The 139,919-nt window shown below is 50.0% G+C and overlaps 8 protein-coding genes and 1 non-coding gene across 12 annotated transcripts in view; 4 read left to right on the forward strand and 5 right to left on the reverse strand.

Moving 5' to 3' along the window:
- The first annotated feature begins 24,931 nt into the window (after positions 1–24,931).
- On the forward strand, positions 24,932–25,621 carry Fam246c (family with sequence similarity 246 member C). The gene has a single exon (XM_051150522.1). The coding sequence runs from the start codon at positions 24,932–24,934 to the stop codon at positions 25,619–25,621; it is 690 nt and encodes a 229-aa protein (XP_051006479.1).
- A 963-nt stretch (positions 25,622–26,584) lies between these two features.
- On the reverse strand, positions 26,585–29,397 carry LOC127193064 (carbonic anhydrase 15). 2 transcript variants are annotated; one of them, XM_051150405.1, is made up of 8 exons: positions 29,095–29,394; positions 28,866–28,901; positions 28,301–28,471; positions 27,798–27,958; positions 27,622–27,714; positions 27,252–27,318; positions 26,993–27,159; positions 26,585–26,876 (listed from the first exon to the last, which is right to left on the reverse strand). In XM_051150405.1, the coding sequence occupies exons 1-8, from the start codon at positions 29,159–29,161 to the stop codon at positions 26,646–26,648; spliced, it is 993 nt and encodes a 330-aa protein (XP_051006362.1). In that variant the 5' UTR covers positions 29,162–29,394; the 3' UTR covers positions 26,585–26,645. The 2 variants fall into 2 exon arrangements, with proteins under 2 accessions (XP_051006362.1, XP_051006363.1); XM_051150406.1 differs by lacking the exon at positions 28,866–28,901 and having other exon boundaries at positions 29,095–29,397.
- Positions 29,398–31,120: 1,723 nt separating this feature from the next.
- Positions 31,121–93,738, reverse strand: Dgcr2 (DiGeorge syndrome critical region gene 2). Of its 2 annotated transcripts, none has more exons than XM_051150645.1 (10): positions 93,415–93,738; positions 68,032–68,154; positions 55,387–55,510; positions 51,649–51,867; positions 50,559–50,635; positions 50,058–50,234; positions 41,606–41,809; positions 35,598–35,750; positions 34,549–34,785; positions 31,121–33,404 (listed from the first exon to the last, which is right to left on the reverse strand). In XM_051150645.1, exons 1-10 carry the CDS (start codon positions 93,491–93,493, stop codon positions 33,148–33,150), a joined length of 1,650 nt encoding a protein of 549 aa, XP_051006602.1. In that variant the 5' UTR covers positions 93,494–93,738; the 3' UTR covers positions 31,121–33,147. The 2 variants fall into 2 exon arrangements, with proteins under 2 accessions (XP_051006602.1, XP_051006604.1); XM_051150647.1 differs by having other exon boundaries at positions 51,649–51,859; positions 55,388–55,510; positions 93,415–93,737.
- Positions 62,265–62,396, forward strand: LOC127193467 (small nucleolar RNA SNORA17). The gene has a single exon (XR_007831120.1). It is a non-coding gene; the product is annotated as a small nucleolar RNA SNORA17 (small nucleolar RNA).
- Positions 93,739–95,365: 1,627 nt separating the features above from the next.
- On the forward strand, positions 95,366–97,534 carry Tssk1b (testis specific serine kinase 1B). Its single transcript, XM_051150648.1, has one exon. The coding sequence runs from the start codon at positions 95,952–95,954 to the stop codon at positions 97,047–97,049; it is 1,098 nt and encodes a 365-aa protein (XP_051006605.1). The 5' UTR covers positions 95,366–95,951; the 3' UTR covers positions 97,050–97,534.
- Positions 97,535–100,313: 2,779 nt separating this feature from the next.
- Positions 100,314–102,108, forward strand: Tssk2 (testis specific serine kinase 2). Its single transcript, XM_051150649.1, has one exon. It carries the CDS (start codon positions 100,635–100,637, stop codon positions 101,709–101,711), a length of 1,077 nt encoding a protein of 358 aa, XP_051006606.1. The 5' UTR covers positions 100,314–100,634; the 3' UTR covers positions 101,712–102,108.
- Positions 102,109–103,909: 1,801 nt separating this feature from the next.
- Ess2 (ess-2 splicing factor homolog) lies at positions 103,910–113,587 on the reverse strand. 2 transcript variants are annotated; one of them, XM_051150651.1, is made up of 10 exons: positions 113,427–113,587; positions 112,134–112,302; positions 111,955–112,050; positions 109,323–109,492; positions 109,106–109,223; positions 108,631–108,764; positions 107,866–107,968; positions 107,070–107,179; positions 104,904–105,019; positions 103,910–104,379 (listed from the first exon to the last, which is right to left on the reverse strand). In XM_051150651.1, exons 1-10 carry the CDS (start codon positions 113,559–113,561, stop codon positions 104,100–104,102), a joined length of 1,431 nt encoding a protein of 476 aa, XP_051006608.1. In that variant the 5' UTR covers positions 113,562–113,587; the 3' UTR covers positions 103,910–104,099. The 2 variants fall into 2 exon arrangements, with proteins under 2 accessions (XP_051006608.1, XP_051006607.1); XM_051150650.1 differs by having other exon boundaries at positions 109,323–109,495.
- A 3,614-nt stretch (positions 113,588–117,201) lies between these two features.
- On the reverse strand, positions 117,202–118,665 carry Gsc2 (goosecoid homeobox 2). The gene is made up of 3 exons (XM_051150407.1): positions 118,413–118,665; positions 118,029–118,282; positions 117,202–117,303 (listed from the first exon to the last, which is right to left on the reverse strand). Exons 1-3 carry the CDS (start codon positions 118,660–118,662, stop codon positions 117,202–117,204), a joined length of 606 nt encoding a protein of 201 aa, XP_051006364.1. The 5' UTR covers positions 118,663–118,665.
- Positions 118,666–138,639: 19,974 nt separating this feature from the next.
- Positions 138,640–139,919, reverse strand: part of Slc25a1 (solute carrier family 25 member 1) — a 3,057-nt gene continuing 1,777 nt past the window's right edge. Inside the window, exons 6-9 of the mRNA XM_051150652.1 lie at positions 139,910–139,919; positions 139,610–139,725; positions 139,450–139,523; positions 138,640–139,357 (exon numbers count right to left, since the gene is read on the reverse strand). The exon at positions 139,910–139,919 is cut by the window's right edge and continues 95 nt beyond it. Coding sequence (XP_051006609.1) covers positions 139,243–139,357; positions 139,450–139,523; positions 139,610–139,725; positions 139,910–139,919 — 315 coding nt within the window. The 3' untranslated portion in view covers positions 138,640–139,242. The remainder of the gene's footprint in view (positions 139,358–139,449; positions 139,524–139,609; positions 139,726–139,909) is intronic.

Consider the following 139,919-nt stretch of genomic DNA (forward strand, 5'->3'; position numbering starts at 1 on the left):
AAGGTATTCCTCCTATAGAGGGCAGTGTTAGGGTCCAGAAGAAGCCACACAAAGCACTCCGACACTGATCTTAGTTAGATATGACCAGTTATTGAACACAACCTCCCAAGAGTGACCACGGTCAGGGGCACAGTGGACTCAGGAGACAAACTGTGACACTGACCTGCTATTAAGGCAGTCTTTTTATAGGAAAACCAAGGGTGGAAGACAAGGAGAGGATAGTAAAACATTTTGGACAACCAGACAAAGTCTTATCAACTAACCTTTAAGCGAATTGGTCTCAAGTCAAGTAGATGAGGGGGTGGTCAGCTCTGACTCAAGCTATTTTTGCTAACTAGACAGGCAGTTCTAGCCAACCATGAAAATGTGCCTGGCAGCTGGGGCCAGCTGTGTTTGTGGCTGGGGAACTCCTAGTTTCTCACTGAACATAAACATAGTTTATGGCTGGGGAATTCCTAGTTTCTCATTGAACATAAACATAGCTTATGGTCAGCCTGACCTCGTACAGAGATATTTTTACATTGGCAACGAGCTGAGATGATGTGGCTGGTGGTCCTGAAACAAAAATACCTGTAGTTACACCAAAAGGAAGGGAGGTCTCAGCAGGCAGGCCGCTAGGATGCAGGCAGGGGCGTGTCTTGGGTTCAAGGTGAGATAGGCTGACCAGTTTGGAGACCCTGACTTTTCTTAGCAGATGGCCTTCAGTCTGGGGGGGGGGGAGGATACAGACAATCGGGAGTAACTACAGGAGAATAACTCACAGTACACGGCCCCAGTTCCAAAGGCTGGGGGGGGGGTCTCCCAGGGAGAATAGGCAGTTCATCCAGTTTCTAGGAGGTGACTGTCCCAAGAAGGTTTGTCGGAGCAGAGTGTGCTGCCCCTGTGTCCACCAGGACCCTGACAGCTTTGTCCCTCCCTTTGCTGTGACCCTGGGCTCCTGGGATCTCAGTAGGATGGAGCCCCAGCCCTGTCATTTCCCACTTAACTGGGGGACAGGATGGCCCCTTCTGTTCCTTCTTCCAGTCTGCGCATTTATTGTTCAGCTGTCTCTTTGGTTAAAGTAAGCACACTGACCCTTTCCCAGCCGTTTCCTACCCTCTTCTGCGGGAGCACTTTTCCTCAGTCTGCCCAGTCTCTTTCCCTGTTAACCACCCCGCCTCACCCCCATCGAGTGCCAGCTGTTTTAAGACTTTCTGAGCTACTTCTAACAGCTGGGATCTATTCATATCCTCGAATCCCTCTAAAAGTTGAAGTTCCTTTCTGATGTCTGTGGCCCACTGGATGACAAAAGCAATAGTTGTCACTCACTAGTTTTCTGGGATGTCCAGGTCTATGAGATAAACATGTGGCATACTTTCTCAGGCCCTGGAATGACCTGGCTCGCCTTAGTCAGGTCGGGCAGCTTTCTAGCAGCCGATGGCAAAGCTTGCCTGGTGAAAGCTGTCAGTAATGGAAGTTTTGGTTTCTTTGTAAACTCAGTTATGTAAGTTGGTTTTTTTTTTTTTTTGTCTTAGTCTCATGTGGGATTTTAGTTTGGGCTTTAGTTTGTCTGAAGCTGATAACTGTCTCATGTGGGGCATGTCTTTGCCAGCTGGCAATAGCCTGCCTCGTGCAGCACGGAGAGGGGCTCCGTCTAGGACTCTGAGGAAGAGAAATAGAAGAGCCCAGAGAGAGAAAGTGTGGCATATGGTGGCGGGGTGTGGTATGTGGCAGTTTAGAGAGACCAGAGAGGGACAGTGTGGCAGATGGAGAGAAACATATCAATGCAGCAGCTCAGAGGAGACCGCTTGCTGGGTTTGCTGTTGAAAAGAGATTGGTGTTGCCTCAAAAGAACCCAAATGAGCCAGTCATGGTGGCGCACGCCTTTAATCCCAGCACTCGGGAGGCAGAGGCAGGTGGATCGCTGTGAGTTCGAGGCCAGCCTGGTCTACAAAGCGAGTCCAGGACAGCCAGGGATACAGATAAAGCCTGTTTCAAAAGACAAAACAAAACAAAAAACCCAAATGAGCCTAAACAGCTGGGAGAAGTAAAGGGGGGATCTGCACCCAGTCTCCCGACAAACCTTTCTCATACCCAGGGTTAAGGGGTTGGTGGAAGGAAGGTAGAGGCAGTAATCACCCCAAATAAAACAGAGTTTAAAAAGAAAGAGTCTACTACTGTGTGAATCCTCCTTACTTTGGTTCATATTGGGGTGCCAATTTGGTTGGACTAAAGGAAAGATCCATTTGATCCCAGCCTCACTGTGGCAGCAGTTCCCTATGCTGTCTGAGGGCACTTTTCTATTCCCCAACTGAATCCTGTGGCCAGGAGCCAAGGCAACTCTGCCATCACCAGCAGCCAAGCCCCAGGCCTCTGGGGTCAATTCTTCCCCAGAATAAATGAGTCTCAGACGGCCACAGTGAAGGAGTGGAGTGAGAGTGCAGGCTAGCCTTTATTCCTGAATCAGGGATTTATACATCTTGAGCAGTGGGGAAAGGTTTGGCCATGATTGTTTCTGATTTGCTGGAGCTAGGGGTACCAGAATACTTAATTTAGATATAACAAAACAGTCCTATTATAAGAAGAAAAGCAGTACTTAATTATCCTGTGGGTAAGGGAGGCTCTCCAGGCACAGCTAAAAGGTCATTGGTTAAAAGCCAAGACATCTTATTAGCATAGAGTAAGCACGTCCGGGGAATCCCAAGTGCTTGCTTGCTGAACAGGTCTCTCTCTCTCTCTCTCTCTCTCTCTCTCTCTCTCTCTCTCTCTCTCTCTCTCTTTCTTTTCTTTTTTCTTTTGTTTTGGTTTGGTTGGTTTTTCGAGACAGGGTCTCTCTGTGTAGTCTTAGCTGTCCCGGACTCACTTTGTAGACCAGGCTGGCCTCAAACTCACAGCGATCCGCCTGCCTCTGCCTCCCGAGGGCTGGGATTAAAGGCGTGTGCCACCACTGCCCGGCTCTTTCTTTTTTCTTTTTTTGGTTTTTCAAGACAGGATTCCTCCATGTAGCTTTAGTTGTTCTGGACTCTCTTTGTAGACCAGGCTGGCCTCGAACTCACAGCGATCTGCCTGCCTCTGCCTCCCGAGTGGTGGGATTACAGGCATGCACTGCCATGTCTGGCTGGCGAAGAGATTTCTTATCAGGAAAAGGTTGAGCCTGTAATGGCCATGCTGGTTATGTAACGCTTCTTACTGTAGACTTTGAACTTTTCAAACCTACTTTATTTGGGGTTCTTTAATGCTTAATCCTCCCTTCTAACCCACCTACCCTAGATAGAAGAGAGGTTAATGGGAACAGGAGTAGACCTTTTTAGACTCAGTTCCTTGAAGCAATCCAACTCTTTGTAGTCAGGATTTCAGCAGACCCGTTAAACAACAAACCAAAAGTTCATCAAAGGTGACGGCAACGGCAGCAGCCAGAATCCAGAGCAGCAGCCAGAACCCAGAATCTCCCAGCATTCTCTGGAGTGTTTCTCTCTAGGAGTGTCTTGAAGTGGAGTGATGAACAGCCAAACACTAGGAAACAATAACAAGACCAAAAAGCCAGAACTTCTTGTTTTGGGGTGCATCTCTATCTCTATCCACTCAGAGTCCATACTAGGGTGTTTATCAGTTGGGAAAGACCATGCCTGCAGAAGAGGCAGTTCCTCTTCTAGCGAACAAACACCATGTGTTCTCTTACAAGTCTGTTTTCAGCAGACAAACACCGCATATCCTCACACAAATGTTTCACAGCCCACACTTGGGATTAAAACAAAAACATGTTTACATCCCTACACCTTAAGAGTCTCATCCAGGACAGCCAAGGTTACACAGAGAAACCCTGTCTCGAAAAACCCAAAAACAAAACCAAGGGTGTCTAGGGCTCAGGTAGAGAGGGAACCCGCTGAGAAAGGGAGTTCTGTCATTTTATACCAAGCTCAGAGGCTGTCCAGAAGTTCCAAACATCCACCTTTCCAGAAGAGTCCCACGGAAGAGATTTTAAGCCAGCCTAGAACTGCCTGACATGTTCCTGGTGGTCACCCTTACGCTGGTCTACAGTGAAAAAGAGCAAGTGGGGTGAGAAAGACATAAAATGTACAGTTTGAGGAGAACAAGAGCATCCGGGAGTGTAACGTGGGAGACAAACAAGTACTGTGCTCAAGACGAGACGTTTAAAGAAAAGCCTGGTGTGAAATAGGAGGGGAGTGGTGCCGGGGGTAAGACCTCACCCAGCTAACACCGCAACTTCTGGAAAGAAAAGGCCCAAGGAACCATCCACTCCTAAAGGACAACAACAAACTAGTCCAAGAAATCAGACTCTGCCAGCCTCAGCCACATGGTTCTGGATTTAGAGTCATGAAAGACACAGGAGTATCACACAGGGTTTGTAGTCTTCCCCTGAGGTTAAGGGAGCTGCGGAGGCCAGGCCCATAGCAGGGGCTTTCTGCACTGAAGTTCTGAGAGGCCAGTTTGTGAAGCTGTGAAAGTGACTCCGCAAGTGTGTTGGAGATACCAAGAGGTTGGAAATGCCAGCTCTGTGGGGAACAAGGCAAGTGAGCTGCAGACAGGCAGTGGAACCAGGCCGAGAGAGAGAGAGAGAGCTGTATTGCAGGCAGCAAAGCCAGAGGGCAGAACCATTTAAACCCCTTTTTGTAAGTCATGGAGGTACAGGGACCCCAGTACCATGAATGATTTATATTTTTTTCAAGTTGTTTATCAATGGGGTCACACAGCAAGCTATTGCCAATGCTCTTTGCTACCCTCCAGAATGTGAGAATAGGGCTCCATTGCTGAAAACAGCACATACTTGAATCACAGAAAATGGAGACATCAAGATGGTACTCTCCTGAAAGCTTCATCCCTATTGGATAATGTCCACGGTGCTGGATAGTGCTATAAACCATGAAAACTACAATAACTAGTCTGACAAGAGAGGTCCACCGTCTTATGCAATAGTGGCACGAATATTAAAGTAGTGACCCACCACTTTCTGATTGGATCTAAGGCTTGCTCCATGAGATGGAACATATGCCTAGAACTATTAAAGGAGCCTGAAGCTACATAGGCCATAGGCTCTCCAGAGCAGTGGTCCTCCACCTGCTTAATGCTGTGACCTTTTAATACAATTTCTCTCACGTTGTGGTGATCCCCAACAATATAATTATTTTGTTGCTACTTTATAAATGTAATTTTGCTACTGTTATGAGTCTCAATGTAAACATCTGATATGCAGGATATCTGATATGTGACCCCTACAGGTTCAGAACTGCTGCTTTAGGGGAAAACCTGTCAGAGACATGAGGATAAGTCATGGAGGCTTTGCTTGACAAAGGTCCAGAGACCTCCAACTGTCCAGTATGATCTCTAGACATCCAGAGCAGCTGTTGAGGCTTTGCTTGACAAAGTTCCAAAGATCTCCGGCTGATCACCACTGTGACAAATATTATGTATGGTCCAGGTATAATTTTGCCTAAAAACTACCTTGAAATCTACTTTTTCTCCTGAAACTGTCTTTATCTCTATTTCCCAGCCCTAATGAAATTTACACTGGAAGACTTTTTCCCCACAGAGAATGTTGAAAGAAGGCATCTGGCCAAAGGCTTGAGACAATGAGAGATTCTTGTCTGGGCTCTGACTGTTGTGTGCAGTCAGGCAGAAACTGCTTGAAAGAAAGTTAGCACCTTGATATAACAGTATCTGGCTAGATACTGTTAGCTGTAGAAAAATTTCTTCAGATTCTGCTTTGAAAGCAATAGAAGGTGGGCTTGGAATGTCATACTTTACAGATATTTTACAACAGAGGGCGTCTTGGCAGTTAGCCTACGCTCAGATAAAGATGGATAGCACACCTGTTGGTTTGGGCCTGGGAGTAAGACAAGTTTTTTCTTTATTAGAGAACATTTAGCTCAAGCTATGTTGCTAAGACAATCATGTAAACACAATGGCTTCAGCCTGGGGGAATTCATGATTAAACTTTTCAGAGTATAATAATAATAATCAGGCCATGCTGACCACTGCTTGGAAATTGATTGATTTTTGCTGTATGCTTTATTGTAGGTTATACAGAACTGTTTGTATTTCTTTGTTAGATGATTTTCTTGCTCTGTTGACTTTTTAAAGGCTCTATTGATTGTAAAAGATGAGAAAATCATGATGTGATCTGTAATGAAAAAACAAATGAACTTCACTTTAAATAAAGTACTGGGGTTGGCCCAAGAAGAAAGGAAAGCAGAAGAAAAATAAAATTCTGGGCTACAAGATCTTTCAGTTTGCACCACATGTGCCTGCATCTCATTATTTTTTTCCTCCATTCCTCAACCTCTTAACAACTAGTTCCTTTGGCTAGTTGTTCACCAATAGTTGGTTGCCCTTAACCAGCTGTTCACCACCTGCTCAATTCTCCTGACCAAGGAAGCGCCAAGACTTTCTTTTCTCTCCTCTTCATTGGTTCCCAGAGCTTGTCTTTGGGGAAAAACCAATACCATTATTCTGATATTCTGCTAAATGGACACAATATAAAATGACTCCTAATGACTTAGCACTGGACCCATATATTAGACCATCTCTCAACCCTCACCAGAGAAGCTTCTCCTTGCAAGAGATGGCAACTGACACAGGAAGCTCCCTTGCATTGGCCAGGACATATGGCTAACTGAGGTGCCTATTTAACATATCAAAGTGGGCCATGTTGTCAGGTTCTCCCAGAATCCCCCAGTCCTTACCTGTTACAGGATATGGCTGGCAAATCCCACCCCCTAAACTTTTCCAGCCCAGAGACTGGAGCTTCCAGCCCCGTCTCCCAGTTGCCTTTCCCTGTGTAAGCCACCCATTGTGGCTATGCTGCTCTCTTCTTCCTCCTCTTCTTCTGATTTATTTATTTATTTATTTATTTATTTATTTATTTATTATGTATAGTGTTCTGCCTGTGTATACACCTGCAGGCTAGAGGAGGGCACCAGATCTCACTGTAGATGGTTGTGAGCCACCATGTGGTTGCTGGGAATTGAACTCAGGACTTTTGGAAGAGCAGCCAGCACTCTTCACCTCTGAACCATCTCTCCAGCCCTTTTTTCATAATTCTTCACTCCTTGCCCTCCTGGTCTTCTGGTTCTCTCCTTTCCCCTCCTCATCTCCTTAAATGGCCTGGCCCAGAGTCATGTTCATTACCAACTCTCCCAGATGTCCCTGCCTCTGCCTATGCTCTCCTTCATAGTGACAATAAACCAGAAGGTCCATCATACCTAGGAGCAGTCATGTTGTTTCTTTTTTATTTATCTTTTTTCATTCATCCAGTGCTGAAGTCCCATGGTTGGCATATATGAGTTTCTTGCCAAGGAACTCAGCCTTTCTAACCAAGCTGCTGATCCGACTCCCTAAGGTATGTATAGTTCATCTGTTTCTATTGGCTCCTGCCATCCATCAGATTTTACCCCAAGTTCTAGAATACAACTTTTCAGCTACTTCTTCCCTCCATGTGCTTTAATCATTCCTCTCCTTGTCTATGCCGTGAGTGTCTCTCTGGCTCCTAGAGCATTATACACCCTCCCACTCACATCTCTTGGCTCTGGCCTGCTACACCTGTCTGGGTAGCTCTACCGATGACACTTGCTGTCTCCCTCTCCCCTGTCACTTTCTCTTGGCTCCTGCCTTCACCTCGGTCCCACAGCTCCCGCTCTCAGCTCCCTCCTGGGTCCTACAGCATCTCCACACCCACATCTGGGCCACCTGTACTCTTTCTTAGCTCTCTCTTGGGAGCTTTAAAAAAAATCCCCCCTTGAAGAATTTCATCTTTCAACCCTCTCCCACTTTTCTCCTTGGACTACAAACAGCCTGGCCTTAGTATAGCTCAATGGCCAAAAATTGGCACTTTCAATTTTCAAATTTTCTCATATGGTAACAACTTCTGCCACTACACAACAAATGATCCCCAAGTCTTTTGGGTTTTTTGTTTGTTTGTTTGGTTGGGTTTTTTTGTTTGTTTGTTTGTTTTTTTGGTTTTTCAAGACAGGGTTTCTCTGTATAGCCTTGGCTGTCCTGGACTCCCTTTGTAGACTAGGCTGGCCTTGAACTCACAGCGATCCATCTGCCTCTGCCTCCTGAGTGCTGGGATTACAGGCGTGCACCACCACTGCCCAGCTGATCTCCAAATCTTATATCTAAACTTGCTCTGCACTATACTTCCAAAATTCTCTTATTTCTAAGGTTTCTCTGCTTTCCACTCCCAAAAATCTCTTAAAACTTTGCTGTAAATGCTATCTCAGATTTGTACTTTCATTGAATATGGTTAAAAATTTTTATAAAATCTGTAACAAGAATTTGTAATAAAACATATAACAAAAGGCTTAAAGTGTTTTTAAAAAAATCTATACTTGGGTAATCTGCATATGTAACTCAATCCTGGTTCAAAATGTTCTTTAGGTAATGGTGAACTTTCAAGGTTATAAAGACCTATCCAGATTATGGACTATGTTTATAATTTTTTGTTTGTTTGTTTGTTTTTTGAGACAGGGTTTCTCTGTGTAGCCTTGGCTGTCCTGGACTCGCTTTGTAGACCAGGCTGGCCTCGAACTCACAGCAATCCGCCTGCCTCTGCCTCCCGAGTGCTGGGATTAAAGGCATGCGCCACCAAGCCCAGCCTATGTTTATGATTTTTAAGGCTCCAACCGAACAGGGACAAAAACCTAAAGTTTTAGTCTTGAATGATTAAGAAATGCAAGTTAATAATCAGTCATCTTAAAATGATCAAATCTTTTAAAGTGTTCAAAATATATTTATAGTCATGCTAAGAACCAATGTGATTAATTACAGGATTAAGCTTTATTTAGACTCCCATACATATTTTCAAAGTTTAAAAAAAGTAACTAAAAACAAGCAAAGCTTATCTATTTAGATCTAGTTGAGACAGACATGGTCCTCAAACACTTATGTACAGATTTGGAATAATTACAGGGTCATAACATTATGGGTTGTGTTTGCAAGGTGTAGTCTAGAACAGATAAAAAAAAAAGACAAAGATTAACTCAGACATGCTATCCCTCAAGCTTGCCAGAGGCCTGATGAATAGGGCATTTAACATATGCATGACAGACAGAGACTCCCACATCCGAACAGTAGCTCCCTAAGGTTTCCGAGAAGGTTTGGGCATGGCAGATGACTTCAACCCTAGGTTGTGGAACACTAGCCTCTGGCAAGACTGCCCCCAGTGCCTCACCTGCTGCTGGGACCCTGTTGACAAACAGGAAAACTGGAGAGTTATTGTCTCATGTTGCTGAAACCGAGGTGAGGTCAATCTCTCCCATTTTCTTCCTCCATAGAAAAAAACCTTCTTGTCTTCTGTGCCTGATGGCTGGACTGTCTCTGCCCAAACTGACATGGAGACCCAGGAACCTAAGACAACTATCTAGGTAGTGGACTACCGACTCTGCCATTTTGATACGTAGATTCATCTAGGTTACAATTTATCCTTCTCAGGTCTCTGATCTCATTGGTAGCTGAGCTAAAACAGACAATTAACTCCTCACCCCAAGGTAACCCACCCTGTTAGCCATTAGTCAGTTCATTAGCTCGTTAAAATCACAAGGTCTAAACAAAGTCTACTTTGTTACCAGACTCAGAAAAGCAGGTCTCAGACTTATTACTATTCCTTTAGCTAAAGAACAGCAACTGCTCTCAGCAGTCTATCTGTGTCTCATGATAAATAATTGGGTAGGAAGAAAGAAGTAAAGTTTACATAAGGCCTAAAAACACAGACATTTAAGTTATGAGGACCCAAGAGAATATTCTAGGGTCTAAGAAGGTGTTTTAAGGTTAACAGATGCAAGTGAAAGCCTAGGCGGTTATAAGAAGGACACACACACACACACACACACACACACACACACACACACACACACACACACACACATTCCCATATCCTGTTAGGTCTGGGTGTTTCCTACACCCAAGACTGTGCCAAAGCAGCTACCCACAGGTACTTCAATCTAACCTCACAGGCTACCTCAGGTGGACATGCATTTTCCCTCCTAGCCACAGATATTCTCAGATCCTGGACGGCAAGTAGGGCAGCCTGCTCTTACCGGACTCTGCCAAAATTCCAGCCGTTTGCCCACTCCCCCATGTCAGCAGGAAGAACCAAAGATGATTTCTTCACCACATTTATTACCAACAGAGAAGCAGCTCCAGGTTCTCCAAGCATCCCTCAGTTCCTACCTGCTGCAAGGCGTGGCTTGCGTACCCCACCCTCTACTCTGAACTTTCCAGGCTGGGGCTTCCCCTCCGCCTTCACCATACAATCCGAACATTTTGGTTCACACCCCACCCCCAACCCCATTGCACAGCAGCCGGGAACCTGTGTTTATATACTTTAATTTGTCTTGAGTGAGAAGCAGTCCAATGTCCTTATTCCCGCCTCACCATCCCTTCCTAACTCATTTTTTAAAGTTAAACAAAAAGGTTGCCTAGCAACTTCTGACGTCATCATCTGCTGTCAACAGGTGCGCTGCAGATAACAGGACCTGCCTGCCATGCTGCACTCTCTCTCCTGGTCTCTCCGGCTCTCTCCCTATGTCTGTCTGTCTGTCTGTCTCTGTTTCTTTCTGTCATAGGTGCCCTCCCCTTTTCTCTTCTCTTCCCCTCTTTCCCACAATGAATCTCCTTTCATACCAGATCTGTTGCATGGCATATTTATCATATATTATAACATTAATTTATAAAAAAAAAAACCCTGATATTCTGTAGTGGTAATCTATAAAAGATTAAGTTCCAAGTCTCTCTGTGGACTGCATTTATGGCTTAAAGTTTTATTTTGATGCCAAGGAATCTTCAACTCAAATGTTTAAGGTTCAAACTTAAGAGGGATAAATTCTAATCTTAAAAATTCTGTAAAATTCTATTCTTAAAAAAGGTACTAACCTGTAAACTGTTATGTAATTAATGTAGTGACAAACTTTATTTAGCTTCTGTTAATCCCAATATTCACCAGAGAAAAAACAATTCCACCATTTTGGGCCATATTTGAAGCAAGTTTTCTTCCCCCCACCCCTTTTTTTCTTGTTTTGTTTTTTGAGACAAGGTTTCTCTGTGTGTATATTTAGCTATCCTGGACTTGCTTCGTAAACCAGTCTGGCCTTGCACTCACAGAGATCTGCCAGCCTCTGCCTCCTGAGTGCTGGGATTAAAGGTGTGCACCACCATGCTCAGCTGAAGCAAGCTTTATTAAATACTAAATACTGACCACGAGATGGACTCTGGTCAGGACCACTCCCTGGAACTTCCGGCTGTGTGTCCCCAGACATGTGTTGTAGTGCTTCTTATGGACAACACCCACAGGCAATGGTACTTTCCCATGAGTCTTTGTTATCTTCTAAGAACTACAACTCCCAGCATTCCAGGAAGTCACCTGGTCCTTGGGGCAGGTGGATCTAATTAACTCTGGTATACTTAATAGATGGTCCTCACATTCTTCAGATATCTGTTGAGTATGGCGTTTAGAGTGTTTAATGAAAAAGCTTCCCACGGTAGGCAGGAATGCCAGAGCCTAGTGGGGACCCTAGGTCTCCGAAGAAGATAGGTGGCTACAAAAATGACACCAGCCTGGACTGTGGTAACACTAAGCACTGGGGAAAATTGCCCCATGCCTTACCTGGCACCAGAGCTCTGCCCAAGCTGGGTACACTGTTGGATTGATTGTCCTACTCTGCATGGTCTAGGTCCCCCCCAATTCCTCCTCTATAGAAAAATCTCTCAGAGCTTCTGGGTTTGGCAGCCAAAGGCCAATGCTGCAGAAGAGTAAGACCAAGGTAGCAGCCATCTAGGTAGTGGGTGGCTGTCATCTTAATTGAGACATAGGCCATTTGGTTACACTTCGTCCTATACTTCATCCTTCTCAGATCTCTGATACTGACTGTAGCTTTGAGAGTTTAACAGCAGCAAGCTGTTACCCAGCTCCTCCCCAAGGCCACAGCTGCCTACCCTTCATATGTAAAAATCAGGCTTCAGGGGGATGGAGAGATAGATGGTTCAGAGGTTAAGAGCACTGACTGTTCTTCCAAAGGTCCTGAGTTCAATTCCCAGCAACCACATGGTGGCTTACAGCCATCTATAATGTGATCTGATGCCCTCTTCTGGCATGCGGGTGTCTGTGTAGGCAGAACAATGTATACATAATAATAAATAAATAAATCTTAAAAAAAAAAAAAAAAAAAAAGCAGGCTTCAGGCCTCACTTTCCTAGGTCTCCAGCTGAGAAAGGCAAAGGCAGGCCGGTCTCTGTGAGGTCAAGGCCAGCCTGGTCTATAAAGTGAGTCCAGGACAGCCAAGACTACACAGAGAAACCCTGTCTTGAAACTCCACCCCACCCCACACAAAAAAAGCCCGGTGGTGGTGGCACATGCCTTTAATCCCAGCACTTGGAAGGCAGAGGCAGATGGATCGCTGTGAGTTCGAGGCCATCCTGGCCTTCTAAAACAAAAAACAAAAACAAAAGAAAGAAAAAATGATAAAACAACAACAACAAAGAGACTCTATTATATTTGTTTAATATGTTTCACAACACAATACTGAAAAGTTACTTTATTCTTAACCTTCTAAGCTACTCTTGACAGACCAAAGTCTGTCCATTTTGCTTAAAACTTCCATTTCTGTATTTGGGTGACCTACTCCTCAACTCCGGATCTAGAAAAACCCACAGGATATGCACTTGGCACAGAAATATAAAATAACCAATCAGCCGGAAAACAGGAAAGTACTAAAAGTGAGATGTTCCCCCCCAGATTTCCCAGAAAGTTATTCCTTATAAATTAATCCGTGTGTGGTTTGGCACCAGACTTGTACCACTCAGTTTAAAGGGCAACTCCCCCACAAATGTCACCCAATCATATACTGTAAAACCCACTTCATTTCTTTGTCTAAAACTTATAAAACCACACACTTTGTAAGCTCGGGGCTGTCGTTCCCAGTCTGCTGCGTTGGTGAGGGAAGGAGTCCCTGCCCTTGAATAAGCAACCCTCATGCACTTGCGTCAGAAGGGGCTCCCAAGTGGTCTTTGGGGACCTTGAGATCTGGGCATAACACTCTGACTTCCTCTTTGCCAAAATCCCCGAGATACTTGCAGTTTATGGCTTTTACTGCTCCAGCTCCTCTCCTGATGTCTCCTGGACCTCTGCCCATGGCTGAATCCCCTACTTTCTCCTTTAACTCCTCCTCCCCTGGCTGGCAGGAAGTCCAGCCCTATTCTCTCCTCTGCTCAGCGATTGGCTGTAAACTGCTTTATTGGCATATCAGGGGACAATAGGAAATCCCGCAGTGTTTACACAACACTGAGATAGGAGATTCTCAGAACAAAGATTACAACTAGATATTGGGGATGGGGCGGCGGGGTTACAGAAATCAGCATTTGAATTACACAATAACTTTATGTCTACAATGAGAGGACATGTCTAGGCCCATAGCTATGCAGAGGCAGGGGGTCAGTGTCAATGTCCTTGACTCATATTACCACTAGAGACATGGGGACATCCCAGATCAGGGCAGCCACAGGGAACTACATGGATGTCCAGAAGTAGGACCAGTCCTGGCCCTGGTGTCAGGGGTGTGGGTGAGCAGGCTCCGAGGGTGAGTGTGGGAGAGCTGACCCTGCCGTTTGTGTACTGTTAGGTAGTCCATATGTGGGGTAATGCTCTTCCCTCCCACCTGACACCTGTGGTAGTTGGGACAGTTAGCTCCAAGGGCTTAAGTGCAAGAGAACTAGCCCTGCCCCTCTCCCTGGGCAACACGGTAGAGCTGGCCCTCATGGTGAAGGTAACAGTGAGCCAGCCACAAGGGTGTGAGAGCAGGAGAGCTGACCATGTTCCTCATGTTGATGGCAGAATTGGGTGGCCAGGAGTGTACCCTGGTGGTGCAGATAAGGGAAAGCTGGTGCTTTGACCACCCAGCTACTACCCTATTGTTTTAAAATTATCTGTATTATCAGTATGCTCAATATGCCAGGCTAGCAATCACTTAAGACACTGACCCTTGTTATATTTTAAAATAGCCTTAGATAACCTGGGGCAGGACAGACATTAATCCTCTAAACTATTTCCCCTGGTGGGGCAGGTATGGGATCCCTGCCCCAATCCCATGCCATCTGCTTCTAATAACTTCTATCAAGCTACCTCCCATCCATAACCCCAAATATTTGCTAATGTTCTTCATCTGGGCCGGATTCTCCATCCATGCCGACCATGTGCTTCTCTTCCATCTAACCCATGGCGGCCTTCCTCTCCTCCCTTCAGGTCTCTCTCCTCTGGTCTTCTTCTCCTTCCCCTCCTCCTCTTCCTCCTCCTCCTCAGGATTCCTCTCTCTCCCCTAAGCCAGGGAATCTTAGCCCCACCTATCTCCTCTGCCCTGCCCAGGTGGGATGGCTTTTTATCAATTAAAAAGTGGGTCACAGAGACAGCAAGCAGTAATTAGCATCAAAATATATCAGACCATCCCCCCCAACACTACCCAGGCCCAGAACTGCAGGATTTTCATCACACAGGGCATTAACAGGATAACTGAGGATCCAATACTGATGGTGTCACAGAGGCCAGAGATCTTGGACCAAACCATTGACTCACTGCAATGAACAATTGCAAGGGAAGGTGTGTGAAGAGAGGGGTGTACTGTAGGACACACTGTGACACACTACAGCTTCCACAATGAGAGGCTTTCTGTGCTTTGGTTGGTTGGCTAGTTGGTCCTGTATTCTTTATTTTGGGGGCGGGGGAGGGTAGGAGGTTACAAGAGTGAAGGTGGTAATGAGATGAATAGGACTGGAGCGTATGACGTGAAAACCAAACAATCAACAAAAAGTTGAAAAAAAAAAAAAAGAAAAATGTAATTTCAAAGTTGGATGGGAAGTGATGGAAGGTTTGGCGAGGGTGATATTGGGGTGGAAAAGTATGTTCAAAACAAATTATATAAAATTCTCAATAAGATATTTTTTATTAAATATTAAGTTAAATGTATATAAATGCAATCATTTTGTACAGGCTTTGTAGGCTTCTGGTTTTGCCGAACCCATGTGAGAAAGCGTCTTTAGTTTTGTGCAGCTCTTGGTAGTGTTTTCTGAGTAGAATTTCACAACAGAACGTTTTCCTTCAGGTTTCTGCAAATTGGCTTTTACCTCTGGCTGAGGTGCCAGCAGCAGTCTTGGGAGGAGCTCCGCCCAGCCTTTGCGCGCGCATGTCGCCCCCGCTCTCCTACCCGAACTCATGTCGGGTGGGCTCGGTCGCGTCATTCACGAGAGGACACACTCTCGGGGAAAACCGGTAGGTCAGATCTCGGACTCAGCCGCCAAAAGCTGCCAGCGTTTAGGCCAAGTAGAGAAACCACCACGACCGGACCCAATAGAGGCCAGCTGCGAACCACAGTTCCCAGGAGCCTTTGCACAGAGCAGGCGTAGAACTCCAGTTCTCAAGAGCCAGTCGGAACTGTCCAGGCACAGCCTTCTGGGAAGTGTAGTTCAGGGTCCAGCATCATTAGCCACCGAGGACCAGGCTGGCCTCGAACTCACAGAGATCCACTTGCCTCTGCCTCCCTAGCTTTGGAATTAAAGGCGTGCACCACCACACCTCGAAAGGACATTAGATTTCAATGGCAAGAAAATGACCTCTTGCTTATATCCTTCACAGCTTTGCTACCCACAAGTGGAATTGATCTCGGAGGTACATGTCATGAGAGGCCCTTGAAAATAGCATAGATAAGTAGTCATATCTATCGTGGAAGAAAACTAAAGCTTGTCGTTTTGACCCATTTATTTGAGGGAAGGCAATCTATTGTACAACAGTAGCTGACAATACAGATAGATTGAGTAAAATAACTAAGTGAAGACAAATTCCAGTATTTAGAATAGGGTTTCTATGAAAACAAATGGAAAAGAACTAGACAGAAATCCACCAATGGGCAGAAGCCGGGAGATTGAAGATGGGTATTAAGGGAGGCATAGATGCTGTGAGACCTTTCTTTCTTTCTTTCTTTCTTTCTTTTGAGGCAGGGTTTCTCCTAGAACTCACTTTGTAGACCAGGCTGGTCTCGAACGCACTGAGATCTGCCTTGGTCAAGGTGTTAGTCTCGTGGCCAAATACTATTGTAAACCTGTGTCTGGATATCTGCATGGGTTATGTTCTATGTGTGATGAATATTACTATTATTATTGTTGTTGTTGTTGTTGTTATTATTATTATTATTATTATTACTGCTACTACTACGGGACATTGGTAGAGCATCTGTAGTCTTACCACTCCAAAGGCAGGGGCAGGTGAGTCTCTGAGTTAAAAGTCAGCCTGGTCTACAGAATGAGTTCCAGGACAGCCAGGGCTACACAGAGAAACTCTGTCTTGAAAAAAGTTTTTTTGTTTTGTTGTTGTTGCTGCTGTTTTTTTTTTTTTTTTTTTTTTTTTTTTTTTTTTTTTTGCCAGGCATGGTGGTGCATGCCTGAAATCCCAGCACTTGGGAGGCAGAGACAGATAGATCTCTGTGAGTTTAAGGCCAGCCTGGTCTACAAAGTGAGTCCAAGATAGCCAAGACTACACAGAAAAGCCTTGTCTCAAAAACAAAAACAAAAACATAATATTTTTTTAATACTTTATATGTATGGATGTTTGCCTGCATGCATGTCTTGTGCTGTGTGGGCCTGCTGCCTGAGGAGGTGGAGGAGGCATAGGACCCCCTGGAATGGAAGCTATTAATGCCATTTAGGTGCCAGAAACCAAACCCAGAAGAGCAGCCAGTGCTTTTTTTGTTCTCTCTGTGTAGCCTTGGCTGTCCTGGACTCGCATTGTAGACCAGGCTGGCCTCGAACTCACAGCGATCCACCTGCCTTTGCCTCCCGAGTGCTGGGATTAAAGGCGTGTGCCACCACGCCTGGCACAGCCAGCGCTCTTAAGTACTGAGCCATCTCTCCAGCTTGCAACATACATCTCAGTCAAAATAAATTAATTGAATAAGATGGCTACACTTTATAAGAAAAATAACAACAAAAAGTAGAACCAAACATTTCACAGAGCAGTGCCAGGCATGGTGGTTCATGCCTTTAATCCCAGCACTCGGGAGGCAGAGGCAGGCAACTCGTTGTGAGTTCAAGGCCAGCCTGGTCTACAAAGTGAGACTAGGACAGCCAAGGCTACATGGAGAAACTCCATCTCAAAACAAAACAAAACAAAAACATTTCACAGAGCAGGAACTGTGTGTGACTATCATGCATGCTGGGAGCCTAGCGCTTTGGAGGTTGAGGCAGCACATGTAGGAGTTCAAGGTCACTATTTGCTAGATAGCAAGGTGGAGGCCAGCCTGGGCTACCTGAGATACTGTCTTAACCAAATAGAAATGAGAAAGAGGGAAAGCAAGAGGAGGAGGAGGGGATTTCCACTGCTGCTGAAGCTGGAAACTGGTGAACACACTGGCATTTCCTCCAGTGTGTGTGTGTGTGTGTGTGTGTGTGCGCGCGCGCGTGCGTGTGTGAGACATGGTATGGACGTGGACATCAGAGAACAATTTGTGGGACTCAGTTCTTTTCTTCCATCATGTGGGTTTTGGGGGATCCAACTCAGGAGGTCAGGCTTGGCAACAGACACTTTCCAGCCCCTCCCCAGTATTTAAGTGAACGCACACTATATTTTTATATCCCAGCATATTCTTCTGAGAAATTATTGCATATGAGCCCCATGAGACAGGTAAAACCTGGCCACACATCGGTCAGCAACAAACATAAGCAAGAATCTTCAGGTGTCTCTTGCTAGACATGTAAGTAATTCAGGTGAGATGTTATACAGCAGTGAAAATACATGGACCAAAGCTCCACAAACATGACCCTTATAAGGACCATGGTACACCTCGGTGGCAGGAAGACAGACAGCACTGCATACAGACAACACGCCAGAAGGAGCCCTTGGTTACACAGCAAGTCCCAGAAGTCCCCATACAGCATATACCAATGTACAGTCAGAGGTGGGCAAACCAAGGTGTACAGTGTCCAGAGGTGTGTACCCGGTGCCTCTGGGATGCGGACGGAGAGCTGGGGTCACCCTGACCAAGTAGTCAGTTTACGGGTGTGCCTTGCGTAATGAGGTTTTGGTGGAAACAGATAGTATGTGTTATTTTGTGTGCTATTGCAGTTTACAGTAAACTCATAATAAAACTAGCTAGCTTCAAGCTTTCTCATTGGGAAATGGAAGCTGGGGAGGGAGACGCTTGATGGGGTGGGCGGGGGTTCCGTAGCTGGTGGGTGTGTGAGCATTTGGTGTCAGCTGCTGGGGTCTCCTTGCTGATCCCTTCCTGGCTAGAGGACAGCGCCACTGCCCAAGGGTCACATTTTCCCTTCTCCCCTCCCAAGATGGACAGGTGGGCAAAGCCTCCGCCTCTCAGCTGAAGAAGACAAGAGCAGGCACCCTGGGCTCCGGCTGGGCAGGCAGGGGAAAGGGGACTTTGAAAGGCTATCAGACAGGCTGGTGAGATGGTTCAGTGGGTAAGAGCACTGTCTGCTCTTCCAGAGGTCCTGAGTTCAATTCCTAGCAACCACATGGTGGCTCCCAGCCATCCATAAAAGGATCTGATGTCATCTTCTGGCATGTGGGTGTATATGCACTCCTACATTTAAAAAAATACATAGCCGGGCGTGGTGGCGCATGCCTTTAATCCCAGCACTCGGGAGGCAGAGGCAGGCGGATCGCTGTGAGTTCGAGGCCAGCCTGGTCTACAAAGCGAGTCCATGATGGCCAAGGCTACACAGAGAAACCCTGTCTCGAAAAACCAAAAAAAAAAAAAAAAAAAAAAAACATAAAAAGGAGTCACATCCTGCCACAGCCACTCTATATATCTGCCCTCTTTTGTATCCATGCTTACTTTTTTGTTTGTTTTTGTTTGTTTTTGAGACAAAAGCTGTCCTGGACTCGCTTTGTAGACCAGGCTGGCCTTGAACTCACAGAGATCCTCCTGCCTCTGCCTCCTGAGTACTAGGATTCCAGGTTTATCCTACCATGCTCAGCTCCATGGATACTGCTTAAAATGATTCTGCTTCCGGGTGGTGATGGTGCACGCCTTTAATCCCAGCACTTGGGAGGCAGAGGCTGGCCTGGCCTGCAGAGTGAGTTCCAGGACATTCAGGGCTACACAGTGAAACCCTGTGTCTAAAAGCAAAAACCAAAGCCAAAACCATAAAACAAAACAAAGATTCAGCCACATATTGTAATTCTGTAGGTCTGAACTGAGGTCCTCCTGGGTGGAGCTAGGGACTTTGGTGGTGCGGGTTCTGCCATGGGAGGAAGAAATGGGATTCGGCTCTGAACACAGAAGAGCAAAAGGGAATTTGTGCTTGAGCAGCAAGGAGGGGCCGTGGTAGTGAGGGAAGTGGTAAGTGAGGCTTCTTGTTGAAGATGGGCCAGGTCATCAGATCATCCGGGACACTGTGGGAGAGGCTGGCCCTTGCTAAACTGATTTGGCAGGGTTCCCTTTCAGTTTGTGTTTTTAGAGACAAGGGACTCTGTAGCCCAGGCTGTCCCTGGAACTCGCTCTGTAGCACAGACTGGTCTTGAACCCACAGCAACCTTCCAGTTTCCGCTTTCCAAATGCTGGGATTACAAACCCGAGTCACGTACTAGCCTGAGAGTTCATGGTGAAGCTGAAACGCAGAAGGCTGGTCACAGATGCCCCTACGGAGCTTCAGGGGGTCGAGTAAAGTTTGGCTGGGCGGAGGCTTTTTACCGCTGTCTGTGGTGAGAATGAATCAGAGTGGGGAGCAGGCCTTTCTCACCCCAGCTCTCCATTTGGGAGGGGACAGTCCGTAGGAGCTGAGGCACACACATGTGCTGGTGGGTCCATTTCCATCTTTGTCCCCTACAGGTCACAGGGAATAAGGCCCAAGGCCTAGACTGGTCAGAGCCACCTCAGGCCAGACTTTCCAGGAGGCTGCTGACGCCAGGACCTGGCAAACAAAGTCATTACCAGGTAATGAGCTCATTAGAAGGCCAGACAAGGTCATCACTGAGTAATGAATTTGCCCCCTGCCGAGGCACCTGCCTCAGTACAGTCCCAGACAACCTCTCTGTCGCCAGCGCCCAGGGGTGTTCAGGGCAGGTTCAGCCACCACGGAAGGAAGCCATGGACCATGCAGTGACACTCAGGCCCCGTTCCTTCCCCAAGGCCAGGATCCAGAATTTTGTGCTTCTGTGTGAGCAGAGACACACTCTTTCCTTCTCACCCCTGCTGCCCTCGTCACTTTCTGGCAGCATGGACTCTCCCAGAGCTCTGACAGGTGGGGAAACTAAGGCAAAGCAACAGGAAATGTAAGCGCCCCAGGAGGAGCTAAGACATTCTAAAGAGAGATGCACGCACACACACACACACACACACACACACACACACACACACACACACACACACGCTGCCTTTGGCTATCAGACTGTTTGAACAATTAAACAAGGAATTAGATTTTTCCCAGAAATTTTCTGTTGGAGGAAGGGAAAGCCCGGGGCCAGCCAGAGGGGCGCTTGTGTCCCAGAAAGAGATTACACAAAACGCTGAGAACTTGTCAGACGGCCTTGCAGGACAGCGACAATCCAGTCACGGGCAGCACCACACTGACCAGGGCAGCTTAGCTGTCTGTACTTCCTGCTCTCCACTAAAGCTAAGCCTACCAGACTTGGCCTGGGGGGTGGGGGGGACGTGTCACTGGATTCTTTGTTCCTTCAATGTCACCGCCCTTGATGTATCTCCTGTCTTTGCTTTTCAATGCTACATGCCACTTTGTCTGTTGAGGATGAGCTTGTTAGGACTGCCAAGGGCCAGCTTGTACCCTAGAAACTCTGCTGCCAGGGACATTGGCGCTCTGAGGCAGGTTGCACACATAGCAGCTTTGCCCTGACCCTGTTCCCTCCAGGTCCCGTCACTGGTATTCCCTACCCCTCTCAGGAGGCAGAGCCAGGGGCCTGGGGCTTCACAGATGACTCATAAAGCTAGCCCAGCAGCCTCAAGGACTCTTGTGTTGGTACTTCACCAACGACGAAGACAGCTTGGACTTGGCCGGACTCCTGGAGAAGACGCATCACAAAGCCTGGGCCTGGGGGTACTGACTCTCCCCACAAGGGCTGTGACGCTAGCTCTCCATCCTCCAGTGGTCACCAAACTGCCTTCCCCCTCAAGCCACAGAGCCCCTTCAACATGGCTGAGTGCTCTCCTGGCTCTGGGAAATAAACCCTACCTTGGTGACTGCCAGGGCTTAATAGCAAGAGTGCAGTGGTGGCAACAGTGACGACATTTAAGTCGCACAGAGATTGCCCCATCCCGGCCTCTACTTGGCATTCCACGTGTTCCACCCCCTCTCTCCGAGAGTTAATGAGCGGTATGGTCAGTGACTGCCCTTGCAGGAGGTCCCCCGCTGGACGCACAGGGCTAGAGCAGGGGCCAGTTGGGGACAACGCTGCAGCCAGGCTCCAGTGCCTCTGCTCCAGTCAGTCCCTCCCTGTATGCAGGGAGCTAAGGGGCTGGCTTGCTCTGAGATGCTCTCCCAGGAGGAAGCAGAGGCTAGCTAGCCCACCCTTCCCTTACTCTGAGATGCTCTTCAGGAGGAAGCAGAGGCTAGCCTGCCCTTCCCTTGTTCTGAGATGTTTTCCCAGGAGGAAGCAGAGGCTAGCCCGCCCTTTCCTTGCTCTGAGATGCTCTCCCAGGAGGAAGCAGAGGCTAGCTAGCCCACCCTTCCCTTGCTCTGAGATGCTCTCCAGGAGGAAGCAGAGGCTAGCCTGCCCTTCCCTTGTTCTGAGATGTTTTCCCAGGAAGAAGCAGAGGCTAGCTCACCCTTCCCTTGCTCTGTGCCCTCCAGCTCTGGCCCTGCTGTAGCCCAGCTTTCCAGCTTTTCCTTTCTAAAGGCAACTCCTCTCTGAGCAATCTTCTGGGTGAGGGTTCTGCCTTCAGACCTGGCCATCCACTCTAGCTCCACCACCACCCGTCAGACCTGGTCCAGGCTCTCCACAGCCTTGCCACCCCCCCCCCCCCCACACACACACTCCAGGACGGTGCTGGGGCAAGATCCCAGGGTCTTGTTCACCTGAGAAAAGTGCAGCAGCCCCAGGGCCTTCCCACCTGCTTCTTGGTCTCTTCTTGAGCTCAGAGGCTGTGTGTGTGTGTGTGTGTGTCTATGTGCACGTGCACTCGAGCGCTGGAGTGTGTGTGTCACACTTGCCTCTGCAGCCCTGCTCTGGAATCTCTGGAGCCCCCCCAGGCCTTCTCCCACCCAACTCTCCCAACCTTCCCACACAGCCCATGGCTTCAGGAGCCTCTGCCACAAGCATCAGGCTCCTTCTCTACAGTCTTAACAAAGGATAGCCTGGAACTCTCCATAGAGGCCCAGTTCGTAGCTCAGCATATTGCTAAACACCCTCAGTCAAATGTAAAACTACTGAGCTATCTATTCACCTCTCTGCACAGGCTCCTCTGGCCTCTAACACTGTCTGTTAGCATAGAGTCTCTGGCACCGTCCTGGCCGCTGGGAGCTGGTAGAGCCCCCTCAGCCACATACCCTGAGGAGCTGGCTTGGGGTAGGAATTTGGGGGGCCTTTTACTCAGCAGCATTTTAATTAGGGAGCTGGGGAGGAGCTTGGTTAATGAGCCCTAGAATTCATCTGGGCTGAGTACAGGAGGTCCCAGGGGAACAGGTACGTCACCAAGAGCAGGGACGCTGACTGTCACATTCTCATCTCCTGGTTTACCTGCATGAGTTAGAGTGAACGAACTAGAAGGCAAACAGTGGCCCTCCCCCAGGCTGCCCACAAACACCAGGCAACATCATCTGTTCCCCCGCCATATGTACGCATGTGCGGGCAGATTGATGCAGAGCTAGCTCCACACAGACCCAGTCTCCCCTCCCAGCCGAGCCCTCCCTCCTCACCATTGTCTTCAGAGGTCCCAAGGCACCGAGCACCCAGAGTGCTAACAACACCCCCGGGGTACACAGAGTACAATATGCCCGGTGGGTAGATACTGCCCCCTAGAGGGATGTATAACCCACTGTACGGCGCATAAGCGAAAGAAAGGCGATGCAGAAGATGGAAAGCCAGCAAAGGCAGTCAGTCATAGGCCCCCAATGCGACCTGGCAGGAAGGAGGGGTGATCTGGGTGCCTATGCTCAACCCTGCGCATCCATATACGTATTCATTAAGCAAACATTTGGCACTTTTAGCAACACTAAGGGCCTAGCCAAGTGAAGGACTAAACCCATAAGAGGCAGCCATGGGCTCAGACACCTCACGGAAGAAAGGCAGAGTCATTTAAAACCATTGTGAGTAGCTGGGCTTGGTGGCACACACTTCTAATCCCAGCACTCGGGAGGCAGGGGCAGGCGGATTGCTGTGAGGCCAGCCTGGTCTACAAAGCAAGTCCAGGACAGTCACGGCTACACAGAGAATCCCTGTCTTGAAAAATAAAACAAAACAACAACAAAAACCACTGTGAGCCAGATACAATGGCATGTGCCCATAGTCCCAACTACTGGTAAGGCTGCAGCAGGACAGAGCATCTGAGTTTAAGACCAGTGCAAGCAACAGACCCAGGCCTTGTTTTAAAACTAAACAAAAATGTGAGGAAGAGCTGCCTCAGTGGATAAAGGCACTTACTGTGAAACACCTGGGTCGGTTCCCAGCATCCACATGGAGGCTCACCATTTCTTCAGGCACCAAGCATGCTTATGGTACATGACGCACATGTAGGCAAAATACTCATGCACATAAAATAATAAAAATAAATCTGAAAAAAAAAAAAACCATTTCCAAACTAAACAAAAACCAAAATCAGCTGGGGATGTATCTCAGTTGGCTGCTCCTTCAACATGATGGAATTCCTGGGTTTAATCCCTGGCACTGACTGCACACACTGGGCTGGCGGCACACACCTGCATCCTGGCACTGGCTGCACACACTGGGCTGTTTACACACACCTGCATCCTGGCACTGACTGTGCACACTGGGCTGGTGACACACACACCTGCATGCTGGCACTGACTGCTCACACTGGGCATGGTGACACACACCTGCATCCTGGCACTCAAGAGGTGGAGGCAGGAGGATCAGAGATTCAGCCATTCGAGGCTACACAGGGAGTTTGAGACCAGCTTTGGCTATCTGAGACCCCATCTAAAAATCAAAATGTGAAAGTTCCTTGTGGTTGAGGCTCCCGTCACCAGTTGTGAGTCTGGGTGGTTAAGGAAGATTCGCCGTCCTAGTGGGGTAAGCAGAAACTGTCAGTCGAGGAGAGGGACAGGGAGTCTGTGTGTGTAAAGGCCGTGAGGGCGGCTAGGTTGTTTGTTTAGAAGAGGTTAAACAGGAGATGAGCAGGACACGGGATGAGGTGGGCTGAGCCTCAGCAGCCTCTGAGAGATGGGCACTTGATAGGGAGAGGAAGCCCCTCGCAAGGGTGGCTAGAGGGACAAGAGCTTGGGACAAGGATGGAGTGTTGTGACTGAGTGTGGACTGTGGGAGACACAAGATATAGAGTGGCTTGAGTTGCGGATTTAGCTCGGGTAGAGTGAGGGGGTGGATCCTTGTTCAGCCCAACTTTCCCCCTGCTGTGGTCAGAACAGCGTGAGAGGATGTGATGTGGGTTTTGATTCTGGCCTTAGGGTGTCTGGGCTTAAGCAGCCATTGCGCCATGCGCTTTTGCAGCTGCCTAGAGGCCAACCTAAGTCCCATATTGGGCCCCCCCCCCCCCCCCCCCCCCGCCGACAACATGGTCCCTAGGGCTAAGTTTCAAATATCCCTGCCTGCTGGCACAACCCTCCCCCAACCCATGGTACGGCCTCCCTGGAGCCTCAACCACTTAGGAACTGGCCCTGCCGGGGTTCCCCCAGGCCTGGTCGTTCCCACAGACGTCCCAGGGGCGCGTTCCCGCGGGTCCAGCGGTCGCTAGGCTACAGGATGGGGCCCTGACCTTCTTGGCTAGGCTGGCAGAGAGTAGTGCAGTTGGCGTGCATGGCGGCAGAGTCCGGGCGCTCGTGGACTCAGGCGCGCAATGCCTATGGCGCTAGAGAGGCGCTAAGGCGAGGCGTGGGCCGCCGGCTGGACCCGGGTTTGCAGCCCAACGGGCCGGTCCCCGAAGATGTTCGCGCCCCGGGCCGCCTGGCTCGCCTGCGTGGCCAATTGCGGGCCGACGCGGCAGCGCGAGCCGAGGCTCCGCGACTGGTGCGGCTGGTGGAACGCGCGGGCGCGCGAGCCGGGGCGGCCGGGACCGGCGAAAGGAGCGAGGCGCGCAGTGGCGGCTCGGTGTGCTCGGTGTGCGGGGAGCCGCGCGGCGGCGCCACCTACCCCGCGGGCGTCCTGGAGGTGAGCGAGCGACGGCTGCAGGAGGGGCTGGCGGCCGTGCGCGCAGAGCTGGGCGCGGGGCTCGAGGCGCTGCGCGCGGAGCTGCGGGCGGAGCTGGAAGCCCTGCGCGCTCTGCTGCCACCGCCGCCGCCGCCACCACCGCCGCCCGCCCGCCGCGAGCCCCGAGGTCCCGCCCTGCTGCGGGCGCTCGGCACTGTGAACGCGTTGGTTTCGTCCTCGAGGACCGCGGAGAACGGTCCAGACGCCCTAGCGGAAGGCCTGACGAACCGAGCGGCGGCACGCAAGAACCACAAGAAAACTCCAGTTCCTTCAGCGGCTGCGCAAGGTGGCGGAGATTGAGAGGCTCCAGCGTCCCCAGAAGGGAGCAAAGTGGCTGATGTGCAGTCCTCCCATCACTCCTCAGGTGCCGCCAGCTGACACTCCCTTATTTTGAGGGTGGGCGGCGCTATGGGTGATGGCCGCCGGGACTGAGTCTGGGGTGTAGAGCCCCTTTTGGCCTTGGTGCTGGGGAAGACTCTGGACTGGAGTGCGACTGACTTGGAGGGGCAGCTGGCCGAGCTTAGGGATTTGCAGCCTGGAGGCAAATGGTTGCCTTTTTCTTTAAAGTCCTAGGGAGTAGGCAGGATCCCCATGCATTAGAATAACTGGGTTATGCACTGGGTAAAAGACATTAGGGACGTAGGCAGCTCAGAGTGTGTCACTTCAGTATACACCTATACGGGTCACGGACTGGACATCAGTTTGCTAGCCACCACTGTCGAGTCATGTGGTCATTATCCCTTGAACGCATCCTCGGACAGTGATAAAAAGGACACTTCACTTAGCCTCCCAACAGTCGCCCGACATCAGCTTCTCTTTAGAATTATTCCACCGGGTAACAGTTCTCCAGTGTCTCCAGGCCTGGTTTCATTGCACCTGCTGCCTCTCACCAAAACCTTCCTGTTGAGCCTGCTGCTTCTTAAGTACTGGCCTCAACCAGGGTCATCATTTTGACTGGACACAGAAACCCACCCCCTTTGTTAGTCACTCAGGCTGTTTGTAAAATAAAATGCAATCTCTGGTGCAGGTGGCATTTCTAAGACTTGTCCTTCCCTTTTGACCAGGTGACTCAAAATATGTTGTTGCTGGTGTGTATCTGAGTGGGTCTTGGGTTTGGAAGATGGTTCTGTGGCTGTGGTGGACAAGAGGGCAGCCATTCAGGATCCTCTGGGTTGTGTGGACAGGAACACCGAAGCTGCTGTGAGGTTAGGGAGGATTCTCTCCTCGACATCCCCTCGACCTCAAGGCACAACCCTTCCCAGCCACATGAGGCCCAAGGTCACTGTGCAGGATTTATTGTGGAAACAGGAGTCACTCCCGGATCTTAGGGGCCGTCCCAGAGCCTCAGCCCAACTCCCAAGCCCAAAAAAGCCAGGTGCAAACAGGACAGGGTAGGGTGATGGGGCTTTTGTGCTACTGATGACCGGATGGATGCCCCAGGAGAGGCTGATATCCTGCGCCCTCCAAGAGGCTGTTGGGGGCGGAAATTATCCCTGAGTGGTCTGGGGTGCAAACCTGGTGGCCCGGTCTGGGGCACAGTCTGGAACTGGGCTACCTGAGGATGGGCAAAGATGAGTCAAGATGTGACAAGGGCAAGCAGAGAAGACAAAGGGTTGCAACTGAGATTGTGGGAAGGAACCGGGGTATAGGGAGGGGTTAGTTGGCTCCCACCTGTGCTCGTCCAATGGGTATGGTGTTTTCAAAGACAGTCCAGAGCACCGCTGGGTCACAGCCGGGTGTGGTCAGAGACCCGGAATATCGGTAGTAGCGCAAGAGACCCAAAGCACTTGGCAGCAGAGAGGCCAGCGGGAAGATGGATGTCAGATTCACAGAGACCCCTGGGTGGGGGGAGAGAAGCTGGAATTCTTCTTCCTGCTCCTGTTCCTCACTTGCATAACTTCTAGGCCAGATGGGACCCTAAGCTCCTTACCAGGTGAAGATAAATTTTTCAAGCCAGACACAATGGCAGAGAAATTGGTATTGTCCCTGTCCTCCTCCTGGGGGAAGAGTTCCGGTGAGCGGCTTTGAGGTTCTTACCCCCCACCCCCACCCCACACCCCAGGTGTGTGTCCAGAGCTGAAATAGGAATAGCTAGGACATTAATGGGAAGAGCCCAGCTGGAGGGTCCAGGAGATCTGGGGGGTAGGGTGAGGAAGATAACGTCCCATAAGGTTCACCAACACTCCATTCCTTTGCTTTGGCCCTCACCTCCTTGGGGGTCTTCAAAGTCCCTCTAAACCTTAAGCTCCCTGGTCTCTCTTTCTGGAAGCATGCATGGATTCACACCGCCCTTTCCTTACCAGCAACAGCACGGCCAGAACAGCGAACCCATCTGGATGGCTCTGTGCCTCCTTCATGCTCTGGTACTTGGTGTTCATGTGCACCACGTGCATCTGGGGAATACAGACCACAGGTGGTGCCCAGCTGCCCCTCTGCTCCCCGTGCCTGTCTTCCTTCCGGTCCACCCTGGACCCACCTCCATAGAGCCGCGCTTCTCGTCAAGGCTGTGCTCCGAGCCTTCGTGCCCTGGGCTGCCCCAGTGGAAATGGAGCTGCAGTAGCCGGTACTCTGGCGATGGCAGCCCAGCCCCTCGGATCGCTGGGCAGCTCTGCCGACAGGAATTTACTCGAAGTAGCACTGAAGGTGGAACAGCATATGAAGAGTATTCTTCCCCAGCAGACTCCCCTGCGTTGGCAGTCAAACTGGCCCTAGCAGTTGTGGTCACGCGGACCCTGTCTTCTCCAGCATCTTCACGTGTGGATGTGAACTGTCTGTCTGTACGGGTCCGTGGCTAGTTCAATTATAGGGGGCTCCTGCCTGCTCCCTACAATGCGTGTAGAGCCACCTCTGCCTTGTTCATGAGGATTTGGATTCCTATGCTAGTGTGTGTGTGTGTCCTCACCCCTGTGGGTGAGATTTCCTGTAAGCCGCGTGAAGTCCTGCCTCTCTGTACAGCAGTCTTGACCTTATGATGCTGACCTGTATGGCCATCATTCTCCAGGAGCCAAGGGTCTGCAGGTGCTGAATCATAGCCTTGAAAGATGAAGGGCCCGAGAGTGTTATCCCGCTGGACCAATCGGAGGTCAATGTTGATAGGGGACTGAGCTGGGCCCCCACAGGCAGGTGCTAGCTCCTTCCAGTGGGTGGGGCCTGAGGAAACAAGGACTGGAGTCTGCAGCAGGGGTCAAGGAGGCAGTCTAGGAGTATACTGGACAGGGTGGGTCCCATATACCCAAATGTCTTCCCTCTGCCCTCCACATACCTGGTTACAGTGGCTCTCTACCACCCGCCCGCCCGAGCTACCAAGCCTGCAAGCATACTGACCCACAGAGAGACAGGGTAGAGGGATCCAGGATATGGCTGCAAACTCATGCTGGGGACCGCCCCAACACATACATGGGCTAGCCATACCCATAGGCTCATAGACCCTGACTGGATTACAGCAGACACATGATCACAGCATGCCTGCTGCCCATTCCTTTGGAGTACAGAAGCTGACACGAGCCCAGACAGTTCCACATAGCCTGTTAAAAACTGTCCTCACCACACTTTGGGTCTTGGGAGTCGTAGCACCAGGTACCTGCAGGCAGGAGGCAGGGACTGAGCCCAGGACCACTATGTGGCCCTTTAAAGTCCCATCCTCGCCCAAATCCAGGAATAGAGACACATTAGCCAGCAGAGGCGGCTCCCTTGTGAATGCATATCCTCCCCAACTTGCCCCACTTGGATACATGGTAGCTCTAAGACCACACAGGCAGAGCCTTGGTCCTCACCCTTGGAGTCCACCTGTACCACCGGCTGTATGATGAGGAAGTGGAGCAGGAAGCCCAGGGCCCACATGATGCAGCAGTGGCCGTGACTCTGGAGAACTGCAAAGTGGACACGGAATGTGCGGCCAGGCTATTTAGAAGGCTGCTCCGTATTCATTGGCCAGTGAATTAGAGGTGTGGGTAAGTCCAGCGGACAGGCTGAGGCGGGGCCAGAATGGGCGGGGCCCAGGTAGAGCCACTGGGAAGGGAGGTGGGCTGGAGCCTAGAGTCCAAGGCCAGCTTAATGGTTGGCATTAATTCTGAATGGGATCTACTATTCTCCCTTATAGCAGACATAATGGGGGCCAGGGACCAGGAGAAGGGTGTCTTTATTACTCTCCCTCACAGCAGAGGAAATGGGAGAAGGGACCAGGAGTGACATCCTAAAGCCACCATCAAAGAAATTACTTCAAGGCACTTTGGATGCTAGTGCCCAAGACTTAAGAGGCTAGGAGAGGAGGCTACACAGACGTGAGACTAACCCACGCAGGTCCACACCCACCTTCCTACTGATGCTCCTGAGAACTACCCTACTAAAAGGTCTTGGAAGCAGCTCAGCCCTCCTGTGGGGGGATCCCACAGTGGCTGAAGCCCCCTTGTCCAAGCCCTAGGCACTCTGGAGGGAAATATCTGTGACTCTCTGATGTGTCAAGTGACCACCCGACAGTTCTGCACACGGGCACCATGTCTGTGTGTGAGCAGGTTAGGCCTCACAAAGACTAGCAAGGAGTGGGCTGGAGGCCTGTCCCTCTGGGTACCCGGTTCTCGACATCTCTTTCCCATAGCCCAAGAGAGGTGGGGTATAGCTCAGTGGAAGAGCACTCCCTTAGCCTGTGTCCCTGGATTCGCCCTCAGAACTAGAAAAACAGACAATTGCTAGAGGACCAGTTCTTCCCTGTTCTTCCCTGAAGGCAGTGTTGGTGGTGACCCAGAGAACCCTGCTTCAGGTATGTGAGGACAGAATGTAGGACTTGGCAGTTCCTTCCTAACCCTGGCAGTCTGCTCTGTCACTGCCCTTTCCAAGCTGGTGGGAAGAGCTGGGTTAGGATGGTGAGTTTGGTCACAGAACCCACAACTAGTTCTTGGGTTCTGACCACCGAGGGCTCCTGCATGCATTTGGTGTACACACACTCAGGCACAAACACCCACAAAACTATAGAAATTGAAATATTGTGCCAGGTGTGGTGGTGTGCACTCCCCCCTCCCCTTTTAGACAGGGCTTCTCTGTGTAGTCCTGGCAGTCCAGGAACTCTGTAGACCAGGCTGGCCTTGAACTCAGAGATCTGCCTCCTAAGTGCTGGGATTAAAGGCATGTGCCACTATGCCTGGCCCCAAAACAGTTCTATTTTAAAAGGTGATCTTAAGGACCCCCTCCCGAGGTTGCTATGGAGAACCCTGGAGTCCTACAGAGACTATAGTAAAAATACAGTATCTGGGAGCCTACCATGCCTTCCCTGCTTCTCAGCCCAGCTCCCCCGTCCCTGTGGGCTGTGAGCACCAGGGCAGGTGGGTGCAATCCACACTCTTTTCAGGAGGGGCAGGCACAGGGGGTGTTTAGCATCTCTCTTGGGACTTCTGTAACAAGACCATCCGATTTATAGAGGAGAGTCTTCTCAGAGGACCAAGTGTCTCCTGCCCTGCAGCGGGGAGGTGTGGGTAGCCAGCTGCTCCCCAACAGCCGCTCTGCTAGAAGGGACTGCTTACACCCACCTGAATGACTAGGGACTAAGTCCCAAGCCCTTCCCTGCTCAGCCTGTGTCACACTGGTCACCAGCAGTCAGAGGATACACCAGCCTTGCCAGACAGCCATAAGGCAGCCCTGCCAGTCACTCTGGCAACACTTCAGAAGGAGCACAGCATGGTCCCTTGCCACATGCTCTGCAGAGGCTGCACACTCAGCTGTCTGCCCACAGGGGCTGAAAGCTTAGGAGAGCCTGGATATGGGGAGCCTGGCTATGGGGCTGGGCCGCAGGAAGGACTGACTATGCCTTTTCCATAACACAAGTTTATTTGGCATTGGATGAAATGGTTCTCACAGCATCTTAAGAAAGGATTAATGCCAACCCGACCAAAAATACACCCAACTAAAACCTTTAGTGAAAGGGGTATGTAAAAACAGGCATTGAGACAATGTACAGTATCAAATTCCACTTCAAGGCAGGTCAGAGGGCTCAGAAGAGTGGCAAGACAGTCTGGGAAAGGGGCCTCCTAGGAGCTTTGGCCTGTCCCTCCGGGGCCTTGTGGGATAGGCAAGGAAACACAAACCCCAGAAAATACTGGATTTGGGATTATTTGCCAGTAAGAGCTGGCAGATCCCAGTGCTTGGAACTGGACAAATAATAGTCTGAACAGGCCCAAACACAGGCCTTCCATGCACCCTGAAGGCATGCTGGACAGACCCTGGCAGCCCTGACAGGCTCACCTCTGCACCCCAGTCCACTTTAGGTCACCCTCTTCACCTTTGCCTCCTATAATCAGGTCCAACCCCAACAGCCATTTGGTCCCCAGATAAGTTTCAGTCTGTACATATGGCCTTCTGAGGCGCTGCTGTGTGGTCCTTAGGACTCTCTTGGGTGGCCTGGCACCAATACACTTCCTCACGTTGCTCCAGAGCATGGCTGCCCGGCACCCAGCACTTACTGGAGGCATGAGTTCCCTGCTGTTCTCAGCAATGGGTGTAGGCAGCAAGAGGCCTATGCAGAGCACTGTCTGCAGCAGCTGGTCTGTGGGACAGACTGTCCACTGACCTCCAGTCAGCCCTGGGATCCCAAGTAGTGTAAGGATGTGCCTAGAACTGTGCAGGTCTGAAACAGAACTGGAACCACAGCCCCACTGACCACGGTGTGCGAAGCAGCTCAGACTCCGCGGTCTCAGAGCAGCCCAAGAGCAACTGCTCTCATGGGCATCACCTCAGCCCCGCTCCTGAGCACCTGTGAACCATCGTCACCTGCAAACATTTGGCCACAAGACACACACAGACACAGAAAGACCCAGACACCCAACATAGAAAAGATGATTGTGCTAAAAATCGCACAGAACCTTGCTTAATCTCCAGACCTTAGATATGCTGAAGGCCTATGTCGGGAGACAAGACCACTGCATGGAGCTGGAGCCGGCAACAGGGCTGTTCGGACAAAAGCCCCGTGCTGTGGAGGGGCTGGGAAACACGTATGTGGTTGGCAGACACTGGGCTCCAGCAGTGGTCACGGGGCGAAGTGGACTCAGATGACACAATACGGAGTGTCCACCTGAGCCATTCTCTTCCCAAACAACCCTTTATGGCACAGACAAGGTGAAGGGCGCTGGCTAGACCCAGTGGTCACCCACCAACAAGCAAAGCCAGGGATCCAGAGTGTCACAGATCAAAGCCAGCAAGTCCCAACCCTGCACAGAGGTCTAGAGTCTGTCTATTCCTGGGGAGCCATGCAGAGCTACGCCACGGAGAGTGCAGGGCATGAGCAGGGGCCTCCTGCCACAGTGCTGGCCTCAATGCAGAGCTAGAAATGGGGTGGCACGTTCAATTTCCTGCCAGGCATCGGCACCTTGATATTCGCTGTTGGGCTCAGACAGGATGCCCCAGAGAGCCAGTGCAGCAGCTGCGAAGGCTTTCCCTGGAAGCAGCCTTCTAAGCAGCCACTAGTGGTAGTGCTACTGCCTACACTGGTGAAGACTGGCTTCTGTAGGGAGACAGTGCAGTGAGCAAGCCCATCCAAAGATGTGTCTGTGTGAGGGCAGCCCACTGCCTCTGTTCTCTTGGAAATGTGTGGTTTCAATACCTGTGTCATTCTACCATTTAAAAACAAGACTAAGAGCCCTCAGGTACAGACGGCAAAGGCACCTGCTTCTCTTTCAGGGTGCCTGGCTTCAGTTTCTATGTACACACCCGCTGCTGGTGGGGGTGTGGCAGTAGAGTAGGTCCAGACTATGACAGGACCCTTTCAAGTCTCCCACTGGGATCAGTGTCTTCTGAACAGGAAACAGATACTCCTAGCCCACTGGGGCCATGGGCTGAGCCACCTAAACCACAGTATTGAGGGAGCTCCGGGGGAGGCGCCCACCCCCTGGGGGTGCTTCTGTAGCTGGGGTGCTCCCATTCTGGGCAGGCTCAGGAGGCACCAGCAGGGCACTGCTACTGTCTGTAGAGTCTTCCAGATCTGCCAAGGAGCTCTCTGCAGGGGGCAGCGGCTGATCCAAGTGCCTGGGCAATGCACCTTCAACGCCACCATCCCTGGGGGTTGGCAGGCTGGCCTCCACGGGCTCAAAGGCATCATCATCTGCAGGGGACCAGAAGGAAGTCAGGGTAAATGAGGGCCTGGGCAGAGGGAGGCTTCCCCTCCTAACCGTGCCCTGATTTCCGAGTGCTCAGCAGGACCCAGGGAATGCTCCTTGCCTACTGTTCTGGAAGAGCACTTATCTTGCCACCACTGTCTGTGCGAGGTGAAATGCGGTGGCTGGCTCATCAGAACTAAGGAGACCAGAGGAAAGCCACCTCTGGTTCAGCCGGGACACATGACAGCCAGGACTGCGGCAGAACTATGGCCACTAGAGCAAAAAGGGTTGGGTGGGAGCAGGAGGCTGTGAGAACTGCCAGTGTCAGCAGAAAGCCAGACTAACGTGATCTCAAATCTACCTGCCTCGTACTTTGCTGGTGACCAGAGGCCTTGGCTGTGAACCATCTCCATCCCCATTCCCTGACCAGTCTCCAGAGGCTGCAGAGAGTGGGGATCTGCAGCCATCTAGCACAGTCTTGGCAGAGGTTCACCCTGTCTCAGCCCTTTTGCGGTGTGAAATCCAAGCAGGGCCTCTGGTATGCCGGGCAACCATGCTACCACGAGCTGTGCCCCTAGCTCTAGCTGTAGCCTCTTGGACAACAGTGTTGCCAATCTGCTCTGAAGGCAGGAATCACATCCTCACAGCCCTAGTCCACAGCTGTGTCACGAGTCCACTCTGCTGCAGAGTGCAGGCATGTAAGGAGCCAGGCAAGAGGCACACTGGCCACTCCTCCTTAACTAGAGTCTAAGAACAGCTCTTCAGGTGGGTCAGGTGGCAAACAAGCAACTGATCCAGCCTCACAGCAGCGTTGGACACAACAGGAGGGACTGTTACAGTGGTGCCTTTACGGCTCAGGACCACTTCTGTCCTTATGATCCCATTGCCCAGTCCCCATCACAAAGATGGGCTGAGGGGTCCTGAGAGCTGCACTAACAGGAGCTCATAGGAGGAAGACAAGGGGCTACTCTATGGCTCCCCAGGACTCTCGACACCCTGAAGGTCAGGATCAAGTGCCTTCTGTGGGGGCAGTCTTGGAAAGGGCCCTGAAGATTGGGCAGGCAGCCAGAAAGGGAAGTGAGTCCCCAGGTCCCTGTGGTCCTGACTGCTTGACAACTCCACATTCCCTCCCCTAGGATGGACAGGTACCTGCAGGGTCATAGAAGACACTGTCTGGGTTGATAGAAGCCTCATAGGGTGGCGGCGGGTCATCTGGCTGGTCCATATCTGGGTACTTGTAAGCTGTGTAAGGAGGCGGAGGGTCGTGGAAGTGGAAAGTCCCACCCTCACCGTCGTCAGAAAGATGTAGTGGAGTGAGGCCTGTGCCAAACCCATCGGGGCCATAGTCAAAGCCAGGGATCCTCCGGCCAAGGTTGAAATGGTGCACTGAGAAACAGGAGGGAAGCTGTGTGATTTGGTGGCAGGCTGCAGGCTCCGGGCCTCCTTCCCAAGGCTGAGCCTGCCATCCCAGTGTCACATGCCTATAACCAGCAATATGTCACACGAGACTCTGATTTGCCAGAACCTCCCTCCCTTGGGCCTCTCCAACCAAGGTGCCCTCACTCCATTTAGGTGCATCCTACTCCAGCTCCGTCACTTGGCTGCTCCACCTCCCTCCTGAGTATCCACCACCTACTAGAGAAGCTTAGGTGAGCATAAAGGCAGATTAGGAGGACTGCTGGCCACGGCTGAAAAACCAGGGCTCTAGTTAGTGATGCAAGTTTCAACCCTGCCCTAGGAAACACCTAGGGAACACAGAACAGGTGAAGGTGAGATCCCTTGTAGCTGTAGGAAACCTGCTCCCAACCTTCTCAGTGCTTAGGAGGGGCCTTCCAGCCAGATGAGGTGAAGACATTAAATAACTCAGCTGCCTGCTGTGGCTCCTGGTATCTGAGTTGCCTCCTCCTCCTCCACCTCCAGGTGGCCCATACTCGCAGCTCATCACGAGAAAGTGCTGGAATGTTCGGGATACTGTTCTTGATACAGAGCTTAAGGGGTGGAAGGCCTCTCTTGAACTTGGCCCCATGCATACCTTCTCAGCTGTCCCCTGTGTCTCTGGCTCCCTAGGGTGTGTTCAGCCCCAAAGCACTTCTATCTTATCATAGATTCCACCTTGAAAGGATAGGGCGGACTTGGTGACCTGGGGGTGGGGCGGGCTGAGGTGTGTGTGTCACTCCTGTGGTCCTGGGGGCACTCACAGTTTGCTCCAATCAGGGACTCGATGCGCTCCCGGCGCCGCTGACGCAGCCGGTGGACCATGAAGAGCAGCAGCGAGAGGATGAGGAAGGAAGAAATGCAGCTGACAACCAGGCGCATCCCGCTAGCCATGGAGTCAAACAGGCTGCTGCCATCTATGGGGAGGGGTGAGGAGAAGTAAACCAGCTGCTCTGAGAAAAGGAACTTGCAGGGTGCTCGCGCGGGGGTGGGGGGCAGAACAAATGCAGGCACGTGCTGAGTGCTGGGACTGCTCAGGCTCCACCCCAACAGCTCTCACAATGTCCTTGACAATTCTTTTAGTACAAAGGGTAAAAGAAAACTGCTCAAAACTGATAATACTGTGGTAACACTGAAAAAGCAAGAAAGGGAGCTCAGCTCAGAAGTCTCTGAAAGTGCTGTACAAACAGGGCCGCCTCTCCCTGCTATCTGGCCGTGCCCTGGTTCACTCTCACTGACCGCTGTGTGAAACGTTGCTGCAGTTGCCACCAAGCAAGGAAGCAGAGACTTCTGTTCCAGGGCTGGTGTAGCTGGGCTGTGACATAACTTAGCTTATGTGTCTAAGCCACAGAATGACAGTCCAGGCAAGACTACGCCTGAACTCACTGGAGGACTGCGCAGAGGACGGCTGAGTCTTCCGACAACTGTCTGGGCCAAGATTCACAAGGGAGAGTTAACGTGGATGTTTCCACTGCAGCTGCTGAGTTCTTAAGCTACTGTAGGGCACAATCTCCCTGCACACCAGGCCCAGCACACCACACACTGCGGCACGTTAGGCCCCAGGGCAGCCTTTACTGTGCATGCCTGCAGCACACTTCCTCTAAAACCTCCAGTACACACTACACACTCACGCAGGTATGAAAGCAGGGGGCTTCCACTGCCAAGTGCCCATCAGTGTGACTGGTGCTTCTAATGTGCTCTCAACCTAGAAAGCCCCAGGCTGACGGGTTAGGGGTTAGTGACCCACTAAGCCTCGGGGCGATCTAGAGCTGTCCACTCCCTACCTCTACAACAGTTTGGACGGCAGGTCCCTAGAGACCAGCCTAGAGAAAAACACTCCACCAGCCTGATCTAGACCAATACAAACAGCCCAGCTAGTTCTGTTGTCTTCTCATATGACCAGGAAGTGATGCTAAAAACTGGAGTGGAGTTGGGCAGTGGTGGCACATAACTGTAATCCCAGCACTCCCAGGCAGAGGCAGGCAGATTTCTGTGAGTTCCTGGACAGCCTGGTCTACAACGTGAGCTCCATTCCAGGACAGCCAGGGCTACACAGAAAAACCTTGTCTGAACAAACAAAACCAAATTAACTAACCAACCAACCACTGTTGAGTGGATACATGGAAAAGATCCTCCCAGGCTATTAGCTGCCCTCTGCATGCCTCTGATGACCCTCCAGGACCTCTGGCTGTGGGATGGTGACAGGCCTGTTCATGAGAGACCAGCACTGAGTTCCCAAGTGAGTGCTGAAAGGAAGCAGCCCCTTTGCTCAAGGACTGCCCCTCCACTGTGGGACCCAGAAGACACACCTTCTAGGGCCAAGCCAACGAATTTGTCAGTTACAAAGCAGAGAGCTGAACACTAACCAGATGGTAGGTCAAAGGTCGTGGGGACACATGAGGTACTCTAGCCATTCATGCCAGCACTTTGCGCTGTCCAGTTTAATGCTCCTCTGGTCCACACAGACTTGGTTCCCAAATGACTGATATTGAACAATTTTTTTTCCAGGCCCTTCACAGTATAGTTACATGTCTTCTTTAGTGAAATATAATTTAATGATGATTTTTTGTTTGGTTTGGTTTTTTGAGACAGGGTTTCTCTGTAGCCTTGGCTGTCCTAGACTCACTTTGTAGACCAGGCTGGCCTTGAACTCACAGAGATCTGCCTGCCTCTGCCTTGAGTGCTAGGATTAAAGGTATGCACTACCATGCCTGGCTAAGTAATTTAATGATTTTTAATATAGTTTTATTTTCTTATTGAGTTTTGTTGTTGGTTTTTAAATTTGGCTGGAAAGAGTTGTGGGTGTTGGGAACCGAACTCTTACATTTTTCGTCGTGAGCCTAGCCTTTAATGACTGAACCATCTCTCTAGCCCTCTTATTGAGTTTTTAGAGTGTTTGTATGTTGAGACAAAATCTCATATATCCCAAACTGGGCTCAAACTGCTTCTGTAGCCAAGGATGGTCCTGAACTTGTGACTCGGTTGCCTCTGGGCCCGCCAGGCTCTACTGTGCAATGTGGGGAAATCAACCCCAAGGACTCATGTGAGCTAGACAAACACGGTGTGAGCTGCTATGTTCCCAGTCCCCAGAGGTCTTTATATCTTCTGAATATAAGAATTGTGTCTTATACTCTGGTTTCTCTTCAGATCATATAAATCTTTCGCCTTTTACTAAAAAAAAAAAAAAAAAAAAAAAAAAAAAAAAAAAAGAATTGTGTCTGAACTTACATCTTAGACGTTCTTTCTTGCTGGGCGGTGGTGGCACACACCTTTAATCCCACTACTTTGAAGGCAGACAGATCTCTGTGAGTTCAGGGCCAGCCTGGTCTACACAGTGAGTCTAGGACAGCCAAGGCTACACAGAGAAACTCTAGAGAAACTCTGTCTTGAAAAATCAAAACCAAAAAAAAAATTACTCTTTCGTGGTTTGTCCTTTCAGTTCTCCACCAGTGTATTTCAAGGAGCAGGATAAAAGTTTAATGATTATTTTCAAGGACCATGTGTGTGTTTACTTTTTTGCCTATTCTATGACAAAAGATTTCCCCTTGTATTTTCTTACAGAGATTTCACAGTTCAGCATCTTCTAGCCTGGTTTATGAAAATTCTGACTTACTCTCGGGTGCAGTAGCTGGAGTGGTGTAACAGTCGTCATGGCTAGCCAGCTGTCCCAGCTGTGTGTCCAAGTGCGGTGCCTTCGCTATTGAGTTACTCTGCTTGCGTGTTAAATATTACTGCACCATATTGGGACTACTCCTGTCCTCTAGTTCATCAGTTCTCTTTCTTCGTTTCCATCTGTGCCATACTGCTTTGATTAATAAGACTGGAGCCTAAGTCATGAACTAGGTATCACAAACCCTCTTTCTTTGTAAAACACTGGGCTCTTCAGCTCTTTCTCCATTGCAAGTAAGTTTTCAAACCAGTTTAAGAACAAACCAGCTCCATTTTTGGGAGAGCTTCTACCTGCATCTATAGTTGATTTGGAAAGAAGAATTAACGCCTATAAACATGGTATTTTTCTTTTTATTTAAGGCTTTGATTTGGTTACCTCAGTTTGTTTGTTTGTTTTGCTTTGTTTTTTTAGACAGGGTTTCTCTGTGTAACAGCTTTGGCTGGAAAAAACAAAACAAAACAAAACAGCCCTGGCTGTCCTGGACTCCCTTTGTAGACCAGGCTGGTCTCAAACTGACAGTGATCCACCTGCCTCTGCCTCCCGAGTGCTGGGACTAAAGGCATGAGCCATCACACCCATCCACCTCAGTGTTTTATTGGAGATATAGTTTACTTCTTTTTTTAATGTCTGTGATTATTTTTTTTTTTTTTTGAGACAAGGTCTCTCTGTGTTAGCCTTGGCTGTCCTAGACTCACTTTGTAGACCAGGCTGGCCTCGAACTCATAATGATCTGCTTGCCTCTGCTTCCTGAGTGCTGGGCTTAAAGGTGTGCGCCACCACGCCTGGCCCGCCTATGATTCTTTTTTTTTTTTTTTTTTAAATGATTTATTGGGTCGGAGAGGTGGCTCAGATGTTAAGAGCACTGACTGCTCTTCCAGAGGACCTGAGTTCAATTCCCAGCAACTACATGGTGGCTCACAACCATCTATAGTGTGATCTGGTGCCCTCTGAGATGTGCCTGCAGGCAAAGCACTGTATACATAATAATAAATAAATAAAACCTTTAAAAAATGATTTATTTATTGTATGTACTACACCTCAGTGTTTTATACTGGCAGCAAATATAATATGCAGAGTTTACGGTTAGATATTTCCTATGTTGGGGTGCTATTTTAAGTGGCACTTTCTTTAAAATGTCAGTGTTTAATTGTCACCAATAGTACACATAAATACAATGGATTTCTGCATATTGGTCTTGTATCTGGAGACTTGCTGAACATATTGGTCCTAGGAGTTTCCCTGCAGATCCTCCAGGACTTACTTTGTAATGACATCATTTGCAAAGGGTGACGTTCTCACTTCTCCCTTGCTGCTAATCCTTACTTCTCCTTCCTCTGGCAATGGCTTTGGTCTTGAATAAATGCTGAACCCTTGTACTGCTGAAGGGAAAATGAAAGGTAACTGCTGAGACTTTATTCCTGCTGTCTCTACTTCCACTGACAGGGTTGGTCCTTGCTGCAGATGAGTAATTCCTAGGTAAGGCCCTGTAGGAACAGGCACAGCAGAGCAGGGCCCATTAAGCTGCTCCAGCTGCGTAGCAAAGTGGCCTGCAGAAGTTCTGGGCCCACCCTGACACACGAAGAGTTCTGCTCTGCTAAGAAGTCCCCATTGTGGCCAGGCTTACTAGGCTAACTATAGCACAGACAGGCCATTCTGTCTAGCCTGGTCATCTCTGCAGAGCCCAGGCTGAGGGGCAGGGCAGCACTGGGACATCTCCAAGGAGTGGAACACTGGGCTCAGATGATATCGCTTGTGCAAGCTGAAGTCTGACTCCCACGGTAACAACAAAGCTGGAAGACTGCAGTGATGTGGCTAAGGGCACAGGAAACTCTGCAAATATCCAATAGGTGTTTGTATTTTTCAGGACTCTGGATGGGTACATCCATATAATGAGAAAACTGTCTGTTCTGTGGGAAGGAAGAGGTCCAAGTGTCAGTCTCTCTGGTCCTATGCTCTCTGTACCCTGATGGGTTTGGCTAAAAGCACAGCCTCTGCACTTACTGAAGTCAACTGCATGTGTAATGGAACATGTGCCAGAAAGCCTGCTCCTGCCCAGCCTCAGACACGGCCTACAGAGGACAGCTCTGTTCCCCAAGCCAGCAGCCCTCCTGGAGGGGGCAGTGATGGCACTCTGCTCAGGGGATAGTACATATTACTGTGGCCTCATACTCCCAGCTCTAGCCTCCCCTGCACGGAGCTCCTGAGAATGAGGACACACTCTTCACGCCTGCCAAGCTCCTGTTCTGCAGGGCCTACTGTGGCACCCAAGAAAAAAAGAAATTCATGCTTTTAATTCATACTCCTTAAGACCTGAGTTCACGCTGACATGTCAGTGGCTCTGGTGTTCGGCAAAGAAGGGCGCTATGTGGTGGTCTGAGCAGGATGGAACCTGCTGGGCTTCCCCCTAGGAATGGATACAGGATTCAGCGCTTTGCACATGCTAGATAAAGCTCTGTCACCGAAAGTATCCAAGCCACAAGAATGCTCTTCTGTTGCCAGTCAAAGGGTGGTTATCCTGAAACCTGATTAAACAGTGTGCACCCTAGAGCACCACCTAGTGGTGGAGAGGTTAAAACACTGATGACTATAAGCAAGGACTATTTATTTCACTACCTTCCACATTCCACTGTAGTACAAGGGGGAAGAACTCAAATGCCCATGTAAATTTCAAGTTTAGTTCTTATTCTTAAGAAGCTGGGTGTGGTGGTGCACGCCCTTATTCCCAGCACTCAGAAAGAGGCAGGCAGATCACCATGAGTTCAAGGCCAGCCTGGTCTACAAAGCCAGTCCAGGACAGCCAAGGCTACACCACCCCTGCAAACAAAACAAAACAAAACAAAACAAACAACAGTGCTAGACAGGTCTGAAGCTGCCAAGTTCATTTACAAACAAACAGTCCTGCTGAGATTCAAGCACATTGTAAATACTACCTTAGAATGAAAAGCAAGCCATGCTAAGGGTGGCAGTCACAGGGGACTTTCATAGATGCCTATCAAGGCCCCTGAGCCAGCTACATAAGTACATGTTACCACCACTGCTGTGTCATATACAAGCTCTCCAGAGTCCCCATCACTGCTTTTAGCTCAGGGTAAGCCGTCTCACCTGGGTCCAGACACATGAACTTGCAGCATTCCTTAGGGTCCTTGCGGTACTGCTGACATCCCTGGGGCCGCTCACACAGGGCAGCCACGCACATCTCAGGCTCCCCTCGATGGCAGGTACAGCTCAGGCATGGGTCATCCCCCTTGGGAGTGAAGTAGAACCCTTCATCCACCACATTGTCTTTGATATCAACACATGTCTGACCTGCAAGGGGCACACGTGCAGGGATGTATGTGTTACCAGCAGCACTGAGACCCGACTCCCCGCCACCACCTGCACCTTTGGAGAGAAGAGGACAGAAAACCCAGGAGCCAGTCAGATCTTTTAGGCAAGTCCTCCCTATTTGGCATGCTAGATCTGAAGTCTGGACAAAGTGCAGCTGGCCAAGACAAATGCAACCCTCCGACTCAGAACAGGAATGGCAGATTTCAGGGTAAGGTTCCTTGCAGAAACATTTACTTTTAACCTACCTGGTTCATTTATGAGATTTTCTAAGTGCTAAAATGTAGATGTCATGGCTATTAGCTATTTAAAAACTGGAATCATGGGCTGGAGAGATGGCTCAGAGGTTAAGAGCACTGTCTGTTCTTCCGAAGGTCTTGAGTTCAATTCCCAGCACCACATGGTGGTTCACAACCATCTATAATGAGATCTTGTGCCCTCTTCATGTGTGCAGGCAGAAGACTGTAAAAATAATAAAGAAAGAAATCTTAAAAAAAGAAAAGAAAAGAAAAGCTTCCTTCTGTGTCCTTACAAAAACAAAACGAAACAAAACAAAAACTGGAATGAGCTAGATGTGGTGGAGCATGCCTTTAATCCCAGCACTCAGGAGGCAGAGGCAGGCGGATCTCCGTAAGTTCGAGGCCAGCCTGGTCTATAAAGTAAGTTCAGGACAGCAAAGGCTACACAGAGAAACCCTGTCTTGAAAAAGCAACCAACCAACCAACCAACCAACCAACCAAACAAACAAAGAAACAAAGGAACTGGAATGTGTTTAGAATGAGTGTCTAGGTACTGCTTGGCAAGATGGTCCCCTGAAACCCAGACACATGTAGTAACCTGCACAGATGTGACCTGGGAGACCAGAGTAGGGCAAAGATCCCGTAAGCTAGTGAGCAGCTGTGACGGCTGCACGGGGAGGGGCTAGGCACGTGAGAGGGAACGGGACACAGAGGCCTGCTCCACTCTCCAAATGGCTCTCCTCAGTTAGAACTGGATCACAGGGCATCAATGTTCAAGGGAAGAAAGAGAGAATATGCTTTGCTACAACAGTGAGAAAGGACAAGGAGAAAGGAACAGATCTGCAGAGAACCACAAGATGCCATTAGGCATCCAATGCGTCCAATGCAAGTGCCAGGAGAAGGAAGCAGGAAAGTAGTGAAAGAAAGAAAGAAAGGAAGGAAGGAAGAAAGAAGGAAGACCGAACATTTCTTAACGCAGTAAAAACATGTCTCTAAATCCAGGATATGCAGCAAACTCCAAATAGGATTAAAGACAAAACATTTCACAAACTGGCACATTACAATAAAAATTTTGAAAATCTAACAGGACCATCCAAGTTTCTGACACTGTCCCATGACATCATCTACAAATGTGTTGGGCCCCATAGCTACTCTGGGATGCATGTAACTGCAGGCTCAGATACAAGGTGAGAATGCTTTCTTGTTTGGTTGTCATCTTGGCTGCCCTGCAGCTCACTCTGTAGAACCAGCAAGGCCTTGAACTCACTGAGATCCGCCTGCTTCCGCCTCCCGACACTGGGATGTTTTTTGACTGCGCTTCTAGAGGAACTGGGTTCAATTCCCAGCACTCACATGGCCCCTCACAACTGTCTGTAACTCCAGTTTCAGGGGATCTGACACTGGGATTAAAAGTGTGCATGACCATTGCCCAGCTGCAAATTTTAAAAATATTTCTTTATTTTTATTTTCTTTACATTGGTGTTTTTTAATCTTTATGTATATCTGTGTGAGAGTATAGGGTCCCCTGGAACTGGGGTCACAAACAGCTGTGAGCTGCCACGTGGGTGGTAGGACTTGAACCCAGGTCTTCTAGAAGAGCAGCCTGTGCTCTTAATCACTGAGCCACCTCTCCAGCCCCAGACAAGGTAAAAAAGTTAAAAGTAGGACACAGGAAATGACTTGTGACTTGTAAAGGGACCCTGGTAAAATTAACAACCAGCTTCTCAGAAGAAAGAACTGTAGGACAACATAAAGTGCTCAAAGGAAAATCAGATATAGCAAAGCTGTCTTCCAAAACATGATGCCTGAGCAGAGGGTGTGACTCTGGTAGAACACTTGCCTAGTATGCATAAAGGACTGGGTTCAATCTTGAGCAACCCTGAAGGGCAAAGTAACACTTGCTAAACAAAGTCTACAATTTGTGCTGAGGGACTTGCCTTAAAGACCTACCAAAGGAAGTTCTTTAGGCTGTGGTAACTTAGTCCAATATAGCAACCCAAATCCATACCAATGCACACCGCACAGGAGGCAATTATAAACCACAGTATAAACCAATGTTTCTCTCTCTTTTCTCTCCTTTCTTTTCTTTTTTCCTTCCTTCCCCCCACCCCCTACCCTGAGACTGGGTTTCTCTGTGTAGCCCTGGGTGTCACAGAACTCACTCTATGGACCAGGCTGGTGTCAATCTCAGATATCAGCCAGCCTCTGCCTCCCAAGTGCTGGAATTAAAGGTGAGTGCCACCACTCCCCAGGTCTTCTCTCCTTTTGATATAGGATCTCACTGTGCAGTCTTGGCTGGTCTGGAACTTGCAGAGATCCACCTGCTTTTGCATCCTGAGTGCTGGGGTCAAAGGTGACCATCTCTATACCTTGCTTTCCTTTTTCTCTTAACCTGATTTAAAAGCAACTGTGATTGATGCCAGACAAGCAGGGATGTAGTTCAGGGGCAGAACATGCCTAGCATGCAGGAGCCTCTGGAGTCTATGCTCATACCAATTTAATGAGATTAACAAACAAATAAATGTATGAACACTCATATAAAAGAGTATGTACTTATCTAATTGCCAGCTCAATAGTACATAAAAATAAAATATATGCATAATAAATTTTCCAACACAATACAGAGGGTATATACTGGAGTAAACTGTATTAATTAAGGAATCACGAACTAAATCTCACAATTTATATGTAGAGAAAAATGACTCAGTATGGATGCTGTAAGAGACTAGAGAGATGGCTCTGTGGTTAAGAGCACTGCTACTCTTCCAGAGGACCTAGGCTCAGTCAGTCTCTAGCATATTTAACAAATAAATTCTGCATCATTAAAGGCCCAGTGGAAGCCAGGTATGGTGGCGCACACCTTTAATCCTAGCACTCGGGAGGCAGAGGCAGAGGCAGTTGGATCTTTGAATTCAAGGCCAGCCTGGTCTACAGAGTGAGTTTCAGGACAGCCATGGATACACAGAGAAACTGTTTTGAAAAGCCAAACAAAGAAACAACTCCTGTGAAAAATTAAGACAAATCACAGACCGTGGAAAATGTTTGCAAACCACATCTCTGGTCACGAGCTCACCACGTCTATAGTAACCAGCCTGGTCCTTGGTAAAGTCTCCTGCTGGAGACTTAGGGCCCTGAGGGCCGATGCAGACTCAACGCCAGCCCTCTCGCCAGTAGGCTAACAGCGCTGAGCCAGCCACAGCTGACTATCACTGTCAGGCAGCTCAAAGCGCAGACCAAATATAGTGGATGGAGCAGATAGTTAAAGGCTGCGATGTGCTGAGGGAGGCCAGCCTCACCTTCCCGTGGTATGAAGGATCTCCTGCACAACAGACCAAGTTGCAAGCACCAACGTCTACTGTCATACACTAAATGTTTGGATTTAAATGAAAAATAAAGAAAAAACCCATCATGCTCTCAAGATAGAATGGTCAGCAAAAGCAGAGCCAGCTCTGACACAGATGAAAGAACCACCCCAGAGACCACGAATGTCAATGGTCCATACAGTAAGGATTCTAATGGCAAATGCAGGCAACATGCAAGACAGATGGTATCTTAGCTGCTGTTCTATTGCTGTGAGGAGAGACTATGACCAATGCAACTATAAGCATTTTTAAAAAGAGACTTATGTATACTGTGTTCTACTTGCATGTAATTCCTACAGGCCAGAAGAGGGCACCAGATCTCATTATGGATGGCTGTGAGCCACCATATGGTTGCTAGGAATTGAACTCAGGACCTTTGGAAGAGCAGCCAGTGCTCTTAACCTCTGAGCCATCTCTCCAGCCCCCAAAGAAAGCATTTAATTGGGGGCCTGCTTATAGTTTCAGAGGTTAGTCTGTTTTCACCAACCAGGGAGCATGGCAACACACACGCACGGGAGAGCAGGAGCTAAGAGCTGCATCCTCATTCAAAGGCAGGCATCAGGCAGGCGGGCGAGCGGGCGGGTGGGCAGGCAGGCAGACAGGCAGGCAGGTAGGCATCAGGCAGGCAGTAGGCAAGCAGGCAGGCAGGCAAGTAGGCAGGTGGGCGGGTGGGCAGATGGGCAGGCAGGCAGACAGGCAGATGGGCAGACAGGCAGGTGGGCAGGTAGGCAGACAGTCAGGCAAACAGGCAGGCAGTCAGGCAGGTGAGCAGACAGACAGCTGGGTGGGCAGGCAGGCAGGCAGGCAGGCAGACAGAGGGCCTGGTTTTGGCTTTTGAAACTTCAAAGCCCACCCTTAGAGACACATTTTCTCCAACAAGGCCACACCTCCAGTTCTTCTAATCCTTTCTTGGTAACTAAGCATTGTCATCCAAACCACCACAGATGGGAAATTTAGGCAAGACATGGAAAGACTAAGCAAGAATCCTAGAAGCGAAGGTACAGACAAGAGTAAAGCAAACAGCTCTCTACCAGGCTCTTAAGTGTGCCTGATATAACAATGGCAAGAACTGAAAGGGCAGAAATGAGACCAAGAGAACATGGCAGGCAGATACAAAGTGTGATTCTGGACTGGATTCCAGACTGGAAAAACTTAGCTATATAAGGACATTGTTAGAGAGGGAGGGAGGAATGGGAGGATACAAGGGATGAGATAACAATTGAGAGGTGATACTAATAAATTAATAAAATATATTTTTAAAAAATGACATTGTTAGAACCACCGACAAAACTGGAACAATAGATTGTCAGTGATGGTATACCACGCTTATATAAGAGTGCCTTTGTTTTTAGTAATACACTGTATTGCTCCAAGTCCACAGTATGTCTAATTTTGCACAGATGTTGAATTGGTAAGACAAACACAGGTATGGCTCTAAAGGTCATGAAGAAGAACATTACACTATCCTCAGAACATTCCCTAAGTCTGAATTTATAGCTAATAAGTTACACAAGGTTACCCTGCCTTCCCACCCAGTGCAGATCGCCCTACAGTGTTGTCCATCACACACACAGACACAGCTTATCATCAGCATGTATGGCCTTAGGGAACGGCATGGGACTGCTTCCCAATATATGCAATAAAATGACTATCAACACTGACACAAACTACAGCCTAGGTAGTGAAGTGGTCCCCTGCTGTTCTCTTGCTGTGCCTCAGTTTCCCAGCTCCCTTCCCCCAGAGGCCAGCCTGGCTGTGGATGGTCAGAGAGTTCTCACCTCCTGCTGTCAAGCCTTGGCCTCAGCCTGCACAGCAGATGGTGGCAGCAGGCACAGGACACAGCGACACCAGCATATGCTGGGAACATGGTTCAGTCTCTTCTGTGCTGCTGAGCAGTCAAGACAGCAGGGGTTGAAACTCAAGGGAGGGTGATGGAGTGATTTAAACCTACATACGTCATCAAGCGGCCATGCTGCCATGTTACAGACAGAGACTTCGCTCCAATGGAAAGGATTATGTGATCTTTAGACACTTAAGGGCAGAACCTGAAGACAATTGCTTCATCTTTGTTAAATCTCATCTGAGCTGGGCGTGGCGGTGCACACCTGTAATCCTAGCACTCAGGAGGCAGAGGCAGGTGGATCTCTGTGAGTTCGAGGCCTGTCTGGTCTACAAAGCAGTTCCAGGACAGCCAAGAAAAACCCTGTCTCGAAAAACCAAAAGAAGAAAAAGAAAAAGAAACAAAAACAAAACTCATCTGACTACATCAAGTAGAGGATTAGACGGCTGAACTAATAGCTGAGTCTTTTTATGCTCCAAGCTTACACGGGCCGTTCTTTTTAGCTACATTCTAACCCTGAAGCAAGAAGGAGAATGGGCTTTGGTGGGCACTGTGCAGGGGGCGGAAGGGTATGCCACTGGCAGCTGTGTTAAGCACATTCTAACCACAGGACAGGATTACATATTTTATTCAACAATTGCTGAGATGAGAAGTAGGAGCCTGTGGAAACTCACGCCCAGTGTTAGGCAGCCAGGAGGGCTACAGCTGCACCTGCCCAGACCTGGTCAAGGATTTAACTAGCATGGCACAGGCAGTTCCCACTGGATTAAACAGCACTGGAGTCAACCTGATTTAGGAAAAAAAAAAAAAAATCTTAGGAAAGACATTTGTCTTCCAAGCCTGATGACTGAGTTCAATCTCCAGAAAACTCATGGTAGAAAAAAGAAAACCATTCACTTCTGAGGGCTGTCCTTTATGTCCACGTGTGTGTTTGTAGGCATACACTCATGCAGATGTTTAAAAAATAATAAAAAGAATCTTTCTGTTGATGTTTATTGAGATTCTAAGGATTTGAAACTTAAATTATGTGTGTATGTGTGTGTGTGTCCATGGAAGTCAGAAAAGGGCTTTAGAATGCCTGGCCTGGAGTTACAACTGGCCATGAATTGCCCAACATGACCACTGTGAATTGTACATGGTCTTAGCCACGAAGTCATGTCTCCAGTCTTGTGAAATCTTTCTCATCCTGAGTTTGCTTTGACACAACATATCTTGGAAGTCATTCAGGACTGCCCCACTGGTGTTAGATGTCCTCTCTGTGGGAATACTGTCCTGAACCGTGTTCAGGGACTTTGGCATTGGCTGCATGGATTGCAGGGATCTGGACGGAGCTGTAGAAGCAAGGCTGAGGCTGGGGAACTGAGCAGCAACAGCCTGGAGCCCACATCACACACGCCTGCTTTAGAGGATCTATTCCTTTAGAGGAACCACACTTGGGTTCTACCAACTATGTAGAACCAACATGAAGGGTTACAGTAACCCTGGACCTAGCATGTTGTCACAACCTAGTGCCTGGAGTCATGCCATACAACTGACTTTATAGTTATTAAGGTTAGGGAAACAGCTGAGAGACAGTCCTTCTAATGAGCTGTTATGTCTGGATGGCTGATGTGAAATAGTAAAAACAAACAGGACACACAGGAGTAGTCAATGTGCTGGGGTCCCACTACTGGAGGCCAGGTGTTCAAGATCAGCATGGGCCAGCACAGTGAAAACCTAGAGCAAAACAAAGTCTAACAAAAAGTGAGCAAAGTGGTAAGATTACAGAAAAAAACCTAGTTACTCCAAAAAACCAAAACAAGCCCTCTAGAAAAACGCAATATATTTTTGTAGCATGAATGCTCCTGGAAAAGCAGGAGCAGGAAAGCAGCTCCTTTCCTCTCAAGGATATACTTTAGAATCCTGCAGAAAGCCTGAAGCTTGATGCTGGCCCAGCAGGGGCATGCTCAGCCCTCCCAATCTACACTGTCCTGTAGACCTCAGCAAGAAGAGGGAGAGCACTCGAGTGTCAGATTCCAAAGTCACAAATTGCACAGCTATCTAAGAGAATCCCACACTAAATAAACTCGGGATAATAATAAAAAACCCTGAAGTTGGTGTAAAGAGAAAATGGCCCAGAAGAGCAAGAGCCAGAGAGTGGGAACACATGGCACCATGGAGGTCCGGCCTAAGCTGTCATTTCCTCATAGTGCGTGCTGACACAAGCTGACAGACAGCACGGTCAGAAGAAGCCAAGAGCCGTGGAAGCTTGGCCTGTGGCACAGCAAGTGAGAAGGGGATCAATTCATCAGCATGGGAGAGAGGGCTAGTTCAGAAGGTCAGGGCTTGAAGCATGCACTGACAGCTGTCAGGAGCTAGCAAGGCCAGCCTTGCTCCTCAGCCCTTCCCAGAGGACTAGCTGCGGGGACAGTCCTACCTCTGCTCCGTGTCTACAGTACAAGTACTGTCTTCGATGTAAGATTTGGGTGGACGTGTTGGCAAAGGGCTGGGCAGACTCCTGACCCCACACCCCAGGGGAGAGAATTCACACAGAGCGGACAGGCAAGAAGATGCCCTGCTCCAAAGCTGCAAAGGCCCTGGACACTGCAGAGGTGCTGCAGGCTTCCCAAATCCTCACCCAAATCTCTTAACACTGAAGCCATGAATAGGAACTGTCGCTTCACAGGCCGGGGAACAAGAGGTCAAGAACTCCTCTGGCTACCCTGGCCACAGAGCTAGAGGCCAGGTGGGTGTATCTACTTCACAGCACACGGGGTGAGGGCCCACTGGAGGCTGACCCGGGGACTTACTTCTTTTACACAGAAATGAAGACTTCTCAGCGCAGCTCTCGGCGTGCCAGCTGTGGAGGTCATGGTGCCTCAGGGTAGGAAAGTGGAAGCACTGGAGCTGGGCGCAGAACACATCGTCAGTCTCAGACATGGCGGATGCAAAGATGGGATCTGGGGGCAGGAACACTTCCGGGGAGCCTGCGGGGAGACTAAAGGTGAGTCTCAACATGTCAGACCCTTACAGGCTACCATACACAGTCCTCAGAGGGTCCCAGACACAGGGCTGGAGGACTGCCAAGAGCTAAAGGCTACTGCAGCTCCAGGGAAGGCCCCAGAGACACAGGGTGCCCAGTAGGCAGCATGCTGGCCAGGTGACTTCTTCTAACCCTAACCCTAACCACTCCCATTCCATGTGCCGTGTCCCAGGTGTCCCTATAAATCAAGTAACCACTGGGTGGAAGGCGGCACAAGGGAGACTCTAGGAGTTTCTTCTGAGTCAGGGTTCTGAGTCTGAATCCTTACCTTTGAACGCTACTTCCCAGCGACCTTCTACGGAATGATTCCGACCAGTGATGACATATTGATAACCAACCCAGAGCCTGCAGAGGGCAGAGAGAGACAGCTCCGGATCCAGGCCAAGCAGGCACTGATGACTACTTATAGACATATGTACGCAGTTAGTAGCACTGAGGACATGTATCTGTTTTTGTCCTGAGGGCTGGAGTTTGCAAGGCAAGCAGTCTACTGTAGCAGAACTACACCTTCATTTTGGGATAGACTAGAACTGAGCTTGTGACTACTGGCTCAGCCTCCTAAGTAGCTGGCTGGCCATACAGGACATAACTGCAGCTTATCTTGAAATTGCCCTCTGGCACTTGCCTCTTAGGCCACTATTCTGTCCTGGCAGAATGGCAGTTGTGCCATTGTTGGGAGGCAGCAGGTGGTGGCAGTGAACACTGGCCACCTTTTGGACCCAGAGAGCTGTGCTTCTTTCTAGAGAAGGAGAGACGACTGGCTGCCATCTCCAACATCCACCACCACAGCATGGATATGGCGCCTTCTAAAGGCAGAAGCTGAGAACCTTACTACATTCCTGCTCCCTAAGCAAAGCCCACATGAGCCGTTAGGCTGGCTGCCACTTTTCTGCTTCCTTTAGATGAGCAGGGCCTGGAACTCAGGTGGCAGGCTCTGGGCAGACTGTCCGAGACTGTCCGAGCTGTGCCTGTTGATGATCACATGGGCATGCACTTGGAACACTAAGGGTTCTGAGAGGAAAGCCTAAGCAGGCCACAGGAAGCACCCAGCAGAGCTGACAAGCCTCATTTTCTGAGAAGGCAGTCCCTGTGTACCCTTCTTATCACGTCCACAGCCCCACAGTGAACAGCCTCTTGGGATTCAGGCCAGCACTCTGGCCACAACCACCAATTGTAGCTGTGAAAGGGGCTGGTCCATGGGCCCACAGAGCAGCCGCAGGGTCCCATCCCCCTTCCTGCACAAGGCCCCAACTTCACCTCTTGGCTGTCCCCCTGCTTCTCCTGGTGGATCTGCCCTCCCCAAGTGGGGGCTGCCAGCGAGTCCGTAGCAGTGGACATACTCTGAACCCAGGACTCACTTGCGCTGGTCTTTCCAGCCGAAGCTCCGCTCTGGCTGGTCCCATTCCTGGGCCAGGACAAAGCGCAACTCCTGGTCAGTGGAGAAGGTAGCGAGTGAGCCATTCACACGCTGGCAGGTCTGTGCGGCGTCCCAGTAGTTCTCGCCACTGAGGTAGACCCGGTAGCAGCTGGCTGTGCCTTCATAGTGATGCCACCCTGTCGGGCATTTCCCTAGGAAGCATGAAGAACGGAAGGGGAATTGTCCCCCAAATTAGGATCGTGATTTCAAAAGTGAAATTACATGTGCCATATCAACAACAGTCACACTGCAGAATCACCCTGGAGGACTAGGTGGAAAGCAGTGCCTCCCAAAAACTGCAGTGCTGGGGACAATGCCCTAAACAGAAAGATTTTGGCTAAGTAAACAGAAATCTAGAGGCGGGTCTCTGTCTACCTTTGATTCTCCCCCCAGAGGTCAACTACCTCAGGCAAGGAAGGACACTAGTTAAATCCACACAGCCTGCACAGGCCCAAAGACCCCTGTCCTGCTGACAAGTCATAAGATGTTTGCTTCCCCTTCAGTTTTCTTCTTCTCTCTGGCTCCACAGATACAGGGATGGATGGATGGATGGATGGATGGATGGATGGATGGGTGGGTGGGTGGGTGGGTGGAGAGAATATGTGCGTTGGCAGTTTGACCACCACCAAATGTTTCTACCTAGAGAGGGGTCTAGGTTGGTCATCTAACTGCCTTCACTGACAGCAGTAAGCTCCCAGCCCCGAGATCACACTAACTACAAATGCTCAAGTTCTTGTAAAAAGCAGTTCAACCCAGGTGCACATGTGCTCAGGGTCCCCTCGATTTTACATGGTTCTCCAACTTCCTTAGTAGCCAACGGTTGCTAAGGTAGTTCTCTAACCGTTCATCTCTGCCTGTATCTGGTTAACAAAGCGGAATGACCACATAGTCTCACTGAGGCCCCGGCAGGAAGCAAATTACCAGGACTTCATCTCTGGTCACACAGTACCAACCAGCACACACCTAGAATAGCTCCGCGAACCTAATAGTAGAGGCCCAAACCTGCCTCTCACGGATGTGAAAACGGAGGCAGAGCATGCCACAGCTAGTAAACTGAGAGGTGGGCAGAGCCCCAACTCCAGGACATTCCAGCATCTTCCATTCTGTGGGTGGCTCATGTGCTTCAGGCATGGGCAGTGCTGGCACCTTAGTGAGGGTAGTATCAGTCGTGTGTATCACAGAATCCACGCTGTGCTGTGATGCTACTCTTGCTTGTCAGCTTGACTGCATATGGAATTAACTAAAACCCAAGTGGCTGGTACACCTGTAAGGGATTTTCCTTAATTAAATCATTTGAGATGGAAAGATCCACCTTTAATCTGGGCCACACCTTCTGGTGGCAGCCTGTATAAAGCGCAGAGAAGAAGGAAGCTTTCACTCCCGCCTGCTGTGCTTGCTGGCCAGCCCAGAGCTGACATCTTTAGGGTTCTGGTGTACACTGAGGATCAGCGGAGACATCCAGCCTTGTGGACTGAACAGCAACTGGATTCTTAGACCTTTTGCTGACAGACTCTCATTACCAGACTAGCTGGACCACAGTCTGTAAGCCATCCTAGTAAATCCCTTTCTCTCTATAGATTCATTCTATCAAGTTCTGTTCCTCTAGAGAACACTTACTACTTATTGCAAGTACCCACCCCACCCCTGCTCTTTGAGTCAGGATCTCACTACGTAGCTCTGGCTGGTCTTGAACTCATAGAGCTCTGCCTGTCTCTAATTTCCAGGAACACATGGCTAGAGTACCTCTCATACTTTTATGAAAGCCAGTTGTGAAAAGATGTTATTTAAAAGTGTACCTGCAAACCATGAAACTGGTCAAACTTATTAGGAATTTATGCTCATGTGTTTATTTTCATCTTATGAGAGTGGGTGTCTTACCTACATGTGTCTGTATACCATGTGCATGCAGTGCCTACAGGGGCCAGACGAGGGCATTAGAGCCCCTGGGACTGGTGTTAGAAGTTACAGATGATTGTGAGCTGCCAATCTGGGTACTAGTAATCAAACTCAGGCCCCTAAACAGCCATGTCACCAGCCCAATCCTCAGGGTTAGGTTTAAAGTATGTGTGACTTAGCAACAAAGACACAGGAGTCACAGGAAGGAAATGGCGAGCTGGACCACATCCGAGGCCCTCAGACAACACTGTGTACAAGGATGGCAAGGTGGACCACATCCAAGGCCCTCAGACAACACTGTGTACAAGGATGGCAAGGTGGACCACATCCGAGGCCCTCAGACAACACTGTGTACAAGGATGGCGAGCTGGACCACATCCGAGGCCCTCAGACAACACTGTGTACAAGGATGGCGAGCTGGACCACATCCGAGGCCCTCAGACAACACTGTGTACAAGGATGGCAAGGTGGACCACATCCGAGGCCCTCAGACAACACTGTGTACAAGGATGGCAAGGTGGACCACATCCGAGGCCCTCAGACAACACTGTGTACAAGGATGGGCGAGCTGGACCACATCCGAGGCCCTCAGACAACACTGTGTACAAGGATGGCGAGCTGGACCACATCCGAGGCCCTCAGACAACACTGTGTACAAGGATGGCAAGCTGGACCACATCCGAGGCCCTCAGACAACACTGTGTACAAGGATGGCGAGCTGGACCACATCCGAGGCCCTCAGACAACACTGTTTACAAGGATGGCAAGGTGGACCACATCCGAGGCCCTCAGACAACACTGTGTACAAGGATGGCAAGGTGGACCACATCCGAGGCCCTCAGACAACACTGTGTACAAGGATGGCGAACTGGATAGCACTATCTGCTCACTGTTCATGCTAAAGTAAGCAGTTGAGTGCACAGGGATGTGGAGCCTCCTGCCAAAGTGTGGCGCAGTTCACACAGGACACACTTCCTTGGGGAAGGATAAGCAGCGTTAATTTTGAGTCTCTTACACATGCTCAAATACCTGGTAACACATTTCCCACATTCACTCAGTCCAACTCAGACCAAAAACTATGGCTCCATGCAAGGGCAGGAGCTGTGAGGTGTGCTGGGAGCCTGCAGGTGACTGGCCTTCCAGGACTCCTCACTGCACGGACTGTTAGGCTCAGACAGTCACTGTAGCACAGACTGAGTTTGCAAAGTGTCTCTGAGTCATCTCCCATGTTGAGGCTGTGGGCTAAGAGTTAACCTATGCCCCTTGGCAGGCACATGAAATACCAGATTTTCTGCCAAAGATCTGGCTGTTCTTGTACATAAGAGGGTGTAATCACCTCGGAGGGTGTCAGCTCCCTCAGGGTGGGGGGTTTTTCATCAGCTTTGTTTCACTCCTTCAGAAGTTTAATGTCACGGGTTATTCATTACTAATCACTAACAAAGGAGATAGTTTTCACATGGCAACCATGGAATCACTCAGAGCCTAGTTCTCCATGCAGACAGCTCTGAAATTTCCTCAGGGCCGGTCAGTGTTACTATCCCTGAAGGCAGCCCGGCGTTAGAGCCTTCTTAGCTACCAAGTCTCCTTTACCACTTGGGAGTCGGATACCCTTAGCAGGCCAACATGCAACCTCATGCATGCCTTCCCAGCATCGTCCAGGACTGCTTAGTAACCCCATCCCCTCAGCAGTGGCCTGAAAGAGAGTCAGGGTTGAGGGAGGCTGCAAACACAGTTGAGTAACAAACGTGGTATGGGCATCGCCTTAGAGCAGGTCTGCAACTTACTGCTGAAGCGGACGGGCTGAGCCACGTTCACTGTATGGAAGTGTGTGGGGTCACCTCCTTTGGTCCGCCCCTGCCACAGGTCCACAGTTTCCTTCCCATAAGGACGGGCCTCTCCAGTCACTTCTGAAAGCAAAAGAAGTATGCCGTGAGCTCATTAGCAGCCAGCACCAAGTCAGAAGGCAGCCGCTCAGTGCTGGGAACGCCTAGTGTGGGGCGGCATCAGAAGCCACGCTCCGACTTTCCCATCAAATAGGATAAGCCTGTGCCTGCTGAAGTATGCTTCTTATTTTATAGGAATTAGGATCTTGTCCCTTTGCAAGCACTCCTAGCACAGCCACGAGTCGGCCACTCCGGCTTTAGACTGGTCAGCAGTGCCGGTTTCTACAGGGATGCCTGGAGAGAGTTCTTCCTGAGGCCCAGGCTGCCTTACCTGCCGCACAGGCCTGGGAACCTTCTGTTAGTGTGCAGGGAAACCCACCACACAGAGCCTTCTACCACACTGTCACTGGCCTGTGCCACCTGTTTGCCCACTTGTCTGCAGGTCCCCTGAGGCTGTTAAGCTTCCAGGCCAGTGCCCCTGGACACAAAGCACCTGGTATGCAACAGGTCTCCATGCATGGTTGACAGTGCGAATAGGAGGCTGAAGAGAGGAGGAACATCTAGTTTTACACAGAATTTGCAGGCCATTCCTTCCACGTCACAGAGAAGAGTGGACTACTAGTGAGTCACCTGACCCAAGGCAGCCACTGAGCAGGAGATGCCAGAGCCAACATGCCTTGTGGGCCCAGCCACATCCTACCCCCCTGCATCAGGACAAGGTAAGGCAAACAGTAGGATTCTGGGTATGCACGGCTGCCCTCAGACAGGAAGATCAGACTAGACTCTGGCTCTAATGGCTTCCCTCAGGCCTGAGACTGAAGATGTGGCCTACAAACTGCTCCCTTGACTTACTGACAATCCACCTGACTGAAGGTTCTCTATACATGTGATTCCAATAGCCTCGGTTCTAAGCGTAATTTTACTTTATAGGATTATCTTTCTCATTATGAAACAATATTTGATGCAAAATGTTTAAAGTGTTTAAGTTTAAAAGTTAAAATATATCAACCATCACTACCTTAAGTTCCTCTTAAGTCTCCTGTTTTTCCTATGCAAATCCTTAAAAAACCCTGGGCTCAGGTCAGTGGTAGTATACCCAGTATGACGGGACCCTGAGCTCCATCTTTACATAGACAAAAAAGAGGAGGGGAAGGGGGTCAGTGTGCCTGGTTACTTTTCTATTGCTGTGATAAACTTGTAGGAGAAAGCATTTAATGTGGAGCTTATAGTTTCAGATGGAGAGCATGGCAGCAAGCAGATAGGCATGGCATGAGCAATAATGAGATGCAAACCAGAAACAAAGAGGGAACAGACAACTGGGAGTCGAGCAGGCTTTCCAAACCTCAAAGCAGTCCCCCAGCAACACTCTTCCTTTAACAAGGCCACACCTCCTAATTCTTCCCAAGCAGTCCCACTAACTGGGGACTTACAGGGGAGAGCTCATTTAAACCATAATAGAAGGGGAGAGAGAGAAGAGAAACAAGGAGAGGTGAGGGGGAGAGGGCAAGGAGGAGAGAAAAGGGGGATCATTGTCACGGCTTTGCTGGCAGCGGAGTCCCAGATGGAAGTCTGACTGTGCCACAGGACTCCGGGGCTTTAGCACCTGCCACTGCCCGACAGGATTCTCGGTAGACGTTCCTCTATTAAGAGGTTTTAAGTCATGAACCTAGCTAGGAGCAATAAGGAGCCTTGCAGGATGTATCAGTGCAATCATTTTCTATTGGGCTTTCTATTATATGCGTAGGTATAAACTGGAAAACAAATGCACTCATTAGCAACCCTCACCAGGCACCACGAGGAAGACACCCGGAGGGCCTAGGCACCACTCAGATGAGCAAGTAAGTGGTGGAGATGGAAGAGAAAGGGGGCAGAACAGTGGGCCACAGGACAGTGCCCCTCTTTCTCTTTTTTGGAGGTGGTGGTTTCAAGACACTGTATAGCCTTCACTGTCCTGGAACTAGCTCTGTAGACCAGAGTGGGCTCAAACTCACGGAGATCTGCCTGCCTCTGCCCCTCAAGTGCTGAGACTGAAGGCGTGCGCCACACTGCCCAGCTAGGATACTGCATCTCTTGCCCACTTTCTCGCCCCAGAGACCTGCAGGCGTGAAGTCCCCTTCAGCTTTCAAAGTCACTGTACTCTACTCTCCATAACAGCTTTCCATCTGCCATTTTACATCATCAGAACTCTTCATCAGTTTTTCAGGGAGCCACATCCAGCTACAGACACTTGACATAAGGCTGGAAGTGGGCACTGGGGACAAAGTGGGATAAACACAAATAAAAATAATGTTGAGCTGGGCGAGGTAGTCCCAGCACTCAGGAGACAAAGGCAGGTGGATCTCTTTGAGTTCAGAGCCAGCCTGGTCTACACTGACATTGCCCATTCCCCCACTACATAGAGACCATGTCTCATCACACATACACACACACACACACACACACACACACACACACACACACACACACACACATTCATCTGAACTGTATAGCCAAGACTAGCCTTGAACTTTGATCCTCTTGCCTGTGTCTTCCCAATGTTGGGACTTCAGGCATGCATAATCGCACCTACTTCATACGCTGCTCGGACCACAAAGTCTCTACTAGCTCAGCTATACAACAGTCCTTTATGTCTTGTTTAGCTTTGAGACAAGGCCTTACCATGTGGTCAGAAGAGCTTTGAATGGCCAACCCTGCTTCAGCTTCCCAAGCGCTAAGGCTGGGCATGCACTACCACAGCAGCTGAAAGTGGCTTTTCTTTATAATGTGTGCTTGGTGGATGGAATCTCCTCTGTCCTCAGTCTCCTCTGTGGTAGAGTGAGGCCTTGGAATTTCCTAAACTGCCATTTTGTTAAGTCTGAATATATATATGGATTTCTCTGAGAAGCCCTGGCTGTCTCAGCTTCGAACTCAAGAGATCTGTCTCCTGAGTGCTGGTACTAAAGGCATGCATCACCACTGCCTGGTCAGAGTATAAAAAAAATTTTTTTCTTTTTTCTTTTTTGGGTTTTTCAAGACATGGTTTCTCTGTGTAGCCTTGGCTGTTCTGGACTCACTTTGTAGACCAGGCTGGTCTCGGACTCAGTGTTGCAGCTGCCTCTGCTTCCTGAGTACTGGGATTACAAGTGTGTGCCACCATGCTTGGCCTCAGAATATATTTTTAAAGTTTTCTTTCACTCCTTGAATTAATAAGATAAGAGAAACTGGTCTCTCCATGTGGGACTGCTGCGCGCTATGCTGTGTGCTATGCTGCTTTCCAAGCACCCAAAGGCTCCATGTCTCCTGTTAGGCAACCTTCCCAGCAATCACAGTAGCAAGTAGTATAATCCCCATTTACAGATCAGCCTGTCCAGGGGACCACGGCCGGTGAGCAGTGTAGACGGGGTGCTGCCTGAATTCAGTTCCTGAGTTTAACTACTATTTCACACACTGCAGAATTAACACAGGCAATCATGCTGACTCCCCTGCTTAGAGCGCTGTGTCGAGTCTGTGAGCATCCACAGAGCCCAGAAGTACCAGCTGTTTTTATGGTTCAGAGGAAGACGGTCTATGTAACCCAGACTGTGAGCCCTTGAATGAGCTCCATGGTGGGAGGCACAGCTTTGTAGCTGGGAGCCTTCTATTCTGGCTATTCCTCTCTTACTCCTGTGACATACCTGTTTATCTCCAGAAAAGCCTCCCCTGGGCTACAGGGCTAGCTGAAGGCATCCAGACAGCAAAGAGAGGCTTTACCTGCTACCTGAGACAATTCTTCTCAATTCTTCCCTATGTGTGCCCTCGGCTCCAAATGCTAACAGAAAGATAATGCAAACTGCTCCTCAACAAGTAGAAAGGACCAAATGAATCTCAGCTTACAGCCACTTACAGGAGCAGCTGCAGTGCTTCTCCTTCTTGGTGTGCACTGTGGCTGTTCCTCCTGCAAACCTTCATTCCCAAGTCCTCAGGTGCCTGACAGCCACATGGCCTCGCTGCTGCTGCTGGCTAACACAGTGGGAGGTCAAGTGTGCAGAGTGGAGGAGGGCGTGTGCGGTGCTGAGACTCTTCCCCAGTCCCTCCGTTTCCCCTGCCAAAGCCTGTTACTTTAAGTTTCAGGGCTCCCGCAGGGCACAACACTCTTTGTCAGGAGGCCCATGCTGCAGCTGGTTGTTAGGCTAAGCCAGGCTTCACTCTCCTCCTACTGCTCTTCTTTAATAAACTGGGTGTGGAGGCCCCCGCCTGCAGTTCCAGCACTTGGAACCAAAGCAGGAGGATCTTGTAAGCCTAAAAGTTTGAAACCAGCCTGGGCAACATAACAAGGCTTTGTCTCTTCAAACAACAACAAACTACATCAGCATTTGTGTACTGACCAACTTGACCTGCAGGGATGAGCTCACACTGCCGGCTCCTCTGAGCCACTGGCCTTGCTTTTCCACCAGGCAGGAAGCAAGAGCTGCAGTCTTGAAGAAGCAGTCTGCCACTGGATCATGACTTTGTGTACTGTTGCTGAGCTTTAATCAGCTTCCCTCATATAGCCAATCACAGAACAACCCATAGCCACATTTTGCTGTTTGTAGTTTTCTTCCAACTTGCTTTGCCTACGAACATAAATGTTGCCACTAATACCAACAGCCATTGTCTGTCATTGGCACAAAGTATTCTATCATGTGATCACATGTGTTCACTGATTTACAAGATGTAGTAAAAAACGAGAAAGAATTCCATCTAAGTTCTCCCAAATAGAAATCCTGGATCGTGAGAATGGTCTGATATGCAAGGCAATGCCTAGTTCCTAAAGTAGGTGGGCTAATTTACCCACCTCACCCAAGCCACAGTGAGTCCCAAGCCAGCACATCCCCAACACTTAGTTTGGCAGGCAATTTAGTTTCTGCCCAACTAACAAACTTGCATAACTCTATGTTAATTGTTACTAGTTAACTATTTTAAGAAATACCTGTGGCTTAGGAACCATCTACTGTTGTCTTTTTTGGCAGTCTCTCAGTGCAACCAGAGAATTGCTGATACGGCTCAGCTGGCCAGTAAGGCTCACGAGTGCTGGGACTATAACCACAGATCACAGCAGCCAGCTCCTGCTGAGGGTGCTGGGATCCAGCTTGTACAGCGAGCCCTTTAGCCACTGAGTCAGCCGATGGCCGCCTCCTCTCCATGCTACAGCTCATCCTTGTCTTTTCTTTTTTTTCCGAGACAGGGTTTCCCTGTAGCCTTGGCTGTCCTAGAACTACCTCTGTAAACCAGGCTGGCCTCAAACTCACAGAGATTCCCCTGCCGCTGCCTCCCAGTTTGCTAGGATTAGAGGTGTGTGTCACCACCATCAGGCTTTTTATTAATATCTATCTATCCATCCATCCATCCATCCACCCATCTGTAGGAGTGCTGTCTGCATATACACCTACATGCCAGAAGAGGACATCAGATCCCTTTATAGATGAGCCACCATGTGGTTGCTGGGAATTGAACTCAGGGCCTCTGGAAGAGCAGACAGTGCTCCTGTCTAATGTCTTTTAATAAAGGGAAGATCTTATCTTTAATCTAGCAAAACCAGTTGTTTTAAAGAGATTTTAACCTCCTTATCAAAGTTGCTATTCACTTAAGACTGTCTTTACATTTTTTTCTTTACCCTAAACCATTATTTTTCTGTTATGAGATAGGGATCCAAAATCATTTTATTCCAACTGTCACAGCCCGTGTTATAGAGCTCTGCCTCTGCCGTGCATCACATCTTAGCTCTGCCTGTATCCGGGAGAACATTTGCTATCTCCCTAAACCAACTCTGAAGAAAATTTTACTTCTTGTAGGTACTGCTCTTTCCTCCTTCAGAATGATAAGAAGACTGGCTCCTCCTCACCTCTTACACTGATGTCACATTCCCACAAAACCTTCTAGACCAACACAGCATTGCTTATGACAGAGAATCAGAAACCCCCAGAGTTGGAAGCAAAGGCAGAGAGAGGCGACCTCTATGTTCTGTCTCGCCTCCACAGCTAACCCTGAACCCTGTCTGAGGAGCCTCAAGTTCATGATACTGGGTGCTCTGTGGCCCTTCAGACAGCTGGTGGCCATAGCAAACAATGTGTCTCAGTCAAAGCTGTTCTCCTATGAGGCCAAGGAGACAGCATCTTTTTATCTTCCTTCCCCTGTGAGCACCTCCTAGAGCCAAAGGGTACACTGCAGGCTGCTGGCAGGGGCCCTGAGAGCTATGACTCCAGCCTTGCAGGTTCTGAAACAGAACAAGAGCCCACAGAGGACATGCACTGCTGAGGCTGAGGCTGTGGCTGTCTCTCTGAAAGGTCAGCACTTGAGAAGCAGCATGGACTAGACTTGAGTGTTGAGGTGTAGGCCAGCCTGGGCCACATGTGAGAATGTCTCAAAGGAGGGCAGGGGCAACAAAATAATCCAGTGTGGCCACCTCATGCCCACCTACAAAAGTGGCTTCCCTGGAAATGGCTGGGCATTCCCACTGGGTCATTTTCACATTCTGTACGAAGACCATAGCTTTTAAAGTACAAGTGGTCACTCTTTGCTCTCTCCTGTAAAAGGAACTCCCAGCCTCTGTGTAGCCCAGGTTGGCCTTGGGGGAATCTTGCTGTCTCAGCCTCCCAAGTGCTGAGATTACAGGCGTGAGCCACCATGGCGAGCTATTTTTAAAGTTAAAAACAAACAAACAAAAATAAAAACTAGAAAAAGGGTAACAGAATTTTAACAGAAAGTAAGGAAGTAAGATTATGGTTATCATATTATTCTTTTGTGTTTTTATAACTCAAGTTTTTTAGAAATTAGAATCTGTCCTGCCCCTAGAGGCACTGCGGGTGCGGCTGCTGTGTCACATGTGCATCAGCAGGTGACAGAGAGGACAGAGGCTACGTCTATGCTCAGTGTTCTGACTTGCGAACATCTGAATGATTAGTAGCCTAACATTCCCTAAAGAGAGTCTAAAAGCCAGGCATGGTGGCACACATCTGTAATCCCAGCACTTGGGAGGCAGAGGCAAGCAGATCTCTGTGCGTTTGAGGCCAGCCTGGGCTACAAAGCGAGTCCAGAACAGCCAAGACTACAAAGAGAAGCCCCGTCTTGAAAAGCCTTTAAAAAAAGAAAGAAAGAAAGAAAGAAAGAAAGAAAGAAAGAAAGAAAAAGAAAGAGAATCTGAGACAACCAACAGTCCAGTGCCAGGGGGCTCAGACAGGGAGCTAGCCCTGTCCCTAGCCTCACCCCTCCACTCTCACACGTTGCAGGAGTTGTGGGTGAGCTAGCCCAGAGAATAGAATCGTGAGAGCCCTGGCCCTACCACTTGTCTCCCATGCCATAGCATGGATGAGGGAGAGAGAGCCTCCTCCCCCATCACCACCTGCAACAGGCGGGAGACCTAGTCCTGCTTCTTGCCTGCTGCAGTGGTCAGGAAGCAGGCCAGTCACCTCACCTGGACAGCATAGTAGAGCTGACCTTGATGTCAGGGGCACAGGTGAGCTGGCCCCCAGGTGTGGGCATGGGAGAACTGGTCCCAAACTTGTCTGCTATGCAGTGAGTTGGGCAAGGGAGAGATGCTCCCCTCACCCCTTGCCACCAACAGCAGTCAGGAAAGCTGGCCCTGAGGTCATCAGAGCGGATGAGTTGTCTATCTGGGCAGCACGTGGGGGTTGTAGATTCGCCAGCCCTGCCTCTTGTCTGTTGGGCGACAGCAGTGTGAACCAGGGAGAAATACCCTCCTCTCCCCTCACCTCTCACCCCCTGGTTTCCCCTCACCCTTCACCACCTGGTTTCCCCTCACCCCTTACTACCTGGAACAGGCAGGAGACCTGGTTCCGAGGCCATAAAAGTGGGAAAACTGGCCATGTCCCTCACTGGCAGCAACACTCAGGAGAGCAGGCTCTGCACCTTGCCTGGACAGCAGGGTAGAGCTGGTAGTGGGGGTGAGGCTGGGGGAGGGGGTTTGCCTTGAGGGCATGAGCTGGTGGGTGACTGCTCAGATAGCTCTCAGGCCCAGATCCAAGGCTTTGAGTCGGCCCATGCCAGCATCTACCCCATCATTAGACTGCTGGAGTGCATGAAGAGGCCAGTCCTACAGATCCAAAACTAAAGGATCTCCACGACACAGGGCAACAACAGGACATCTGAGAGGAGTCCCCGTGAGGTTCCAGTACTGAGAGAGTAGCAGAAGCCACAGGCCTCATGCTAGACCAACGAGTCATTGCAACGAATATTTGCAATCAAAGAAGCATGGGATACACTACAGCTTCCATGAGATTTTTTTTCTCTGTTGCGGGGGGAGGGGCGGTTTGCAAGGGTGGAGTGTGGGTAAATGGGGAGGGGGAATTGGGATGCATGATGTGAAACTCACAAAGAACCAATAAAAAGTTTGGAAAAAAAATCAGAGATGGCTCAGCAGTTAAGAGCACTGGCTGCTCTTCCAGAGGTCCTGAGTTCAAGTCCCAGAAACCACATGATGGCTCATAACCATCTATGATGAGATCTGGTGCCCTCTTCTGGCATGCAGGTATACATGCAGACAAAGTACCCATACATTAAAAAAATTATATATGCATATAAATTATTACAAATAAACAAAGCATTAACCTGCTCCCATGCGGACTATGACCTGGCAGCCCATCACAAGTACTATAGAGACAAGGCTGAGGCAGGTGAGCCCTGCTATGGCTCCGACCTCAGCCCTCCAGACACCCAGTGCCTATGCACACACCATTCCTACCTGTCACCCCCTGACTCTCAGAGCTTAGAGAAGGCTACTTTATCCATTAGACTTCTAAAAAGTGCAGCAACCCATTTAACTTTCTAGTCAAGAAAGCGAGGAGCTGAAACTTCCTCTGTGCCAGGCCACGCGGTCTGAAGGGGAAATTAGACCTGGTCCTCACGGCAGCACCTCCAAGAGCAAGCACAGCATGGCTACCGCTGCTTGCACAACCTACCACGGTATCTGCGAAGCTCTGTATAACTATAAAAGTCAGAGCAGCAAAGCTTACTGCATCTGAAGGGAACCAAGAACCATTTGATTTTTCACAGAGCTCGTTCTCTCAGCAGCCTTAGGGAGGCTCCACTTGTGGCCTCATGGTCCTCACAGCATTTGGTGCTGAGTGCTGGCTAGTCTACTCTCTCTCCGCTACAACCCGAGGATCCTGAGCAGGCTGCCGCCATTCAAATATTTGGAGATGGAAGAAAGGGTGGGAAGGCAAGGGCTCTGCCCTACATGCTGTACAGTCCACCAGACCATCTCTGTCCCTGAGAGGTGAGACGCTACTCTGTTGCTAAGTCTCAACTCCTAGACTCAAACCTGAGCCTCCGCCTGAGCCTCCTGAGCAACTGAGACTGCAGGTGTGAAGACTTTGCCCAGCTCTGCATCTTACTTTGGATCCCTCAAACAACTTAATGTTACTTCCTCTTAGATCCCTTCCTTACTGGGCAGTGGTGGCACACAACTTTAATCCCAGGAGAGGCAGGCAGATATCAGAATTCTAGGCCAGCCTGATCTACAAAGCAAGTTCCAGGACAGCCTTGTTTCTAAAAAGAAAAAACAAGACAAAACAAGAAAAGGGACACCCTTCCTGATGCCCCAGGTTGTGCCACACTTGGTCTCTAGGAGCTACAGTGTGGCTTCTAGGAGCTACAGTGTGGCCTCTAGGAGCCCGTCCAGGGGAAGAAAAGGCTGCCTCTTCTTTAAGCTTGCGGTCTGGAAGGAAAAATGCAGAATGGGCCCCTTAACAGTGAGAATTAACCAACAGTTCTAGATGTGCTAAGGACAAATGAGGTGATTTAGCCAGAGGGACAGAGGTCCCATTTCACTGTGGCAGCTCACACATGAGACTAGTCTTGAAGGAAGGCACATTGATCCAGGCAGGGACATAAACAGAAGTTCCAAGAAACACAGGACACATGCAGTGAGGAATTAACAGAATGGGGACAGGAAACAAACTAGCTGACGACAGTGACATAAAAGCTTGGCAACAAAGAACCATGCCAGACAGTAAAGGATCTCAATACCAGGCCAGTTTCAGTGTACACACAGACACACAGACACACACACACACACACACACACATACATTTTGAGACAGGGTCTCACTATGTAGACCAGGCTGGCCTTAAACTTGGAGATCTGCCCGCTCTGTCTCCTTGGTTCTGGGATTAAAGGTGTGTACAACCACACAGAGTTTAAGATTGTGATTCTTTTGTTTTCTGAGACAGGGTTTCTCTATGTAGCCTTGGCTGTCCTGAACTTTGTAGACCAGGCTGGCCTCAAATCACAGAGATCCTCCTGAGTGCGCCACCATGCCCAGTAAGACTATGATTCTTGAGCTTCAGTATGACTGATCAAATTGATAGAATTGGTATTCTAAAGGACTTACTAACAGATTTGCTTTGGAGACAGAGCCCCCAGGGGAGCAGTATTTCTAAAACACCCCAAGAAAAGTAGTGTGCTAACAAGCCTGTCAGAGATAATGTAAATGTAGGATGCTAGGGTGTAAATTTTTCCTCACCAGGACTGACTACCATGACAAAGGAGTCAGCTCTAACTTATGACCATTAGGCTGTGATGCCTACACTACAGACATGCCCTAGGGCTGGAGATGGCTCAGTGATGAAGAGCACTTACTGCTCTCTCAGAGGACCTTAGTTTGGTCCCCAGAACCCATGTTAGGCAGCTCACAACTGTCTATAACTCTAGCTCCAAGAGATTAAAAAAACAATAAATCTTAAAAAAACAAAGACACTTGCTGGATGTGGTGGCGTACAGAAGCAGGCAGGATGGCTGTGAGTTCGAGGCCAGCCTGGTCTACCAAGTGAGTTTAAGACAGCCAAGGCTCACAGAGAAACCCTGTCTCGAAAACCCAAAACAAACAAACAAACAAGCAAACAAAAACAAAGACACACCTCTAATATGATTTTATTTATTTTTTTGAGACCCTGACTCACGAAAACAAAAAGCCAACTAACCAAGCAACCAACCAACAAAAACCCTACAAAAAACCAGCTTTGGTGGTGAAGGGACAGTATAGAGTTAAGTAAAGTAGAAAATACCCATTATTAGATACTGATTTATTTAGTGATCTACTTAAGACTGCATGTATGTACTTCCTGTTGCTAAGCATGCCTTCACGTGCTACCTGGAACAGAACAACCTGGAGCAATTGCTGACAGGATGGGCTATTGCTCTGTATAATGTTGTTTGCTTGCTTGTCTGCCCCATCTTGTGGTTTTGACTATAAACTGAGAATGCAAACTGGCCCTGCTATCAAAGCCTATGGTGGCTTTGCTCTACCGATGACATCGTCTCTCATCCTCTCAATGGTATCAGAGTGCTTATTCCAGAAAGAGTCCCACAGCAGGGTAAAACCCATCAGGAAGTCCCGGTCTGCCATACAGTCTCCTGTGCTCACTCATCAGGAAAAACCTAACTGCCAGGTGGGCAAGATGACCCTGGGTAATAAGTATTTGAAAAAGAACAACACTGGGGCCAGCCGTGGTGGTGGCTCACGCCTTTAATCCCAGCACTCAGAAGGCAGAGAGAGTCAGATCACTGTGAGTTCGAGGCCAGCCTGGTCTACAAAGTGAGTCCAGGACAGCCAAGGCTACACAGAGAAACCCTGTCTTGAGAAAACAAAACAAACAAACAAACAAAAAAGAAAGAAAGAAAAGAAAAAAGAAAGAAAGAAAGAAAACAACACCACTAGCGCACTTAACTAATTCTGGTAATATGTAGTATCTTTGTTGTGTAAATCAAACTTGCAGCCTCCTAGGCCTGTTTAAATTGTTCAAAGTGTACCCTGCGGTGAGGACCCCCAAGAGCTTTAAGGGTGGCTGCATGTGATACACACGCCTGAGAGGATAAGCCAGTGGGATCGTGTGTTGAGGTTGGACTGTTACTCGGGCACTAGAGGAGCTGAGCAGATGCTCATTTCTATCACACGACATGCCTTCTGCTGACAGGCTCTGCAAGAGGGCGAGTGCGTGTGTGCATGCGCACATGTGTCTCACAGTATCACACAGGCATGAACACATGTGCATGGCATGCTGCCCTTCCCACCGGCTGCAGGCTGAGATCTGTGGATGAATGTGGACTGAATGCTATATTCATGGTGCTTGATATGCACCAGGTGCTGAGGTGCACACCAGTGGACAGCCAACAACGTGCAAACTTCTGTGCCTTTCCCTATGTCTTAGGAGCTGATAACGGGCTACAAAAAAACCAAAACCAACCTACCAAAACTCCAACCCAAGTGCCATGTTAGTGAGAATGCTTAGGCGAGGGCAGTAAGGCAATGCTAGTTTACATTTTACTTGTCAGGACACTAGCCTCGGTAGGCACCCACAGCCAGAGCCACTGAGAGCTGAGCACACCTCTTTAAGAGCTCTCTCAGGGTTGTCAGAGTCCAGAGCTGGTAGCACCTCACATCTCCAGTGTTGCTAACTCCATTAAGTCAGACCATGTCCAACACTTAGACTTTTTTTAAAAGATAAGAGTGGGGTTGGCTCACACTGCCTTCCAGTGTGTACAGACCATTTGGATTCCTTCTGGGCAAAAGAGGGAGGTCGGGCCACACTCACCTGGACAGTCAGCTTCATCACTCTTATCCTCACACGTCGGCCAGCCGTCACACTGCCAAGGGAGGGGTATGCACTGGATGGTGCCACTGTGACATGCAAACTGCCCAGGGTTGCACCGAAGCTCTGTGGAACAAAAGGACAAGAGGCAGCTGAGGAAGTGGCGCAGAAGCAGACACCTAGCAGGGCAGAGCTCTGTCCACACCATGGTAACCCAGGAAAGGTGGTCCAGGAGCCGAGTGGCTACCACAGCCTGCTTCCTAGGAGGCTTGGGCACATGCTCCCAAAGCCAAGGGTGGAGAATGATTACAACCCTGCCTTAGACCAAATGGAACCATCTCTAGCAAAGGGACTCTGCAGGACTTTTCTAAGAAGGCAGGACTTGAGCAGGGTTTCCTAGGAAGGCGACACTTTGGTAAGTAGCCTGTGATGTAAAAGCAACAACACTCCAGGAAAACAAGGGCTTACACTTATAAGAAGGCACGCCAAAGGGACTGTGTGAACAGATGGGAGTCATTCCAACTTCGGAGGTTGCAGACTAACCGAGTTCTGACTTATCTGGCATGCTGCAGGTAGCCAGTTACTAAAGCAGTAACATGAGAAGAGGTGTTTGAGTCAGGTAAAGCTGGCAGTGGTTTCTGACAAGACAAAATGCTAACCTAAGTCAGAAAAACACAGGCTTAAATATGAGCCAGCAACCCTCACTACAGGCAAGTACAAAACTTTTCCCTTCTTGTTGACTTTTCCTTTTCTGCCTCCCCGCACGCCCCGCTCCCCTTTTGAGACAGGCCCTCACTGTGTGGCCCAGGCTGTCGCTGTGCTGAGCTCAGAGCCAAGCCTTGTACAGGGAGGGCAGGCACTCTACCCTGAGTGTTATCTCTAGCCTGACTCACTTTCTACACAGGTTGTTTGCTACTGATTAGTTGGATCATGTGCCCCCCCACCCCCACCCCCCGCGCCTCAGGCACTGTCCACTTGGTTTTTTTGAGTTTCTCATTGGCCTGAGATGGCTGATCTGAGGAAAGCTGGCTAGCCAGAAAGGCCCAGGGCTGCCTGCTTCAGCCTCCCTGAGCACCCAACCCAGTGAGTGTGCACCGCTGCTTTTATTCCCATGGGTGCTGGGGAATGAACCCACGCCCTCACGATTGCATAGAAAACACTACAGACTGAACCACCTCCTAAGGAAGCAATGCCGTTTTATGGTGGAATTTTGTCCGAGACAGCTAAAGGAACTGGACTTAGGGTTCATCTGAAACACCTTTTGAAAAGAAGTATTAGGAGTGGTGGGATGGTTCAGTGGTCAAAGTCACCTGCTGGCAAGCCTTATGACTAGACCTTGAGCCCTGAAACCCACATGGTTAAAAAGAGAATTGTCATTCGCTATCCACACTGGCACCGTGGCATGTGTGCACCCTACACACACACCCCTAACACACAAAAAAGTTAAATGTAACAGCTTTTCTTAAAGAAAGAAAGAAAGAAAGAAAGCTAGCTGGAGAGGTGGTTCAGGGGCTCAGAGTACTGGCTGCTCTTCGAGAGGACCTGGGTTTGATTTCCACACAATGGATCCCACGCTCCCTCACACATCTGGGAATGTGGATCAGAGGGAGGGGAGGGTGTGCCTCCAGCTAGCTGGCAGAGCTTACACCACTGCAGTCAACTCTGCTTTATCAAAACTTCATTTTTATTTTACTTAATGAACACAGGTGTTTTGCTTGCATGCATGTCCGTGTACCTCATGCCTACATGATGCCTGGAGGCCAGAAAAAGGTGCTCGAGTCCCTAAAACTGTTGTCAGCCTCCACGCTGGTGCTAGGAATAAAGTCCAGAGTTTTTTGGAAGATCAGCTTAGCTACTGAGCCATCTCTACAGGCCCCCAATTAAAAAATCTTAAAAATAAAATCAAACTGACATGGTACATAAGCTAGAATGAACAGACACTTCAAGAAACTGGCAAATGCTCAAGAGGCTCCAAGCAACAGCAATGCAGACACACGGGAGCCACAGAGAACAACCTGCGAGAGAGGAGGTCCACAGCGCCACGGAAGGAAAGCCCTGCAGAGCGTGAAGACACTGACTCCATCAAAGAACGGACTAGGGACAGGACAGAAAGAGGTAAACTGTCAGAAGCAAGAAACAAAAGAAAAAGACTACACAAAGTGAGCAAGAAGCCAGCAAGATGGCTTAGTGGGCTGGAAACAGCCTGACTCCACAGACCCTGACACTGTACACCAGCTAGGGTGTGTGCACTGTGGGCAGGAGACAGCCTGACTCCACAGACCCTGACACTGTACACCAGCTAGGGTGTGTGCATTGTGGGCAGGAGACAGCCTGACTCCACAGACCCTGACACTGTGCACCAGCTAGGGTGTGTGCACTGTGGGCAGGAGACAGCCTGACTCCACAGACCCTGACACTATGCACCAGCTAGGGTGTGTGCATTGTGGGCAGGACACAGCCTGACTCCACAGACCCTGACACTGTACACCAGCTAGGGTGTGTGCACTGTGGGCAGGAGACAGCCTGACTCCACAGACCCTGACACTATGCACCAGCTAGGGTGTGTGCACTGTGGGCAGGAGACAGCCTGACTCCACAGACCCTGACACTGTGCACCAGCTAGGGTGTGTGCACTGTGGGCAGGAGACAGCCTGACTCCACAGACCCTGACACCACGCACCAGCTAGGGTGTGTCCACTGGCCCTTTACCTCTACAATAAGAAATTTTCTTTAATGAGCAAAGCTTAAATGATGTGAAGAGTAATTCTTCAATTTAATGAAAACTATAACAAATCCATAAATATAAGCAAGCCAATGAGCCTTAAACACCAGAAATAGAAAATGACTCCAAGTCATATGGCACGCAAAATGGTTAAGAACCGAGAAGCCAGGCAGAAAACTGAGGCAGGACCTTTGATACAAAGAGGAAAAAAAATATCACACACACACGCCCCCACACCCGGTTTTCAAGACAAGGTCTCTCTGTCATCCTAGCTGTCCTTGAACTCAAAGATCTACCTGCCTCTGAGTGCTAGGATAAAAGGCGTTCGCCATCACTGGCTAGCCACATTTCTTATTAAAAATAGTAAACTAGCACTTCTAACTATCTGTAACTGTAGCTGCAGAGCATCTGACACCCTCCTCCGGCCTCCATGGGCACTAGGCATGCATGTGGTGCATACACAGGCACACAGGCAAAACATTCATATACATAAAATGACAAAAACAGTTTTAAATATTTTCTAACTTTTTATTTTAATTTTAATGTATGGGTGTCTACACCATGTGTATACAGTGGTCACAGAGGCCAGAAATGGTGTTGGAGCCCCTGGGGCAGGAGTTACAGACAGTTGTAAACTGCCACATAGGTGCTGGGAATTGAACCCATGCTCTGTGGAAGATCAGCCAATGGTTGGAATGGCTTAGCTATCTCTCCAGCCCCCAACACAAACATTGCAGGTGGTTCATTTAACAGGAAGCACATCTGACTGGGAACCTAGCTGTTCCTGGACAATAAGGATATGGCACGTCACCAAACCGAGCAACAGCAGTGTGCACAGCTTCCAGTCAGCCATGAGAGAACAACAGAGGCCAGGCATTCTAGCCCGCCGTGCTGCTGACCACGGTGCTGGGCAGGTTAGATGTGTTAAACGTACTTTATACCAAGTCTGCATTTGTAAGCCACCTCTCAAGTCAACGAGTGTCTATGTTGTCATGTGCGCGCGCGCGTGCGTGTGTCAAAGAGTGGCTGGATATACCATGTTTTCTATGTCCACTTTCCGCTCCTATCACAGAATTTACCACAGAGTAGGTAAATTAGAATCAACAGTTTGGGGACTGAGGTAAGATGGTGGGCTAGAGGAATGAAAATCTGTTGTGTTTTCTTTAAAGACATATTATCTTCACAGTACCGTTTCTTATTATCTTCACAGCACTTTTTCTTTGTATCACTTGATAAGGACTTTTGATCCACCATGGTAGCAGCAGTAAAATGGTGATAACAACAGAACTATCTGGAAGCATTGATTTCCAATCCAGAGTGTGGCTTTACCTAGGTTTATCCTAAGTCTTCTCTTCCAGACAACTAGAGCTGCAGAGCGTGCTTTGACTTCTCACAGCAGAAAATAGTGTGCCACCCTCTGTGACATTCCATCCAGACACACAAAACCTATCCCTCAACCAGGCAGATCCTTTGCATACTAATGAAACAACTTAAGAACACGTGCGAAAACCACATTTGAAGAAAAAAGTGAACACTTGAGCATGGCCCCATGATAGACCAACTCAGCAAAGTGCTCTTCACAATTGAACATGCTGGTGCCCTCATGGGCAGCATCACTGATGTGGGGATCTCTAGAGCATCAAGGAAATGGTGCCCTGTGTTTCATTCATCAACTTAGAAAATGCAACCTGGTGTGTAAGAAATAATAAAAGTATCTTTTCATATTAAAACCAATAGTGTAATTAGCCACAGTTCTGGAGACTGGGATGCCCAGGGTTTTGCACCCAGTGAGCACCTTCCTGTTGCACCTCAACTCAACAAAAGCCCCTTGGTAAAGAACACATGAGGAATGGAAGGCCAGGAAACCAACAGCCTACAGCTGTAAAGAAAACGCAGCACCGAGAAAAGCCTATGCACACGGGCTGTGGTGCAGCTCTACGGGCATGGCTGGGGTGCAGCTTACTGCGTTTAGTGTTGGAGTATTTCCCTAGAGCTCATGGGGTTTTGGTTTTTTTTGAACACCTCAAAAACCAACCAAACAAAACAACTTTACTAGGTGTGTCCAACTGACCAAATGCACCCCAGGGCCACAGTAAACACAGCTCAACACATCTGCAGACCACAATGTCAAGTTGCAATGTCAAAATGTTGGGTACTTCTACTTTACACAAAGTAAACTCCAGGCTCAAATGGCTTCACGTAGAAAACGCCACAAAATATTTAGATTACTATTTTCAGAACTGGAGAACCAGATCGCTTGTTAAAGTGTGTTCTGCTCTTTCAGAGGGCTCACATTTGGTTCACAGTATCCATGTGAGGTGGCTCACATCTCACACCAGCTCCCAGGAATCCAGTGCCCTGGTCCAGTTTCCCAGGGGCACTCACACACAAGTGGTATAGATACACATGTAGGTAAACATTAAATTAAATCGTTAAAAAAGGTCAACTCTTCAAAAAATTCAGAGTTCAGATAGTTACCAAAAGCAACAATATTAAAAAATAAATGCAAGCACCAGGCAGTGGTGGCACACACCTTTAATCCCAGCACTCGGGAGGCAGAGGCAGGTAGATCGCTGTGAGTTTGAGGCCAGCCTGGTCTACAAAGTGAGTCCAGGACAGGCAAGCCTACACAGAGAAACCCTGTCTTGAAAAACAAAAACAACAACAACAAACCAAAAAATAAACGTAAGCTAGACATGGTGGCACATGCCTGTAATTCTAACTTTGGATGCTGAGGAGGGGCTGAATTCAGAGCCAGCCTTAGCTGCATGGTAAGACTGTCTGAATAAATAAACTGAAAAGAAGACCAAAGGGAGAAAAAAAACAATGATAAATCTAACAAAAAGAAGTTTTAATCCTATATGCCAGAAATAAAAAAATATGTGGCTGAAAGATATATTTAAAAGACCCAAACCTATTGGCCCGACATGAGAGGGTGCGGGACGTTACGTGGGCCCAGGAGGACACTTGTAATGATGAGAGTGTGCTTGTTATCCTGGATGGTGGAAGAGGCAGGTCGTAGAGGCTCACTGGTCAGGCAGTCTAGTATTAATGGCAAGCTCTAGCCAGGCTCAGCAAGACATCCTGTCTGAAAAACCAGGTGGACAAGTGATTCAGGAAGACACTCCTTACGTCAGCTCTGGCCTCCCTCCACACGCACACACAAATATGGACATGGAGGACTCGCCGCACACATCAAAGCTCCTTGCTCTTTTTTATGGTGTCCCCAAGGCAGTAGGCTGGGCCAACATGAAACCAAGCATCTCCTTCCCAGCCACCGGTTGGGAGACAATGAACTTAAGCTTTGTACTTCCTGTGAGAAGCCTGTGGCCACAGCAGCAGCAGCTGCAGCCCTGGTCAAAGGTGGAAGGGTCACGTGGTCCCAGTCTGTCACGAGGAAGAACAAGGTTTTCCCACGGAGCAAGGCGTCCTGGCCACAGCAGACAGTGCCTGCTGCAGAGTAATGCTCATTCTTGTTCTAGACCAAGGAGAACATCTGTTCACAGATGCAGTGTGGATGCCAATCTGAGTGCTCTCAACTTAGTTATGGGGGGGCACGGAGGGACAGAGGGAGAGGGACTGATTTCTGGAAGCCACACTACTGTTCCCCAGCAACTGAGACCCAAGACCCAGCAGCATCAGAAGGCCTTCCCATCTCTGTAAAGAGCATGGTGTTGTCAAAAAGCTCTTGAGCAAAGATGGTGAGTGTGGTTTTTAATTTACCAGTATGGTCCTAATAATGTTTATTATTAGGCCTATAATTATTACTACATCAGTATAACCCACTAGCAATCAATCAAGACACAGACACCTGTTATATTTTAAAACAGCATTATTTAACCTGGGGCCGAGCATATATTAATCCTCTAAATTACTTCTCATAGAGAGGCAGGTATCCTGCCCCAATCCCATGCCATCTGATTTTAATAACTTCTATCAAGCTACCTCCCATCCATAATCCCAAATACTTGCTAATGTTCTTCATCTGGGCCAAATCTCCACCCACGCCAGCCACGTGCGTCTCCTCCACCTAACCCATGATGGTGCGACCTTCTTCTCTTCTCTTCTCCTCTGGTCTCTCCTCCCAAGACTCTCTCTGTCTCCCCAAGCCTGCCCTGCCCGGGGGTGATGGCTTTTTATTAGTCAGCATCAAAATACATCAGACCATCCTCCAACAGGTGAGAAGCCCAGGACCAAAGCACCAAAGATTCAGTGTCTTGTTACTATACCTGCCCTGCAACACAAACACAGACATTTTGCTCCAGTGCAGCACTAACAAAGCTGAGGAGGAGGTTGCCGAATAAGATAAACTTTTTGGCCAAGAGAATGAGGGAAGCAGCAAGCGACATACAGGTCATCCTTCCTGAGAGCTGCTGCTTCTTTCCAAATCTGTATTTGTCTGTTTAGTTTTGTGGTAGGGAAACATGATCCAAGTGACCCAGAAGGCCGGCAAGGGACCTCCAAGCCCTTGAACCTGGCACCACAGACAGTTGTGCACTGCCTGACGGGACCTGAGTGCAGGTCCTTTGCATGTTCCTAACCTCTGAGCATCTCCAGCTGGGGAGCTTCTACCTCTGAGTCCAGTCAAAGACAAGTGTTTGGCGACACAAGCTGGGTGTAAGTAATGGCGCACGCCTTTAATCCCAGCACCTGGGAGGCAGAGGCAAGCACATTTCTGTCAGGTTTCAGGCCAGCCGGGTCTACACAGGGAGTTTTTAAGACATCTAGGGGTACACAGTGAGACCCCCATCATGGAAAACAACAATAACAACAACAATCACCACCCTCAAAACAAAAAGAATAACAAATAAATTATCAGACCTGGGAGAGGGGGCTTCTCAACTCTCACATGTTAAATATGTGTAATTTATTATAAGGTTACCACAATAAAAGGCTGTTTTAAAAACTGCCACAAAAGACTTCAGTTTACACAATCCAGAACCAAGTTCCAAGGAGAAAAGACACCGCTGCCGAGGCTACAGGCCCAGTCACATCATGATATCAACAAGAGCAATTACTTCCTTTGCGGCCTGCTTCCTCAGCTGGACGAGCCAGGCGTGGATCACAGCTATCGCTACAGCTCCAGAGCAGCGATCAGCTTCATGATCACCCAACCAGGGTTGGCTGCACTCAAGACGCGCTAATAGGAATTAACAGTGAGCATCCTGGCGTCTGGGCTCAAGTCTGCATCCCTAAGCAGTAAGCACCTGGAATGTTCCATTCTTCTCACACTTGTAGCGTCTTTTTTAAAAACCTCCATGTTTGGAAGTTTCTTTTGGGAAATGGTCTTCCAGTGAGGATTTTTTCCCCAAACTGTCCTATTATTTCCTCCAAAAGCAATCACTATATATTTCATGTAAAAGTTGTTACACTAGGGCTGGAAAGATGGCTCAGAGGTTAAGAGCACTGTTTGCTCTTCCAGAGATCCTAAGTTCAGTTCCCAGAAACTGCATGGTGGTTCACAACCATCTAAAATGAGATCTGGTACCCTCTTCTGGCAAGCAGGCACACATGCAGGCATTACATTGTATACATAATACATAAATAAATCTTTCCCAAAAATTGCTTTAATAAAAAGAGCCCAAGGGCTGGAGAGATGGCTCAGAGGTTAAACGTACTGACTGCTCTTCCAAAGGGCCTGAGTTCAGTTCCCAGCAACCACATGGTGGTTCGCAACCATCTATAATGTGATGTGATGCCCTCTTCTGGCCTGTGGGTGTATATGCAGGCAGAGCACCGTATACATAATAATAAATAAATCTTAAAAAAAAAAAAAAAGAGCCTAAGCACATGCCTAAAATATTAGATTTTTCACATAACCCAGCAATTCCACTTATACACCTGTTGTATATGGCTTTGAATTATCTCCCCCCAAAGCTGAAATTTGGTCCTCTGCTGACGGGCTCTGAGAAATGATTACATCATAATTAAGGTCTCTAACCCATCGCTGGGCTGATCCACTGATGAGCTCATGGTTGAGTGGGTTGTTAAGTGGGGCTGGTAAAGAATTCACTGGGAATTCACTTCACAACCCTTCTTTCTCTCTGCTTCCCACTGGCCGAAAGGTGGGAATCCTCCTTTCCCACACACGAGTTCCTGCACAGTACTCTGCCTTGCCTCGAATCCAAAGTGGCAGAGCCACCAGATGTTAGGTTGGAGCCTCTGAAAACCTGAGCCTTTCTCCTTTCTTAGTTACTTTTCTCTTGGTGTGAAGAGACACCATGACCAAGGCAATATACAGAAGAAAGCACTGATGGGGCGTACAGTTTCAGGACCATCTCTGTGGGAAGCATGGAGCAAGGCAGCAGGCACGGCACTGGAGCAGCAGCTGAAAGCTTATGCACTGACCCACAACCATGAAGGGGGACCAGCGCACCCCAAGTGAAACCCTCCTCCAGCTAGGGATCAAGCATTCAGACACCTGCAGCGATGACAGCGGCCGTTCTCACTGACAGCACCGCGCTCCCTTTTACCTAAAGCTGAGCTTTCCTCCTTGAAGTCAGCATTCTCAGGCACTCTCATCGTGACAAAAAGCTCATTACCACATGGTCCCATGGGGAATGGCAGGCTTTCAGCAACTGGTGCTTAAGGATGATTATATGGTCACCCAAAAGAAGCTGCTTCTCATAAGAACTGGCTCCTCAGTGGGTCAAAGACTTCTACTGTAAGAGCTGAATCTATAGAACACCTGTGTAGCCAGGGCCACACAGAGAAAACCCTGTCTTGAAACCGGGGGCGGGGGGTAGTGAAGAAGGGAGGGAGGGAGGGAGGGAGGGAGGGAGGGAGAGAGGAAATACAGATAAAAATGTTCAACATTAGTCAATAGAGAAACACAAGCCGAAACCACATGGAGATAGGGCCTCATATCCATGAAAACAGCTACTTGTTTGTGGTTTTCGAGACAGGGTTTTGCTGTGTATTCGCCCTGGCTGCCCTGGACTCACTCTGCAGACCAGGCTAGACTTGAACTCACAGTGATCTGCCTGCATCTGCCTCCCAAGTGCTGGGATTACAGGTGCGAGCCACCACACCCAGCTTGGAACAGCTGTTTCTTAAGGTGAAAATGTCCCGACAAGGCTGTAGAGGATGGAGCCTAACAGCGCTACTGCAGCAGTGTGAGATGACGCAGCATCTGTGGAAACATAGAATTAGTGTATCAACTAGCAATTTCCCTCCTAGACGTGTACTCAAGAGAACTAAAGGCAGAGACCCTGGCAGGGGCTGTGCACCGGTGGCCACATCAGCACTTGCTTCTAACACCTGAAGATGGAGTCCTTGGTCAGCGGAGGGCGGGTAAACACGGGCTGTTCTCATGCAGCACGGTGTTACCTGGTAACAATGACTTACATGTGCTACAGTGGGACCAACCTGAAAATAGGCTAAGTCAAAGAAACCACAAAAACTATGCAGCATGACTCCACTTACATAAAATGTCTACAATATACAAATCCACAGCAACAGAGAGTTGATTAGTAGATGCCAGAGACTAAGGGAGAAGGAGGAGGAGAAGTTATTATTTAACGGGTAAGTTTCTGGCTGGTATAATGAAAAAGCTCTAGGAATGTGTTGTGGTGCTGGCTACACAATAACCTGAATGTACTTTATGCCACTGAATCACATGCTTAAAACAGCGAAGGGGTGGGGGAGACGGCTCAGTGCATAAAGCACTTGCATGAGGGACCTGAGTTCGAGTCCCTGGAACCCACATAAAAGCTGCATGCAGTGTTGTGCTTCTGTCAACCCAGTGAAATAGGAAGCAGGCAGAGACACGAGACTCCCTGGACGTTATATGACCTCATGTGGGCAAGTACCACAGACTCTGCTCAAAAAGGTGGAAGGCTAGGACACAGACTTCCACATGCACGTTCATCCTCACAAAACTGCACACACAGCCACATACATACACATGTGAAACAGAACAAAAACCAGTTAAGGACTGGGAAGGTAGCTCAGAGAAGAGTATTTCCCGGAATACACAAGGCCCCTGAGTTTAATCCTCAGCATGCCAAAAGTGAAAGTGATTACTACGGTAAATTGTATGTGATGTATGCTTTACCACATTTTATAAGTCATTGAGGAGAGAGATCTCAGCACTCGTCAGCGTCAAGAGTGACGACATCATATCACGAAGGCTCTGCAAACACTGATGTCTCCATGCGGTAGGATGAGTGGCAGATGACACAATAGCAGCATTATGAAGCTTTCCTTATGGGTCCTGACAGGGCTACCGATGCCATAGTGGCCATGGGTTTGGAGAGGTACTGCTAATTCACTGTGCTGTGGGTGGGAATCGGGAATTAGGAATGTCGAAGTCGGGCTGGAAAGATGGCTCAGTGGTTAAGAGCAGTGTCTGCTCTTCCAGAGGTTCTGAGTTCAATTCCCAGCAACCACATGGTGGCTCATAACCATCTATAATGAGATCTGGTGCCCTCTTCTGGCCTGCAGGCCTAATGCAGGCAAAGCACTGTATATACATAATAAATAAATAAATCTTAAAAAAAAAAAAAAGAATGTCGAAGTCTTAGCAGTGAGATTCTTTCTCTAAAATCAAGTTCTCTGTCAGCAAGACTTGGCCTTATTTTAAATTACATAAATTGCGGTGTCTCAGATGACTGTAGGAAATTTAGTATGCTTTCTAAATTGTTTGGAATTAATTTTTCCTCAACATTTGCCCACAAAGGGCAAAAGACTAGCAGAAGTGCATGTCACACTCACATCACAAAGGCAATCACCTCCTCTCACTGTCCACCTGAGTGGTCTCAGACAACAGGACACCTTGCTCCTCAAGACAGGAAGTGGGTGCTCTGTGCAGGTCTGTCACTTACCCCTCACCCTGCTTTAGACAGATCTAGCAGCCGTGTCTTGGCAGGCTTTCCACAGGCTCTCAACTTGGACCAGACCTTCCAGAAAAGAGATTTTTCCTCCCACGACCACACCCCAAACCAGCCGAAGAGCAGAAAGGATATGAAAGGCTGGCTGGGCTTCTTGTCCATTTAGCCACACTAGTCTAGGAGGTGGGCTCCTGTGGCATGGGGCTGCACCCAGCACTGTGCAGGCCAGGCCAGCAGTTTTTCCTGGGACACCATCAAGAGAGACACAAACCACAGTTAACAACACAGACAGCCAACACGTGAATTAGATCCCATGCTAAGGTAAGAGTGATAAAGGGCTGAGACAAGGCCTCGGGCAGGGCCAGTACCTAAGCCACCAGACAGACTGGGGCAGTCCTATAGTCAGCAGTGCAACCTGGACCCATCAGTAGGAAAAGGCACACTGAAAAGGAGCAGCATCCATCTGTAGCACAGAGAGACAGAGCCCAGGTGCTTTCATGAAATATGGTCTGGCTTCAAGGACTGCAGCTGCCAACAAAGGGAAAATGTATCAGAGCGCTTGCCCAACACATGTAACAGCCAGGGAAGGCAGAGCTAGGACGTGAGGACAACCATGACCTTTAGTGATGGGGGACAGAACTTCCCATCACCTTCAACAGTGTCATTTGTGCTTTCATGAAAGCCCAGGGACACGTACAGCCTTGTCCCAAGAACCCTACCATCTTCTTGGGCTTGGCAGTCCCCGCAACTCTTGCCCATTAGCTCCTAGCTCCTTTCTGGCCACTGCCATGTGTAACTATTACCTGGCCCCTAAAGCTTTCTGGTATGAGGAGATTAGTACAGAAAGAGGCACCAAAAACCCATCACAAGACAAGCCTTGAATGAAATGACCATACCTTGTTAGGCCCCATTCTTTGCTCTGAGACACATGGAAGTGACCATTCCTGGCGTTCCTGGCAGAACCCACTCAAACAGTGCTCGTTACTTAGGTCTCGGGCGCTCTGTTGCTAATAATGACCCTGAAGAGGCCAACACTCTGAGAAGGTCCCAGAAGCAAAGAAGAGCTGGAGCCCAGGGCTTTACAGAACATGGCTCACTGCTGTGTCTCTCTAGGAAAGGCCTGGTTAGGGCTGCGAGCACCTAACTTAACCCTGAAGCTGAATAAACTCAGAGACCATCTGGCCAGGTGTCTTAGTGACTTTTTTATTGCTGTGATGAGAGGCTATGACCAAGGCAACTTACAGAAGAGTTTACTGGGGGCTTACAGTCTGAGCTGGTCCTGAGCATCAGAGAGGGGAGCACTGGCAGCAGGTAGGCAGGCATGGCGCTGGAGCAGTAACTGAGACAACAGAGGAGGCAGTGGCACAGCTTCTGAAACCTCAAAGCCCACCCCAGTGACACACCTCCCCAAACAGTGCTACTAACTGGGAACCAAGCATTCAAACACCCGAGCCTATGGGGCCATTCTCATTCAAACCGTCACAGCTACTGTCTCAAGAAAACTTAGTGGCGCATGTCTTTAATCCCAGCCCTTGGGAGGCAGAGGCAGGTGGATCTCTGTGAGTTCAAGGCCAGCCAAGGCCTGTCTCAAAAATAAATAAATAAATAAATAAATAAATAAATAAATAAATAAATAAAAGAAAACTTAACCTTAGGGCTAGCAAGGTGGCTCCGTGGGTAAAGGCACTTTGCAAGCATGAGCACGTGTGTGCACACACACACATAACTGTAACAAAAATAAAATTAAGAAGAAAACTAAGCTCTGGTAAACAAATTTCTACATCACTTTTTAAGCACTATCCCCACTACCACATCCCCAAGGACCAGTTTTTCAGTGGAATAGCAGAGAAATTACCTGACCCTCAAAAGCACATGGTATGTTTATGCTGCTAAGGTAGAGGCTGTGGCTTTGTACCCTGGCCAACCTCCAACAGGGTGGAAGCCAGGGCCTTACGTTTGTATTAGACAAACACTCTCCCACTGAGCTACACCCCAGCCCCAGCTAGGGCAACACTAAACTAAACAAGGCAACTCCTGAAGCAAAGCTGGATCAGAGCTCTGAGGCATACAAAAAGAGGATCTAAAAGTCAAGCAGCAATGGGCAGCTGTAACACACACACACACACACACACACACACACACACACACACACACACACACACACCACTAGATTTGAATGCTACCATGCACTAGAATCATCACAGAGCTCTGGTAATGCAGCCAAAAAGCATCATCTCATATACTCCTTGGGAATCTTTTACTTATCAATTTATAATATATACAATGCAAGGCCTGCATGTGTGCCTGCCTGCCAGAAGAGGGCATCAGATCCCATTATAGATGGTTATAAGCCACCATGTGGTTGCTGAGACTTGAACTCAGGACCTATGAATGAGCAGCCAGTGCTCTTAAACCTCTGAGCCATCTCTCTAGCCCCTTCCGTGGGAATCTTAGACCAAGCACAAGACCAACACACCAGAAACTCCATGTGAAAAGGAATGCATCATTTCCGGCTCTTAAGGCTGTGTGCACCAAGCGCTTCACAGAATGTGGGATGCTCAGACATGACGTGCAGGCACAGGGACAAAGACAGCGGCAGCTAGGCCCAAGACAGACTGCAGGACAGTCCCTGACATACTTAGCATGGGAACTTCTCAAGGGTGGTGCTGGACCCGGTAGCTAAAGGGAGCTGTAAGGACAGAAAGCTAGGATGGCGGTGATGGCGGGGAGCGGACAAGTAAGCAGGCAGCTGAGACTCAAGGTAAAAAGACAGAGGACAGGGAATGAGGGAAAGGTTCCCACTGAGGCTGCACAGATCAGTGTGCTACCGTCAGGCTGCCCAGACTCCAGACACTAGTGCCACCTCACAAACTGAAGCTCTGGAGCTATGTAACCTCAGGCAAGTTATTTACTCTCCTAGTCTCTGCGGGTCTGTGAATCATGGCTACCATATGTGTCAGACTATAAGACATACCTGACCATAAGACGCGCCCAGTTTTTAGAGCAGTAAAACAAGAAAAACAGGAAAAACAGCAATCAGACCATAAGGCGCACCCTAATTTCCTCCCTAACTTCTGGGGGGGGAAGTGTGTCTTATGGTCTGAAAAATACAGTAATCCTGCCTCACAATGTACTGTTTAGTAGAAATGTGTATCAGCAGTTACCTACAATTTTATGTTATTTGCGGGGGGGGGGGGGTTCCTAATCATCTTTATACTTACTTTGTGGTTTTTGTTTTTAATCATGTTTTACCTTTACTTACAAGGACCTATTTCCTTTTTTATTTATTTTTGGGGGACTCCCCTGCCACACACAGGGCTTCTCTGTGTAGCCTTGGCTGTCCTGGATTTGCTTTGTAGACCAGGCTGGCCTTGAACTCCCAGAGACCCACCTGCCTCTGCCTCAAGTACTGGGATTAAAGGTGTGCGCCACTATGCCCCACTTCCAACAAATAAAAAATAAAAATAAAACAACAAAACCTTTGCTGATAACCAAAGCCTGATAACCTAAGCTTGGTTCCTGGGATACATGTGAAAAGAGCTTCAGAGAGTGGCTTGCATCTGTGGTCCTAGCATTCACAGGGTGAGATGGGAGACAGAAGAACTGGATTACATAAGAAACTCTGGAAGAAACAAGGTAAGACTCTACCTCAAAAACCAGGCAGGGGCTGGGCATGGTGGCGCACGCCTTTAATCCCAGCACTCGGGAGGCAGAGGCAGGCGGATCGCTGTGAGTTCGAGGCCAGCCTGGTCTACAAAGTGAGTCTAGGATGGCCAAGGCTACACAGAGAAACCCTGTCTCGAAAAACAAAAACAAAACAAAACAAAACAAAAAAACAGGCAGAAGAGGAGGTACATGCGGCACAAGGCCACCTGGCCTCCTAGGCTTCATATAAGACCCTGTCTCAAAAAGGGAAAAAACCGTAGAAGAGAACTGATTCCTAAAAGTTGATCTCCATAAACACAGTTTTGTTTGTTTTTAAAAATGCTCCCCAACACTGTGTGTGTGTGTGTGTGTGTGTGTGTGTGTGTGTGTGTATGCATCTGTACTTGTGCAAAGATCAACAATTAATGTTGAATGTTTTGCACAGTTGTTCTTAGACTTGTCTGAGGCTCACCAATTCAGCAAGAGGAGATGGCAAGTGAGCTCCCGGGATCCTACTTGCACTTTTCTCAGTCCACTGAGGGTGCAGACTCGTGCTGTTGCTCCTGACTATGGCTGCAGGGATCAAACTCGGGTCCCAGCCTTGTCAGCAAGCATTTGATCAATCGGGCCATCTCTGCAGGCCCTGAAGAGACCTTGTTTTCAGGGACAGTCTCTCTCACTACTTCCTAGGCTGGTCTGGAACTCATGAGCCTGCCGGGCTCTTCTGAGTGTTGAGAATATCACCTTTGTCTGACTCTTTACATTCATGAAATCTCTTAAGAGGTAATATAACCACAGGGTTCAAAATCCACAGAGTTGCCTGGCATGGTGGCGCACACCTTTAATCCCAGCACTCAGGAGGCAGAGGCCAGCCTGATCTACAAAGAGAGTTCCAGGACAGCCAGGGCAGTTATACAGAGAAAATCTGTCTTGAAAAACCAAACAAACAAATAAAAACCCTATGGAGTCCACATAAAAGGTGGAAGCAAGGTTAAATTGATGAGTAAGCCTCTCAAGCGCCTGGCAATGCATGCAATGCAGGTGTTCTTTTGTGAGATCATGGGCAGAAGCCACTGCCTGCCTGCCCTGAGCTGGCCACCCAGGCCTAAAGAACTGTAAACCTGGTATCAGTGCCTACCCTTTGGAAACTATGGACAATGAAGGGTTTCAACCCAGTGACCTATCTTTAGGCAGGAGAATTCTGCACTCAACTACACAGGGCATTGTTACCTGGCTTTGGAATGGTGATGCAGGGGGCAAGGCACAGCATCAATACACTGGTCCCAAGCATCTATTTGCTTTTGATTAAAATCTAACTGACACCCTCTTCTAGTCTCCACAGACACCCGTGTACAGACACACATAAACAAAAATAAATCTTAAAAACAAACAACATACAATATAAGAAGAAAGAAAGAGAGAGAGAGAGAGGAGGTGTGGGCTGGGTGCTACTAATCCCAGCACTTGGGAGGCTAAGACAAGAGAATCACCACAGGCTTGCCTATCCTGTGCAGTAAATTCTAGGACATCCTTGGCTGCAAAGAAAGACCCTGTCTCAAACAAAACAAAAAATCCAAGTGCTTACCATGCAAGGACTTGAGTTCAATCCTCAGAAACCACTTTTACAAACCAATTGTGGTAAACTGGGTGTGGTGGCACTTTAATCCAGCCCTCAGGAGGCAGAGGCAGGCAGATCTCTATGAGTTCCAGGACAGTCAGGGCTACACAGAAAAACCCTGTCTCAAAACAACAACAAAAATCCCTGAAACAACAAAAGCAAGCCTAGTTGTGGCAGTGTGGGCTGGTAACCGCAGTGCAGGAGAAGCAGGTGGACACGGGACCTAGTGATCCTGGCTGGCATGAGAGTCCAGGCCAGGGAAAAACTCAAAAGACCAGTTTGGGGCTGGGGAAAAGGCTCAGTCAAACAACTTCTGGTGCACATTGGAAGACCTAATTTGTTCCCAGAACGTAGTGTGATAGCACGTGCCTAATCCCAGCACTGGAAAGGTGAAGACAGGAAAGTCTATGGGGCATCTAACCAAATCCATATGCTCCAAATACAGTCAGATTTTCTTCAAAAACCAAGAGGGAAAGTGAACTGAGGGATACTCAATGTTAACCTCTAGTCTTCACACGCGCACACATGTGCACACGTGCCCACAGGCACACATATGCACCATTAGATGGTGGTGCCTGAGGAATGACAGCTGAGGTTGATTCCTGGCCACCACACCCACCTGTTCACCCACCAGTATAGTTATGAGCTCCTAAGGCAGGTTCTCCAAGAAACAGGAGCAAGCAGGATCTGCCTGCTCTCTCAGCGACTCAGCCTTGTCCCACCCAACGGGAAGCAGCTGATGGCTGAAGGACACAGACAGCAAGCTGAGTGAAGTGATGGCTGAACGCTGACAACCAGAAGTCCGTCTGCCTGTGCAGAAGGCAGGCAGCAGGGAGCGAGGGCAGCCGTGTGGAAGCAAGAGGCCCAGCTGAGGTTGCCTGAAGCAACAGCTCTGCTAGAAGACAAGGGAAAGAAATGAAGGGCGAGAGTGTAGCCTTCCTGCCTAGGCAGCCCCCAGCCGCTGCCTACACCATGAGCTTGCCCAGCTCACCGCAGACTCAACACTGTCCCCAAGTCCAGATGCCAAGCCGAAGTCCCTTCCTCTGGGATCCCCACCTCTATCCTAGGCTGGGTAATTGGTAAGCTTTAGGAAGGATCCACATTGGCAGGAAGCCCTCACTCTTTGCCTCTCAACATAGTTAATACCCGAGGAGCAAGTTACACCAAACATGAGGCCCACCAGCTGGCTGTGTCCCCTCCCTCACCCAGTTCACCTTGCTATGGAACTCCCTGCTACTCCCATTAGGGCAGCTGTAAGACAAACTCTTGTCTTAAAAAACTATTGTCCTTTATGTTAAAAATATACATAGCCATTTGAGCATTTGTTCAATAATGTATTTTTTTTTTTTTTAAACAATGAGCTTTAAAAAAATACATACATACTTACTGGGCATGGTGGCACCACCTGCAATCTCAGCACTCAGGAAGGCTGAGATTACGCAGAGAAACCCTGCCTTGAACCGCCCCCCCATGCGCATATATATATATATTTTTTTTCTTTCATTTTCATTGGTGTTTTGCCTGCACAGGTGTCTGCGTAAAGCCCTGGAACTGGAGTGTGACAGGTGTGACGTGTGGTGCTGGGAATTAAACCCGGCTTCCATGGAAAAGCAGCTAGTGCTCTTAACTGCTGAGCCATCTCTCCAGCCCCTCAAAAACTGATTTCTAAGCACCCACTCTCTGCCTGTCCAGGCACAGGGGACACAATCCTAGCATTGTGCAATGTATACTGGCTGCATATTCTCTTTTATTTATGGACCCTAGCTCCGTATCTTTAGATGTGGGTGTATAACTGGAGTAACCACAGAAAGTAAGAAGGGATGGGATGGGCTGGCTCAGGGAGGGGTTAATAAGACCCAGGTACCATGAAAGGAGGGGGGAGGGCTTGATCTGGGGAAGGGAAGGAGGGCAATACAGCGGGAGAAGGGAAAGAACAACAACACGGAGGAGCTGGATACAGTGGCAAATTCCTTTAATGCCAGCACTGGGAGGCAAAGGCAGGTGGTGGACCTCTGCGACTTTGAGGTCAGCCTGGTCTATCTACTGAGTTCTAGCATAGTCAGGGCTGTACAGACACCCGGTCTAACATTAAAAAAAAAAAAAAAAGTTTCGTGTTTACTTAAAAATGGTATGTGCACATATATTATATAAGTCAAATGAGTTTATGCTACTTGGAGTGATAATGCTCCCCCCAAAAGCCAGACTAAAAACCCACAGAACCCGGCATGGGAAACCTCCCTTCAAACTGTTGGTCAGGGGAGTCTAAGAGACTCCCAGAGCAATGCAGGCGATTGCTGTTGCTCTTGGTTGCCTCCCAGAACTTGAAGGTAAGAGCTTATTGCTGAAGACACCATACATTTTGGACACATGAGGTAGAAAAACTGAGCAGGAAGTGGCCTTGACTCCTCCTCCATAAGGAGTAGCTCTTTAATATCCAAAGGTGTTATGCAAGCTGCCAAGGGAGGAAGGCAATCAACAGTCTTACCCAGCTGCGAAGCCTGTGCAACAACACAGTAGTGACAGTGTGGCCCGACAGCCCAAGGGTGTAGTAGTGGCACTTGTATCTTAGAAGTAACCTACAGCAGTTTAAGTGGACTGAAGGAATTCATGCCTGGTTCTATAACCTTAGCCAACTACCCAAGAGCTGGAAGTTCATGGACCCCAAAGAATAGTGGTCTTCAGCCTCCCTAATGCGGCAGCCCTTCAGTACAGCTCTTCAGGCTAGGGTGACCCACAATCATGAACTTATTTCATTGCTACTTCATGACTATAATTTTGCTACTGTTACTTGCAATGTAAATATCGGATATGCAGGGTATCTGCTACATGACTCCTGTGGGTGTTGTGACCCATGGGCTGAGAAGCACTGCTAAGGAAGATCCATCCATCTACTGCCACTTTCCCAACTGCATTCTAAATACCCATCCTCATATCTACAGAGAAGGTCTCAGCCCTCATCAAAGAAGCTTCGTGTTGTAGCACACAATCACAGAAGATCACAACTGGTCAAACTGCAGAGAACAACTGATCAAGGGGTGTCCATCCCCAACTCATAGACAGCTCCTACAATTAAGGCTCAGGGAACACTTAAGACATCATGGATCCGTCATAGCACTCAGGAGGCAGAGGCAGGAGGATCTCTATGAGTTCGAGGCCACTTTGGTCTATTAAAATGAGTCCAGGACAGCCAAGGCTACACAAAGAGACCCTGTCTCAAAAAACAAAACAAAAAGAAGTCATGGATCCTAAAAGGGGCTGGGGGCAGAAAAACTGTCAGAGGCAGAGGACCAGGATGTTCACTGCAAGATATCTTCTATGGGGGGGAGCTGGTACCCCCATGAAACCTCAACACTGTTTGCTTATACAAGATCTGCTAAAGGCAATACCAAATGACATGCGATGTGGGTGAGGGACATCTCACAAGACAATGGCTGCTGAGAGAAGAAAAACCATTCTTCTTTCCCAAGGGATGAGCCCCTGACAGGCAATTCAATCCCAACAGTCAGCACATACACATATGTAGGAGACAACAGTAAATGACTCAGCAGGTTATGTTTCTGTAATAATAATAAAGAAAAAAGGTCTTGTATTTGAAGCAGAGACACAGGAGTTGGAGGAAAGTGGGGCAAAAATAATATATAGTATTCACACATGAAATTCTCAAAAATAACTAAAATAAATGTAAAAACATAAAAAAAAAATACAATTTGAAAAAAAGTGTGGTGACAGCAAAGAAAATCCTGCAGTCGCTGCTATGTGTGTGGCAAGATTTAAAACCACTGCACCAGCTCTGGTGCCTCCTAGAGTGGGGCCTGCTGACCTGCATGCACATACCATCTGGCTCACAGACTTAAGGGTTCCCCAGGCTCCTGCAAATCTACCTGTGAATAATACCAACAGATGATCTGTATAAAACATTTGTTTTATATCAGACACTTTCTGGAATATTTCCTTACTCATTTCAATTCTTACTTCTCTATGAAGCCATATTATGTTTATATCAAAGTGAGGAAGCTGAGGCACAAAAGTAACCTTGAGAGGAGGGAGGGAAGAAGGAAGAGAGGGAGAGGATTAGATGAGAGGAGAGAGGAGAAGATGAGGAGAAGATGAGAAGGAAGAGAAGAGAGAGAAGATGGGAGGAGAGGACCAGAGAGCACTATGGAGAACCCTGACCTTCAGGGAAGGTAAACGCTGGGAATCCACCACAACCATCTGCCGTTGACCTGAGTGAGAAAAAACTTTTCAGAGTTTTGTCAACCTGACACACCAGGCAATTTCCTCTATCAAATTGACCTGTGGGCATGTCTGTAGAGCATTTTCTGACTGCTAATTGATGCGGGAGAGACCATCACACTATGGGCAGCACCGTGCCCAAGCACATGGGTGTAGGCTGGGTAAGAAGGCTGGGGGGAGCAAGTCAGTTCCTGCCTCCAGGTTCTCGCCCTGCCTGCCCTTCATGGCAGACTGTACTCTGTAAGGTGAAACAGACCCTTTCTTCCCCATGTAATTGCGACTGTGGTATTTATCATAGCAACAGAAAGCAAACTGTAATACCTTCAGACAGGACCATCACACCTCACCCTTGTGCCACCTGAGCGCAGAGACATCTATCTCCACAGCCGCTGCACCAGGGCCAACGCCCCAGCTGCTTACCTCCAGCCTGGGCCTGGTCTACCAAGGCCAGCCATGACAAAAGACATCTGACCAGCTTCCACTAAGCTTTCCAAGACACTCAGTAAATCAAGCCAGAGACAAAACCAAAGCTGCCACAGAATAACTACACTTTAAATTCAGGTATCATTCTGCTCAGCTGTCTGGGACCCCCAAACTGACAAGGAAACCAAAGGTCATGATGTCCTCAGCACAAATGATGGAACTGTGTACAAAGAAGTCACGGGCTCTTTACTGGGTCCAAAATATTATCACTGACATTTCAGAATCAAAAACCTACCAAAGGAGCAGAGGACAAAAGGAACTTTCCAATAGTCAAAGGCTCAGTCTACCAGGTGAAAATCAACTGCTGGATCACTGTCATGCCTAGGAGGAACTGCCATCACTGCCAAGCAGCCAAAGTGTACAGCTCCATCACCTGCTATGGCTACATGCAGACAGAGCACCTGCCACCACAGCTAGAACACTACCTGGAACAGACACTGCTGCTAAGAGGAAGTGTCTATGAACTAGGCCAGGGAGAGACAAGTGACTTATTTCAGGTCACTCCCACTGGGAGCAGCATAGCTGGAATGCATGAAGACAGCTGCCAATCCCACCACCTCCCAAGGTGTCCTACGCCTCTTATGGGGCCAGCAACGGGCAGGAAAGGGACCAGGACTCCTGGACTATGGCCCTGCCGAGAGGTCAAGATTTCTTAACCCTGAATGCCAGAATCACTCTGAAGGAAGCTATTGCTGAAACTATGGCAAAACTTTGTTTCCCAATGAGAGCTCAAACAGTGCTGGAGGAGGGGGGGGGGAAGCTGCACTCCCCACAGAGGTGGGAAAGGCCTGCAGCGGCTCTCATAGCCCTCTTACCCTCTCACTACCCCATCTTCTTGTCACGGCTACTGCAAAGGTCCAAAGCTCTTCTCTCCCCAAACCAAGGGGTCTTAATGCACTGGCCAATGACTAGAAGGGGGAATGATCAGGGCAGGGTACTAGGATGGCAAGACGTTTTACACTACCACCTAAAGGACTCAGGGACCCATCAGAGGACAGAAGCAGCCAGGAGTTTCATATTTGGAGTTGAAAAGCAATTTATAAGCTGGGCGTGGTGGCGCACACCTTTAGTCGCAGCACTTGGGAGGCAGAGGCAGGCAGATCTCTGTGAGTTCGAAGCCAGCCTGATCTACAGAACAGAGTGAGTTCTAGGACAGCCAAGGCTACACAAAGAAACTAGGTCTCAGGAAAAAAACAAAAAAAAAACAAAAACCAATCAACCCATTAACAGAATAACATAAAGCCCAAACTGGCCATAAACAGCCAGGTGGACAAGGAGCCAGACAAAGGGGCAGAACGATCAAAGCAGCCAGGCTCCCAGAATTAAAGTCCCACCTAGGTCACTTAGCTTTATGAGAGTTCTCTTTTTCTAACTGTGAAATTAGTCTTCCAGGGACCACTTGAAAATTAACACATGCATTAGCGCTGAGAACAGTATCTGACATGTAACACCCTCACACAACCAAGGTCGAAGGTTTGTTTTAAAGGAACCTTGGAGGCCAGAGGTGTAGCTCAGTGGCATGGTGCTCGCCCAGCACGCACAAGGCTCTGGGTTTGTGGCTCGGTGCTCGCCCAGCACGCACAAGGCTCTGGGTTTGATCACCTGGCCCAAACTACACAAACAAAAGAATAGAAAAAGAAGTTTAGACAGGTTAAGCCCTGCTCCACATGCTGCTCCCCCCCCCCCCCCCTCCCCCTGCCCCCCATCTCTGAAAGGTTTAGCTTGCATCAAAGAAACACTCAAGGCCCTGGTTCTTCTTCACAGCACTGGGCAGGAGCAAGAGGACAGCCATCTGCCTGGAGGTGGGCTTCTAACTAGTATCCTCCTCACACTCACGCATGGTTCAGACCTAGGACCTTGACAGGAAGCAAGCAAAGTGGCTACAGAAGGACCCTCCTCTTGCAGAGATCAGCCAGGAAGACAGTGCAGCGTGCCCCAGACAGACACCACGGACGTGTAAAGAGACAAAAGCACACAAGAAAAAAAAAAATGTGACCTAGCAATTCCTATCTTTGCTGCTCGTATCAGGGGCGACATTAGAGTGCTTAGGGGTTTGCAGGACAACAAGACAACACTAGGGGCTGCTGTCAAGTTCCAGCCTAGAAAGCCATGGATTCAAAGATCCCATTACACCCTCCACGGGAGCCTCTTCCACCCTATGTCCCATTCTGACTATGTGAGCCCCCGCCATGAGACCTTCCCTTGCCGCCCATGTACATGTGTATGGCCCTGCCATCTGCCTCTGGGCTCCCAGGCCCGGGTATACTGAACACAGGAATATACTCAAGAATTTAGACTTGCTGTTCTCTTCTTCAAAGTCTAGCACTTCTAAAGAGAGAGCTGTGTTCTGTGCATTTGAATATCTCTAGAGATGGGCCGGCAGCAAGCACACACATCTCCTCTCTGCCAGCTCTCAGCCAGCTGGCAGGATCTGTAACCAGACTAGCAAGGGGAAACCGGTTAGGGACATCAAGTGCCTAGGCGACCTAGGCAGGAGATGTTGGCCCTAGAACAAGAGGCAAAAGAGAGGCAGAGATTTGTGGCTCCATTTCCAGGGCCTAGAGACCACAACTGCAAAACTGGGAGCCTAGAGACAGAATGGGATGGCTGGTGACTCTACGCAGACGTATACATGTCTACCAAGATGTAAACCACAAGCACCCACAGACCCATCACCCGGGAAAGAGAACCATGCCCACTAGGCTTCCTAGCAGGCTATTTTACAACCAGTCAGCTTACTATGCAGAGCAGCTGGCTGGTCATCTCATGCAGGGAAGAGCAACAGGGGAGTGCTCCATTCAGTTGAGTGTTGGTCACTGGTGCTCAGGCAGGTATTTCCACGAGTGACAAAGGCACAAAGTGAAGTGTTACAATATGTTGCGGGATGGGAGCCAGGCTAAGGACAATCGCTGTGGGTGTACCCACCTGTTCTGATAGCGAGCCATGTTATTAGCCATAGGAGGTTGCCTTGAGCCTTCCCTCACAGGAAACTTTCTCTGATAAAAGCATTAAAGCTCTACTTGTCACTGCACTAGTTCAGAGATGAGTGTACTAACACAGAATACATGTATCAGCACATCTCTTTTCACCTTAAGCTCACAGACACACCTGGTGTTCATAAAACTTTTTGGCAGATCCCTAAAGGGGCAGAGAAGCTGTACTAGAACTCCTGTGCCTAACGCATAAATTAGCCCTGCTTTGTTTGGGGAGCGGGAGCAGTCAGGGTTTTTGTTTTTGTTTTTGTTTTTTTTGGCACAGTTCAAAGTATCTGAAATATGTAGAAAAGGGACCTGAGGTTCCCCGCCATACACGAAACTCCAAGGAAGTACCAAAAGTGATTAGCCGCACCACACAAACAAAACACCAAGCGCAAGGCACCGCTAAGAAGACTCTGTCCCCTGCACACGGTGCTGGGTTTACTCCTCTTTTGGGCCGGGCTAGACTTGTGTGGTGCAGCGTTTCACTAAGTGGCAAAAAGCCACCAGCCATCGCTGTCCAGGGCTGAAACACTGGCACTAGGCCACCGTTGGGCGGACTCTTGGGACACCAGGTGCCTCCACAAGCCGCCTTCGGCCTCCGGACTTCCACTCTGCCCTGGCACAACGGTGAGCCCGAGACGCAGCTCCCGGCCAGCGGGCTCCGAGAGAGCGCGCGGCGCTCTCGGTAGACGTGGATCCTCGAGGCTCGGAACCCAGGTACACTCCAACTTGTGCCCGCGCAGGGGGCGCCCAGAGGCCCGCAGCCGGGCTTCGCCTGTGCCCTGGCCGAGGCGCAGTGGCCGCCCAGCTGCCACCGGTGGAAGGACGTCCCCAGCCCCACCCCCCGACCGCGCCCCCACCCCCAGCGCCGCGCACCTGGCCGCAGCGGCTCGGTGACAGTGAGAACCAGCAGGAAGAGCAGCAGGAAGGCACCGCTGTCTGCCTTGGGCACCATTTATCCTCCGTTCATCGTCCCCGGGGCAGCCGGGTGACCCCGCGGGGAGGCCGGACCTGGCCGAGATGAGGACGTGAGGGCCGGATTCCGGCCTGGGGCAGAGTGGCTGCGCAGGCAGGCAAGGGATCCAGCCGGGCCCGCGGCAAGGGAACGCCACCGACTGGCGCGCACTCTAGGCCGCAGGAGCGGGACGGGATTCCGGCTCGCGCAAGATGGCGGCCGTCCTGTTCGGGCCCGGGCCACCCCGCCTCCAGCCCGCCCTAACCAATGAGCGCCGAGCCGGCGGGGGTTGTTGGGGGAGCGCGGGGCGGCGGGGGCGGGAGGGAGGGGGAGGCAGGACGGGCGCGCTCCAGACGCGGGGCGGGGTGGGGCGGGGCCGGAAAGCAGCCTGGCCTGGGGAACTGAGCGGCAGTGGGCGGAGTCTGAGGGCGGGCCTATAGGAAATGAGGCGTGCCATTGGCTGAGGCCGGAGGTGGGACTCGGAGACGTAGCCTTGACGGCGAGGTAGCCAAAAGGGGGTCCCTAGTGCTGGTAGGACTTCAGGGATTAAGGGCTGACAGTGAACGCGCCTGGGTCTGGAGTGGGAACGCGGGATTTGAGAATTGAGAAGGTGGCGCAGGACCTGAATGGTCTTTACTCCCGGAGGCCCAGGTCTGTCCCAGTGTCCTACATATACCCTAAAGTGGTCTTCTAAAGGCCAAACCACTGTGAAGAAAGCGAAGGTCTCTAGTGAAACTAGAGGACCACCAGGCTCTGTGGATGGGGACATGACACAAAACAGAAGGAAATGGCCAAAGGGATGTCTGAGAGAATAACAGAAAAGTCCAGATTCCCTGGAGCACATCTCGGGAAGGACCTGCCTGTACAATGAAGAGGAAAAAGCCCAGAGAGAGATGAGGCTGACGTCTTGGAACAAGGCTCCACGTGCTGGACTCACACCTGCCCTCCTGAACAGCATGAATGTGGAAGGAGAGACGGCAGACGAAGAGGCATCTGTTCAGGGGAAGGATGCATGGGTCTGGTAGTGGATGATCAGCTTAGGGGAGGGCCAGTCACCCCCAGCACATCCAACTCACTCTTTAGTGCCCGCCCCTCCACCAAGTCCCAGGATTCCAACCTATGATGCCTAGAGCCATGCGAGTGAGGGATGCAAGTCCTCATAGGTGGATGAAGCCGCGGTCAAACCATCAGATAGTCCAACTTTCCCAGGTCTTGACCCAAGATGTTGGACACAGGTCTTGTCACATCAGAGGGGGAGCCCCTTGCTGGCAGAAGCAAAGGTACCTTATCCAGAGCTGCCCTCGTCACTTGGACAGTTCTTGTGGCACATTCCAGCTCTCTGTAAAATCCCGGATCCAGACCTAGCCTTCTGCCTCGAGCCCTTCCCCTCCCCCACCCCGGCCCCAACTCCCACTGCAAACCAGCCCCAGGAGCTCAGCCAGAGCTGTGAGTTGAGTAAGTCCTTAGGTGGGAATTGAGCCAAGGGCAGAATTCCTGCCAACTGTTCACCTGCAGAGCCAGTTTAAGAGACCAGGAGGGGTCCCATGGAACCATACTGTGTTAACTCCCTGAACAGTAACCACTAGGGGCCAGAGGTGGTAAGGGACTGAAGGATCTTCAGACCTGTAGGCTCAGGTCTGTCCCAGTGTCCAGTATACATCCAAAAGTGTTATTTTAGGAGATGAGCCCTTTGCAGCCCCGCCCCGTGCCTTCGAGGGCTGCCAGTGCAGACAGCATCCAGAACTGAGGGGTTGAGGGTCACGGATGGCTCCCTTACCATTGGCCTGTAGAGTCCTTGCAGCCTGGCTCGTTTCCTCTAATAAAGGTTACTGGCCGGCTCTCTCCCTTCCCTCCCACCGCGTGGGTCAGGAGCCCGCCATTACCTTAGGGTACTGCATTATCTACAGGGTTCCTTACAATTTGCTCTGACCTTTGTGAAGCACCCCTTTATGAAGACTTCCTCTGATTTCTCTTAACTGGGGGAATCTTGTTTCCTGCTGGGACCCTTGACTGATGGAAGGACCACCCGCCCTGGATCCCCTGGGCTGCCCTGGTTTGCAATAATGAGCCGTGCTATTATGCAGAAGTTTTTAGGTTTAGAAACATGTGTCTCATAAGCCTCTCATACCTCAGGTTGAAGACAAGCATGAAGCCATTTTGTTCATTTTTAGTCTGCTCCAGTACCCTGGCAGACCTTCCAGATTCTAAGTCCAAGCAGCTCAGGCTATAGCCTCATTTCCCCCAGGGCACTACTCCATTGTGACTTCACCCACTGAAGTCACCCGGGCGACAGTGCTGGATGTTCCATGCTAGAGTCTTGGGCCTCTCAGGAGGCAGGGACAGCAGGCCTGGTCAGCTCAGAGGACACTCTGTCCACAGTGTAAATGAGGACACTGCTGGCCCATGTCTGGCAGGGATGTAGAGGGCAGCCTCAGAGGCACCGGGCACTCCCGGCACCATGGATGACGCTGCCGTCCTCAAGCGACGAGGCTACATCATGGGGATAAACTTGGGAGAGGGCTCTTACGCCAAAGTCAAATCGGCTTACTCTGAGCGCCTGAAGTTCAACGTGGCGGTCAAAATCATCGACCGCAAGAAAGCCCCCGCGGACTTCCTGGAGAAGTTTCTTCCCCGGGAGATTGAGATTCTGGCCATGCTAAACCACCGCTCTATCGTCAAGACCTATGAGATCTTTGAGACATCGGATGGTAAGGTCTACATTGTCATGGAACTTGGGGTCCAGGGCGACCTCCTTGAATTCATCAAAACCAGAGGAGCCCTGCAAGAGGATGACGCTAGAAAGAAGTTCCACCAGCTCTCCTCGGCCATCAAGTACTGCCATGATCTGGATGTCGTCCACCGAGACCTCAAGTGCGAGAACCTTCTGCTCGACAAGGACTTCAACATCAAGCTGTCTGACTTCGGCTTCTCCAAGCGCTGCCTGCGGGACGATAGTGGTCGGCTGATATTAAGCAAGACCTTCTGTGGGTCAGCAGCTTACGCGGCCCCCGAGGTGCTGCAGGGCATCCCCTACCAGCCCAAGGTGTATGACATCTGGAGCCTGGGCGTGATCCTCTACATCATGGTCTGTGGCTCCATGCCCTACGATGACTCCAATATCAAAAAGATGCTGCGCATCCAGAAGGAGCACCGTGTCAACTTCCCACGCTCCAAACACCTGACCGGTGAGTGCAAGGACCTCATCTACCGGATGCTACAGCCAGATGTCAACCGACGACTGCACATCGATGAGATCCTCAACCACTGCTGGGTGCAGCCCAAGGCACGAGGTCTGTCCTCTGGAGCCATCAACAAGGAGGGGGAGAGCTCCCGGGCCACTGAGCCCCCATGGACCTCTGAACCTGGGCCTGATAAAAAGTCTGCCACCAAGCTGGAGTCTAGGGAGGAGGCACAACCCGAGGACCAACCTGAGACAAAACCTCAGGAAGACAATGTGCAAGTGTCCAGGCACTCAGAGACCCTGGGCCTCAGCAGCGAAGTGAACAGGGATACAGAGGAAGGGCACCCCCAACAGCCTCAGGAGACACATACTTAGCGAGCCTCTCGCAGCCCAGGGGGCCAGCAGGGAATGAGGCAGAGCTCATGGCTTGAAACCTGAGCCCAGAAGTCAAGGGATGAGAGAGAGAAGGAAGACAGTCCTGGATGAGCTGCTATTTTCGTCACTTTCTTCTCCTCCCCTTTGAACTTGGTAACTAACATGGCTAAAGAAGCAATAAATAACTATATTGGTGCAGACCCTAAAGCGAATGTCTTTGCCCAGGCGACTGTCCTCCTGGGTTCCCCTTGTCTTCCTATTAGATTGCAAATCTTCATTCCTAGCTGTATCCTCAGCTGGACCAGTGAAAGGCTGCTTGGGGAGATTTGGAGGTAAGATAGCTAAGTGAAGAAGATACCGCTTCTAGAGGGAGGATGAGAGGTGCAGGGAAGGGTAGAGAGAAGGCAACGAGAGGACAGTCCAACAGGATGAACATGGCTGCCTGCCGAGGAAGGGCTAGAAGCCACAGCCCTGTCTCCTACTGGTAGAGCTGGCTGTTTGCATCAGGGCCTCAGGGTCTAGGCAGGCGTTTCCCTTTACCCCAGGGCTTCAGGCTGAACAAACCTATGAGGAGCTGAGGAGACTACAGAAGGCACATTGGTCAGCCCATATTACTTTTTGGACTCCCCAACTTGCTTGGCAGCTGGATTTTTCAGCTCTGCCCATCATGGGGCATGTTCCTCCGTGTCTAGTTGGCACCTAGTTCTCAACTGTGCCCTAAATTGCTCCACGCCATCATTTCCCAGCCCGGAAGGAAGGGGTGCCACTAGTTAACCCAAGCATGTCCCACTGCCCTGTATAGCTTTTTTTTTTTTTTTTTGGTTTTTCAAGACAAGGTTTCTCTGTGTAGCCTTGGCTTTCCTAGACTTGCTTTGTAGACCATGTTGGCCTCAAACTTACAGTGATCTGCCTGCTTGTGCCTCCCAAGTGTTGGGATTAAAGGCATGTGCCACCACGGCCTGGCTCCCTGTATAGCTTTTAACTGCGTCCCATTCCCCTCTGATCCCAACAGGTTCCAGAGGAGATCACCTCAGCAGAGATAGAAGCTGACCTCAGCAAAGCAAAATTGGCAACATGTTTGAACCCTGTGGGCAAAGAAGGCAGCTACTGGTATTCCACATGGTCGGGCCTACATGTGGCACCGCTGGCTGCCATGCGCTGCCTGCCTTGCTTATATCATGTCCCAGGCAGTCCTCACCTTGCTGTGTGGTGCCTTTCTCTTCACCTCACTCTGGGCAACCTCATGGAGGTCTAAGGGTTTAATACACAAAAACAAGAACATTTAGACTCATCTCAACTCTGTCCCCACCTATGTCTCTACTTTGAGAAGAAGACACCAGTGCCAAGTACCCTGGGGAATGAATTCCTGAATGCATTCTTCTTGCCACCCCACCCCCTCCACACCTAGCCCACCTTCACCCTACTGTCTGCTGACCCACCCCTCATCTCCCAGTGTTCACTGCTATACCCAGGCTACCACCCACAGAAAGGATTTCAACACCACCTCATCCCTGTACCCCAACACATGTCCCATAAACATACTTGCCAGTTTACCTCTGAAGACTGTGCCCATCTCCCCTCTGAAGTCTGTGCCTATCTCCCCTGGCTCAGCCAAGGGGCTTTGTCCTCCTCAAAGCCTTCTGGGACCAAGCAGCTCTCTGTAGCCTGCCTCTGTGAATTTTGCCTGTGAGGATCAAGTAACCAGGGTTCAGGTATAGTACAGACCCTGAGCCACGCTGGAGTGAGAGAGATTGGGGAAGCCCCGTGAGGAAACGGATGGAGCAGGGGGCTCCAGGACATGTGGGGGCTGGCTGGCGGTGGGGGTGTGCTGAGACGTGTGTAGGCTCCCACCCTCTCATCTCTGTGGTCTTAGCATGGTTTGGAGACACAAGACACCAAGGTGGCCAGAGGCTGCTTGGAACTCAACTAGGAGACAACTGGGGTAGGAAGAGACGCAAGGGCTCCTGCCGTGTGTTACAGGTGTAGAGACAGCTCAGACAGCACAGCACCCAGAGGGTACGCCCGAGTGACAGGTCCCAGTGCTCCACGCATGGCCTTCTGCTGCCAAAGCATTCACGTGGGCTGCAGAATCTGCCTCAGCCGCCTGTAGTGACACTCAGGGGCCTTAGGGCCAGGACTTCAAGGTGTCCTTTATGGTGTATTCTTGCTCCCCATACTGTCTTTTCCCACTTGTCCACCTGATGACTCCTCTGTGCCTGGGTGATGTCACTTCCTCCTTGAAGCCTTCTGTCCCACTTCCCCAGCTAGAAACAGGGTTTCTTGCTTTCTCTCTGAACCCAGCACCCTCGGAACATATCCTGGCAGTTCACTGAATGCATGGGACTCATGTGACATGTGAAAATGAACATGGGGACTTCTAAAGTAGCCAAGGAGACATATACAGGATGCCAGTTTGCAAAACAGTCATGCACAAAATACAGCACAGTCCAACACGCAGACGGTGAGCAGCGATGCCGTGACACATCATGCAATCCCTGCTCCCAGAGCCCCAGGGTGACAGCATCAGAGCCCCCGGCTCCAGTCTGAAACTTGCTCTTTCACTGACAATGGTAAGGGTTATCAATCCCTGGGTCCTCCAGCACCAAGGCCAACACAGCCATCCTCAGTAACCAGGCCCAGGCTGGCTTTTCCTAACCCCACCCCCTTGACCCTCAGACACCTGCTCTGGCCCAAGGCCCTGGACCTTCACAAGCATCCCAAAGCCCATTGGCTTCTCTTTCTACCAGCAACCATCTTAAAAGGGAGTTAGGCTGTATAAGGAGTGCTTGTCGCTTAGAGAAAAAAGCCCTTTCCTGGCTTACACTCTAGGCATTCTCAGCACTTGGCTGCCTGCACCTCACCACCTTTTCTATCTGGTCAAAGCCTGTCCGTCCTCCACAGCTGCCCCGCCCGCTCAAACACGCACCTGCCTACCCTCCCACACCTACACAAACCTGTTCACCAGGGCTGTGGCTCATCTGCCCACTCTGTAGCCCAAAGACCCTTGCCAACTGCAGACCCCACACATGGAACTGCTTTTATCCGGCAGACTGGGACCACCACTGGACTGACTGACTCTGGGCAGCTTCCACTGATTGACATAAGCTCATTGGAGGTTTTCTTCAAACCCCAAAGAAGTGGCAGGGAACTGGCTCTGGTGCAATGAGGACAAAAGCAGGACCAGTTCCCATGGCCTGGTAGGGAAACAGGCATGGAGCTGGCCCTGGGTCACCTCCCTTTGGGCCTCGCAGGTGACAACAAAGCCACAGCAAGAAAGAGGACCAGGGAGGGTTACCACGGGCTTGAATGCCAGCTTCATTCCAGTGGGTGGGGAGGGGGTGCTTCTTCTGGGCCTTCCTGGCTTGCAGGGGCCCCATTCCCCACAGCCTGGCCCCCACTCCCAGCAGCCTGGCTTTATGACTTCATTCACTGGTCACTTGGTGACAATGCTGAGCGTTCCACTCCTTCAAGTCCAGGCCCAGCCCAGCCCAGCCAGACGCCTCCCCAGTGGGAATGAGGACAATGCCTGCTGGCCCGGGTGAGGAGGGGATGTAGAGGGCGGCGGCACCGGCCGCTCCTGGCACCATGGACGATGCCGCGGTCCTAAGGAAGAAGGGTTACATCGTGGGGATCAATCTGGGTAAGGGCTCCTACGCCAAAGTCAAGTCTGCCTACTCTGAGCGCCTCAAGTTCAATGTGGCAGTGAAGATCATAGACCGCAAGAAAACACCCACTGACTTTGTGGAGAGATTCCTTCCTAGGGAGATGGACATCCTGGCGACTGTCAACCACCGCTCCATCATTAAGACCTATGAGATCTTTGAGACCTCAGATGGACGCATCTACATTGTCATGGAGTTGGGCGTCCAGGGCGACCTCCTCGAGTTTATCAAGTGCCGAGGAGCCCTGCATGAGGACGTGGCACGCAAGATGTTCCGCCAGCTCTCCTCAGCCGTCAAATACTGCCACGATCTGGATGTCGTCCACCGAGACCTCAAGTGCGAGAACCTTCTGCTCGACAAGGACTTCAACATCAAGCTGTCTGACTTCGGCTTCTCCAAGCGCTGCCTGCGGGACGGGAGCGGGCGCATCGTCCTCAGCAAAACCTTCTGTGGGTCAGCGGCTTACGCGGCCCCCGAGGTGCTGCAGGGCATCCCCTACCAGCCCAAGGTGTATGACATCTGGAGCTTGGGCGTGATCCTCTACATCATGGTCTGTGGCTCCATGCCCTACGATGACTCTGACATCAAAAAGATGCTGCGCATCCAGAAGGAGCACAGAGTGGACTTCCCACGCTCCAAGAACCTGACTGGTGAGTGCAAGGACCTCATCTACCGCATCCTACAGCCAGATGTCAACCGGCGGCTGCACATTGATGAGATCCTCAGCCATTCGTGGCTACAGCTCCCCAAGCCCAAAGCCATGTCGTCTGCCTCCTTCAAGAGGGAGGGGGAGGGCAAGTATCGAGCTGAGTGCAAGTTGGATTCTCGACCGGGCTCAAGACCTGAACACCGGCCTGACCACAAGCTTGGGGCCAAACCCCAGCACCGGGCGCCAGTGGCACCCGAGAATGAAGAAAGGATGGAGGAGAGGCTGGCTGAGACTTCCAGAGCTAAAGACCACCACGTCTCTGGAGCTGAGGTGGGGAAAGCAAGTAACTAGTGTGGTGGAGAGAGCCCTGGGGGGTCATGGTGTGCAGTTTGCACTCACATAAGCTAAATAGGCAGGTAGGGAGCTGAAGAAGGCCCAGGTGCAAGGAACAAGTAAAATCCGTCAATTAAACCACTATTTTGATTACGTTCTATTAGCTTTCTTCCACTTAGTAGCGAAGACATTAATGACTGACCACCAAATAAACCACAAAGTGTATACAAGCATTGAGAGTGCCCAGTGGGGAGTCTTTTTCTCTGGGACTCATCCAGCGCGGGGATCTCCAGCATAGGGGTGCAGGAACAGGCAGACTCAGTGAGGCCAGTGGCAGACGGGTCCTCTTGCCAGGCTCACACTTGTCGGTCACTGACTTTTTCCCATTCCCCAAGGTCTCCAGGACTGGACAGCTCCATGCCTGTCACCTGCCACCCTGGCCCTGTGTTGTTCTTACATGGCAGTCAGTGTCCAAGCAAAATTAGAGCCCCTTGCTGCTCAAGCCTCACCCTCACCATCCCCCAGGAATGGGGCAGCCCAGCTGACAACCTGTAGACCTGCAGTGCCTAACCCCTAGAAGCCTTCAGAGGGCCTAGATGCTATTTCCTGGTTACCACCCCCCTCCACCTTCCCTGCCAATTGCTTGAGGTGTCAGTAGCTTGACAATACCCATCCTCCCCACCCCATCCTGGCTTCCCACTTTCTGGAAGAATACATTAGATTAAAGCTCAACCTTCCAGCCAGGCAGTGGTGGCGCATGCCTTTAATCCCAGCACTCAGGAGGCAGAGGCAGGCGGACCATTGTGAGTTTGAGGCCAGCCTGGTCTACAAAGTGAGTCCAGGACAGTCAAGACTACACGGAGAACATGGTCTTGAAAAGCCAAACAAACAAAAAACCTTCAACCTTCTCTGAGACAACAGCATACAGAGAACAAGGCCTAGCCCAGAATCCCGGCTTGGGGCCTAAGGCTCCCAGGCCAGCCACTTCACTGTTGGGAACGTCTGTTAGTACAGGCCTGACCTCACTAGCTTCTGTTGCCTTGATAAAGCACTCTACCCAGAAATAGCTTAGGGGGAATGTTTATTTCAGCCCACACTTTCAGCTCACAGTACATCTTTGAGTGAAGCCAGCTGAAGCGAGAGCACGGGGGAGCGCTGCTTCCTGGCCTCCTCTCTAGCTTGCTTACTCCCAGGCTGTCTGCACAACCCAGGACCACCTGCCCAAGGACGCCACTGCTGGGCCCTGTCCTCCTACAGCAATCCCCAGTCAAGAAAATGCACACAAGCACGCCCTCAGCCAGTCTGATGGAGGGAATTCTTCTATTGAGGTTCCTTCTTCTCAGGTGATTCCAGCTTGTGTCAAATTAACAAAAACTAAGTCATGCCGGGCCCTAGGCAGGAGGTGTCCAACACAGGTTGTCTCCAGAGCACAGGAGGGCAGAGGCCTGAGGGGACCAATGCCAGCAGGCTAGAAAAGGTGGCTTTCATGGAATCAGAGTCGGGTGCGCTTTAGGCAGCCTGACTAGCTCAGAGGGCAGGCCGGAAGACTGTTGGCTGGGGAATTAGATTGTTTTGGACTGTTAGGGCTGGAGAGGAGGGATCCTTCAGCTCTATAGGCATAGGCTCACAAGGCCCAGTTGGCCTCTAGTCCATAGGCAGATGGCTGGCTGCTGGTGCACGTGGCATTTGCAGGGTTGCAGGGAGCCATGATCCTCATCTTCATAGTATGTATAGCCCAGGCTGAGGTAAGGCTGGTGTCTCAGCGCCCATTAGGCAGTGCCAAGAACACTGGGCTGAGCAGAGTAGGACAGGGAGGCGGCCTAGCCAACTGACTGCAAGTCACACGAAAGAGACATGTCCTGCGGAGCCCGATGTGCAGGACCTCCCGAGCCTATAACCAACAAACCTAATGGTCGGCCCTGGCTTGGAGGCTGTGGAGCCTGACCAGAGCCCCAGGAGCCAATGGCATATCTTTTCTGGGATGTGTGCTTCCCTTCCTGATGGAAGGCTCAGGTGTGATCTTAGCATGGAAGGCAGCTGGCAGCCACACGGTTTCTCCCCTAGAGCCCCATACTTCTAACTCTGAGGTCCATGGGGGCCGCAGGACATGGGTCAGCATCCCCTAGACAGTGCCAGGTGTTCTTTAATTAGGGTTCAGTTGGGGTTAACTAGAAGGCAGCTCCTGCAGGACCCTGGGGGATAGCACCAACGCTATACTCCCAAGAGAGTGGTCAGTGAATTGTGCCAACCTGGCCATGGCACAGCACTCTTTTATCTGTGGTTCCTGGGATAATCAATGGCCTGTGGTCTGGTTCTCCAAGGCCTGGAATTCTCTGAGTAAACAGCTGCTCTACACAGTCCACAAAGTGTCCCACACAACATCCATAGGTCCAGCCAGGCCTGCCTCTAAAAGAAGTCTGAAGCTTTGCGCCGGGCAGGGAGCTGCAGCAGGTTGTCTGTGATGGAGGCTGGGTCCTGTGTGAGGGGTGTGCGTGTGGCAGACCCAGGGGCTGGTGTGCTTGTGGGGGTCTGCGGTCCACCAGCTGGGGTTTTGAGGTGGGTAGAGCGCGCTGGGGATGGTGTATAGCTGGCCCGCAGGGCACGATCTGTATACTTGCTGGCTGTCCTGCTTACGAGGCGTTGTAGGGCTGGGGACATGGCTGGGCTCAGGCCTTTGGGAGTAAGACTGTGGAAAAGGAACAGAAAAAAGCAACCATTTTAGGGGCCAAGGGCTGCTTAAGGCCAAGTCCTTCTCCAGTCCCTCAGGAGGAGTCCTATGGAGAGACGTCATCACTCTGAGCCAAGGAGGACAATGCTGGGCACACAGCAGTCAGGCCAAACCTGAGGGTTGTGGGGCTGGGCAGACCAGACTTCTGAGAACTGTGGTCTCCACCTCTCTCTAACACGAATGCCACTGACCCTACGGAACTAACAAGCTCATAGTCAGGCAAGGAGCCAAAAGACGCCTTTTAGGGAAAAGCCAAGGGGGCTGTTGGGGAAAGATGATGGAGGGCCCCAGAGGCTGCTCCACACATGGCCACACTCTGGAACAGAAAAGCAGCACAGACATTAGAACCCTGTGGCTATACCTTGGGCTCTGTCCTGCAAGCCATGAACACACATGGCCTTGGAGGCTGAGGGAGTAGGGATGAGGCAGGCACAAACCCATCTCTATCCCCACTCCTACCCAAGGGCCCAGCTGCCTCTCACCTGGCCAGGTTCTCTGTAACTCTCCGCAATGCTTCCTGCTTCTTGGCCCGGTTCTTGGCAGCTGCTTCATTGGCCATCTTCAGGCCCAGACGCTCCCTGCGTCCTGGTTCCAAGATCTACAAGACAACAGGCATATGGTGACCTATGCTGGACCTGCTACCTGGCCAGGCATTATCCACAAGAGCAGCTGCTGTGGGTACCAACCTCTTCTCCATGGCTGCTATAATCCCAATAGCCTGTCAAAATCCCCCACCCCTACCCCCAGCCGGATATAGTAATGCATTCCTGCAATCCCAGCAACTGGCAGGAGACTACAGAATTTGAGGCCACCCTGAGCTACACAGTGAGACCCTGTCTTACCAAAAAGAAAAAAGAAGCAAAAAGTAAAATGGCTCAGTGGTAAAGGTGTTTGTTAAAAGCCTGATGACCTGGCTTGAAGCCCCTCCTGAGACCCCACAGGATGGAAAGAGAGAGTCATTCTTCCAGGGTGTCCTCTGACCCCATATATGTGCTGTGGCATGTGCCATGCACACAAATACTTATATACATACTCACACAAAAAAGTAATGTTAAACAAGCAAACAAGCAAAAAAACAAGATAAGGGGTCAGGAGCTGAGAGTGGTATGCATGCCTTCAGTCTCAGCACCTAAGTCCAGAGCTCTGTGATGTTGAGGGCAGCTTGACCCACATAGTGAGTTCCAGGCACATCTGAGCTACATAGTGAGACCCTGTCCCAAGAAACACACAAAAACGCCAGTCCTAGCACTTCAGATGGTAAAAGAGGTCAAAGGTGTGCACAGGAACTGGGTCTGGGTTAAATCCATAGCACCACACAAAACAAAAGATAAACAAAAATAAAGCCAAAGGGTTTAAGCTACAACATTACCTTCTGGTTGTTTTACAGTTATTGTTTATATTTAAGGGTTTCACCTTTCTAAAACTTACTTTGCTCTTATGAGTATTCAAAGGCCCTGCAATCCTGCACCACCTGAAACAGCCTCTCTTCCCTTCCTTCCATTCTTTCTTATCTGTCCCCAGCTTTCCATCCTGCTTGAAATTTGGGCAGCAGGGGGCACAGCAGGCTGCCTCTGTCTGTCCCCTGGAGAGGCTGCCCAGGTTTATTCTGTTTCAGAGTCACTGTCTCGGTAGAGGCCACTGCAGGGCTCAGCACTTCCTGTGTGGCCAGAGCCTTGGGCCACTTTCATGTTCCACAGCATACTGTTTGTTCCTCTCGCATGTTTGTCTTGGTTATCTTATTCATAGCTAAGACCCAGTCTATAACCAAGACCCCCAAAATCTCTACCCATGGTTTGTTGTCAAATTGCTCTAAGGAAGGACCCGCAGGGCCACGTCAGGAAGGACCTCCTGGTTGTGGCCGGGAGAGCAGGGTCAGGACTGCAGTACAAGCCTGACATGTGCTTTCTGAAAGCGTCTTATCCCCAGTGAGTCCAATTCTACTGCTGCCTACCATGATCTCTTTCTAACACACTTCAAACTGAACACAGGCAGCACCTGGAGGGACTGGCGTAGGATGACCTGTGACCCAGCCACCAAAGCATATCTATGTAGTTTTCAACACTCGATGTGATTTTGTTGGGTTTCCAAAGACGATTTACATTCCTGGCCTGAGTCAGCGGGGCTCAGCACCCTCATAGTGAGTATGTGTACCTTTCACTTTCTAAACTGCCCCGGACACACTGTTTTATCACATACTCCCCAAAGCCCTGGAGACTGTACTTTCTCCATAACTTCCAGGGGCATAGCTGCTCACCCATGCCATCAGGAGCCACCTGACTGTATACGGTGTCCGTCCACCTCTGGCTTCCTGCTCCAGCTGAAAGAGGTCATGGGATGTTTGCCAGGCCTTATCTGACTCCACCCACTCCTACAGTGCTGTACTATCCTGAATATTCCTAACTATGCTATGTAACCAGAGACTAGCACACACCCTCTGGGGACACACACTATGTCCCAGAGTCTTCAGACCTATGGGCAGCTGGGGTTTCTGGTCCGACTGTGACAGTCTAGCTTCCACTCTTCCCAATCCCTGTCTGATATACCATAACGCCCTCTTCTGCAGAAGTCAGGGTCCCTGCGTGCTCCTGAGCAACAGGCACTAAGGGGTCTGAACTGCATGTCAGCCCCAGTCCCTCACCACGACCCACCTTGAATGTCGGTCCCGGTGTCCTATCCACATAGGGGCTCTCTGACCCTTCGACTCTCAGGGGTGTGTTCTCAACTTCTCCCCACGTCATCAGTGGTGACTCATTCACACCTGCAGATGGAGAGCCAGAGGACCCGGTAGGGGTGTTGTCCTTCTAACACATGTATCCCAGCCAGCATTAAAGCCGACACAAGAACCTCCTCTCCCTCGAAACTCCAGAGCCCTAGGATCCCACCATCTGAAGGGATCCCCTGCCCCCCCAGGCAGAGTTTCTCTTATAGCCCTGGCTGTCCTGGACTCTCTTTGTAGACCAGGCTGGCCTTGAACTCACAGAGAGCCGCCTGCCTCTGCCTCCCAGAGTGATGGGATTAAGGGCATGTGCCACCACGTCCAGCTGCATGAAGGGAAATTTCAAAGACACCAGAGCCCCAAGGCAAGATAGCTGTATTTAGGTTGGGAGAAGGGGGGCCTGTTGGACCCCAACTAGCATAGGGTGGGGTGCCAACAGAAGAAAACACTCCGGCTTTTCCAAGTTTCCTAAACCCCAGTGCAAATCTATGTTGCCTTCACAGCCTTTGTCACACTACAGCAAACAGCAGTGAGTGTAGAGGCTAGTGTGTCCCTGCAGAGACGGCAGGCCTGGTGTCCAGACCCTCTCCGCACAGAGTTCTCCAAATTTAGATCTGTAAGAGCTGTGCCACAGGGAAGACCCTGGGGCATCTCAGGTTACACACCTCAGGGAGAGTCTAGCCTATATTACAGCACGGTCTAGCCTGGGCTTATAGCCTGTTTCTTACCAGGAGCGGGAGAAGGGGTAGCAACAAATCCAAAGCCGCCCACTCTGGGGGACTCCTGGGGAATAAGCTCCTTGCCATCAGGGCCAACCTTGCCCTGTTTGTGCTGGAAGAAGCAGAGAGACCAGAGTCAGGGTTCTCCACAGCTGACTACGGCAGCTGCTGAGGTTCAGACTGGAAACGCTTTTCCCCCCTGGGCAAGAGCTGGGGCTCCAGCACTAGCAGGAAAGTTCCTTTTGGAAAGAGAGGGAAGACCTCCATTCTCACCTCTCCCCAAGGACTCGAGGGACTGCAGAAGTGACCATCAAACAAAGGGCACCCCCTTCCCTCCACCCAAGGAGGCACCTCTTGGACTGCAGTGCTGCAAAGGGCCGATGCTGACTCTCTCACGGCCCCATGATGAGCAGAGACCCCTCCTCTCATCTCACAAGTGAGACACTACACTCATCCCGGCTCTCTGCAGCCAGGCTTCTCCTGGCACTTCCCAGTGCACACTGCTTTACTCACCTCCCTGCCTGGACTATAGGTATGAGTCTGCGTTGGCTTCCAGGAGATTCTCTCCTCTTAGGCCAATGTCACAGGAGCTGGTACAGGGCTGGACCCCATAGGTCATATGTGGTCCCAGTGTTAGGGGTCAAACAGAGACATCGGTCCTGCCACACAGGGGCCAAGCTAGTTTTGCCAATTAAGCTCTGTCTAGCCTTGGGGAAATCCTAACTTAAAGGGGACAACCAAGGTGGGAGAGGCCACACCTATCTGCTGACTCACCTGGGCGTTCAGGGCGGCTGCTTGCTGAAGCTGGGACCTGCTCAGGGCCTGGCTGAAGGGGTCTCGGAGGAAACGTGTGTTTTTATGGACCACTTGCCGAGGCTTCTTGAACAATTGTTCTTCATCTGGGACACCTATCAAAGGCAGAGCAAGGAGGCCCATATCTCACCTCAGCCTGGCACGTCACACAGCCCGAAGGCTGAAGGCACACCTCAGCTAAAGCTACTCGCAGCCACACCGAACCATGGCCACGTTAGCTCACACACCACACCTACAGAGCCAGAACAAAGCAGCAGGGGAGACCTCAATGACCCCCAAATGTCACACATTCCCCAACCGCAAGACGGACCAGGCCTTCTCTGGGGTCCATGCTGCAAGTGAACATTCACATATAGGCTTTGTAACTTGGCTCACAAGTAACAAGACAGACCACTGTGCCCTGTCTTCTGTCTGTCACCTGGCCCTAGTCACTCACCCTCAGGATAGTACATTAGAGAATTCTTGGCCTTGTATTTCCATGTCTCCACTCCCGCCTGGCTGCTCTCAATGGCTTGGTGCTCTGCTGATGGGAGCTCAAGATTATCTTTCTGTCGCTATAGTGACATGGGGGGGGAAAGTGGGGTCAGGAAGGCACCCTGTACCTGTGGCCCTGGGACTCCATCCCCAAAGAAGGTGCCTATGTTTCCAAATACCTTCTCAAATTCCTCCTCAGCTTGGTAGAGCCACGCATGACGGGCATGGCTTTTTTCCTTGGCCACCTCCATGATCTCCTGGAAGGAGGCATTGTCCTCACTTGTGTAGCGGCTCAGGAAGACGTCCAGGCTAGGCAGTGGCTCCTTCTCCTCTTCATCTCCGACCTCTCCTGCTAAGGGTCACAGGTGGGAAACACAACCCCCCACACGCATGACTGCCACTGCCAGGCTGGGAAAGAGCAGCCAGGACAGCTGGTCTTGGGAGCACCGCCACTCTGAAAGAACTGGAACCCTGGCTCCTGCTAAGGGGACACAACAGACTCCAGCTGTTTGGGCAGACCCAGGTGGCACCCGGAGCTGACTGCCCAGCTCCACCCATCTGCTGGATGCCAAGAAAAGTCTGCGATATGGTTGGTTGGTGAAGGGGCAGGGACAAACACTGAAGCCAGAGCTCGGAGGACAGTTTAGCAGGCTCTCCCTCTGCCCAAACTGTACTAACCCTAGAGGATTTACCTCCAAAGCCCGAAGAGTGCTTTCCTTCCTGGGATGGCCTTACCCTAACAGCCCTTCCCTTCCTGACTGGTGAGTGGTGGCCACGGCATCAGGGTATGCCAGCTATGGCAAAAGCCCATGCAGCCCAGTGCTCCGCAGCAGGTCACACAGACTTTGGGTCAAAAAGTCAACCATACAACCTTGATCTCTGCCACCAAGGAATGTGATGCTCTTCTGCAGGTACACTGCACATTCTGGGGCGGGGTGGTGTGGGGTGGGGGGGGTGGTGTGAGTATGTAAAGCTGAGGCTTCTCATCCATTCTACCAACAATCCTGACCACTAGCTGTGTGCCAGCCAGTGCCAAGCATAGTGGCTACAAGTTCAAGGCTTGAAGATAGAAAAGGCCAGACTTGGGCAGGTGATGGTGGCACACACCTTTAAACCAGCACTCAGGAGTCAGAGACAGATGAATCTCTGTGAGTTCAAGGCCAGCCCAGTCTACAGAGCAGAGTTCTAAGCCACCTGAGGCTACAAAGAGAAACCCTATCTCAAAAAAATTGAAAGGAAGGAAGGAAGGAAGGAAGGAAGGAAGGAAGGAAGGGGCAGACTTCGGTTCCATCTGACTGTTATTCCTGACACCTACAGAAGTTACAGCCTTTCGAAGCCTGTTTCCTCATCTGTAACTACAAAGACACCCATGTTTACATATAAACTATGTGTATAAAAAGATGAGTATCTTCAAATTGCGCTGTGACTCTGTTGTACTTCAACCAAGAGTCAAGCATCAAAAACAACGACCAGGGGGCTGGAGAGATGGCTCAGCAGTTAAGAGCACTGACTGCTCTTCCAAAGGAACTCGGGTTCAATTCCCAGCAACCACATGGCAGCTCACAACTGTCTGTAACACCCTCACACAGAAATACATGCACCAATGCACATAAAATAAAAAAAAAACAAAAAACAAAACAAAAACAAAAACAACGACCACCGTGCTCATGGCAGAAAAGGCTGGGTTGCTGGGAAGACATGTTGTGTGAGTAGGGTGCACACTCACCCTAGTGCAGTATGCTGCAGACCAGAGCCCGGTGCAGAGACATCTTGGCCAGCTCTAGTGACACAGGCAACTGACCCAGACAAGTCCCATACTCAACAGATGTATAAAGTGTGCCTCCTAACCTTAAGATACATCCCATGTGTGTACGGGACAGAAACACACTGAAGAGAACACATTCACCTGTTCTACTCTACATGTTCCCCCCGCCCCCCACAGGGTCTCTCTGTGTAGCCTTGGCTGTCCTGGATTCACTTTGTAGACCAGGCTGGTCTCTGACTCGCAGGATCCACCTGCCTCTGCCTCCCAACTGCTAGGATTAAAGGCGTGCCCACCACACCCAGCCTTTTCTACTTGTGTCTGTTGATCATAAAGCGTACCACACCATACACTATTCCAAGTGAGGGGCACACAGATGAAAGCAAACCCTAGACTCTGCTCTCTGGTAGGGCTTGTGAATTAGTAATTAGGGTGAGAGGCAAGAAACAGAAATGTTTTCCAAATGTTACATCCCACAGGGAGGAAAACACAGTGAGACTCTGCTCTCAAAAACAAAACCAAAACCAAAAAATAAAAACACAAAACAACAACAAACAAACAAACAAGCAAGCAAATCAGAAAGACAAGGGCAGTCTCTGAGGAACAGGGCCCCAAGGCACAATCAGGAACCTCAGCATCCATGCTAGTATCTGCCTCTTAGCGCTAACAGGTAACATCAGAATACTGTCCTGAAGGGAGAGACCAACAAGCAACTGTCTTGGAAGAAGGGAAGTCGAAGGGGCCCCGAGGCATCCTCAGGAAACAGCAATGAAAAAGCCCTCCAAGCCCTCCCCTCCCCCCGACCCCCACCTACCAGACAGAGCCTGGCACGCTGTGAACAGAGCGGGTGATGGCAATGGGCTGTCATCCCAAAGACAGGCACACGTGGGGGCTGCTTCCCAGACCTGTGCCTTTGACCCCAAAAGTTGCTACTTAGGTTAGGAGACATCCTCCCTCACTCAAGGATGAAATGTGACCCCGAGAAAGCTCACAAGAATATGAATCCCAAGCAGTCTGGACTGTGAGAGCAAAAGACTGAGCTCACTCACCATCCTCTGGGTCTCGGCCCTGGGGCCGGGACTTGCTGCCCACCGCACCAGAGCCCGTGTGCACCTCAGGAGTTTCAAAGGTGGCTGGAGTAACATCTGAGAGAAGCAAGTGAGGAATTAGCGGGAGCCGAAAGTGACAAAATACTTTCCCCCTGTGCCCTTTATGGCAGCATCCTTACACGGAGGTGGAGGTTCCCGAGATATTTTGCCCAGGGCAGAGCCAAACTTGATGGCGATCTGGCGCATGCGTTCCAAATCTCCATTTTCCTCAGCCTCCAGGTACTCCTTCTGTGCCTGCAGCTTCTCCACATCAGGGAAGAAGTCTCTCTGGATGACTGTCTGGAGTCCCTGTCATAGGCAAAAAGGACAAAGACCAGAGCTGGCATCTGGGGGCCCTGACTCAGTCCACCGCTATCCATGGTACAGCCCTACTTCCTTTCACTTCTGCCCACCTGAATGACCACGGTTTGCAAGATAGCCTAGAAGCATTTTCTAGTAAGGCTGTTTACCCGACATAGCGCTGATGTATTATCTAACATTACCCAGCAATCTCTCTCTCTCTTTTTAAAAAAGATTTCTTTATTATGTAAACAGCATGCATCAGATCACATTATAGATAGATGGTTGTGAGCCACCATGTGGTTGCTGGGAATTGAATTCTTGACCTCTGGAAGAGTAGTCAGTGCCCTTAACTGCTGAGCCATATCTCCAGCCCCCAACAATCTCTTGATGCCCATGAAATCCCTCACTCACTGATCTGACTCATTTCCCTTTGTTGGCTCCATCTACACCACCAGCCAGACTAATGTGGATGTTGCCGGTCTCATTCCACCCGTGACTTTTTATTTCACTCCGAACCTTTCTCTTGAATGCCAGTCACCACCACTACCACCACCGGATGAAATCCGCAGGCTTTCACCTCTAGCCAGACCTTGCTGTGGAGCTGAAAGTCTGTATGCCCCATCTCCGTGGCGATGATACATGCCAGCCTATCCCAGAAGCGTCCTAAATTTAACCAGTCTAAAACCAGCCCTACGTCAGCTTGTCTTCCAGCGCGTTGGCAGTGGGACCCCCTAACTCGAGGAGCAAGAAACCCATTCACTCAATGACGCGGCCGGTTCCGTTCCGCTTCTGTTTCCAGAACCCCCAGCCTTTACACTTAATGTAACTGCCTTCCAGAAAGTTCTCTTCGCCATCACCCTAAAAAGTGTCAAAATTCTACCCATACTTTAATAGGAAACTTTATTTCCTTGACCCTCAACAGACACTATGCGCTCCTTCTTTCGGCTGAAAACTAGACAACCGCTTCCGCACTGTGCTTGGCTCTCAAGACTTTCCAAACCCAAAGGCAGTTGTTCCGTTTCCACCGGCGGCTGAGAAGTGCCCGGACCAGAAACAATTAAAAGGAGTGAAGAGGAACACGAACCGGGGGAGAGGCCCCCAAGTCCCTAGCGCTCTCCCAAAGCCGGTACCTCGATGTACTCTTCTTCATCCAGGACCCGCTGCTTGCTTCTCCCAACTCCGGCCTCGCCGGCCGCGCGCTTCCTCGGGGGCGCGGACGCCGAGGGAAGAAACAGAGCGCCCGCCGAGGCCCCGGGCGTCCCCATCGCTATCCCAGAACCGCCCGGGTGGCGTAGGCACCGCTCCAACAGCCAGCCAATGGAGAAGCAGTGTTTTTGTAACAAAGCCGGCGCTCGCATGACGTCACGGGGAGCGCCGGATCTTAAGGGAGTTGTAGTCTTTGATCCCTATACGCGTAAGTTCATGCCTGTCTAGATTTATGGTCACTAAGGGGCGCTGTGGGGAGGCTTTTGACGCAACATTCTCTCTGTTAGAAGTTCCAGTTCTTAAGGGGCGAGGGCAGGGAAGAAAGGAAAAAAGAAAAAAGAAAAAAAAAAATCACTGCATATGCTTCAAAGTCGTTTTTAAATACTTAAAAAAAAAAAAAAATGGTAGCCGAGTGCAGATCTCTGTGAGTTCAAGGCCAGCCTGGTCTACAAAGTGAGTCCAGGACAGCCAAGCTACATAGAGAAACTCTGTCTTGAAAAACAAAAACAAAAGTTATATATAACTTTCCAAACTCAGAAAAAGAACACTAAAACAATCATTCCCAGATAGCTAGTTAACAAAAGGTAAATGAAAGAAAAACCAAGAGGATGCTTAAATTTCTGGTTAGATTTATTAGTTCCCTGCCTGCCAGAGTGAGCATTCGTGAGACTTTCTCCCTAAGGAATTTCATGAATTATGCCGAACAAATAAATTTTAGCCCAGAATGATTTGGTACAATTTTGCTTTTCCAATGACCTCTTCCTTCAGTGTGAGTCACTGGGGACTTTATGACCATGTCCCTGCCTCCATAGAGTTGATCATACACTAGAGAAAACACATGGGTTAAATCATCCCACAAATGTGTAAAAATTACATCTGTGACTTGCAAGAAGCCTGTACTGCATGCAGGTATGGAATCTTGATTTCAAGTGACATGTCAGGTGGCATTTCCCCCAGGCAGACCGTACTTGTACATCCAAGGGATGACTGGCTAGGCATCAGCCACATGGGACTGGGAAGGCATGTGCGAGGCCCAGCAGTGAGGTGGGGCAAGGCACGGATGTGGACTAGAGGGGCAGATCCAGGCGGCACTGAATCTTTGTCGTCCTAGCAATAACTATTATTTTGCTTTTGAATTACAGAAAGGCCAGTGTGGGTTCAGGTGAAAACTAGAGAAAGCTGCCGTGGTCACGGTGCATGGGGACGGCAATTTCCATCAGGTTGTGCAGCTGACACTGCAGAGAAGCTAGTTTCTGGGGTTTACTGATATATTTCAAGGTGGTCTGGGTATAACTAGGTGAGGGACAGAGAGCCCTTGGTGACCCAGAGCTCTGTGATTCACGTGCTCCAAGCAGGCCAACGGACAGGAGAATGGATCACTGCATACCTGGTGACCGCGAGGAGCCGGTGGGCTTCAAGTGTTGTTGGGGGACAAACTGACACATACCTAGCTCAGGGGAGAGGCCTGGCCTGGAGGTGGAGACAGGCATGACAGGGAGTTGGAAGCTGCTGTGTCTGAAGCTAGACAGTGCAGTCTTCTGATTCGAGGCCAAGATTCAGGAAGAGTCTGGTGGCAGCCTTCAGTGTGCGGCCAAGGGACTGGGGATGAGCGTCCCTGCCCTGGAAGTCTCCAGCAGTGTCAGGAGAGCTCTGGATGGGGATCCGTGCCTGCTTGGTGTTCTCAGAACCAGCCATCTTTACACAGTGCCAGGACTCCCTGCCATCAGCTTTATGGCCTGGCTTTTGTGGATGGACCACGTCTCTTGCAGACACCACCACACCCTTCAGGACCGGTGAGGAGACAGAGTGAGGAGATTGGGCCAAGAGAAGGGGTTGTTAGCTGTCTTCTAACACCCCCCCCCCCCAGCCCACTGCACAGGTCATCAGTGAATGGAAACTATGACTGCCCCTCCCCTCACCTGCACACTTCTGTGTGACCAGGATTACAAAAGGGAAGACCAACATTCCCCGAGCAGCGGGGATGGGATGTTCCCTGAATTTAATCGCCTCTGGCCCACCCTATGGGCAGATGCCACGGTGTGGAGTCCACCAGAGACAAGAAGGAAGCCAAAGTGCTCCAGTCTGCAAAGCAGGTGGGTAGTGCCTAGAGGCCTTGGCAAATCCCCAGGAGGCCTTGTTACCGTCCACTGGCTTTAGTTCTAATGGGGAAACTTGGGACAGGAGGACTTACTGAGCTGTCCCTCCAAGAGGTACTGATCCCCCAGGTCCCTGGAAGGGGGGGGGGGCAGCTCCTCAGTAGGCGTGGAGGCGAAGCCTGAGCTGCGGGATTTGGGATTCTGGACCATTTTTTGCGGTATGTGTAGGTCTTGCTTATTTCTTGGCATCAGCACAAGGGTGAGATGAAGGAGCTGGGGCAGGGATCTGGGAGTTACCAACTGCAGCCTTCTTGTTCTGCAGGTCCTGACAGAAGGTCCACGGCACGGCCGCTGAGGACGAAGTAAACAAGCCAGGACTGTACAGATGCCTGGAAGGTGGGAGAACAAGACGGGAGAGACGGCTCAGTGGTTAAGAAGGTGGAAGAAGAGACAAAAGGCGAGTCCTGGAGAGGACGCATGAAGTGGAGAGATGCGTGAGGTGGGGAGGAGGCTCCACTCGAGAGGATCTGGGGTCCTGAGTAGAGTTAAGCCTTCTCTGAGTGAAAATGGTGGCTGAGGAAGGTTGTCCTACTCTACGTCTGCACTTTACCTACAGGAGACCTCTGGTTCCTGCCACGCATGCCCTTGCTTCACGGCTGAGGAGGCTTTGGGTCTCCTCTCTCCAGGTATTGGGCAGCTGGACACTACAAGAGTGTGATTGTTGCAGTTATTTTACCAGTATGGCCTATTAATGTTTATTATTAGGCCTATAATTATTATTATGGCAGTATTTTCTAACTCGCTAGCAATCAATCAAAACACAGACAGTTAAGGGCTGGAGAGATGGCTCAGAGGTTAAGACACAGACACTTGTTACATGTTAAAATAGCCTTAGTTGCTGGGTGGTGGTGGTGCACGCCTTTAATCCCAGCACTTGGGAAGCAGAGGCAGGAGGATTGCTGTGAGTTCAAGGCCAGCCTGGTCCAGAGAGAGTCTAGGACAGTCAAGGCTACACAGAGAAACTCGGTCTCGAAAAAACCAAAATAATAAAATAAAATAGCTTTAGTTAACCTGGGGCAGGGCAGATATTAATCCCTTAAACTACTTTCCATAGTGGAGCAGGTATGAGATACCTGCCCTAAACCCATGCCATCTGCTTCTAATAATTTCTATCAAGCTAACTCCCATCCATAATCCCAAAACCTGCTAATTATCATCATCTGGGCCAAGTTTCCATCCACGCTGTCCATGGCTCAGCCTTCTTCTCTCCTCTCCTCCAGTCTCTCTTCCTCCCAAGATTCCCTACCCCCCCCCCCTACCCCCTTCCCCCCCCCCCCCCACAACGCTGGAACCCAGGCCTATCCCATTTGCCCTGCACAGGTGTGATGGCCTTTTATTGGTCCAACAGGTTAGGCTCTTAGGCAAAGTACAAGTAGGGCAGAGATAGCAAGCAGTAATTAGCATCAGAATACATCAGACCAACCTCCACCAAGTGATGAAGAGGCTCCCGGCTTCTCTGAGTTCCTGCTCTAGTGGGTCTGTCCCCCTCCTACTCTGCTGTGCTCTGCATCACCACCAAAGCCAGGAGAAACTCCAGACTCCATCAACAGCTCTCCTTGGGAGGTTTCTTGGCCCCAGGCAGGAGCCTCGAGCAGGAAGCACGCTTTTGGTGTCGCCACTTGGCCCGACGGTTCTTGAACCAGACCTGAGGAGGAGGGGGACCAGGCCAGCTCAGGTCCCGAGGACCCACATCCAAAGAACTCAGGAAGGGCAGACCGGTGGGCGGAGTGATAGGCTTCACCATTGAGGTGTAGGTGAACGGGATCTGCATCACCTTCCCTCATCCACACGCAGTAAAACATAACCACGACTCAGTACTTGCCTCATCTCCCCAGCCTGGGCCCAGTAGAAACCACGATCTGTCTGTCTGTCTGTCTGTCTGTCTGTCTGTCTGTCTGTCTGTCTGTCTCTCTCTCTCTCTCTCTCTCTCTCTCTCTCTCTCTGTGTGTGTGTGTGTGTGTGTGTGTCTGTCTGTCTGTCTCTGCCCTGCCCCACCCCAACCCCCACATCTAGGCTGGCTTCTCACTCTGTGCAGAGAATGACTTGGATGAACTAACTCATTATCCTCCTGCCTCCACCATGCCTCGCTAGTTTTGCACATCTCTTAACTTTCCCCCATCTGGGGCAGGAATGAAGGCATATTTCATCATTAGGGGAAGCGGGAAGACTAACAAAGTCAGAAAAAAACCAACTCGTAACCCTTCCATTTCCGGCGACACCCAAAGAATGTGCTGGGGGTACTGGACCTGCACCCCCATCGCGTGCTCATGGGTGTCTCCCTCCAGTGTGGAAGGCTATGAGATGAGGCGCTGTCTGGAAGGTCGGTCTTTGAAAGAAGAGTGGCCTCAGGGCCGCGGGGCGCATACCCACCTCCACGCGCTCCTCCCGCAGGCGGATGCGGACCGCCAAGCGTTCGCGCGTGCCCACGTCGGGATACTGGTTCTGTACGAAAAGCGCCTCGAGCGCCTGCAGCTGCTCCTCGCTGAAGATGGTGCGATGGCGCCGCGTGCGCCGCTGCGGGCCGGAGCCGCTAGTGCTGGTCAGCGCCTGGGAGCCTGCGCTCGGCGCTGTCAAAGGGGAGGGTGACGCGGGCGCCAGCCTCAGCGGCCACGCTAGCCGCACGCCTGCGGGGCGGGGTGAGGTGCGGTTAGGAGTAGGGTTAGGGTTAAGGAGGGAGGCGGGCTCGCCCCGTCGGTCGCCCCAAGACAACCTGCCCCCCCCCCCCCCCCAGCCTCAACCCCAGCGCGCACTCACCGGGCCCGGACGCCGCCTCCGGGGCTCCGCGGGGCGCGGGGCGAGGACCGCAGCAGCAACAGCAGGAGCAAGGCGCAGAGGCGGCGGACGTCTCGGGCTCGTCGAGGTCAGCCGGGTTCCGGCCACCGACAGGCTGCGGTGGCCGCACCGAGGGCCTGCGCTCGGGCAGGCTGGAGAGGATGTGCTCGATGGAGAAAGAGCAGGGTCGTCCAGTGTCCCTGCGGCTCGCCGTGCTGTTTGCGGTCGCCATGCCAGCGGGCAGGCGGCAGGAGCGGCAGAATATATACGTCGAGGGTGGGAGGTGCGGTAATCCCCGGACCGGGCAGCCGCGTTCCCGCGCGCGCTAATCCCGTCGCTAGTCATCAGAGAGCTAATCCCCAGCCACCTAGGAGGGTCAGCCCCTCCGTCTGGGTGCACGGGGGGGGGGGGGAGGCTGTGTTGCCAGGGGGGAGCCCTGAGCTCTGCCACGCCCTGAGCTGAAGGGAAAGAAAGTCAGGAGCGCGTCTTCTCTCTTCCCTGTGGCACAGTCGCCTGCTGGGAGGGATGCTAGGATCCTAGACACCTCTGAACGCACATGGTCCCAGCCATCTCTCTGGCTCTGACTTCCCTCGTTCTGTCGCTGCCCATTAAAGTAGAGATTCCTGAATCTTATTTCTTGCCTCCCTACTTCGAATAAACTCAGCACCCTTAACAGTAGGGTGATGCTACTTAACAGTTCTTGCTCACTTTGAAGCCCGGGTCTGTAGTAAATACCATCTCCAGAATGGAAAATTGAGGCTGACCTGCAACTGGTAGAGATTCATCTGCTTCCTGTCTCCCGAATGCTGGGCTCAAAGGCTGGGCTCAAAGGCTGGGCTCAAAGGCGAGAGCCACCAATTCTGTTCGTTCTTTCTAGAGCCCCGAAGGTTTTCTTAACCCTGTCTAAGGCCAGTCCTCTTGTTGCCTCCTGTCTTAGAAACCCCGCAAATCCTTGTCAAGCCCCCCCCCCCCGCCCGCACACATCAACACCCCCCCACACCACACTCTGTACCCTCCCCTTCGCCCAGGCCACTTCTGCTCTGCTTAGGATCTAACTGCCCACTGTTCCCAGCAGTGACCAGTACCTGGCCCAACTTTTACGTCATTCTCACTTACGAAGCTTTGGACTTCTTGCACTTTGCTTAAGACACTTTGCTTTTAGTCTCTGGAAATATTTTGTGTGTCTCACAGGACAGAACAGACTGCCTCACTTTTGCTAGGCTCTTTATGGCTCTATGACATTCCAAAGGCTCCTTCACTTGGCTTGTCCAATGTCATAATACTGATCAACTACCAAAAGTTATTCTTTTTAAAAAATTTTGATTTAATGTGAATTGGTGTTTGTCCTGCATGTATATCTGTGTGAGGAGTCTGGTCCCCTGGAACTGGAGTTACAGACAGTTGTGAACTGCCACGTGGGTGCTGGGAATTGGACTCAGATCCTTTGGAAGAGCAGCTGGTGCTCTTAACTGCTGAGGTATCTCTGCAGCCCCTCAGAGTTATTCTTTTTTCTTTCTTTCTTTTTAATATAGTATTTTGCCTGCACTTTAGAGGAGGGCACCAGATCTCACTATAGATGGTTGTGAGCCACCATGTGGTTGCTGGGAATTGAACTCAGGACCTTTGGAAGAACAGACAGCACTCTGAGCCATATCTCCAGCCCCTCAAGAGTTATTCTTCAGAGGACAAATGTTGAGAATGGTGAGTCAAATCTGTAGTGGCAGGATCACAGGGCTCTAGAGGCTAAGGCAAAAGGATTACTGTGAGGGAAAGGCCAGGCTGGTGAGATCTGTCTTTAAAAAAAATAATAAAGGCCTGGTATGGTGTTATCTTTAATCCCAGCATTTGAGAGGCAGAGGCAGACAGATCTGCCTGTGAGTTCAAGGCCAGCCACATAAAAAGTTCCTGGCTAGCCAGAACTACATGGTGAGACCCTGTCTCAAAAGAATAATTATTTGTTCTTAGAGTTTAAGCAGTTGCTAGGTGTGAGGTGCGCAGGGTTGAGGGCCCCGACACATTAGCTGCCATTGCAGGCAGCATACCCACCCAGGCTTCTTCCATCTTACCAAGCCTTGTACAGGCTCTCCTGCTGACTGCACTCTATACCAGTGGGGACTCTGTGATCAGTGATCAGGCTCATCTCTGTCGCAAGAGTCCTAGGCTGTGTTCATCTGAGAGGCTTAGGGATGGCACCACTAACTCTGGATGTGGACCTTCCAGCCTGGCCTGTGGTCGCAGAATGCCTGCCAGAGCTCCAGACCTCCCATGTGTCCCTCTGGGTGTAGAAACCTTGTCTACAGACCTTCCTATAGAACCATACAGAACACCTGTTCCTAAACCCACTCACCACAGTGCCCAGAGGCGTGAGGTGGCCAAGTACTCTCATTCAAACTGGAGTTCTGCAAGGCCAGTGGCCAGGAAGGCCTCTGTGATGTCTGACGTGTCTTCCTCCTTCCCTGCACATGGCTCTGCCTTCTCTCTCTTGTGTTGCTCTTCATGTGGGAAGATGGCACGGTGCTCTGCAGAAGCTGTGCCCTTGGGGACTTCTCCCTCTATGCTGCCATCCCGGGCCACCCTGAGGTGTCAGTGAGCCAGGCCTTGTGCAGGTTGTAGTCACCCGTGCATGTGGCTCATTTGTGTCTTCTGAACTAGCTTGGAGCTGATTGGGGCAATGGCACTTTCACTGCGTATGGCGTCACGTGACACTGTTCCTGAAAGTGAGCGTGTGTTTACTCACCCCAAGCAGGGAACCAGTGACAGCCAAAGAATACTACCGCAGTCTAACGTGGTAGGATTACTTACTGCAGTGTGTCAGCCGCATCACTGTGGTGCTTTGAATGAGAACAGCCCCTAAGGGGTCAGATGTTTTAATATTTGATCCCAGTTGGTGCAGTTGGGTTAGGTTTAAGAGGTCAGGTCTTGCTGGCACTGGGCTTTGAGGTTTTAAAGCCATTCTCAGCTCACGATCTATTTATTTATTTATTTATTTTCTTTTTGGTTTTTCGAGACAGGGTTTCTCTGTGTAGCCTTGGCTGTCCTGGACTCACTTTGTAGACCAGGCTGGCCTCGAACTCACAGTGATCCACCTGCCTCTGCCTCCCGAGTGCTGGGATTAAAGGTGTGTGTGTCACCACCGCCTGGCTCAGTTCACTATTTCTGCTTCATGCTTGTGATTTAAAAATTCTCATCTTAGCTGGGTGTGGTTGTGCACACCTTTAATCCCAGCACTCGGGAGGCAGAGGCAGGTGGATCGCTGTGAGTTCAAGGCCAGCCTGGTCTGCAAAGTGAGTCCAGGACAGCCAAGGCTACACAGAGAAACCCTGTCTTGAAAAGCCAAAAACAAAAAACAAACAAAACAAACAAACAAACAAAATAACAACTCAGCTTGCTGCTCCAGCCATGGTATCTGCTCGCTTCCAAGCTTCCCGACGGGAATGAACTTGGCCCTCTAGACCTGTGAGCCCATAAAACCCTCCTTCTATGAGTTGTCCTGGTAACTATGTCTTATCACAGTAATGGACACGTAATGCTGTGACCAGAAGTCCACTCCTGTGTGGATGATGGCTCTTAACAGCTGCAGGCAGCTGGTCTCCTCTGTCTTCTCAGCAGCTCTTACTGCTACTATGATCATGGGTAGGAAGGGGGGGGGGTCCTGTGAGTCTGGTTACTTTCAGTAACTTCCTGAGATTCTTGTGTTGTTTCCTGAGTCTTAATAAGGTTCCCTTTAGAATTTCCTCCTTGGGCTGGAGAGATGGCTCAGAGGTTAACAGCACTACCTGCTCTTCCTGAGGTCCTGAGTTCAATTCCCAGCAACCACATGGTGGCCCATGACCATCTATAATGTAATCTGATGCCCTCTTCTGGCCTGCAGGTATACATGAAGATAGCACTGTATACATAATAATAAATAAATAAGTCTTTAAAAAAAAAGAATTTCCTCCTTTAGAACTTCCTAGGTCCCAACAAGACTTTGGAAGAAATGGCTGCTCAACCAGAAAAGGAGATGGGGTGGGGAAAGAGAGAGGGGGAGAGCAGAACAGAGAGGCATAGTGGCGCACACTTTTAATCTTAGTACTTGGGAACAAAGGCAGGTGGAGCTCTGTGAACTAGAGGCCAGTCTACAAAGTGAGTCAGGACATTCAAGGCTACACAGAGAAACCCTGTCTTGAAAAGCCAAAAAATAAAATAAAAAAGAAGAAAATATTTTAAAATGTGAATAAACCAAATTAATTTTGTCTTTGGTTGCGTATGCTGTGGGTACCATACCTAAGAAGCCATTAATAAATCCAAGACTTATTGCTAGGGGCTGAGGATGTACTTCAGGTGCGAGAGTACTTGTTTAGCATACAAAGCCCTAGGTTCTCTCTCCAGCCCAGACTATAGTTTTATAAGCTTTCTGTTTTACAATGCTTAAAAAAAAAAAAAAGATTGATTGATTTATATAGTGTTCTGTCTGCACATACACCTGCCTGCCAGAAGAGGGCACCAGATCTCATTATAGATGGTTGTGAGGAGCCACCAACTGGTTTCTGGGAATTGAACTCAGGACCTCTGGAAGAGCAGACCGCACTCTTAACCTCTGAGCCATCTCTCCAGCTCCTATTTTGCAACTCTTACATTGATCCATTTAAGACAAATTTTGTAGATAATGTAAGATAGGATTTAATGCCACTTCCATCTTCAGGTGTGGGTGCTGGGGATAGAACCCATGACCTTGGCCATGCTAGGTGACTGCTCTACCACTGAGCCATCTAACTGCCCCCGTCCCCCACTCATACAGGGTTCAACTTTTTTCTTCTGTGCGGGGACATGATTTGTGTTTTGGGCCTTTTGTTTTTATTTTGAGGCAGAGACTCATGTGTCCCAGTATAGTCTTAAGCTCACTGTGTATCTGAGGATGACCTTGAACTCTTAACCTTCCTCCATCCATCTCTGGAGAACTAAGATTACATACATAGGTGTACCCCACATCTCACCACTGTACCATAGGTCTACAAGATTGCTCTTTTTCTTTCTTTTTTGTTCTGTTTGTTTGTTTCAAGACAGGGTTTCTCTATGTAGCCTTGGCTGTTCTGGACTCACTTTGTAGACCAGGCTGGCCTCCAACTCACAGTGGTTCACCTGCCTCTGCCTCCTGAGTGCTGGGATTAAAGGTGTGCACCACCACACCTGGCTACTCTTTCTCTATTGAATTAATTTTTGTGTTTCTGTGAAAAATCAACTGACCACAAACGTGAAGATGTAGTAATTTATTTATTAGCCATACAGGGTATAGAATATAGGGCCTCATACATGCTAGGCCAGCAAAACCACAGAGTTACAGTCTTAGCCAATGAAGATTTATTTTTTATTCTGAATTCTACTCTATTATCTATTGATTTATTTTGTTTTGTTTTGTTTGTTTGTTTGTTTTTTGAGACAGGGTTTCTCTGTGTATCCTTGGCTGTCCTGGATTCACTTTGTAGACCAGGCTGGCCTTGAACTCACAGTGATCCACCTGCCTCTGCCTCCTGAGTGCTGGGATTAAAGGTGTGCACCACCACACCTGGCTTGATTTACTTTTTAAAACAAAGATTTTATTGTTTATTTCTATTTTGTCCATGTAGCATATGTATGTGATGCTTGAAATAGTTAGGAGAAGACATTGGATCTTCTGGAACTGCCATTTCAGACAGCCGTGAGGTGCCATGTGGGTGCTGGGAATAGAACCTGGGTCCTCTAGAAGAGCACTGAGTCCTCTTAGCTGCGGATCCATCTCTCCAGCCCATTTAACAGACACGAGAATATAGTCATTCTCATCCAGTATTATGCTGCCTAGTGTTCAATACCGGAGAATGGACCTAGAGCCTTCTGTGTGGGAGGCAGGTGTGCCGTCAGCCAACTGTACCCCCAGCCCTCTTTTGTTCCTGTGGTCAGTGTCTGCACAGAGCACCTCAGGTTCTTGGCATCTAAATCAAACAACTGAAATAAAGGTCTACACAGCTTGCAAAGCAGCAAGGACATTTTGTGGAAAAGCACAATAGTTGTGCCACACTTACTACAGACAGCAGTATGTCTCCTGAGTGAGAGAGAGAACGCTCAGCCCGGCATGGTGGCACACATCTTTAATCCCAGCACTCGGGAGGCAGAGGCAGGCGGATCTCTGTGAGTTCGAGGCCAGCCTGGTCTACAAAGAGAGTCCAGGACAGCCAGGGCTGTTACACATCCTGTCTCAAACAAAACAAAACAAAACAACAACAAAAACAATGGAGGGAGGGCGGGCTGGTGAGATGGGTTCAGTAGTTAAGAGCACTGGCTGCTCTTTCAGAGGTCCTGAGTTCAATTTCCAGCAACCACATGGTGGCTCACAACCCTCTATTTAATGTGATCTGATGCCCTCTCCTGGCCTGCAGGTGTATATGCAGGCAGAGCACTGTATACATGAGAGAGAGAAGAGAGAGAGAGAGAGAGAGAGAGAGAGAGAGAGAGAGAGAGAGAGAGAGAGAGAGAGAAGATGTGGAAGATCAGACATTGGAGCCTCCTTTTCTGCTTTGATTCAAGGGTTTGAATTATGAAATCTTCTCTACTGCTAAAAATAAATCTGCCTGCTGGGCATGGTGGTGCATACTTTTGATCTTGGCACTTGGGAAACAGAAGCCGGTGGGTCTTCGAATTGGAGGCCAGCCTGGTTTATAGAGTGAGTTCCAGGACAGCCAAGGCTACACAGAGAAACTCTTCTAAAAAAAAAAAAAAAAAAAAAAAAAACCCCAACCAACTAACCAACTCTGCCATATGACCCAGCCATACCACTTCTTAGTGTATTCCTAAAGGACTCAACATCCCACCCCAGCCATGTTCACTTCTGTTCTATACACAAGGGCTAGGAAATGGAAACAACCTAAATATCCTTCAACTGACCTTGAATAATGAAAGCGTGGTACATATACACCGTGGAATACTATTCAGCTGTAAAGAAAACTGAAACTGAAACCATGAAGTTTGCAGGATGGAACTAAAAAAAACTGTATTGAGTGAGGTGACCCAGACCACTGTGTCTCTTCTCTCATCTCATTGCAGGCGTCTAACCTGAGGAACTTCAGAAGCCAGTAAACCAAACCCAGACCATGGTGGGGGTGCAGTAGAGAGGGGAATGGCAGGGTACAACTGATTTGAAGGGAGAAATGGGATAAACAGTGGTTTGGTTAAGAAGAAAGAGAGAGACTTATGTAGAAGAATGGGGGAGGAGGGTAGAATAGTAAGGATGTCTGAAAAAGCCATAACGAATCATACTATCTATCTACTTAAAAGTACATATAATACATATGTCTGTGTATACATATACATATATAGTTAAAATGAACATTTTCTCATCTGGGCTGACAATGCCCCCTTTCCCCTACAGAGCCATAGACTACTTAATAAAAACTCCAACACCAAGCATAAAAAATGCTCTTTTGGCCGGGTGTGGTGGCTCACACTTTAATCCCAGCACAGGCGAATTGTTGTGAGTTCAAGGACAGCCTGGTCTACAAAGTGAGTCCAGGGCAGCCAAGGCTATACAGAGAAACCTTGTCTTGGAAAACAAAAACCAGAGAGAGAGAGAGAGAGAGAGAGAGAGAGAGAGAGAGAGAGAAGGAGAAAGAAATGCTCTTTTGGACTGGAGAGATGGCTCAGACATTAAGAGCATTGTCTGTTCTTCCAAAAATCCTGAATTCAATTCCCAGAAACCACATGAGATGCAGTGCCCTCTTCTGACATGCAGTTGTACATGCAGGCAGAATACTGCATAAATAATAAATAAATCTTTAAAAAAGAAAAGAAATGTTCTTTTGAGGTATGGGCCAGGGCTGTCAAAGAAGATTGCTGCAGAAGTTAAAGGTAAGTCCGTATTGCTGAAGACACTATGTACTTTGGATATAGGACCCAGAGGATCCAAACTGGTACTGTCTGAAAGCCTCCTCCCCAAGGACTTTCATGACACCGGACGGTGATCTGCAAGCTTCCAAGGGAGGGCAGCAACCAATAATCCTACACACCTACGAACACTTGAGGATAAAAGCAACAGGCAGCACGGCCTGATATCTGTAAGGATGAAATAGTAGCACACATACCTTGATCGTAACCAACAGCTTTCTCATTGGACTTAAGGCCCACAAAAGGGAAATCATGCCTGTTAGTGGGAACCTAGCCAACTGTGTGGGCCTAGTGAAGTCATGGATCTTGGAGGAGAACCTACAACCACCATTTACTAAGCCAACATAGCTGCTAACCACATACACTCACGGATAAGTAGAGGTCCTACTCCTCACTGAAGAAACTTTTCCTTGTAAAGTATGGAGACATTACAGGAAACCACAATCAATCAAAGATGCAAAGAGCAAGTGGTACATCTAGGACACAACTATCTGAGCACCCGAGGCTCAGGGGTCACAGCAGAAGAGGGCTGGGAAGAGCACGTGAGTCAGAGGAACAGGAAGCTTGCCGTGAGATTTCAATACCCAGAAATTTCTAGGAGGCTATACCCATCAACATGGAGGCTATACCCATTAACATGGAGACTATACCCATCAACATAGAGCTATACCCATCAACATGGAGCTATACCCATCAACATGGAGTTTATGCCATCAACATGGAGCTATACCCATCAACATGGAGGCTATACCCATCAACATGGAGCTATACCCATCAACATGGAGTTTATGCCATCAACATGGAGCTATACCCATCAACATGGAGACTATACCCATCAACATGGAGAGCTAATGGAGTTATCCATCAACATGGAGCTATACCCATCAACATGGAGGCTATACCCATCAACATGGAGCTATACCCATCAACATGGAGTTTATGCCATCAACATGGAGCTATACCCATCAACATGGAGACTATACCCATCAACATGGAGCTATACCCATCAACATGGAGGCTATACCCATTAACATGGAGCCTATGTCCATCAACATGGAGCCTATGTCCATCAACATGGAGGATATACCCATCAACATGGAGCTATACCCATCAACATGGAGGCTATACCTATCAACATGGAGCCTATACCCATCAACATGGAGCCTATGTCCATCAACATGGAGCTATACCCATCAACATGGAGCCTATGTCCATCAATATGGAGGCTATACCCATCAACATGGAGACTATACCCATCAGCATGGCTCCCTAAACAAGACCTGAACAAGGATGATAGCAATAGATAGACATGCTAATAGGGAGCGGGGCAAGGTGGCACTCTGGGAGGCAGAGGCTGGCTAACTGCTGTGAATTTGAGGCCAGCCTGGTCTACAAAGGACAGCCAGAGCTACATGGAGAAAGCCTGTCTCGAAAAACAAAACCAACCAACCAACCAACCAACCAAACAAACGATATGCTAATATGGAAGGGGGAAATTTCATGGGAACTGAAGCCTAGGTTTAAAACAAACAAACCAAAAGCTACAGGTAACAAAGGAATGCTGAGAATGGGAAAACTAATCTTCCCCAAGCAAAAGCCCCCAAACTGGTTACCAAGTTGTAGCCCTGAAATCATACGTATACAAGTAATGTTATATGACTTATATGGTTGTACTTATGTATTTAGGTGTGTGTGTGTGTGTGTGTGTGTGTGTGTGTGTGTACAAATACATAGATGTATAGTGTATATGTGTAACATCAGTAGAACTCATGAATTTGAGCAAGGGCAAGGAGGTGCGTGAGAAAGATTAGAGGAAGGAAAAGGATGGGAAAGTGATTTATTTATTTATTTATCTATTTATTTTGGTTTTTCAAGACAAAGTTTCTTTGTGTAGCCTTGGCTGTCCTGGAATCACTTTGTATACCAGGCTGGTCTTGAACTCACAGTGACCGACCTGCCTCTGCCTCCGAAGTGCAGGGATTAAAGGCATGTGCCACCATGCCTGGCTTAGTTTTTTTTTTTTTTTTTTTTTTTTTTTTTTTTTTTTTAATCACTGGAGTCCCAAAGGAACAGAGAGGGAAGATGGGGACACATGTTAGTTTCAGTGGCTGTTATATCCAATCACCATAGTTGTGCAGCTTGATTCTGCAGGCCTTTTTGATTGGGCTCAAGGTGTGGACTAGCTGCATTCTGTTCCGAGGGCTCTATAAGCAACATGGTCCTTTGCTCTTTTATTTTCTTGGTTTTGACCCTTGCTATGCAGCTCTCAGTTGGCCTCAAACTTAAAAGAGTTCTCCCTCGGTATAAACTGGGGGTTTGAATGTATGCCGTCATTCTTGGCTTCTGGAAATGACATACAGCCTGTGGTTTGTGTCCTTCTCCCTTCACCAGCACATCCCACAATATCAGGATGCGTCTTTTTCACAGGTGCCTCATTCCGACCTTTCACCCTCTTTTTGTTACTTATTGTGACTATGGTGGACCCAGAGGAATACTTGAGGAACATCCAAGTCCTCAGCTTAATCCTATTTGCTGAGTGAGGCAACATCTTCACAGGTTCTGGCCATTTGGATAGAGACATTGTTGAGGGGATATTATTTTGCCCACTACATGGTAGAAATAATATTTTGAAAAATAATAGTCTTATCTTTCACATTTGCTTTGTCTCCAAGAGATTTACAGACTTGCCAATATCACTACACTTTAATCAAAGTAAAGACAAGATTAAAAAGTACCCCAGAAAGTAAAAGGAATAAATACTTAAAACTGCCAAAGGAAAATGGATTGCTGCATGCTAAAAAAAGAAAAAATACAAATGTTAGCTAACTTCTCATCAAAATGATTGGGGACAGGAGCTGAGCATGATGGTCCAGCCTGTGACCCAGGTCATGGGGGATGTGGGGAAGACAGGGGCATGATGGTCCAGCCTGTGACCCAGGTCATGGGGGATGTGGGGAAGACAGGGGCATGATGGTCCAGCCTGTGACCCAGGTCATGGGGGATGTGGGGAAGACAGGGGCATGATGGTCCAGCCTGTGACCCAGGTCATGGGGGATGTGGGGAAGACAGGGGCATGATGGTCCAGCCTGTGACCCAGCTCATGGGGATGTGGGGAAGACTAGTAAAGGCTTCAAGATCTTCCTTTACATAATCTCTTTGAGGTCAGCTTGGGATGCATGAGACCGTGTCTCAAACCAACCAAACACACACACACACACACACACACACACACACACACACACACACACACACAGGAGTGGTGGAGGCCATCCGCAGGGGAACAGCATCTTTAATGTGCTCAGTGTGGGGGACCCCACATGCCCAGGAGTCCATTAACAGCAAAGGAGACGCCTCTGGATTGAAGGTGGAATAGGCACTCTTAGATAAACAAAACAAACATGACCTACTATCTTCAGCCCTGAGCATCAAGAAATACCAAAAGAAACTCTTTGCGAGGAAAGTAAATGACATTGATGGAATTCAGTTCTTTCCAGGGCACCAATGTGCTAAGCAGTTGGAAAACTGCAATGTGAAGGAAGAGTTGTAACCGTTTCTCTCATGGTCGCCCTGGCATAAAAGACATCATGCAAGCTGGGCAAGCTGGGCGTTGCAGTGCATGTCTGCCGTCCCAGTGCTTGGGAGGTGCAGACAGGACAGGCCTCAAAAAAGGGAAGAGTAAACTACACACATCCATCAGTTGTGTATTTAAAGCTAGGACACGGTGGCAAACACCTGGAATCTCAGAACATGGGAAATAGAGGCTGGAGGCTCATGGCTTCAAGGTCACTCTTAGTTACATAGCCAGTTTGAGGTCAGCCTGGAATACATGAGACTCTGTTCCACAAACAAACAAAGAAACAAACAAACAAAAAATCAGAAATCCCTGGGGGGAGCCAGGTGTGGTGGTGTACACCTCTAATCCCAGTACTCAGAGGCAGAGGCTGGCAGATTTTTTCAAGTTTGAGAGAAGCCTGGTCTACATAGTGACTTCCAGGCCAGCCAGGGCTACATAGTGAGACCCTGTCTCAAATACAATAAAATAAAGTGGGGCTGAGAGATAGCCCAATGGTAGGGTGCAAGCCCTGGGACTGAGGCTCAGTTCCAGTACCCTCCCACACTGCCATGCAGCACTAGTTGTGTCTTTTTTAAAAAAAGATTTCTTTATTTATTATATATACAGTGTTATGCCTGCATGTACATCAGAAGAGAGCAGAATATTGTGTACTTAATAGATAAATCTTTTTTTTTTTTTAAATGTAAGATCTAGCTTCTTCTTCCTTGGGAATACATCAAATGGCAGATGATGCCCGTGCAGCCGGAGGACCCGGAGGACCCGGGGGCCCAGGACTAGGAGGTGTCCTCGGAAGATTCAACAGTGGTCTTAGGGGCTGTGGTCCAGGATCAAGTCCTTGGAGGGCTGACTACCTGTTCTCCCTGCCCATTAAGGAATCCGAGACTATTGACTTTTTCCTGGGCACATCCCTAAAGGATGAGGTTCTCAAGATCATGCCAGTGCAGAAGCAGACACGGGCTGGCCAGTGGACCAGGTTCAAGGCTTTTGTCAGTATTGGGGACTACAATGGTCACACTGGTCTTGATGTTAAGTGCTCCAAGGAGGTATGCAAATAAAATAACATAAAACAAAAAAGAAATTCACTGATCATCTTGTGAAAACCCACACCAGAGTCTCTGTTCAGAGGACCCAGGCTCCAGGTGTGGCTACTACATAGGTTTTTTTTTGTTTTGGTTTTTGGTTTTGGTTTTTTAGAGACAGGGTTTCTATGTTTGGCCCTTGGCTGTCCTGGACTTGCTTTGTAGACCAGGCTGGCCTCGAACTCACAGAGATTACCTGCCTCTGCCTCCTGAGTGCTGGGACTAAAGGCGTGCGCCACCGCACCCGGCTCCACATAGCGGTTTTTATACAAGAAAAATAAAGTGAATTAAGTCTGTTAAAAAAAGAAGTAAGACCTAACTATGAGAGATTTACTTTTAACATAAAGACACTGATGAACTAAAAAGGAAAAGAATGAATAGACACATAGTCTGCCTAAGAAAGCTAGATGCTTGGTGTGGTGACTCAAATGTGTAATCCCAGCATTTAGGAGACTGAGGCAGGATATTTGCTGGGAGGTTGAGGCCAGCCTGGATTACCACAGGTAGCTCTGTTTCAAAGAAGCAAACAAACAGAGCAAAGGAAAAGGGTGGAGGGCAGACAGAGAGAGAGAGAGAGAGAGAGAGAGAGACAGAGAGAGAAACACACACACACACACACACACACACACACAGACAGACAGAGAGACACACAGAGAGAGAGAGAGAGACAGAGAGAGAAACACACACACACACACACACAGAGAGACAGAGAGAGAAACACACACACACACACACACACAGAGAGAGAGAGAGAGAGAGAGAGAGAGAGAGAGAGAGAGAGAGAGAGAGAAACACACACACACACACAGAGACAGAGAGAGAAACACACACACAGAGAGAGAGAGAGAGAGAGAGAGAAACACACACAGAGAAAGAGAGAGAGAGACAGAGAGAGAGAGAGAGACAGAGAGAGAGAGACAGACAGAGAGAGACAGACAGAGAGAGACAGACAGAGAGAGACAGACAGAGAGATAGACAAGGAGGAAAAGAATGGAAGAAAGGTAGCAGTGGGGTGTAGGCCATAGGTAGAGCACTTAGCCTGTCCACTAAGACCCCATCCTAATGAATCTTCCCTGGGATTCTGCACTCCTAGTGTTCAACGTCCTGTTCTCTCAGGAAGTCTCTTTGATCTAAGAACACTGACTGGGTCAGTGGGTCACCTTGGAGGACAGGGCTAGCTGGTAGGACAGGAGGAAGGTGACCAGGCAGAAGGCAGCCTCAGGACTAGTTTCCAGGTAGAAGTCCTGAGACTTCATCTGTGACCCCACCTTGAAGTCAGGGCCAGCCTTTTGGGGTTTGTAGAGTCATAGCAACTTCTGCTCAGGGGTTAGGCGGCTTTGTTAGCCAGGTAATGACCGATGGTCAGCAGCAGCCCTCCGTAGCTGGAGGACTGAGAAGGCAGCGCTGGATGGAGCCATGGCGCACACCTCGCCACTTGTCCTTGGTATGGCCTGTTTTCTCTTTTACACACTTCAGTACATTATTAACATGTCAAGTCCTGCTCATAGCTGTTCACCCAGGTGAACCCACCTATACGTCTTGGAAAAATCTCACTTTTCCCAGGAGGTATAGAAGCCTCAACCCTAGACCATGCTCAGCGCTCCTCCCTTCCCTCCTCCCACCCTGCATAGCCCTCCTTGGTGCTGACCTGTCAGTGCTACTTGAGGAGTCTCGGCCATTTGCCGTTTTCTTTGATGAAGGGTTTGTTTAGCTTTATTCTGTTTTTGAGACAGCATCTTGAACTCACTATGCTCCAGAGGCAGAGGCAGATGGATCGCTGTGAGTTCGAGGCCAGCCTGGTCTACAAAGTGAGTCCAGGACAGCCAGGGATACACAGAGAAACCCTGTCTTAAAAAAAAAAGAAAGAAAGAAAGAAAGAAAGAAAAAGAACTCACTATGTAGCTGATGACCTTCTGGATTCTCCTTGGCATGAGCCAATATGCCACCCCAGGAATAGCTTCCTAAACCACTTCCAGCCACCTTCCTCTCCTAACCCGATTCTACCCACACAAGTCACATCCTGAGGATGCTTTCCCTTGAGTCCCTAATACCAGTAGTCCAACAAGCTGCACCTCTCCCCTCAACCGCCCAACCAGGAGCAGCTCCCCCAGCATGCTGATCTCTATCAGACTGCCACTCTCTTTCCTCAGTCCTCCCCTAGTGTATGCACGATTCTGACAGCGCCTGTCTGAAGACAGCATCCTGTTTCCAGCAGTATCTTGGCCCAAAGACAAAGGCAGCAGAGAGGATCCAAGCACTGACAGACTCTGGTTCTCAACAGTCAGAGGTTGATCAGGCAGGGAGGACAGATAGAGCCAAAGCCAAGGTCTTGAAAGTACGATGGTGAGGCTGGAGGTGGGGTGGACCTTGCTGCAGCCCAAGTGTTCAGAGCCAGGCAAGATGGATTGGAGATGTCAGAAGAAGCCAGGACCCACGATGCCCTCTGCTGGGCCTCGCCGCCCCTCCCCTGTTCTATAGGACGAACCGTCTCCCTCTCCTCGCTGTCCTCACTCGCTAGCAGGCTTGGGCCAGGCCATCAGGATCCCCCTGATTGCATTCTTTCATGCCAGTGCCTTTTCTACAGCAAACGCCTGCTAATGCCTCCTTTATCACGGAATTAGGGGATTTGGGGCCGATTGCACAAAGGGTCCTCGATAGCGCGGTAATCAAACGCCAATCGGCCCCATCTCAGGCAGGCAGGGGAAGAAAGCGAGCACCGGGGATTAGCGCGGGTTCGCTGCCAGGCGGGGCCGAGATAGCATCGGCGCGGCTGCAGGCGAAGCTTCGGGAAGGGCTTCAGCAGGCCGCTGAGAAAGGCCGGCTTAGCGCCTCGCACCGAGGATTCTGAAACCATTAGAGGGGATTAACACCCAGGTTAATCTGCTTTGGCCATTCAATTGTCACAAGCAGGGAACATTCCGGGGGTTGGAGAGACCTGGGGCCAGCTGGCAGATCTCAGTTTCCCCAGTTGTCGCGTGTTCAGAGGCAGAGGTAGACTAGATGAGAGAGAGAGGCCCTTGGAAAGTCCAGAAGTGCCAGATGAGTGGATCTGGGCAGCTGCTGAGTGTGAAGTCTGACTGGTCTTTGGTTCACCGTTATCTCCCTCTGAGGACCATCAAGGAACAGAGCATACAGCTTCTGTCCGTTCTGTCCCAGGCAAAAGGAAGAACATTCCTTGCCCCTTTATGGACCTGCACCATAGCGAAACTCCAGCTTTCCTAATTGGGGTTCCTTCCATTGTTCAGGGCCAGGAAAGCAGGCTGCACGCTGAAAAGATGCCGAGACAAGGAAGAAACCATCGCTTGCAGCCCCCTCCTGTCGCCAATTCTCCCCCCTCCTTGTGATCACTTTCCAAGAAAAATCATGAGACACGTTTGTTGACTAACTTTCTGAGAAGCTGATGTGACACCACCTCTACCTCACGCCGTTATCTTTAGTACCTTCTGTCTAGATGCAGCAGGGTGAGGCTGTGCTGGTTATGGATTTCTGATCTCAGGTCCTTTGTCTCCACCTGGGTGTTCTTGTCTGATCAACGAGGCTGGCCCATAGGAGGCAGGGCCAAGCCAGGATAAGCACACAGCAGGTCCAGCAGTGCAGACTGCGCGTGTTGCTGCCTTCCATAGAAAAACAACTTCTTCCTGCAGCTACTGACAGGGCTCGGAGCAGGGGACTCGTAGAGATGTGCCTGTACCTGGTCTCCTTCCCCATAGAAATGCAAACCCAGTGCCTTCGATAAACCCACAACTGCAACAGGAGGCTGGACTGGATCTAGCCAGGTAGAGAGGTTGTGGAGGACAGCACAAGACATTTGCGGAGCCTCCGCGGTCCCCAACCTGTGCCCCAACCAGCACTGGACCACTAAGATCCAGGGAAAAGCAACGATATGGAGTCTTTTCTTCCTTCATTTAGTAGTGACCAGTGATTTCCCAGCCTCGTCTCTATAGTAGGGACACCGGGGAAAAGCCAGGTTGTCATCTGTGAGTTTAGATAGCTCTGGAAAGACGATTAGACTCCTGATGGGCGCATGGGCTGCACAGGACTTCAAGGGTAGTGAGAATCACAGGGCAAAAAAGGGGAGCCAGGAAGGAATCCAGAAGGAAGGAATCAACCGGGGCGGAACTCTGGGACTTGGAGGGGGAGGGTCCCCTCAACCTGAGGGCTTAGGAGTTGCCAGGGGACACCACCACACTCCAGAGATTGGACTGTGGAGGCTGAGCTGGCCAAATGTAGTGCGGCTTGCAAGCAAGCGCGGGGAAAAAACAAAAAACAAAACAAAACTAAGGACCAGGAACGGCTGCAAGGGATCTGCAAATTAGACAGGTAGCAGAGACAGAAGCCGCAGGTTACGGGAGTCTGAGCTACAAGTGCAATTTATGCGCCCGCGGCCGCCAGCAGAACGCATGCGCGGTCCTTGGCTCGGCGCGTGACGTCATTAGCCAGCGCCGCGCGGTGTATGAGCTGGCTTGTTCTGGCTCTGGATAAAGGCTGTCTGTCTCTGAGACCAGTCCTCCCTTTCTCCCTTGGTCCTGAGGCCTTGGAGAGCTAGCTCGTCTTCCAGAAGCGAACTCCGGGAAGCCTCGCTCGCGCACAAGCCTGCCTGTGCCCTCAATGGCCACATGTCAAGGCTGGCACAGCGCTTCTCTTGTGTTCCACTCCGTCCGTCCGGATCACGGTCGCAGGCGTTTTATCGTTTTCCTATTATAGCCCCGGGAGGAATCTCCCAGATACGGGAGGAGCTGATGGCTTGAGGTGCTGCCGTGGGGGAGAGGTCCTGGCGCGCGGCCAGCTTGTGTAGGTCTGTGTGGGCCTTTGCGTAGGCCGGCCAAGGAGCCTGGGTTAGCCCTTACTAGTCAGTGCTTGAAAACCGCCCCGGAGCCCGGGAGCGCTAGGAGGCCGCACTGCTCTGGTAGTGAGGCTAATGAGGCAGGCATTTCATCAGAGCTGGGGACCACAGGGGTGAGGTGGTTTTTCTCCCGGGGTCACTTCAGACAATGGCTTTGGAGCATAGGGTATTTAGGAGCTGCGGGTTAAGCGTCGCCATGGTGGATAGGTGTGACTGAAGACAAATGTGATAGCGGTGTGTTAAAGGCCACGTTGAGGACTCAGGGCTTTCCACAATCAGATCAGAAGGGAGAAGGCTCCGAGTATTTACCCGGAGAGTGGGAGGCCGGAAGTTTGAGAGCCAAGCTCTCGGATGCATTCTCCATTCGCCTCCTAGGTTAACTCCTCTGTCGGCATCTCTTTATTCCTTGTCCTAGCTGTGTGCAGGACCTGCAGCTTCCAGATCTTGTTGAGGCTAGGAGTACCTCAGACTCTAACTCTGTGCCTTCTACAATGAATTATTAAGTTCAGGGATCTGTGAAACGGGAAATTAAAAGCCAGCAAGAAAAAAATAATATTGAAATCTTAAACTGAGATTGCTTTCTGAGTGCTGGGAAGGGTACAACATGAAAGCAGGAATTATCTTATTTGCTAAAAACAAGACAGTCCCTGGGCTGAGGGCATGGCTCAGGCATACTGTATGCAAGCCTAGCTTCTTTGGGCCTCTGGGTTTTGCATACTAAACTGATTACTATTCAAACCCCAGGGGCTACCTATACTGACGTAGGAGGAGCACCTTGGAATTCAGAATGGGGCAGAAGACATTTTCTCCGGCCCCTGCTCTGTCCCTCTGTGGGGTTGGTTAAGCCTTGCCCTCACTCTGAGGTTGTAGTCCCTCCTGACAGTTCTATTAGGGTTGTGTACCTCTTGACGTGCCAACTTGGTCACCTCCTGGGATTCTTCCCAACATAAAGCTCTTGCTCCCGGGTGTTAAGAAGGGGTAGAGTCTCTTCTGGAAGTTGGGTTTGTTCTGCATAGCATCTTGGTATCTCTGGCCTCTGCTGCTATCCAGATAGGCAGTGGTCCCAGCTGAGAGGCCTGATCTGTGTTGGTCTGCTATTGGTCTCTGCAGCTTTCCTGGTCCAATGCACTTGGTTCCTGTAGACTCCTGCCTTCCTCTCCCAAATTGTTAACTTCCCAACATCTCAGAGGTCTCTAGTGGGTTCCTACATTCGCTACTTTCCTCTCCAGACTCAAACCATTATAATAAGGCTGCCCAGAGGATGGAACCTTTGGTGTGGGTCCACCAGGGCAGCTGCACTCTATCCTTGGAGAAAATTAGATCCAGTCTGGTCACTGGTTTTGACTGGGTCACTTGAGGCACAGACCAAGGGGATCAGAGGTGCCAAGGGCCACTGTGTCCTGCTGAGCCTCTGTGTAAATACAGTGAGTGATGACATCACAGTGACATCAGGTGGACATAGGAATTCCTCTTGGGCAGCTGCTAGGCTTTGCCTGTCTCAGGAGCATCAAGGGGAGACCGCAAGCCGTTCACTGGGAAGAGCATCCCTTGTGGAGCTCCCTCCCTGCAGATGTACTTCAGACATACAGCCCAACGGTGTGGCATCTAACCCACTTCTCAGATGAGGGGGTTGAGGGTAGGTAGCTTGCCCATGGTTATGTGGAAAGTGGGGGAGGGGAAGCAGAACATGACTCTCCTTCATCTGGACCCCAAGGAAGCCAGTGCCACTTCTGCCACATCCAAGTTGGGGTTCTAAAGTGAGTGGCTGGGGTCTCAGAGACAGGAACCTCTTCGAGTGGAGTCCCAGGAAGCAGGGGCAGCCTCTGGTGGCAAAAAGGCGTTGGCTTTGTTGCTGGGGGTGGGGGATGGGCAGGACACCTTTGTTGAAGAGGCCTGGGAAGTCTGGGGCCACTGAGATCACAGTCTGACAAGTACTACTGGAGGCTTCCATACCATACCCACCTACACATGGCCCTCATCTGCTCTGTACTGACGTCCCCTGCCACACACTCCACCTAGGGGTCATGGCCGCTTCCACAGAATCTGCCAGGCTTCCCCAAAGGCCCACAAGTTTTTTTTCCAGAGCCACACAAAAGCTTGCAACCCCTACCTCCCTCCCCTAGCTTCCTGTTCCAGCATAGCTGGGAGGACCTGTTGGCCCTGTCCATTGGGTTCCTACCCTCTGCCCATGGTTATGGCAGGAGTCAGGGCAACAATGAGCTTAGGCTCATCTATAGCCTCCAGCCTTGAATTGCATCTGCGTGGCAGGGGGCCTCCAGCTAAGGAGTACCTGCTAATTAAAGTTCAGGGGCAGAGGTTGAGGCACCAAGGTGTTCCTTGGCCACAGCCATCCATTCCTGCTCAACAGTTACGTCCTACCCTGGGAGAAGCCCTCCGTGTCACCCCTGCTGCTTACAACCTTAAGGGAGCACAGGGTTGGTGTCTCCATGCTGCAGTCCCAAGCGTTTCCTAGTGTCCAATCCCTGTAAGATTTTGGATTTGAGAGACACCAGCCAGGACATCCTGTAACAGATCCTCTAGGGCAGAGGCACCCTGGGAACATTATCCCATGCATGCCAGTCCTCTCCTTGCCCACGTCTGCCTGCCAGTCCCCTGAGGGCCTTGTGGACACATCCTTTCAGCCGGACCTCACTTGCCCTGTAAGATAACAGGAAGTAGCACAACCCTTTTGGTTCCAAGCTGCGCCTCTTAAAGGAGCTGTCACCAGGAGCTGCTAGGCTTCCCTATTGCCCTGGCTACTGCAGTGTCTTCAGGCAGAGGGTGGGCTGGCCCCCAACTACAAAGGGATGGACAGGAGAGTGCGACAGGATCCGGTTTATTCTCCTTGGCAGGGTGGTCCTGAGAGTGGCAGGTGCCACCCTGTCCCGGGCAGAGGGAGGGCCCGAGGGCCATTTAAGGCCAATGGCGGGAGAAGCAGGGGGCATATAGCCCCTGGAATGCGGTGAAGCCAGGCTGAAGCCCGGAGGCAGCTGTGGTAGGCCAGGGCAGGGCGCCCCTGCCATAGGGGGTGGAAGGCACCGGACTGTGACCTGACCATGGCTCCAAGGCCATAGACTAGGGCACACAGGCACCCCAGGAAGTGGGGCACAGGGTCACATGACATAGAACATGAAACAGGCACATGGCTCACAAGCAAGCACATGGATAAGTGAGCACATATTCACAGGCCAGAGACACCCAGCCATGGCCAGGCTGGACACAGACACAATAGAAGTAGCACATAGAGACCACATGGGAGATACAGAACTACGGAGCACATGATCGTCATCACGAACAGATCAGGCCACACAACTCGAGGGGCAAGGGGAGGGGCCTTTTGGCACTACTGCACTGGAATCATCAGAGTGGGTGGCGGGGGGGCTGGCCTGGAGGGGCTGGGACACCCCGCGGCACCCTTCAGGCCTAGTCTGTCTTCCAGACTTTATTGAGCAGCTTCACAACCTCGTCGTAGATGATGAACACGATGGCCACGTCCAGGCAGACTCGGCCCAGCCGGGGAACAGTGCCCTTGTAGAATCTGGGTAGAGCAGAGGGTCTGAGGTAAGCAAGGGAGGGAGGAAGGAGACAGCCTGCGGGGAACAGGGGACAGCAGCTGTCTGTCCTACTCACGCCTTGGGCCCCTCATTCTTCAGGATCTGTAAGCCACAGTCCATTGTGTTCCGGTATTTGTGTGCCTCCAGGCCCTGCAGGACAGCAGCGTGCCACAGCGCTTAGCCACTAGCCCCTGCCTGGGGCTCTTGTCCCCCGCTCTCAGGCCACCCATCCCTACCTGCATCCTGGTCTTGATCACATCCAGAGGTGTGTTTCCAAAGACACTGGCTGCACCTGCAATGGCTCCAAAGACCCCGGTGATCACTGGGTTCATAGGCTTGTTGGGGTTGTCTCCTGGACGTGAGTACAGCTGCAGTCAGAATACTGGGAGGGCCATGTCAGAGGAGTTTGAAGGTAAGGAAGGCCCTGGGGCCTGTAAAAGCACACTCCCCTCTCCGCCCCACCCCCCCTGCCCCCCAGTACAAAAGACCAAACTAGCCTTCAGGGCTTGGAATGGGTCTCTGGGCGACACATGTACCTTGGTACCA

This window comes from Acomys russatus, chromosome 8 (genome assembly GCF_903995435.1).
Source record: "Acomys russatus chromosome 8, mAcoRus1.1, whole genome shotgun sequence".
Classification (NCBI taxonomy): domain Eukaryota; kingdom Metazoa; phylum Chordata; class Mammalia; order Rodentia; family Muridae; genus Acomys; species Acomys russatus.

Bases quoted from the DNA above. Each gene is read 5' to 3' on its own strand.
- Fam246c (XM_051150522.1), top strand. From the start codon at position 24,932: ATGGCGGCAGAGTCCGGGCGCTCGTGGACTCAGGCGCGCAATGCCTAT.
- LOC127193064 (XM_051150405.1), bottom strand. From the start codon at position 29,161: ATGTGGGCCCTGGGCTTCCTGCTCCACTTCCTCATCATACAGCCGGTG. The intron at 27,959-28,300 runs GTCAGCATCATA...TTCCACCTTCAG, and splicing joins GGAGAATGATGGCCATACAG to TGCTACTTCGAGTAAATTCC. The intron at 27,715-27,797 runs GTGGGTCCAGGG...TGTATTCCCCAG, and splicing joins AGAAGCGCGGCTCTATGGAG to ATGCACGTGGTGCACATGAA.
- Dgcr2 (XM_051150645.1), bottom strand. From the start codon at position 93,493: ATGGTGCCCAAGGCAGACAGCGGTGCCTTCCTGCTGCTCTTCCTGCTG. The intron at 41,810-50,057 runs GTAAGTCCCCGG...TGCCCCTTGCAG, and splicing joins TTCATTTCTGTGTAAAAGAA to GTCAGACATGTGTTGATATC. The intron at 34,786-35,597 runs GTGAGTGCCCCC...CCTGTTTCTCAG, and splicing joins GTCCCTGATTGGAGCAAACT to TGCACCATTTCAACCTTGGC.
- Tssk1b (XM_051150648.1), top strand. From the start codon at position 95,952: ATGGATGACGCTGCCGTCCTCAAGCGACGAGGCTACATCATGGGGATA.
- Tssk2 (XM_051150649.1), top strand. From the start codon at position 100,635: ATGGACGATGCCGCGGTCCTAAGGAAGAAGGGTTACATCGTGGGGATC.
- Ess2 (XM_051150650.1), bottom strand. From the start codon at position 113,561: ATGGGGACGCCCGGGGCCTCGGCGGGCGCTCTGTTTCTTCCCTCGGCG. The intron at 107,969-108,630 runs GTGAGTCAGCAG...TGCTTCTTCCAG, and splicing joins CAGCCGCCCTGAACGCCCAG to CACAAACAGGGCAAGGTTGG. The intron at 107,180-107,865 runs GTAAGAAACAGG...CTCCATCTGCAG, and splicing joins TACCCCTTCTCCCGCTCCTG to GTGTGAATGAGTCACCACTG.
- Gsc2 (XM_051150407.1), bottom strand. From the start codon at position 118,662: ATGGCGACCGCAAACAGCACGGCGAGCCGCAGGGACACTGGACGACCC. The intron at 118,283-118,412 runs GTGAGTGCGCGC...CCCGCCCCGCAG, and splicing joins GGAGGCGGCGTCCGGGCCCG to GCGTGCGGCTAGCGTGGCCG. The intron at 117,304-118,028 runs GTGGGTATGCGC...CCTCCTCCTCAG, and splicing joins TGCGGGAGGAGCGCGTGGAG to GTCTGGTTCAAGAACCGTCG.